Source organism: Lynx rufus, unplaced genomic scaffold, assembly GCF_022079265.1.
Source record: "Lynx rufus isolate CCGP_SWC_20201006 ecotype Redwood Valley unplaced genomic scaffold, mLynRuf1.p SCAF_4, whole genome shotgun sequence".
Taxonomy (NCBI): domain Eukaryota; kingdom Metazoa; phylum Chordata; class Mammalia; order Carnivora; family Felidae; genus Lynx; species Lynx rufus.
Window position 1 is genome coordinate 155,632,132 of NW_025814856.1, and position 134,709 is coordinate 155,766,840.

General features: G+C 45.0%; 3 protein-coding genes across 12 annotated transcripts; 1 reads left to right on the forward strand and 2 right to left on the reverse strand.

The window, feature by feature from the left end:
* Positions 1-12,273: 12,273 nt before the first annotated feature.
* SLC37A3 (solute carrier family 37 member 3) lies at positions 12,274-57,338 on the reverse strand. 5 transcript variants are annotated; one of them, XM_047095348.1, is made up of 15 exons: positions 57,236-57,337; positions 48,016-48,177; positions 46,505-46,613; positions 39,969-40,061; positions 36,933-37,016; positions 34,714-34,859; positions 30,571-30,667; positions 28,117-28,201; positions 27,205-27,383; positions 24,595-24,736; positions 22,640-22,741; positions 21,989-22,036; positions 20,110-20,261; positions 15,046-15,111; positions 12,274-13,659 (listed from the first exon to the last, which is right to left on the reverse strand). In XM_047095348.1, the coding sequence occupies exons 2-15, from the start codon at positions 48,102-48,104 to the stop codon at positions 13,567-13,569; spliced, it is 1,485 nt and encodes a 494-aa protein (XP_046951304.1). In that variant the 5' UTR covers positions 48,105-48,177; positions 57,236-57,337; the 3' UTR covers positions 12,274-13,566. The 5 variants fall into 5 exon arrangements, 4 of the variants coding, with proteins under 4 accessions (XP_046951304.1, XP_046951302.1, XP_046951305.1 ...); XM_047095346.1 differs by having other exon boundaries at positions 13,567-14,369; positions 57,236-57,338; XM_047095349.1 differs by having other exon boundaries at positions 13,567-14,334.
* Positions 57,339-60,072: 2,734 nt separating this feature from the next.
* On the forward strand, positions 60,073-71,956 carry RAB19 (RAB19, member RAS oncogene family). 5 transcript variants are annotated; one of them, XM_047096670.1, is made up of 5 exons: positions 60,073-60,196; positions 61,617-61,902; positions 63,783-64,006; positions 66,356-66,539; positions 70,881-71,956. In XM_047096670.1, exons 3-5 carry the CDS (start codon positions 63,806-63,808, stop codon positions 71,147-71,149), a joined length of 654 nt encoding a protein of 217 aa, XP_046952626.1. In that variant the 5' UTR covers positions 60,073-60,196; positions 61,617-61,902; positions 63,783-63,805; the 3' UTR covers positions 71,150-71,956. The 5 variants fall into 5 exon arrangements, with proteins under 5 accessions (XP_046952626.1, XP_046952627.1, XP_046952629.1 ...); XM_047096671.1 differs by lacking the exon at positions 60,073-60,196 and adding an exon at positions 62,430-62,649 and having other exon boundaries at positions 61,236-61,902; XM_047096673.1 differs by lacking the exon at positions 60,073-60,196 and adding an exon at positions 62,430-62,649 and having other exon boundaries at positions 61,236-61,885.
* A 14,451-nt stretch (positions 71,957-86,407) lies between these two features.
* On the reverse strand, positions 86,408-105,576 carry MKRN1 (makorin ring finger protein 1). 2 transcript variants are annotated; one of them, XM_047095101.1, is made up of 8 exons: positions 105,234-105,576; positions 97,835-97,963; positions 91,940-92,169; positions 91,019-91,245; positions 88,811-89,025; positions 87,900-88,010; positions 87,202-87,340; positions 86,408-86,838 (listed from the first exon to the last, which is right to left on the reverse strand). In XM_047095101.1, the coding sequence occupies exons 1-8, from the start codon at positions 105,416-105,418 to the stop codon at positions 86,626-86,628; spliced, it is 1,449 nt and encodes a 482-aa protein (XP_046951057.1). In that variant the 5' UTR covers positions 105,419-105,576; the 3' UTR covers positions 86,408-86,625. The 2 variants fall into 2 exon arrangements, with proteins under 2 accessions (XP_046951057.1, XP_046951058.1); XM_047095102.1 differs by lacking the exon at positions 97,835-97,963.
* Positions 105,577-134,709: the final 29,133 nt, after the last annotated feature.

Genomic DNA, 134,709 nt, shown 5'->3' on the forward strand with positions numbered 1-134,709 from the left:
TCCTTCACCTCTCGTTAATTCCACCTTTGAATCTTCCTTGACTCTATTCCCTTCTTCAAACTTTACTTTGGGCCTTCAATTCGTCCCTGCTTAGGCAGTAAACTCCTATCTCCAGATCTTCCCACTCATGATCTCACTCACCACCAATCCATCTCCTCTCCTACCACCATCCACTTCTCACCAAGCCTTCAGAAGCTTACAAGGCCCTTGGAAAGATGGCCCCGCTTATCTCTCTCTAGGATCACCTTGAGCCCCTCTGCAAGCACCCCACACTCAAGCCTCACAGACCTACCTGTGGCTCACAGAATCCAGCTAGCATTCCATATCTGCACACATTCCCTCTCTCCCAAGACTATCTCCAATTGTTCAAGAGTAATTTAGGCAACATATCCTCAAGTTGATCTTCCCAAGGGCCTGTTTTCTGTACTTCTCATTGTCCTGGCCATACCCCCATCATAGCAGTTATCATACTACAATATTTTATCCATCTGACTGTCTCTCTCACTGTTTTATTAATATATTAACAGCAGTTTGGGAGCAGGGATTTTCTTCTATACACTGGTGTCTAACACTCAACATTTCTTGGTAGAATTAACAAGACAATCAATTCAAACCCAAATCTGATTTTGAGGTCCACATTCCTTTCACCAAAATCTCACCATAATTTCAGAGAGGAGACAGAGAAATAAGATAGTGTTGGATGAAATGGGGCACCTGGGGGGCTCAGTCGGTTAAGCATCCAACTTTGGCTCAGGTCATGATCTCATGGCTTATGAGCCTGAGCCCCACATCTGGCTCTGTGCTGACAGCTCAGAGCCTGGAGCCTGCTTCAGATTCTGTGTCTCCCTCTCTCCCTGCCTCTCCCCAACTCATGCTCTGTCTCTCTCTCTCTCTCAAAAATAAATAACCACTAAAATAAAATAAAAAAAAAAAGATAGTGTAGGATCACAAAAAGGCAAGAGGTCATCTATGAAAAACCCACAGGGGTTCTTGGGTGTCTCAGTTGGTTAAGTATCCAACTCTTGATTTCAGCTCAAGTCATGATCTCAGTTTGTGAAATTGAGCCCTGTGTGGGGCTCCATGCTCTAACCAGGGAAATTAGGTAAGGAAAAGAAATACCAGTCATCCATATTGGAAAGGAAGAAATAAAACTATTTCTATCCCTAGATGATGTGATCTTACATACAAAAAATATCCTAAGGAATTCAGAAAATAATTATTAGAACATAAAACAAGTTCAGCTAGGTTATAGGACACAAGACCAATATATAAAAACCAGCTATATCTCTATATACTAGCAATGAACAATATGAAGTACAATTAAGCAAATAATCCCATTTGCAATAGCATCAACAAGAAAAAACACTTAGGAATAAATGTAACAAAAGAAGTACAAGACTTGTACGCTGAAATCTATGGAACATCACTGAATGAAATTAAAGAAGGCCTAAAAATTGGAAAGATAGCCATATCAAAGACTAGAAGATTTAATACTGTTAAGATGGCAATATCCCCCAAATTGATATACAGAGTCAACATAATCCCCTTCCAAATCCAGCTGCCTGTTTTGTTTTGTGGTTTTGGGTTTTTTGGTTTTTTGTGTGTTTTTTTTGTTTTGTGTGTGTGTGTGTGTGTGTGTGTGTTTTTTTTTTTTTTTTGCATAAATTGACAAACTATAAAATTCACGTGGAAATACAAGGGACCCAGAATCACCAAACCAATTTTGACAAAGGAGAACAAAGTCAGAAGACCCACATTCCCTGTTTTCAAAACTTATTACAAAGCTTCAATAATCAAGACTGTTTGGTATTGACATAAGGACAGACATACAGATCACTCAGATGTTTTAGGTCAATGGAACAGAATTGAGAGGCCAGGAAAAAAACCTGACATTAATCATCAGTGGGTCTTTGACAAGGGTGTCAAGACAATTCAATGGGGAGAGAATAGTCTTTTCAGTAAACGAAGCTGGGACAACTGGATGTCCACACGCAAAAGAAGTAATTTGGACTCCTAGCTCATACCATATTGACTTCAAATGGATTATACACCTAAAAGTAAGAGCTAAAACAATAAAACCCTGAAAAGAAAACTTAGGACTAAATCTTCATGACCTTGGCTTAGGCAAAGATATCATACATATGACACCAAAATCAAAAGCAACAAAAGAAAAACTAAGGTGACTTCATCAAAATAAAAACAATTTGTGTTTCAAAGGACACCAGCAAGTGAAAAGATAATTCACAGATTACAAGAAAAAGATGTTCAGATCATATATCTGGTAAGGGACTCGTATCCAGAATATATAAAGAATTCCTACAACTCAACAATAAAAAGACAAATAACCTAATTTTTAAATGGGCAAAGGAAACATTTTTCCAGGAAGATATGCAAATGGCCAATAAACACATGAAAACTTACTCAACAGTGTTAGTTATTAGAGAACTGCCCATCAAAACCACAAGACGGCACTACTTCAAATCTATGAAGATTACTAAAAGTTTAAAAAGTTTGACAGAGGCGCCTGGGTGGTTCAGTTGGTTAACCATCAGACTCTTGATCTCGGCTCAGGTCATGGTCTCACGGTTCATGAGTTCCAGCCCCATGTCAGACTCCACACTGACAGATGGAGCCTGCTTGGGATTCTCTCTCCCTCTCTCTGCACCTCCCCTACTTGTGCTCTCTCTCCCTATCTCAAAATAATACACTTTTTTAAATAATAAAAATTAAAAAAAAATAAAGTTGCAATTTATAAAAATAAGTACATAAAATTTTAAAAATCAAAAGTCAGACAATAACAAGTGTCAGGGAAGACGTGAAGAAACTGGAACTTTCACAGACTGCCGGTGGGATTATAAAACGGCATAGCCACTTCGGAAAACAGTTTGGCAGTTCTAAATGTTAAATATAGTCACCATGTGACCCGACAATTCCACACCTAGGAATACACCTGAGAGACCTGAAAACATACATCCACACAAAACTTGTATGCAAATCTCATAGCCTCATTTTTCACAAGAGCCAACACGGGTAGAGCCCAATGTCCATCAGCTGAAGAATAAACAAAATGCAGTGGATGTGCACAATCCAGTTTAAAAAATGCAGTGAAGAACTGACACATGAAACAACAAAAATGAGTCTTTGTCTCAATTTTACCTGCAGGATTTTAACTTATGGAGGCTACAGAGTGATGACACAGAAAAGTTAATGCCATTGAAAGAAGATGTTTATTACTTACCGTTCTTGAGCGGAGGGCGCACCATATCACGCAAGACCACATAGGGAAGCTCCAGTGTGGGTCTGGGGACAGGAGGAGTAGGAGAAAACAGGAGCCAGAGCTTTTATTGCGTTTTCTGCAGGAAAGGCAAGGCAGGACAGGGTAAATCATTTAGGACTGGCTTGTCTGAATAATTCTGATAGGCTTTGGGAAATAGGGGCTGTCCCTAGCTATCTGGTACCTGGCTCTGGGGTGATTTAGGGCAAAGGAAATAACGGCTTGGTGTGTAAGTGGTTGAGAAAGTAGATGGTTGGTTCAGGCTGTGGGTTCTGGACTGGTTCATTTGCATATGAAAAGTGTGCTCCCGGGTGAGCCCTTTGCTCTCTCTGGGAGAGGCAGTCTCTGCCCAGTCATAGAGACCACAAACATCAGAGCATCAAGAAGACAGAAAATAAAGGGTGCTTGGGTGGCTCAGTTGGTTAAGTGTCCAATTCTTGATTTGGGGTCAGGTCATGATCTCGTGGTTTGTAGGATTGAGCCCCATATTGAACTTGACGCTGTGCGTGGAGCCTGCTTGAGAGTCAGTCTCTCTCTCTCTCTCTCTCTCTCTCTCTCTCTCTCTCTCTCTCCTAAAAAAAAAAAAAATCCTTAAGGCTGTGATCCTGGCTGGGGGGGTTGCAGGGTGCTGTTGGCACTGACAATGTGTGAAGATTATGGCACAGTCAGGGACTCATGGTCTAGGAAAAGAGCTACTTAATGATGAAGAATCATGGTTGCTCAAAAATGTTCCAAGCAGCCTATCATACAAAGACCATGGGGAAGGCTATATGGTAGTAGGTTTTTACCGACTGGGTGGGGAAAACAAGCTGTATTAAATTGGGCTGCACACAGGACATCCCAGTGAGCTCCAGGCAATTTAAGATTAAAAACTGAGTAACAAAATGGGGCTAGACGTAAATACTTGGTAGTCAACTGTAGGTTTTAGAGAAATATGAAAAAGTAAGCTTTCTCTAGGAAGTGAAAATGGAACATTTGCTAGGTTCTACCTTCCACTCGCTAGGCACTGCATTAGGGGATTTTTCTAAATGATTAGAAGGTAATTCTGACTTTCCAGAGTTCTGTAGACTGATAAAGACAATGCTGAAAAACAGAATATGAACAAGAGCCTCCGGACCACAGAAGATGAAACAGTTTTGTCCAGAGAGTTTTCTTGAGATCGAGGATTAGGAGAAAGAGGTGAAATCCAATCGGAGAGAGAAGCGGAGCTCAAAGAAAAGGAGACGGCCAATGGCTTCAAAAGTAAAGGACCGCACTGCCAGATTCAATCAGAAACCAATAGCTGGGGGAATAGTTCCGATACAAATTTAAGATTGGAAGCCCAAAAAGCTAAAAGAGAGAGACGGAAGTTGTCCTCAAATATACCAAGAGAATAAAAGACTTCGGAAGGAAGAAATGTTGCTTTGAAGGGAAGAAATAATCAAGAAAGGAGAAGGAGTTTCCTAACAATTCCAGCTATCCAACAATGGAACGGCCTCACCAGGGAGGGGGCACTCTGCTGCTGGAAGAGAACATTCCCGAGTGCAGGTCCCTAATAGCTGTTTGGAGATAACAACTCGAAGCTGTCGCACTGGGGAGGAGACGGAATGTGCTTTAGGTCTTACCTCCATAATTCAAAGCTGCCCAGGTCGGAGAGGGAACAGTTGTTGGGGGGAAGAAGAGGGAGAGAGAAGTTTGCATGGGGAGTCCATCCATTTGGATTTGGACTCACTACTCATGGCAGAAGGGATGGTTATGGCGGGGTGTGGAGTGCATGGTTGAGAATCTCAACTGACAGGCCTGCAGAGTTTAAAGACTGGAAACAAGAGGTGGAGGGAAGCTATTCAAAGGCACAGGGATTTACAGTGAAGCTACGGCATCACGTCCTCTGGGAGACAGAACAGTCCAAGGAGAGAAACTCCAGAGAATCTCCATCCTTCCATCAAACAGGCTGGGTGGCCCATCAGCGGGGGTAGGAGGCAGTGGGCAGGGGCAGGTGGTAGAACGGGAACTCAAAATAACTAGCCGGGAGGGTTTGAAAACACATAAAAAGTAATAATGAAATAAAAATCATATGGCACCTTCTGGGGCTGAAAATTATAGTCGGCAGGGTCTCTGGGACTTTGTCTCCCCCTGCTGAGTCAAGAGGAATGAGCGGCCTGAGATGGGGAAAAGAACGTGACCGTGAAAGGCTGGCTTCTTTTGGTGTGGGCAGAGGGAGGAAAACATAAATGTTGATACGAAAATCTCCTTGTAGATCAGAACCACCACAGTCCCGTAGCACTAAATGAGCTGGGAAGACGTGACATGGCTGTGCGAGAGCCAAACGGGAGACGGATGTGGGAAGGGGGACCGCTCTGGGTCATTCCTGTGTGCCACCCTTGTGAGTCTTTTCTCGACAAGATTCTTGGGGCACCTGGGCGTCTCAGCCGGTTGAGCGTGTGACTTCAGCTCGGCTCATGATCTTGTGGTCTGTGAGTTCGAGCCCTGTGTTGGGCTCTGTGCTGACAGCTGCCTGGAGCCTGCTTCAGATTCTGTGTCTCCTCCTCTATCTGCCCCTCCCCTGCTCATGCTCGCTCTCGCTCTCTCTCAAAAATAAACAACATTGGGGCGCCTGGGTGGCTCAGTCGGTTAAGCGTCCGACTTCAGCTCAGGTCACGATCTCATGTTCCGTGAGTTTGAGCCCCGCGTCGGGCTCTGGGCTCATGGCTCAGAGCCTGGAGCCTGCTTCCGGTTCTGTGTCTCCTTCTCTCTCTGCCCCTCCCCCGTTCATGCTCTGTCTCTCTCTGTCTCAAAATAAATAAACGTTAAAAAAAATTTTTTTTAATGAAATAAAATAAAATAAACGTTAAAAAAAAATAAACATTAAAAAAAAAGGTTTTTTTTAAGATTCTTAACTAACCCGTCCCTTTGTCCAGAGGCTGTTTCAGCAGCCTAAGTGATTGCAGGGGTGAGAGGTGTAAGGGTGGGGTGGGGTAGCTCGGGTCTTGATTTAACTTAATTAGGAACCTTTCTTTCCGTCTTGACACGGGTTTATTTCTCAAAAATTCTGCTAAACGACAAATCTGGGTGACAATGCCACACTTACGTTCCCTCCAAGAACTTGTTTATAGAATCACCTTTTACATGGGGGCACCTGGGTGGCTCAGCCCGACCCTTGATTTCAGCTCAGGTCATGATCTCAGGGTTGTGGGTTTGAGCCCCGCACCGGGCTCTACACTGACAGCGCGGAGCCTGCTGGAGATGCCCTTCCTCTCTCTCTCTCCAAAAAAAAAAAAAAAAAAAATCATCTTTTTCATGAACACAACTGGTGGTGCAATGATGAAACCTATTTCACGACTACAGGGGCCTCTGGGGCAGGGTCTCTGCAGACTCTTCTTTACTGACGGCTGCTTCACGCCCGCCCCAGCCCCACCCTCCTGGCTCCTTATTTTATAACCCCATTAACATATTCGTCCCCTGAAACAAAGGCAACTCATGTATGCTATTCATTAGGTGGTAATTTTAATGGAAACCAACTGCATTACTGTTGGCTCTCTGAAACTTTTCTATGGTGAGGCTAGGACAATGAACGAAACGCTAAATAAATAAGAGACTGCACACACACACACACACGCAGAAACTCGGACTACGGTCGCCTGATGTCCCTCTTTAGAGCGTGATGATAACTATTAAACAAGGTGAAGGCCTTTGAAGTCCTTAGATGAAAGGTTTCACGTAAATACGATTATCCCATTAAAAGCCACAGCATTCTGGTCAAACGGGGCAGCCTGTTTGTCAGCACCTCACTGTGATAGAGGGGATTCAAAACAGTGTAAAATGACTTTGCTACTTCTTGAATTTCTGGAGGGGCAAAAAAGACAAAAGACAAAAAGTTACTTCTTTAACAGGAGGGCAAGAGCAGGCACTAGAAAGCGGACTACTGGCATCTTAGGGGCCAGCGCCTTGTTCTAGGTTAATTAAGCATTCATTAGAAAGAAAGGTAAGAAGCAGGGATCTTGGTCAAGAGGCAAGAGGCAGACCTGGCTAAGGTGAGTGTGTGAAACCCGTGCACCCAGCGGCCCGGGAAGAGGGAAGAAATTACAACGCGAGAGTCTGTCAGGGTGCAGAACCCCCCTGAGCCTCAGAGAAAAAGGCTGAGGAAAAGAGGGAAGAGGTGTTCTTTAGGAAGGGAAACGTGGGGCAGAAGGCACCTGCAAGAGGGAAGCCGTGGGCTGGAGCAAGGATGACAGCCCGAGGGGTCTGGGCACAGTGCCGCGCAGGTGTAGGGCCGGAGGCAGCCGTGATGCCAGGGTTGCTCACGCCCCGGGACCCCGGCCCTCGGAAAAGATGGGAGCAGTTACACGATGTAAACACCTTGTAGCCTAGGATAAGATTCACTGGGAGGGGGCTGCATGGCATAATGGGAAGGGCACCAGAGTTAAGTCAAAAGGCCTGGGTTTTTATTTAGTTCTGTTTCTGTCATTTACTGACTACGTGACCCTGGGCAACCCCTGAATGTCTCCGAGCCTCAGCTCTCGATCTAAGGAACAGAACCACACGTCCTGCCTGCCTCACAACAATGCAGTGGGCATAAAAGGGCGTAGTGAATAATGGGCAGGCACTTTTTAAAGATGTACAGGCATAGGAACTATTATGTCAGGATGATGGGAAGACCACACCCCTGGATGCTCAGGTACGGAATTTTTCAATTATTAGACTCAAGATATACAGGGGTGCCTGGGTGGCTCAGTTGGTTAAGCATCAGACTTCAGCTCAGGTCATGATCTCATACTTTGTGGGTTCAAGCTCCACATCGGGCTCTGTGCTGAAAGCTTGGAGCCTGGAGCCTGCTTCAGATTCTGTGTCTCCCTCTCTCTCTGCCCTTCCCCCACCCAGGCTCTGTCTCTCTCTCTCAAAAAAAATAAGCATTAAGAAAAAGATGTATGTACATATGTATATGTGTGTATGGTTATATGCAACATGTATACTTATATATAACATACATGTTGTTCCCTATAATAACCTATGACACACACATATATAACCACGAACCTATGTTCACGTATGTAAACATCATTATCTCATAGTCTGATTTATTTAGATACATGCTGAAACAGACTTGGTCACCAGAAATGATCAGGGCACTTAAGGAAAAGCAAAAGGAAGGTGACCCGGAATCTAAAAGTGCAAGAGGCCACACGGGAAGGCAAACAGGCTTCCTTGATTAAATGGCTGCTGCATTCTTGGACATGGAACTGACTCTTTGATGCTCACGATTTAATTGAGGAAATGACAACCAGAAACAACCAGAGAACAAAATTGAGCAGCAAAATCAATCAGCCTGGGGCAGACTGCGTGGCCTACGAACAACAGCTCTGGGAGTTTGAAGAAGAAAAAGGGCACTCGGAGTGGGGTTGTCAGGAAAGGCTCCTCGGAGGCAGGGCACCAGGGGCTGAGCGGGAGGAACAGCACTGGAACAGCAGTGTAAGGAGCGGGACAGTCCAGGCCAAACCACACAGCAGGAACAGAGACAGCAGCTCGAACAGCATGAGATCTGCGCTGCAGCAAGAAGTTCACTGTTCCTGTTGCCTCGGCCCTGACAGGTCTCCCAAAGAGCCTGAGGAGAGGATAACGTGCCGTGCGCCAGCGGGCCTCAGCACCTGGCCGCCTCCTGCAAGAGGTGGACTGTTTCTAAGGCAAAGGGAAGGGCCATTTGCAGGGTCAGGGACCACACTCCGCTCTGCCCACCCTCCACTCTCTCATCTTCCTTCCACCTTTTCCAACATGATCACCTTTTACTTAGCACCAACCATTAGGCGTTGGAGAAAAAGAGCAACAATCTCATTGGGGAGTTAGATGTCAAAATAGCTAAGAGAGAAACAGCTAAGCACCAAGTAAGTACTTCTGCTATTCCTAGACAGGGAAAGGGCGACGGTAGATGCTAGGGAGGCTGGCTGAGAAAGGCTGCTGGGACTAGCTGCTGCTGGCCAAGCCTTGAAGGAAAGTTCAGGTTCACAAGGCGGAGAGTTAAGAAGGGGTATTACAGACAAGAGGGTACGAACAACAACAGAAACACTCATAACACGGCTGAACTATACGCTTAAAATCGTTAAGATAGTAAATGTTAGGTTATGCGTATTTTTTTTTAATTTTTTTTTTTTACATTTATTTTTGAGAAACAGAGTGAGACAAAGCGTGAACGGGGGAGGGGCAGAGAGAGTAGGAGACACAGAATCTGAAGCAGGCTCCAGGCTCCGAGCAAGCGGTCAGCACAGAGCCTGATGCGGGGCTCGAACCCACGAACTGGGAGATCATGACCTGAGCCGAAGTCGGATACTCAACTGACTGAGCCACCCAGGCGCCCCAGGTTATGCATATTTTAATCACAGTTTTTTAAAAACTTAAAAAAATTAAAAACAGGTGATTCCTAAAAAAAAAAAAAAAAAAAAGACAGTAAGGTATGAAAACACACTGCCATTTGTAGCAAGGGATAAAGCCAACCATCTGACTCTGTAGAAGATTCACACAGAGTGGCAAAGGGAGATTCGGTAAAGAAACAGCTAGAAACTGGACTGTGGAAAACTTCATGCCAGATGGCACTTGATTCTCTACACCAAGGTTTCTAACTTTGTGGTCCAAGGTTGGGCTTCAAGTTTTGGCCCATGAACACCCTGTAACAAATCTTCAATGTTCATTCATATGTGCGTTTTGATCTAGACAGAGGGTAATGGCTTTCAGATTCTCAAAAGGGTTTATGACTTAGAAACCTTGGGGTGCCTGGGTGAGTCCGTCAGTTAAGCATCTGACTCGGTTTCGGCTCAGGTCAGGATCTCAGAGTTTGTGAGTTCAAGCCCCGCGTTGGGCTCTGCACTGACAGCACGGAAGCAGCTTGGGATTCTCTCTCCCACTCTCCCTGCCCTCCCCTGCTTCAGTTCTCTCTCACACACAGTAAATAAATAAACCTTTAAAAAGAAAAAAGAAAAAAAGGAAACCTTGAAAACCATTCACACAGGCAATTGGCAGAGCGGTGTGGTTGGGACGGGACAGGGAGTTGAAGTTACAGAAGTTGAGTGCATTTCCCTGGAGACTTGCTCTTAACTATGCGCCAGATAGTATGTAACAAACCGATGCCACACCCGTCTTTAGTGGTTTCTTATTCACTAAGTGCTTAACAGAGCTATTGGTAGGTAAGAACAGCTCATCAGGGAAAGTTGCTGACACTTATAGAAAAGAAACTAACAGAGACTAAACAGAGAAGAGAACCCAGTAAAGGGGATAGGAGGTCAGATGATTCAATACATTAAAATGCTACAGAAGCCAGAGAAAAAATGGCCAGGGGAAGATGAAGTGATTACCAATGTCAAGTATAAGAGAGGAAATAAGAAAGATAAGAAATGAGGAAAAGAGATCTCCATATTTAATGATCTTCAGATGTACGGTGTCTGTAGGTGATGAAATAAGAGGCTGGAGGGTAAGGATATGGTGTCTAAACTGGGGCATTTGGGGACAAATGGGTGGCTCAGTCGGTTAAGCGTCCAACTTTGGCTCAGGTCATGATCTCACGGTTCATGAGCTTGAGCCCCTCATCGGGCTCTGTGCCGACAGCTCAGAGCCTGGAGCCTGCTTGGGATTCTGTGTCTCCCTCTCTCTCTGTCCCTTCCCCGCTTGCTCTGTCTGTCTGTCTCTGTCAAAAAGAAATAAATGTTAAAAAAAAAAAAATTAAACTGGGGCACTTGTAGAGAAGGGAGGTACTGTTGATAATTATATCAGAACAACAAGAATCAGAACAACAACAACAACAGCCAGAAAGGCAACAGATAACCATCCATTAACTCAAAGGGTTTGACTGTGAAAAGAAAAATAGGATAGGAATCAGTAGAACTAGTAGGGATAAGAAAAGGCTTTGTCAGTTATTTATCTAGGAGGCAGAGAGGACTTCTTGAGGTTTTTGTTTTGTTTTCTTTAGAGTGAGAGACAGAGAGGGGGGGGGGCGGGAGACAGAATCTTCAACAGGCTCCATGTTCAGCGGGAGCCCCACGTGCGGCTCTATCCCACAACCCCGGGATCATGACCTGAGCCAAAACCAAGAGCCGGATGTTCAACTGACTGAGCCACAGGCATCCCTGGGGCTTCTGGAGGTTTTTAAGGAGAAAGGAAGGAGGAAGCAGATGAGAGCGCACTGCAGCCTCCATCCCAGAGTTCATGATGCACACAGAGGGCAGGCACTCAGGCATTTCCTGCGTGAACATTTATTGAGCAACTCTGGTCTTCCAGGAAGCAGGAAGGAGCAGAATGAGCAGGAGCGGGGAGGAGACTTTCTTCCTCTGAAGCTACACAGGAGAGAAGAAAACACAGTATGACTAGGAAGGGCAGGCCAGAATAACCTTCCTCAACCTCGTGAGCATCCGAGACGTAGCTGCCAGAGAAGCTGTCATTTCCAAATGAGCTTTCCCTATGGTCAAGGGAAAGGAAATTAATAAGAAAGTGAAGCTAGCAGTTCTTTAAAGCTGATTCCTATGTAGGTGGCCAGAACTAGAATACGGAAATCTATCTATCATGCAATATATCCTTTCGTTCAGAGCCGAGCACTTATCTATCTATAATTTCATTACACGTACAGCTTGGGGGCTACAGCTACAGAGAGGTCAGGGGAACACTCACCCAGCTGAGTTTCAACAGGGTAAGAAAATAATGTTGGTGTCAGGATACAAAGATGCTACCATACTGATAATGCGGACAGAGAGGAAACTCACAGCCAAATGTCAGAAGGAGGTTAAATCATAAAAATGGCATCCGTCTACGGACAACTCTTAAATTACAATCAGGCAACTCATCCAAACTTAGTATAGTCTCACACAAAGGGGAAGGGAAAGTGTCCACAGAACGTAACAGAAATGGGGCCATTTCTGGGGCTAGCTGAACACTCTGGCAACACCGTAGGGTCAGTAAATGGTCAACAGCAGGAAATCATAAGGCACGAATCACGTTCTAGAACAAGAAACTCAGAGTATATATTTAAATAACCAGATGGACAGATATTTACTACAAAAGTCAGTTTATTTTCCCTTCCTGTGTTTCATATTTTCCCTTTTTTGTCAGTAATGAGCAATTAAATGATTGGAAATCTGCTTGATTAAATAACATTAACAAGTCCATAAACACATCACACTTTACAGTATAAAGTAAGAAGCTGAAAAATATTCCCTATCCCAATGTGAATTAGGCAGCCCTCAAAATTGCACATTTTCCCCCTAGTTTGTGTCCATAATTTAAAATATATATATATACAGAATGACTTTAACATATCGGTAATTAGTATAGAATTCACAGCCTTGAAGACATACACACTACAAACTTCTAAAGAATAGATGCCTAGTCCTCAGGCCCTAGTAACCCATTAATATGATTCAAGGTCACATACCTAACACTTACTAGGACAAAAGGTTTTTCCTCTAATTCTAGTCTTCTGCTGAGGTAACTCAAGGAACCCGGTCGTGAGAGAGATCAATTCTCTGAAAACAGGGCTAAGGAGATTAGCTTCCTAGTGGATCCTAACGTTCCCAGACAGCAAATCTGGGGTGGAGTACTTCAGTTGTGAGCTACACCTTGGAATGTTCACAACAACTGATGATGTACCTTATGGTCCTTGAAAGGAAGACTGAATACTTCCAGGAATCGAAGTAAATTTTGAATGAAGACAGAAGAGAATGAGCTGACAATAATCTGAAGATATTTCTGCATCCAGAGCTGAATAACTTTAGATCAGATACAGAGTGACCGAGCCAGTCACCATGTAGTGTGATTTTCCCACCACAGTTTAACAAAGGGATTCTTTGTCCAAGGCAGCCTTACGCTTGATCCAGCTTGAGCACTCGACCAGGATTTGATGCTTCAAAGATGAGCCGCTCGCTGCAGACTCATTATCAAAGCAAAATCCAATGATCCTTTCCTATTCATGGAGCCCGTCACTGATACGAACCATGTGCAACTGTCTCATGGTCACTCAACTTTCCGGGCTGGAGAATCCAGTCCAGGTCCAATACAGTACTTAAGGTGAAAAGGACAAATCTCAACAGGCCAAGTAAAGACGCTGGCAAATTCATAGGCCACTCAGTACGTTTATGGAACGACAGCAATAAAATCATCCACGATAATTTGTGTAGTGCAGAAAAACAGCCCAGCCTTCACCAATCGTCAGCGTCACAAGGTGAAAGAGGCTTGCCGATCTGAGGTTTCGTTGGAGCTCTTAAGACAACGCCCAAATAGGGTGAATTAAAAGAGAGAAGAGTCCTGATGCGTCTCCCAGTGTTCTTTTCTCCTGCAGGCACCACTCACTCACTCAGTGAGTGAGCCTGTCGTCTTTGCATAAGATGGCGTATTTCCCTCACTATTAATGGTGAGATAAATAGAATCGTACAACTTGTCTGTGAAGAGAAAAAAGCATTAAATATGCAGTGACAATTTAACGAATTCTGTTAGAGCACCATGTTTTGAACGTAATAGTGAATTTGGATAATTACATTCATTATGACTGCGTGCAAAGATAACTTGGTCTTTAATGAATTAAAAAAATGATTCCAAAAATCACAGTTAATATATTTTTTTAAATTTAATGTTACACAGTCTCCAGAAAAAGAACTAATGTACACAAATTAAATGATTTGCCATAGGCAGAGCAGAAAATTGATACTAGAGCTCACTTTCTTTTTATTTTTTTAATTTTTTTTAAGTAAGTAAGTAATCTCTGAACCCAATGTGGGGCTTGAACTCATGACCCCAAGATCAAGAGTCGCATGATCTACTGACAGAGCCAGCCAGGCGCCCCTGGAGCTCACTTTAAAACGTGTTTCTTAGAATGGATCCAGTTTTCTTTCTAGTACAAAATCTTGTGTGATCACACGGCGGGTTCATAAGGAGATATCTCCCTCTATTTAGCACAGATGTCAGAAGTGGAACACAGGGACACACAGTCCAGTCTTCAGAAGCTAGAAGGCAGTTAGGCAGGAGAAGCGTCCTTTGTGACAGCAGAGTACGCAGCCTTGAGGCAGCTCCAGAGAACTCCAGGCTCCTCAGACGAGGCTGGAGGGCCGTGCCTGGACCTGGGGCGATTGAGGTTGTCTCCAATCAGGATGCACTAGATTTAGGAGTGGGATATTAAATGCATCCCCTCCTGGATGAAGCTGTCACCAGACTCTCTCAGGGAGACCTGTCTCGAGCATCATCTCACCAATAATGTAAGAGGTCAGGTCACGTGCTTATTCAACAGACAGCAACATTTTAAAACGGTAAGGCCTTATTCTGAATTGGCTATTTCCCAGAAAGTACACAATTCCAGCCAAGAATGTTCAAGGCACGACAAATATTTTCTCAAGAGATTCTCATCGTTTTAGAACCGACACACCACGGTATTAATTACAGCAATGCTTCTTTTTGAGCCTGATGTTGCTTGGGGTACACTGTAATTTCCTTCAGAATTCCAAATTATATTTAGCAGATAGAGAGTACCCGGGAAGAATACACCGGTTAACAGTTGGTGATACTTTCAGTAAGTCTCTCACCATTTTTTTTTTTTTTTGGAATTATACATGACAATACTCACTAGGTTTAGATCAAGGGCAAACTAAAGACCCATTCCCACCTTGAAAGAATGTATCTCATAGACTCATAAAATGTTACTTTTCACCACAGGGTCATTAAAACCCATCAGCAATTTTGCCAGTTTAAGAAGAGATTTAAGTAAATGCTTTGAACTAAATTAGTAAGAAAAACTACAAGTTAAAAAAAAAAAAAAAAGGCACACGCTCACTTACCATGAGAATGAAAAAGTAGAACACCCACATCCATCCCAGGTTGTCCTGGATCAAAGACACTAAATACTACAAGGGAGAAAAAGAAATTACGACATAATCCTTTATAAATTAATCACACGAAGTAGCTGAAAGGTGGATTAAACACAGCTCTTCCAGAAAGTGAGTTAGGATTTGTAGAATGGTTTTCAGTTTCCAAAGCTTTCACGTGTGTGTTCCTACTTAAAGATACCTGGCCTTCATCTTGTAAGCTGGCAGAGTCCAAATACAAAAACTGCAGAGCAGATGACAGGACTTCAGGTTTATTTTTATTCACTTTGCTACTAAGAGAGGAAAATTAACATCCTCAAGCCATTCCCGTTTAATCATTCTTTCTTCCAGTGAAAGGTACTGTAACTGAAGCGTTCAAAAACAGTTGGTCTTCCAAGCGTACTGTTCATTTTCGATTGTGTTATTTAAGCAGAGGATTTCTGTACAGTTTTAACATTCTACAGCATGTTCTTTGACTTTGTTTCAATTGCCGAAAAGGATCCATTAGCGTTTAACCCACCTTCTTTTTCAATTCTGATAAAATATATGTAACATAAAGTTAGCCATTTTACCCATCATTAAATGCCTTTGTATGATTCAAAGGCATTGAGTACATTCACAATGTTGGACAACCATCACCACTATCTATTCCCAAAAATTTTCATCGCCCGAAACAGAAAGTCTGCACCCATTAAGCAGTAACTCCCCACCACCCCTTCTCCCCAGCCCCTGGTAACCTCTAATCTACTTTCTATCTCTAAGAATTTGCCTGTCCTAGATATTTCATGTTAGGTGGAATCACACAATATTTGTCCTTTTGTGTCCGGCTTATTCCACTGAGCATACTATCTTCAAGGTTGCAGCATGTGTCAGAATACTATCCCCTTTTATGGCTGAATAATATTCTCTGGTGTGGACACACCACATTTTATTTATCTAGTCATCAACTGATCAACATTTGGATTGTTTCCACCTTTTGGCTATTATGAATAATGCTGCAATGAACACTGGTATACAAACATGTGAGTCCTGTTTTCAGTTCTTTAAGGTATATTCCTAGGAGCGGAACTGCTGGGTCACATGGTAATTCCATGTTTCACTATTTGAGGGACCACTAAAGCATTTTCCAGAGTGGCTGCACCATTCTACATTCCCACCAGCGATGTCAAAGAGTTCCAGCTTCTCCACATCCTCATAAGTACTTGTTATTTTCTGTTGTTGTTGTCCTTGTTTTAAATTACAGCCATCCTGAAAGGTGTGAAGTGGCATCTCACTGTGTTTTTTATTTGCATTTCCCTAATAACGAAGGATCTTGAGAATCTTCACAAATGTTTATTGGCCATTTGTACACATTTGTCATAAAGATTTGTCACTATGATTTCTTTTTTTTTTTTTTTAACCTTTATTTTTTTTGAGACAGAGAGAGAGAGAGAGCATGACTGGGGGAGGGTCAGAGAGAGGGAGACACAGAATCCGAAGCAGGCTCCAGGCTCTGAGCCGTCGGCACAGAGCCTGACGCGGGGCTCGAACTCACAGACCGTGAGATCTGACCTGAGCCGAAGTCGGACGCTCAACTGACTGAGCCACCCAGGCGCCCTATGATTTCTTCTTGAAGAGTTTTTTATTTTAATGTTTGGGAGAGAGAGCTCGTGCATGCACATGTACACGTGAGCAAGGGAGGGGCAGAGAGAGGGAGAGGGAGAGAGAGAGAATACCAAACAGGCTCCGTGCTGTCAGCGCAGAACCCACAGCAGGGCTTGATCTCACAAACCATGAGATCAGAACCTGAGCTGAAATCAAGAGTCAGACCTCAATCAACTGAGTCACCCACGCACCCCTCTTCTAAGAGTTTTCATGGTTTTAGCTCTTAAAGTTGGATATTTAATCCATTTTGCATTAATTTTTTGTCTATGCTATAAGGCAAGGGTCCATCTTCATCCTTCTGTGCATGTGAATATCCAGTTTTCCCAGCACCATTTGGTGAAGAAACCATTCTTTCCCCATTGAATGGTCTTGGTGCCCTTGTCAAAAATCAACCGACCACAGGTGTGAGTTTCACACATGTTCTTCCATCACACACTACCAGTGAAATTCGTAAGCAAACAAATTTAAAAGCCAAACAAGTGAGGGGCGCTTGGGTGGCTCCATTAAGCATCCGACTTCGGCTCAGGTCACGATCTCACTGCCTGTGAGTTCAAGCCCTGCATCGGCCTCTGTGCTGACAGCTCAGAGCCTGAAGCCTGCTTCAGATTCTATGTCTCCCTCTCTCCCTGCCCCTCCCTGACTTGCACTCTGTGTGCGTCTCTCTCTCTCACTCTCACTCTCAAACACAAACAAACATTAAAAAGCAAAACAAGTGAGTGATTTACCCTAGATTATGAAACTATGAGATCTGGTCGCTCATTAAAGAGCTCAGAGCAGTGCCCCCATGTCTTTCTGTTACTTTATCTTTCTTTTAAATAGTTTTATTGACGTATAACTTATATAACATAAAGTTCACCCATGCAGCTCAATGGTTTTGAGTATACTTACAGAATTGTGCAACCATTACCATAATCTAATTATAAGCCATTTCTATCACCACCACCACCCCACCCTCCCCCCCACAAAGAGACCTCGTACCTATCAGTAGTCACTCCTCACGCCCACCTGCTCCCAGGCAACCACTACTCTCTTTCGCCCATTTTGGATATCTCACATGAATGAAATCATTTACAGTATGTGGTCTTTTGTAACTGGCTTCTTCCACTTAGCATGATATTTTTTAGGTCCATCTATGTAACATCTATCCTCTTTAAAGTGCCAGATACCCCCTTAAAAATACTACTCCATCATAATGAATACACCACATTTTGTTCACCCATTCTTCAGTTGGTGGACATTTGAGTTTTTTCTAATTTTTAGCTGTTAGGAAAAATCCAGCTATGAACATACGTGGACACGTGTGCTCATTTTTCTTGGGTAGACACCACGATTTAACCTTACTGATCCCCTCCTGTGTGTCATAAACACACTAAGCATTGGAGGAAAGAAACAGTTCCTGTTTGCAAGGAATGCAGTCTGGCACAGACAGATAAACCAGGAAGCGGGATGCCCCATGACAAGCACTGTTAGAGGTGAGCACCAAGTGCTATGGAAACTGAGAGGGCAATTTTCTTGTGAAGTCAAGGAAAGGTGGGGAAAGAAAGCTGTTCAGGGTAAGTTCAGAGAGCTGGGACAAAGCTCATCAAGTTTCTGATATTAAGTCACAGAGTTTGGGATTTCATGCCCCAAGCAATGGGAAATTACTCAAAAATCAACATGGAAGAGGAACGAATAAAGCTAACAATGATTCACTCCTGACCCACTTCCCTGACCACCAAAGTAAACCCAACGCTAACCCACATACACAGTTAGGGATCCAAATACTGGCAGGTGAGGCACAAAAATAAGCTCCTTGAAATGCTCATTATAACATGCCTACTTGGTTAATGCAGAAAACATCAGTGAGAAACGAGAACCTGAAATACAGTAGTGTCAGAAAAGGATGCCCAATACAACCACCCCGATCGCTTACATGAACACGAAGACCTCTGAACTGGTAGCCAACAGCATTCTTTGGTTTCTATTCCAGAGCACAATCAAGTAAGCAAATTTCTCCTACTTTTTTGTTGGATTTTTCTTCCTCTTCAGTCTCATCATCAAATATGCTAATAAGCACATCAATCACATCGATCAGTCTTCTACAACAACTCAACAGATGCTGGAAGGTCTACTGTGTGCCAGGCACTGTTCTATGTACTGGGGCTACAGCAGAACACAATGCAAAATGCTGCCCTCGTGATGCTTACAACATGGCGGGGAGTCAGACATTCACAAATAAATATACAAGATACGGCTGAGTAGTGATAAGCATCAAGATGGCTTATCTTCCTCAATTCTTGCTCTCTCATTAACCACCAGCAATCCGGCATCGGTGATCTAGCCCCACAGAGCAAACCAAACAGCAATATTCAGGTCCGATAATGACCTGTCAAAACTAAGAGCGTTTTCGATTCCATTCTCCTTCTCTGGCCTCTCTATACCTATGACCTTACTGACTAACACCTCCCCTTTCCTACACGTCACCCTGCTGACTTCCTGTTTCTTCGACCACTGGGCAGCCTCTGAGATTTTGTCTATATTTTCCTTCCCCATTAAACATCTCATTCACTTCCAAAGTTTCAACTATTTTATCTATGCAGATGATTCTCTGATCCTTATTTTTGCAAAAGCAGCACTCAATGTGCTGGAAAAGTATAACCTAAGACAGGCATGACTCACAACTGTCCCAAAGAAAAGGCTGAATTTAAGCAAAACAAGATCGATTTGAGTTGTTCTGACTACTTATTGTAGGCCAATCTTAGCCTAGCCGATCTCAAGTTTAGAGTGCATCACAATCACCAGGAAGGCTTTTTGAAACGCAGATCTCTATGTTCTAAATCAGCAAGCCTGTGGTAAGCTTAGCGTTCTGTACTTTAATAAATCACCTAGATGATCCTGACCCAAGACTTTAATGAACCGCCCTTTGAGACACAGCCATTGGAAACAGAGAAAATGACTCAGAGCAGCTGCCAGAGTCCGTGGCGATTTCTGGTAGGGATCCACGTGAAGAACGTGTGTGTCTGGTAGGAGAGAGGAGGTAGGGTGTGTGTGCATGCCAGGTGGGGGATAACGAGAAGCATGTGTCTCGGGGCCCCGCAGACTGCCAAGTTCAGGCTAGGAAGAAAGGAGTAGCAAACTGGGACTGAGAGCTGTCTTATGAGGTGTCAGCTAATTTCCAGACAGGAAGAATCTGGATATTAAAGTGGGAAGAAGAAACTAAAAAACGTAGAAAGACCTTCCATATCAGGTCACATTAGCTGACCTCAGAGGAGATTAGCAACGTAAGGCTTTACGGGAAAGTGTCCTGTATAGCACTAGAGTGCCACCTACTGTGGCCCAGTGGGCAGATGTAAATTCTTGCACCATTGAGAGACTACTCACCACTCAGTTTCACCCCCTCTCCTGTTCTCTCACCTGGCCTACCGCTGCTCCAATGCTTCCGGTTCCATCAACAATTCCTGTGACGGTCGCCAAAGCCTCACTGCTCCCTTGGATCAGCTCTTGGTGACCCAGGTCCGCAGAAATAGCAGAGCTAATCATATTAGAAGGTCCACCAATAAAAAATCCTGAAGTCATAAACAAAACAGGTTGTCATTAACACACTATTCTTAACACCACTAGAAATCTACTGGACAAGATAAGCTCTTATCCAAACATTTTTTTTAATGTTTATTTATTTTTGAGAGAGAGAGAGACAGAGTGTAAGCAGGGAAGGGGCAGAAAGAGAGGGAGACACAGAAGCAGGCTCCAGGTTCTGAGCTGTGAGCACAGAGCCTGATGTGGGGCTCGAACTCACGAGCCGTGAGATTATGACCTCACGGTCATATGGAGATTATGAGCCAAAGTTGGATGCTTAACCCACTGAGCCACCCAGGCACTCCTCAACATTTTAATCAATATGCTGAAGAGAAACAGTGAAGGGGGGGGGGGGGGAGAAGAAACCAGTAAAAATGAACACTCTCCCAGATAGTGACATCTTCAAACTAGTTGGCATCTGCTTTTCTGAAAGTCCTACTTGAATTACGTGATACGGCAGTATACTTTTATAAAAGCCAAAGATACAGAAAATACAGTAAACATACAGCCTTTCTAATGCTGCAAAGGCTGCGTTCATTAGTAACTAATTACACTCGCTTGTCGACTTCTACTACGGTAGAGTTGTATCAACTGAGCATTTGACTATCCAAATTCAACCACACGTACTGAAAATAAGAGTGAAGAGAAGCAGCTCCACAAGCGGCGCAGATGGTTCTTCTCAGCCACCGCCCCCCGCAAGGCTGTCTGAGGACTGAGCAGAGGCTGGCCCGTGTGAATCTGTTCGCACGGCTGGAATGAGCTCCATGTGCCTCACGTATCATGAGCAGCTCTCACTCTCCTGAGTATGATCTAAAGTTTAAAAGTCATTTTTCTATACCACGGCCCTGATTACACTCAACTGTTTCATCTGCTGCTCCAGTGGAGAAACACTGGCCAATTCCAACACTGAAAGCTGGTGAACTGGTTTCTAATGTGCCATCTTCCTAACTCGCTTCTAGAAGTAACAGGGGAAGCTGAAGCCAATCAAAAAATACTAGAGGGGCGCCTGGGTGGCTCTGTCGGTTCAGCGTCCAACTTCAGCTCAGATCATGATCTCGCGGTCCTCAAGTTCGAGCCCCGCGTCGGGCTCTGTGCTGACAGCTCAGAACCTGGAGCCTGCTTCGGATTCTGTCTCCCTCTCTCTGCCCCTCCCCCACTCGTGCTCTGTCTCTCTCTCTCTCTCTCTCTCTCTCTGTCAAAAATAAATACACTTAGGGGCGCCTGGGTGGTTCAGTCAGTTGGGCATCCGGCTTTGGCTCAGGTCATGATCTCACGGTCTGTGGGTTCGAGCCCCACATCGGGCTCTGTGCTGACAGCTTGGAGCCTGGAGCCTGCTTCAGATTCTGTGTCTCCCTCTCTCTCTCTGCCCTACCCCTACTCATGCTCTGTCTCTTTCTGTCTCAAAAATCAAAATAAACATTAAAATTAAATAATAATAATAATAAAATAAATAAATAAATAAACTTAAAAAAATAAAGTAAAAAAAGTACTAGAAAATCTCTGTCAAAAGGGACTGCTTCTCTAACAAATAGGACTGAAGAGGTCACATAAGAGCAGAGAAACAGAATCTGAAGTAGACAGTTTTCCTTTTACCATGTGAGTTCTCCATAACGAAGGGTTAGTATTACTCAAACTGAAAGAGCACACAGTTTCCCTCTCTTCTTTTTATTTACAGAGGAGTAGTAATAGTATAACGAAACGGAGCCACACAACATACCTGTAACCGCCATCAGAAGTGCGTTAATGGACTTATCATTTGGAGAACCTACGAGGAGGGACACAGAAACAGCGTGCTGACTTTAAGAACGGATTACACGGGCCCGCAGCGAACAGCACACAAAGATCTGGATCTCGGTGACCTCACAGATCACTCCCAGAGACAACAAAGGGCTACAAGTCTTTCACCGCCTGCCCCAACTTCTATTTGTAATGTCTGCCACTTGCTGGTGCTCGAGCTAATGAGACTTCTAAAAGCTAAGGAAAAACTCTACTCCCTTCTCAGCAGCATCTTAAGGGACATATACCAAACCTACTAATTACCATCTCTCCTCTTTTGAAACCCTTTCCCTTTTATTGTTTTATTGCCTCTAATGCTGGCCCTCTGGAGCCTACCCTCAAACAAAGCATATACACTCCCAAGCAAGCTTTTAAACAAACCAACAAAGCAGAAGAGATGCCAGTTTCCTCCCCAACACAAATAAAACTACGTGATGATACTTTTACCAGGCATTTACAGGACCATACAAAGGTCTCGGATCAGCCTTTGTAGCCGGTCTCAAGGATCTCCCTGGCGTTGATCGCTGACTCATGGCAAAGGCCTTAGTCCTAAGAGATCGGAAAAATAATTGAATTGCAAGGGAATACTCACGGCTGTATCCAACGAGGGACCCAACTGCCAGAAGCAGACTCAGAGCTAAAACCGGGGCTCTCTTCTGTAATACGTCAGAGACGAAACCTTGCAAAGTTCCACCTGCAAAGCACAAGGAGCCCATCACAATCAAAATCGTTTATCACTTAGCTCAGTCACCTGAAACTCATTCACCATGTACCCTCTACCTGCTATAGGACCCTGAGACTGGTCCACCCAAAAAGAGGGCTGACTCTCCTAAAAAGCTTCCACCAGAGCTTCCTTTTAGGAAGAATGCCTGACTGTCAATTGCCATGATGGATGACAGGGACAGGACACCACGAATCAGACAGCAAAATAAGGAAAAATCATCAAAACCACCCACTGTCTCTTGCTGTTCTCCCTTTTCAAACCAGCTGTGAAGGCTTTTCCTAATTCTTCTGCTTTTTATTTTAAAAGATACGGGGGTGCCTGGGTGGCTCAGTCAGTTAAGCGTCCGACTTCGGCTCAGGTCATGATCTCTCAGTTTGTAACTTTGAGCCCCACGTCGGGCTCTGTGCTAACACCTGGGAGCCTGGAGCCTGCTTCGGATTCTGTGTGTGTGTGTGTGTGTGTGTGTGTGTGTGTGTGTCTGCCCGCCCCTCCCCCACTTGCGTTCTGTCTCTCTCTCTCTCAAGAATAAATAAACATTAAAAAAAATTGTTTTAAGATGATTCATTAAGGGCTCCTGGATGGCTCAGACAGAACCTGCTTGGGATTCTCTCTCTCTGTCTCTCCCTCTTTCTCTTGTGCATAGGCCCGCCCTCTGCCCCTCCCCCTGACTCACGCACGTGTGCTCTCTCTCTCTCTCTCTCTCACTCTCTCTCCCAAAATAAATAAGCATTAAACAAACAAACAAAAAAGGATGATTCATTGAAGACCATGCCTCACAGGCTATTAGTAGCAGCCAATAAATGTTCACTAAAATTAAATGCAGTGATTATGGTCTGGTGATAATGCACAGGCCAGGATCTTTAAAAAGAGGTGATGTGAATCCTTCAAACAACAAGGTCACCTTTAGATACAGCCCCATTTCGAGTTCTAGGGACTATGGGACATCTGGTACATCCTCATCAGACAGCAGGATCCAGAGGTATGAGCAGGTCTAAAGGTGACAGCCTCACCTTTGGCTCTGTATCTAAGGCTAAGGGCAGACAAGTTCAAGTACAATAACAGGGTATCGCCTGAGGATGCACTGCTCTCACGTGCTCAGGACAGTTTAGCCTTACCACAATTCTAAATCCAAACAGCACAGAAAAGATGTTAAGGTTTTGCCACAGCAACAGCAGTAACACCCACTACCGCAGTCCGTACCGCTGTCTTGTTTTAAGGTTTCTCCCGTACTTGTTTATACTTCCAGCTATAGCAAAAAGTTACCATTAAAATCTGCTGTGTACAATGAAACAGCTGCAAAATGCGCATAGGAATTAATCCCCCTATTATTCCTACCTCTATGGTCTGACAAAATCTACACACTAAGCTAGTATCTCCCCTTCTTTGGTGTGGGTGGTGGGAAAGGTGGTGGGAAATAGGTCAAATGAACACATTCACATTCTAACCCGGCTCCCTGGCATGTGATTAGCTTTAGAGCTCAGATATCACTTACAAGTGTACGAAAGGGTTACACTTAAAGAGATCACGGAGGGAAACATCGCTGTGCTTCCCAACACAAAAGAACTGATCCATAAACAAAGAACGGAGAAACAAGAGCCCTATAAATCACAGGGCTGCCGGGGGCTGGCTCTTCTTTTCTATGGATTCTTTTTTTTTTTTTTTTTTTTTTTTTTTTAAGAGTTTGTGTGTTTACTGATTGGACACTTTAGGAAAAATGGCTGTGGACTAAGTAATAAAACTTTAAAGGATGTCAGATTTCATAACCCAGTAAAATATTACTAGTGACTAATTCCCCTTACAGAAAAAGATGCATCTGGCCTTACCTATAATTCCTCCAACATCGTACCAAATGGACAGCTTGTCAGCTTCAGCCTCCTTCCATCCAAAGTTGTTACTCAGATAAAAGGGCAACCAGAAGAAGAAGGAGTAATTTACCAACTTCAAGCAGGCATAGGCCAGTGAATACTACAAGAAAAACATTCGACTATCAGTGAGAACAAATAGCACAGCAGGACCACAATTTTTAACATAATTAAAAAAGCAAAACCAGACACAGGAGTTTGGGATGAACCCACCTGATTCTAGAATTAAACATTTCTATAGATTCCCTGACTTTGCCTAGTCTCCCTCTTCTCTTTATCCCCATTAGCTTCCAGAAAAGCACATGCAGCAGGCCTTTAAAATAAGAACACATAGGACTATTTCTTGACTATCCCCAATTTCTTCTCCTTCCAGTTCTCTGGTAGAAGCAAACCAGTGTTTTGAACCTAAAAGGCAGGGCATTTACTCGTGTTTCTTTATTTAGACAAAGATAAAAGGTATTCTTCCCACTATCATTAACCAAAAGCAAAGAAATCCAGTAAGCATCTCGGCTTTTCTTCCAAGCAGCCAAACCTTTCTGGTTCGTCTACTTCCTGCAAAGTTAACACTATGAACAGTGGAGGGCAATAGGACTACACTCCAGTTTCAAGGTCTAAAAAAAGCACCAACGTTAAAACTATTTTCATATTATGGTGTCCAAAGGCTTTATATTCCAGTGGAAAAGAAAAAGTATCTTTGGTGAGTCAGCAATGAAGGAACACGATGGCCATGGGCCTCGTGACTCTACTTGGAGGAATAAAAGATGGCAGCGGGGCTAAGACTCCTATTTTCAACACATTATTACCAGGAAATCCTGACATTTAGCATCAAAGGAAAAAGGGGGAGGAGCAGAGAGACCGGACTTCAAAGGGTGTCTGGCTAGTATATTCTTTTCCCTGGAGCTGCCAGTTATTCCCTAGGTATCACTTGTTTTAAAACAGCTTCCCTGGCAGGGCAACAGCCACCCCCTAGAGAGCTAAATCCCAATCATGAGGGCGTTTTGTCCAGACAGCCTGCTGCAGAGACAAAGGAATTAAGTTAACTAGATTTCCTCTGCATCCCTGCCTGTGTCAGGGAACAATCGCTTGTGAAATACAAAGGAATAGAAAAAAAAAAACACTTAACAACAACAGATTTTTAAGTCCTGTCCCAGAAATTAAACTATTACCAGCAAAGTATTTTAATAACTAGTTAAAAATTACTAATCACTAGCATGAGAACAGGCCTAAAGGAACTTGCATTTCTCTTGTATAATATATCATCTTTTGGTGACAGAATTGTGGAAACTCACACTTACATTTTAACTTATAGTTCACTATCTGTTTGCAAATATCGGTCCTCTCGGCTTGGAGGCAGAGGTCAGAGGGAACAAGTATGTATGAGAAAGGACAACCTGCAGGCTCTGAATCTAGCTGAGGGGTTACATTGTAAAGCACCATTAGACAATAAAATAAACAAAACCGGGTGCTTGTTCACAATACAATAACCCAATGTTCTAGGCCCCGGGGAAGGCTGGTTTACTTTCCACTCCAGAGGGAAGGGGAACAGAGACACAGGATGGGCTGAGGGACTTATCCCAGGCCTCACACAGAGTTAGTGGGTAAGCCTGACACATAACCTAGGCCTCTTAACTTCCACTCCCGTGCTAGAGGGCCCGAAACATCAAGACAGAAAAACTGCAGCAGAAGGGATTTAGTTAACACGTTAGACGGTTCTCCTGACCGTAAAGGTTTTGGAACACTGGAATGCATTACCAAGAAGTACTGTGGAGTAATGTGCTCTGGACCTTTTAATAAAAGGACAAACAATTTTGTTCCCGGAATGATAAGAATATAGGCAAAGAAGGCAGACTGAAATGGACCATTCAAAACCCCCTCTTGGTCTACATATAATTCTATAAAACTTCAACAAATCAGAAAGAATGTATTTAAAAACACCAATTTCGGGCACCTGAGTGGCTCAGTTGGTTAAGCTTCCGACTCTTGATTTCGGCTTAGGTCATGATCTCACAGTTTGTGAGACTGAGCCCCATGTCAGGCTCTGCCTGCTTGGGTTTCTCTCTCTCCCTCTCTCTCTCTCTCTGCTCCTCCCCTGTGCATGCGTGCATGTGCTCCCCCTCTCTCCTGCTCTCATTCAAAATAAATAAACATTAATAAACAAAAACCAAAAAAACATTAATTCTGCCTTCTTACTTGAATGCTAGGTCAGGGTCAGCACACTGGAGCTCACGGGCCAAACCTGTCCACACCCATTTGTTCCATACCATCCAGGGTTTCTTGCTTCCTGGACATGAGTAGGTGTGATAGAGACTATACAATCCCCCCTCCAAAGTTAAAAACATTTACTATCTGGCTCTTCACAGAAAATGTACACCAACCCCTGCATTAGACTGCGGATAAAATTTCAAGTCTAGAAACAAGCCGAGGGTCACTATCCAATATTCCTCTGAACATATACTCCTACAATAAGGTATCAAAAAGAAGCTAAACACTCAAAGATGCTTTATCCTAGGGAGGGTTCACATTCAGGCCATAATATCTCACTGGTGGTAAGGAGATCTGAGGGGCCCTTACCGGTATAACTCCAGGAAGACAACAGGCCTGATAAAAGCTGATTGCCTTGACTTGGGTAATAGTGCTGCCTTCTTGAATGGAATAATTAGGTTCGTATTCATCTTCGTTTTCGGCACCATTAATTAATGGCCTGTGTGAGTCTTCTTCAAAATTTTCTTCTGCCTCAATACCTGGGATACCTGCAACAGTAACAGCCACCATTTATAGAATGCTTTCTAGATGCCCGGCACTGGGCCGAGAGTTCTGCGTGTATCATTGCTCGTGGGGTTGGTATTATTTTCATTTCCACATTACAGAAGAAGCAACTAAGGTTCAGAGGCCAAGGTCAGCTGAGGTCGGCTAAGATCACACAGCTAATAAGCCACAAAGCCAGGACTCTGATTCTACTTTACCTGGCTTCAGAGCAATGCTTTTTCAACTACTTCACACTCTCTCTTACATTAAAAAAAATAAAATAAAGTGTTCACTACACACGCGTAAACTGACATGTCTCTTCAAGAACTCAAAAGACGGACTTGTACATTTATTTGCTTCTGTGGTTTTGCTCGTACATATTCTGTATGTAACCACAGATGAGTATCACACTAAATTACTTTTACGAAGGACAAGAAATGTCTGAAGAAGTGAAATGAGAAACATTCCATGCTAGTTTCCAGTCAGTATTCTCGATTACAAAGCTCATTTGCCAATGAAGAGTTTTCCCTGAATCCGGGAAGGTGAGCCTCGCTCCCCTCCAACGTCCGCAGCTGTGCTGGGAGAGCCACCCACGGGGTCTACTGGACACACAGAGCAACACCACTCCTCTAAGTCACTGAAAGGGGCTCACAGTTCTCCTAGGGAACAAGAACCTGGCCGTGCAGGCCTCACCCATAACCGTAAGATGTTCTGAACAGAAAGGCCGCTTCTCCTCACCAATTTCTTCTGGTGACACCAGGAGTCCAAAGAAGATGATGATCCCACCAGCAAACTGCACCGCCGCGGTCACCAGAAAGGCATACTGGAGAAGAGAGGAGAGAGGTGCCTCCTTACCCATCTGGGGGATTCGTTCAAGCACATTCATTAGAAGCACCCATGGGGCAGGTGGGGAGCTGGGCAGGAAGAACAGGGAGACTGGCAAGGAAATGGCCCATGCCAGGCACAGAGCTGTTTCGCGTGTTTTCCCAGGCATCTTCCCCACGAGGCTCAAAGAGCACAATTAAAGTCCCAGGGACACTGAGTGGTACTACAATTGTGAAATCAGGACTGGCTCCCAAATCCTCATTCTTCGCACCACACAGCCTCCCAAGGAGACAGTATCTGCCCCTGCAAACATTCTATCCGGTTGAGGGGATTAAACAATACAGCAAACAATAACACGAGGCATCAAGCAGCCGAATAGATGAGAAGGCCCAGTCCTAATAAGAAACACATAAAGAAGGAAACAGCTAATGATGCCGATATAGCAAGACAATGTCTTAAGGAAGAGCTAAAACAGGCAGCTGACGGTCTTTCCCAGCACGACTGAAGCAAAGAGGGCTGGGAACTGGATAGAAAGTCTCCTACATGGTCAAAGCAGATGGCTTGTGCTGAGGGACAGTAGGGAATAAAACTGATAGGAAAAGGTGAGATCAAGATGAAAGAACCTCAAAGGCCAGGCTGCAGAGCTGAATTCTGTTTAATAGAGAATGGAACCTGATGTGGATAGACAGCCTAAATTTCTGGAAAAGACGGTGACACGTTAGCGTTTCCAGAAGTCAAACCTGGGAGCAGCACACAGGGTGAACCAAAATCCCATCTGAAGCAATGAGTATAATCCAGATGCAAATCTAAGAAGCCTAGAACAAAGGTGACTGGGAGCGCACAAAGGACCTCCCATTGACCCTAACTAGACAAAAATTCTTCTGAGACCAAACCTTTGGTGAACTATTTAAAGATTTATTTATTTTTTAGGGGCACCTGAGTGGCTCAGTCGGTTAAGCGTCCGACTTCAGCTCAGGTCATGATCTCGCGGTCTGTGAGTTCGAGCCCCCTGTCAGGCTCTGTGCTGACAGCTCGGAGCCTGGAGCCTGCTTCTGATCCTGTGTCTCCCTCTCTCTCTGCCCCTCCCCCACTCACACTCTGTCTCTCTCCAAAATAAACATTTTTTAAAACTTAAAGATTTATCTACTTTTTAAAAGATTAACTTACCTACATTATTTAGGTTTTAAAATACATATACTTTCACATGATCTAAGAAACAAAAAGTAGATTGTATAGTAAAAACTCTCCTTCCCACCTCTTCTCCCAACCACTTAATCCTCATTTTCCCAACATATGACCATTGTTATTTGATTTCTACTTCCCAGAGACTGTTTTAGAAACACAAGCGAATATAAATATATACTCTAACTTTTCCGCCATTCTACAAAAATGGCTTCACTCAATACACGCTGTTCTGCACCCTCGCTTTCTTCACTTAACATACCATTGAGAACTTTCCCTATCAGGACGGAGAAAGCTTCCAAATTCTAATTTATGGCCTTCAGCCTTCCGTTGAAGAGGATGTCACAGTTTATTTCCTTACTGGTTCACATTTGTTATCAATTTTTGTTATTACAAACAATGTTGAAATAACCGTATAGAAATATTACCTTGTATATGTGGAAGTATATTCACCTGTGGGATTACTTACTGGAGGTGGAACAGCTCAGTTAGAGCAGCTGTAATTTTGATGGACAGTCTCATAGTGACTCCGGGGGTGCGGGGGGGGGAGTCAATGCTTATTTACATTCTCATAAACACAAGATGCTATCAAACTTATGGATTCTTACCAATATAACAAGTAAACAGCATAGTTCCTTTCTTTTTTAGTGTAGTTTTAATTTGCATTTCTCTACCAACTAACACCTATGCTCCATAAAGGCAGAGATTTTTCTCTTTTCTGGCCAGTGCTCTACTCCCTACTGCCTAGGAGCACTTAGACTGTAATACATATTTATTGAATGAATAAGTTACAAATAAAGTGGCATATTTTGTCATATATTTCGAAACCATTTCTATTTCTTTTTCATGAACTACACATTCAAATCCTTTACCCTCCTTTCTATTTGTTGTTGATCTTTTTATTATCAATTTGCAGATACTCTTTACATACGAGGGAGATTAGTTCTTTATCTGTAACATGAGTTGCAAAGACTTTTCTCCCAATTGATTATATTGTCTTTAGACTTGGGCATTTTTCCCATGAATAATCTCTATGTTTGGATTTATCAAAAGTTTGTCTACTTTTAATACAAGCCTTGCCCCACCCAAACATAGCTGTACATAGTTTTAAATAGCCATAGTACTATTTCCTAAAAAACAAAATATATTTATATACTCAAGAAAAAGCTAGAAAGAAATACCTACCTCATAACCATACTGCAGAACAGAAGAAGCTAGGCATGCTCCCAAAATATTGCCCACTGATGCACAGGCACTCCAGAGACCAAAAACAACTCCTCGTCTACGAGAACAGTAGAAAACAGAAGACAATACAATCGGAAGGAATTCTGATGCAGTTCCCATACAAAATGGCCAAAATGGTGGAAGTCCACATTACAAAGAACCAACATTCTATCTTAAGATGTTTTTAAAGTACACCCAAATGACAAAACATCATGTTCCTTAAGGTTATTATTAAACTAAAGCTCATTTCGGGGTGCATCCCAAGATACTGTTAAGAGATTTTTGAAAGTAAGCCACAGATTGGGAGGAAATATTTGCCTATCACTGATCCAATAAAAGACTTGCATTTGAAATACAAAGAACTCTCAAAAGTCAATAATACAAAACAATCCAGGGGCGTTGGGCTGGCTCAGTCAGTGGAGCATGCAACTCTTGATCTCAAGGTTGTAAGTTGAGTTGGGTGTAGAAATTACTTTAAAAAAATTTTAAATCCTAAGGGGGAAAAAATCTAATACAACATTAAAGAGTATGAATCTACAATTATCTCAAATAAAAAGTTTTAAAAAAAGAAGCTTCATGCACACAAAAATATGATGCAAGTAAGCACATAAAAAGATATTGGACCCATCAGATATTAGGGAAATGCAAATGAAAACCACAGTGATGTACCACTGCATACCTACTAGAATAGCTGAAAACAAAAAAGGCCACATATACCAAGTGCTGGCAAGAACACACAGCAACTAGAACCCTTACACTCTGCTGGCAGGAATGTAAAATGGTAAAACCACTTTGGAAGAGACTGCCAGTTTCTTAAAAAGGTAAACACACACCTACCACATGACACAGACATTCTACTTTGAGGTATTTATCCAAGGAAAATGAAAGCATATGTTCTTTTAAGGATTTATACACAAATGTTCACAGGGGCTTTGTCTGTAATAACCAAAAACTGAAAACAACCCAAACGTTCAACAACAGCTGAAAAGATAAACAAATGGTGATACAATAGGTTACTACTTGGCTAAAAAAAGGAATGAACTATCGATACACATGATATGAATGAACCTCAGAATAATTACATTGAATGAAAGCAATCAAGAAACTATATACTGTATGATTCTATTTATATAAAATTTTAGAAAATGCAAAGTAATCTAAAGTGACAGAAAGCAGATCAACAGTTGCCTGGAGACAGCAATGGGAGGGAGGGAGAATGTAGCAGGAGTGGTGGAGGAGAGGACTTTAACAAAACGGCAAGAGGAAACTCTTGGGGGTGATGGATATGTCCATTTTCTTAACTGTGGTGGTGGTTTTAAGGACGTATGCATGCCAACGCTCATCAAATGGTACATCTTAAATCTGTGCAGCTTATTATATACCTTAATAAAGCCATTAAAAAAAAACCAGGTAAACCAAGAATCTAGTGGAAGGGAACCTAGCTACCACAACGGTCCAGGAAAGGGGTGCCTGGGTGGCTCAGTTGGTTAAACAGTTGACTTCAGCTCAGATCACGCATGCGAGTTCGAATCTTGCATCAGAGTCTCTGCTTTAGCACAGAGCCCACTTCAGATCCTCTGTCCATCCCCACTCCCCTCTCTGCTTCTCCTTCTACCCCCGCACCCGACTCCTACGTGCATGTGTGTGTGTGTGTGTGTGTGTGCACATGCGTGTTCTCTCTCTCTCTCTCTCAAAAATAAACAAACATTTAAAAAATAATAAAATGGGCTCCTGGGTGACTCAGTCGGTTGGGCATCCAACTTCAGCTCAGGTCATGATCTCATGGTTTGCGGGTTCGAGCCCCGTGTCGGGCTCTGTACTGACAGCTCAGAGCCTGGAGCCTGCTTCGGATTCTGTATCTCCCTCTCTCTCTGCCCCTCCCCAATTCATGCTCTATCTGTCTCTGTGCCTCAAAAATAAATAAATGTTAAAAAATTAAGGGGTGCCTGGTGGCTCAGCCGGTTAAGCATCCAACTTCAGCTCAGGTCATGATCTCGCGGTCTGTGAGTTCAAGCCCCGCGTCGGGCTCTGTGCTGACAGCTCAGAGCCTGGAGCCTGTTTCAGATTCTGTGTCTCCCTCTCTCCCTGACCCTCCCCTGTTCATGCTCTGTCTCTCTCTGTCTCAAAAATAAATAAACGTTAAAAAAAAAGTTAAAAAATTAAAAATTAATTAATTAATTAAAATAAAAAAGCATAAAACATACAAAATCTAGCAAGAGGGTCCTGGAGGAAAGAGTCAGGTCAGCCTCTGAACAACACTGGCTAACCAAAGACATGATTTTAGAAGAAACCAGTTGAAAAAGAACTGCTTTAAATTGTCATAGTTTTATTGGTACTTTGTGGTTTATTGCTGTGTTTTAGAGGAAACCTCACTGGGCCTTAAGTAGCACATCATCAATTTCACTTACTAGTATTACTTGTTTAAAAACAAATTGTCCGGGGCGCCTGGGTGGCGCAGTCGGTTAAGCGACCGACTTCAGCCAGGTCACGATCTCGCGGTCCGTGAGTTCGAGCCCCGCGTCGGGCTCTGGGCTGATGGCTCAGAGCCTGGAGCCTGTTTCCGATTCTGTGTCTCCCTCTCTCTCTGCCCCTCCCCCGTTCATGCTCTGTCTCTCTCTGTCCCAAAAATAAATAAACGTTGAAAAAAAAAAAATTTTAAAACAAACTGTCCAATGTTCAAAAATGAACAATAATGGCTCAAGTTTTTTTTCTTTGTGATTGATCCATAGAAATAATGGAATGGTCAACCTGTCCAGGCACTGCTTTCAAACACCCAGGGTCATCCAATTTATAAAAGCTCAGGTAAGGAGTGCCTGGGTAGCTCAGTCAGTTAAGTGTTCAGACTCTTGATTTTGGCTCAGGTCATGATCTCAAGGTTCATGAGATGAAGTCCACATCAGGCTCTGTGCTAACAGCATAGAGCCTACTTGGGAGTCTCTCTCTGCCCCTCCCACACACTTTCTCTCTCTTTCTCTTTCTCTCTCTCTCTCTCTCTCTCAAAATAAATAAATAAACATTTTGGAAGGCGCCTGGATGGCTCAGTTAAGCGTCTGACTCTTGGTTTCAGCTCAAGTCATGATTTCATGGCTTCATGGGTTCAAGCCCCACATCAGGCTCTGTGCAGGCAAAGCAGAGACTGCTTGGGATTCTCTCTCTCCCTTTGTCTCTGCCCCTCTCCCACTTGTCTCTCTCAAAATAAATAAATTAAAAAAAAAACAAAACATTTTTTAAAAAATGAATAAAAATTTAAAAAAATAAAAGCTCAAGTAATAATGATCTCAAAATGATATGTGTCAAAGTGATTATCTTTGGGTCACCCGGGTGGCTCAATTAAGCATCTGACTCTTGATTTTGGCTCGGGTCTTGATCTCGTAATTCGTGAGATCGAGTCTCCACATCAGCTGCTGGCAGCACAGAGCCTGCTTAGGATTCTCTCCCTCTATCAGCCCCTCTACCCTCCTCTCTCTTTCAAAATAAAAAAACAAACTAAAAATAAAAGATTATCTTGGGGCACCTGAGTGGCTCAGTCAGTTGAGCGTCCGACTTCAGCTCAGGTCATGATCTCACGGTTCGTGGGTTCGAGCCCCGCGTCAGGCTCTGTGCTCACAGCTCAGAGCCTGGAGCCTGCTTCGGATTCTGTGTCTCCCTCTCTCTCTCCCCTCCCCTGCTTGCACTCTGTCAGTCTCTCTCAAAAATAAATAAACATTAAAAAAAAAAAAAAAGAAAGAAAATGTGCTGGGGGATGGGGGGGAGACTGGATGGCTCAGTTGGTTGAGCATCTGACTCTCAATTTCAGCTCAGGTCATGATCCCAGGGTCGTGGGATTGAGCCCCACGTAGAAATCTCCCCACCCCCACTCTCTCAAAAATAAATAAACATTATTTATTTAAGAATAAAAAAGAACGTGTCTCACGGGGCTAGGCCACCCCTCAAGTCCACACCATTTCCGACACGCTCCAATGTGAAACCTCTCAACTATTCTTTCTAAAATAGAGGGAAGGCACGGGAAGGAGCAAAAAGATCAAGTTGACTGATGACAGGTGTGAATAATCTGATATTAAAACCACTTAAGAAGAGAAATTAAAGACAAGGGGAGTGGCATACCCCGCTTTCCCAAACCAGTTGCCCATAACCGCAACCACACAGGGCCAACCGGTAGACTGCAGCAGGCCATTCCCAATCCACAGACAGCAGTAGAGGCCCTTGTTGTAGAAATGCAGCCATTCTGTGACAGGACCAAAGACGAACACCTACGAGGAAGGGAAGAAAAAGGGACACGTGACATCCACACGGACACCTAGAGGACACCTAACTGCCTACCATGCTTATGTTTCTGCATGAAGAGACACATTCAAGGGTCCCGGGCCTAAGAGACACGCGGCTGACTCTCCAGAGGCTCCTGCTCAGAGCAGCACTGAGCGAGTAAGACAAACACGCCAAACTGCCCCCACTGACGAAAGACGTCAAACAACACAAAGCTCCCTGACGACCACCCCCCGGCTCAACGTGGATCTTCTGCTCTAAAAAGTTCAATCCTCATTGTTCGACCCCATTATACAGCTCTCGTTTTCTCGTCCTCAGGCCCATGTGTGTGGAGGACAACTGTAAGGACCGAGTTTGTGGATATAAGGTCAGTCAGCGCAGGGCCACGCACACCGTGGGGCCCAGGACACACAAGCATCATTATTACTGCAGCTGTCGAGAGAACCGGTGGAAGCTGTGATCGGCTCGGTACATCAGTAGCGTTCGCCAAGCAACTGCTTTTGGTAGGCATTTTGCTCAAGTGAACATTTTGTCTGCAGTTGAAATTTCTTTGGGGAATATTCTGCATGGGTTAAAAAATGGAATGCACCATACTATATGTTTCCATTCTGGAATAAGCAAAAGTATAAGGAGAGAAAAACGGTCAGTGGTTGCTGACCAGAGGCTGGGGGAGGAGGGAAGAATGGTAGTGACACAACTGGACTCGTTTGTTGAAACTTGGAACCACACACCAAGAAGGGTGTGTTCATGCACATACTTCAATTTTTCAAATAATGTAAAAAAACAAAACAAAATGTACACAGGTTTTAAAATAAGATGTATACGTGGGTAGGCGAGCAGGCTACGAATGAATGAAGTGTTTCAATCTCTCAAGTGGCAGATATTGGAAAATAATCATAAAATAGGGTCTAACTGAAATCCATGCTTTCATTCAACCAATAAAAATTCCTCACTAGGAGCTAGGAAACAAACAAACAAAAAAGATGCATCAAATGTGGATCTTGACCTCTAGAGCACTAAATTAGCTAGGCGTTGTTCCCCAGGCCTCCCACATATAAACTCGCAAGAGCCTCCCTATCAGCCCTGTGGGGAGGTCTTCAATGAGGCTGAAGCAAGAGCAATGGCAGCTGGGAGATGGCGGAAGAGGAAGTGACACCCAGGTAGTCCAGGTCTCGGGAAATCTGTGACCTCAACCATCATGCTGCAGACCCCCAGGGAAAGCAAGACTGATACAGAAATCAGCAGCCCAAGCAGCAGACAACGTAAGGTGCTACGACGGGGGAGCCCGGAAGAGGAAGCGATCCCTTTCAGGAACGAAGGAGGTCAGGAGAGTAAGGCATTATGAAAGAAGTGCCATTTAGCCAGTCACTTGCAGGAGACCCTGAGTTAGACTATGGAGAGCTAACTGAACAGAGAGCCATTGGAGGCAGGAAGAAGAGCGAGAGCAAAGAGAGTGAGGCAGAAAGACACAGGCTGTGTTAGGACCACGGGAAAAAGTATGGCCAGATCCAAGTGGTGAAGTGTAGTGGTCAACACTACTACCAATGCGGCTCAGGACCAGGTTCTTGAGAGCACTGAATGCCGTGCTATTTATGCTTGGCTTTGGTGGTGAACGAATCAGGGAAGGGGCTCCCGCAAATCTCACTTTAAAAAGATTCCCCTAAGTGATGGGGCGCCTGGGTGGCTCAGTCAGTTAAGCGTCTGACTTCGGCTCAGGTCATGATCTTGCAGTTTGTGAGTTCGAGCCCCACGTCGGGCTCTGTGCTGACAGCTCGGAGCCTGGAGCCTGCTTCGGATTCTGTGTCTCCCCCCTCTCTCTGCCCCTCCCATCCTCATGCTCTGTCTCTCAATAATAAATAAATGTTAAAAAAAAATAAAAATAAAAAATAAAAAGATTCCCTCAAGTTGAAAAGGCACACAAGGTACTAAAAAAATGGAAGATTAATTCTATTCTCCTGTTCTACGTATAGAAATAGAGAGAGTACTTGGATTCCAAAATACCTGATCAAGATGATAATATTGATGATGACGATAACAACACTAACACCTTTTCAACTTACCACTAGTGCAGAAGAACACATGCCAAACGACAGAACCCATCGCAAATTAAGCCGATCTCCAACAATTCCACTGATGAAAAGGCCCTAAAAATAAAGTATGTTTATTTTACAGCTCTGAGTAATGACACAACATGAAAAACAGGAAGATACAATGCGATGCAGGTGAGGGAAACAAAACACTGACATGACTCAAAATTAAACTTCGTTCATAAGCCCAGACTAGCTGTCTCCATCAGTTTCACACACGTTTCGTGAAATAACAGTGGGTTTCTGCACATTACACTGTAAATAAACTCACATACCCAAATACTACAATCCAGTGTAAACTCTGGTTCTACCACAAGTGGATCCCCATCACTGCCTAAAAAAGAGACTGGAAAACCAAAAACAAAACAAAGCAAAAATACTAATGAAACAAGCACACAAATATATTTCATTTTCTAGAACAGATTAACTCGTAAGGATCAGCGATGTGCATTCCCACAGGGGCTGCACTTAGCCATTTGCATTCTGAAATCAAGATGTGTCACAACGCGTCCTTCACAACAGAAGCTTCTGGGGCACAAGCACTGCCTGTTTAATCTGACCCTTGGGCTTCATGGCTTCATGACTTCACGAGGCAGGGAGTGTAGGGGCACAAAGCCAATAATTAGTTGAAGATAAGTACAAACGTTCTGCCTCCTGCTCTCCTCCCACTGAGCGGCAAGAATCAAAATCCGGTGGTCACGGCCGCAAGGCAGACTAAGGAGCCAAGGGCAATACACTGGGTTTCTTCCATTAATATGTAAAAGGAATAAATGTCTTGACTGAAAACCTAAATCCAGGTATAGGGGTTTGTGACACACCGACTGTATCCATACTAGAGAAAACAGACGGTATGTCTCATCATCGACCTGTCACTACTTCAAAAGAAACACCTGGAAGCTTCAGATTCTATGTTCTATAGCTGCCACTCACATGTCTTATGCTACAGACAGTAAAGGGGGTGAAGAAAATCTCTCAACGTTTCAGATGGGGGAACCAACTTATTCTGTGCTATTCCAAATGCCTACATGATGCCTGAAGTGCCAGAAGGACATGCGGCTCGGTATAAAGAAGCATGATCACTGACTGCTCGTGGCCCCTTTATCTCCTAAACCTACTGAATCCTAGTGATAGGTATGATCGCAACTCTAGAGAAGAGGAAACTAAAGATCAAAAAAAGGGTGAAATTCCATTTGGAAACCAAATATGACACAGCCAGTTGACTGTGGTAGAGGTGGTCTTTGCACTGGACGATGCTGCTTCTTAACATACACCGTAAAGGCTCAGTGACAAGCACTCCAGGGAGTGCTCCACCCACAGGGGGTGCTCCACCTAAAGCTGAATGACCATGTTATTGGGATTTCCTACTCAAAATGCCCAGGGTGAAGAGTCAGGCTAATTGATCCACGATCTGCTCCAACTGTTTCTACTACTACAGGCTTCCTCTTTGAAGAAAAGATATTCCAATAATTGCCCAAAGAAACACTCAGAGATTACTCTGGGACTTTCACTTGGTGTTTCACATCACCTGGATATTCGTAATCAAAGGCTTTTTTATAACTGGACACATTTGCAAGAGAGGAAATCAGACCCTGGGAGAAAAGCGCAGACGGCTCACAGTATGCTCCCCGCGGCCTGAGCTCAGCCGCCACCACACAGCTCCCGCAACCAGAGATCCCAGCTGCCCGATCCAAGACGACTACCTTGGACAGAGAATTAGCGCCTGCCATGCTGGTATGGCTCCCAGGACACCACCATCTCTCGGTTCTCCCCCTTTACTGCTGCACCTCTGCCCCCACGTGCCCATTCTTCACGTCCCCTGCCTCGAGATAACAGAAGCCCCATGGCTCAGTTGTCGCACCTCTTCTTCATCCTCACCTGCTCCTTGGATCATTCCATCCAGTCTCCTAACTGAAAATTATCTAGATGCCAAAGACTCTGAAATCTGTACCGCTAGGCTGAGCCTCTACCTTGAACTCGAGACTCACATAATCAAATGTCTACTCTTCATCCTTTGGGCAATAATAGGTATGTCATATGTAACCTGTCTAAAAGAGACTGCCCCCAAAGCCTACCCCTCCCACTGTCCTCCACTCTGCTATGATACTTCTACCCTAGAGTTGTTCTCGACACCTCTCTTTCTCTTATATTCCACACGCAACAGGAAAAAGAATTATTGGTTCTACCTTCAGAACACGGGTAAAATCTACCTCTTCCCACCTCTGTTACCCCACCCTGGATCTGAGACATCATCATCCTTCACCTCAAAACCGGAATAGCCTAACCTGTCTCCCTGTTTCTGCCTTTGCCCTTGGTTCAGTCACCCAGGGCAGCAAGTGCACCTGTACAAACATGGGGCAGATCCCAGCACTCGTCTGCGCAAAACCTTCCAGGGCTCCCATCTCACTCAACGTTAAAGTCAAAGCCCCAACAAAGGGACCAAAGCCCTAAAGGTCTGAGCCCCGTACCTTCTCTGGCCTCACTTCCTGTCTCTCTGTTCTAATCACCCAGACCTCATTCACATCAGGTCTTGGCTCAAATACAGCCTCCCACCCGAGGTCTTCCCCAGCCATCCTACCTAAATTACAACTCCCACCCGGGGCTATATATTCCCCTTTCCCTGCTTTATTCTTCTCCACAGCACCTATCACCTTCACCCATCCTCTTTATTTGCTTATGTACAGCGCCGTGTTACTGTTGGTCCTCCTTAGCTCCCACCCAAGAATGTAAGCTTTATAAAGCTAGGGATTTTTCCTGTGTTGCTCACTGATGAACTCCCACAGACTAGAAGAGTATCTGGCACATGATAGGTTCTCAGTAAATATTTGTCAGATGGATGAAAATGAATGAATGGCTGGGTAGATGGAGGGGAAGGACACAAAATATAAACTTCAGCAAAACTGAACTCTCCTGGGTCAGGAAATTCTAGAATCCCTTAAACACTTGATAAGTGTGCAGTCATTTCCATATACATCTTTCCTCAACCTAAAACCCTCAAATTCTAAAACTCACCACAGCATAAGAGAAGAGGAAAATGGTGTCCAGCGTTCCAAGGAAAAGAGTGGCCTCCTCTGCGCTGGGGAACAAATGGTTGCTGCTCCAGATCTACAACAACACAAGAGCCAGGTCAGTCCCCACTGGTACCTGTCAGTCCTTCTCTCTCTCAAAGCACCTGCACCTACGGCCTCTGCCCGCCCTCACAGAGCCCTGGGGAGGTTGCACAGAGGAAATCAGCACTCTGTAGATAAGGAAACACACATGAGAGGGTTTGCAAGGTCAAAGCTATTTGCACAATACGAAAATGTGAGCTGCTTTTTTTCTTCTTTTGCACTGACAGCACGTATGCAGCGGTGGGTAAAACTCCTCGTGGCTCAGCATGAGTCAAGGCCGTTACGCCAGACCCTACTATTAATCGTATATTCTTTATGGCCATGCTCACAGTTAAAAAAAACAAAAAAACAGAAACAGGCCGATTTCACTTAAGAATGTCCTTGGTACATGCTAGATGCTCAAATATTTGGCGAGAAGCAAAAAGTATTAAATTTATTAAATCTGGCCCTCAAGTCCGCTTATCTCTAATATTCTGTGTGCCAGTGCTCGGCATATCCAGGCACCATGGCTGTTCCGAGGAAGAGCACACGTGCAGCGTGTGAAGTACGAGCCACAATACGGTTTTTTTACTTGGAAGAATGACTGACAGAGGAGCCACAGTTATTCAGATTTGGGTATTTGGCAGATGTGTCCTCAAAAAAGAACGAAATGATCCTGTCACTTCAAAATCCATTCAAAGTACAAGACAGACAAATGGATCTTAATATAAGTGTACAAAAAGCTAATCGATACAGTTTCAGATTCCACATGGCAACTAACCTTTAAGAAATTGCTACTTGTCAAATTCTGGTGTACTATCAAAGACACATGCCCACAATCAGCTGAAAAAGCTCTTAAAGTACTTCTCCCCTTTCCACTGTGTATCTGTGAAAGGCCAAATTCTCTTCGAACAGTTCAAAGGATCAGACGGCAAGAGACTGAATTCAGAAGCAGACTGAAAATCTACTATCTTCTACTAAGCCACATGTGAGATTTGCAAAAATGTAAATCAATGTCATTCTCCTCATGAAGTGATTTTTTTTTGTCTTGAAAACTCATTTTTTATAAAATGTCATTTATGTTAACACATTATGGGTTTACTTAATTCATTTAAAAAATAACTAAAAAAGAGATGAGGTGTTTTTTTTTTCCAATTTCTCAGGTTTTTAAAAAAATTTTTCAATGTTTATTTATTTTTGTGAGACAGAGAGAGAAAGAAAGAGAGAGAGACACAGAATCTGAAGCAGGCTCCAGGCTCCGAGCTGTCAGCACAGAGCCCGACACGGGGCTCGAACTCACAGACTGCAAGATCATGACCTGAGCTGCAGTGGGGTACTTAACTGACTGAGCCACCCAGGCGCCCCTAAATTTCTCAGTTTTAATTTCTAAAACAGTTTTAATTTCTAAAATATCTATAAATGTAAACCCACAAAACCAAAAACTCTTTGGGGTCCTCAACCCAAAAACTGAGAGAACTCCTAGAATAAATGATTTCTGAGATGGGTTGTTACAGGAAAGAAATTCTGACTTTAGAATATTAAAGAGAAAAATCACAATCAGCAATAAAGAAAAAAAATGTTTAACAGAAAGTAAAATCCCCGAATTATAAAAGAATGCATAAAGTGTGATTCTAAAGGATTGGGACTTATTTCTGTGTGGCTTCAGGCATCAGTCTTGCTCCTTTAACAACACCTCACACGCTGTCACATAGAGAAAACAGCAGCCCACACAATGATCGATCGGTATTTCCATGCACTAAGTGGGGCCCTAAAGTTCCCCAATTCGAGTCATTTTGCCTCAGGCCACAATCTTCCGCCCTGATGCTCATTAGGACCCAGGACCAAGCCCTGTTGGGCACACATCAATGTGAGCTAGAGACAGTGGCCTCAAACAGCTGCCTCAAGTTTCAGGAGTCCTTCTTTACTCTCTCAAGAGGTCACCAAAACTCCCTGCAGGTGTGGCTTTCACAAGAACGGACAGATTTCAAATAGCTTTCTTTGGCTTTACTACCAGAATTCAGCTGAAATATACTTTTGATGGTCTACTTAACAAGTGGACCAAAAGAAAGTGGACTTAACAAAAAGAAACCAAAAACAAAAACAAAAAACAAAGTAGGACTAACAGAAAGATACAGAAAATAGGGTAAGAGAACAAGCCTAGTAAAGAAAGTTCCCTTCAACAACAGAAGTCAGACAGACTTGTCAGAAGGATGCATACTAGTGAGAAATGGTCCATGCATGCAGAGCAAATCACCCAGTGTTTAATGAAATGACTTGCACACGGTGAAATCCCATGCACTGCAGTGGTGTAGCTGAGCTGGCCTGCATGCACATACAATTAACATGGGAACCCCCGCCCCCCCTCCCCCGGCCTGTATGCATGTCGGGTTTTCGCGTGTTGTGGGGGGGAGGGGCTGTACTAAGCACCGAGGCACTTCCTGGAAGCATGAAATTGTGTGCGTGGGGGTTTCCTAAGTAAGAATGTTTAGCACAGAGTGAGGGCGAGGCATGGGGTGGGGAGCTACTGACAAGAGCTTCCTGAAGTGGTGCACAGAGAATGAGTTAAAGCTGACTTCCGTTCTGGGGTCTGCTCTCTGACCACAGTGAGTGGTATCGCTTTCCGTGAGATTCTGCTGGGGAAGAGCAGCTGTGGATGAGCTTGAGACAGAGTGTTGAGGACACCCTGAATCCCGCTACCCTCTCCTGGACAGCTTAGACTCAATCACACTGCTCTCCTGGAAGGACTGTACTGTCTGGGGAGGTAAGGCTTTTTAACTTAATAGAACAAAATCTTGCTTACAATTTTCAGTCAAGTTGTCCTCAAATATTAAATTTAACCATTACCTCCTTGCTATCTCTAAACGTAGATTTTATGTTCTGTTCCCTATTTTCAGTGTTCATCCATATCAGTGGGATCCATGATAAATTCTCAGGTGAAGAGACTGTGTGTGCTTAATTCTTTTTGTAAAGCATCTAAGATAGCTATGCATTAAAATGAAAACTATAATAAGTAATTTTTGATGATGCTGTTCAGGACACTTAAATGTTTAACGCTATGTTAGCAAACTATTTTTCAGAATAATTTTACATAAACCCCTGGTTCTTTTTTTTTAGTTTATTTATTTTGAGAGAGAGAGAGAGAGCACGGATGAGCAGAGGAGGGGCAGAAAGAGAGAGAGAGAGAGAGAGAGAGAGAGAGAGAGAGAGAGAGAGAGAGAGAGAGAAAGAGAAAGAGAGAGAGGGAGAGAGAATCCCAAGCAGGCTCCATGCTGTCAGTGCAAAGCCCGACACGGGGCACGATCTTAAGAACCGTGAGATCGTGACCTGAGCTAAAATCAAGAGTCAGACACTTAACCCACTGAGCCACTCCGGCGCCCCATAAACTTCTGGTTCTAAGAACTCTTCCCACTTCAGACAAGAAAGCAAGTCTCAAATGGAGGCTAGCACTGACAGTTACAGACACAGAAGCACAGGAAGAGTGAAAAGTACATGTCACCCCAGCTGTTCCACTCCCAGCAGTAGGCTTAAAAAAGAAGAGGAAAGAAAAAAACCCAGACCTTAAAGTGTAAAGAAAGGAATGGAAGGTCAGCACTGCTCTCCACCACAGCAGAGACGGAAATACAAAGATCTCCAGGATAAGTCTGAACATGACTTCTATATAACCAACCCATCCAAAGTACTTAACCCACAGTTCTGAAAAACCAGAATGGTGAAATCTATTTTAGCAGCAATTAGAGTAAGTAAATAAATAAACACCTAAGCAGAAAAGTTAATACAAGTCCCACAAGAGCTAATAATGTTAACATGGTTACTGGCAATAAAGAGTTAACAGAGCAGGCCTGAGACTGTCTCCTCAAAAACGCCTACTTGTGAGTTTGGCCCCTGGCTGGCACCTGAGAACTTGGATTTTGGGAGTGTTTCCATCCTTTCCCACTAAGAGTGGTTCACTGTACCTAAACTGTTTGTACAAACAATGTGGTTTACGCTGAACCTTTCCTCCTAGGCGTCTGGAATTTTTGTACATGTCAGGCACAAGGTGCCTATGTGACCAGTCCCAATAAAAACCCTGGGCACTGAGTCTCTAATAACCTTCCCTGGTAGACAGGTTGTCACAACCTGTTGCTGGAAGAATCACATACATCCTGTACGACCCCACTGAAAAAGTCCTCTTGGAAGCTCGCACCTGGCTTCCTCCAGAACTCAGCCTATGCTTTTCCCTTTGCTGATTTTGCTCTGTATCCTTTCAGTGTAATAATCCACAGCTATGAATATGACTATAAGCTGAGTCCTGTGAGTCCTCTTGGTGAATCATCAAACCTGGGGGTGGTCTTGGGGGCGGCCAAACTCAGTTACCTAAAAAACAAAGGCAGCCTTAGGCAGCATAACCAGAAACTTAGTGCCGAAATCAAATCCTATTGCTCTGTATATTAATCAGACTGCACCTGCAAAATCACATTCAGCACACAGCACCACTACACTACAGTTCAAGGAACCACGCACGTTGGCCTAAATGAGAGAAGCTTAGGAAGAAAGGTCTTCTCTGAATATTCAACAGGCTGTCACGCAGCAGGAATCGACCACTACGAATGGCTCAGAAGAAAACCCAAGATCAAAATTAAACAGCAGAATACTTTTCCCTAACATAAGAAAGAACTTTCTAGAAGTATTAAAGCAGAAGGTGAGTGATCGTCTTTCAAAATGACAAAGAAAGCATCTATACTGGTTGAGAGGTTAGAGCACATGACCCCTTCAAGGGCACTCCAAGGTTTGTGACAAGTCATTTGATCATTTAGATGTACTCAGGAAGCACACAGCACTGTCAAGACTCAGTGTGAAATCTAACCCTCTATTCCTAACATCTTTCCTTTTAAAAGTTCCTGTTATGGGGCACCTGGGTGGTCAGTCGGTTGAGCGTCCGACTTCAGCTCAGGTCATGATCTCACAGCTCATGAGTTCAAGCTCCACATCCAATTCTGTGCTGACAGCTCAGAGCCTGCAGCCTGCTTCAGATTCTGTGTCTCCCTCTCTCTCTGCCCCTCCCCTGCTCATGCTCTGTCTCTCTCTGTCTCAAAAATAAATAAAAACATTTTAAAAAATTAAAAAAAAAAGAAGACATGCCAAGAATATTAATATGTATCTACAATTCCACATAAGTAGAACTCAAGGAATGTGGTAAAGAATGCATGGAGTGGGGCACCTGGGTGGCTCAGTCAGTTGAGTGTCTGTCTCTTGGTTTCAGCTCAGGTCATGATCTTGTGGTGCATGAGTATGAGCCCCGCATCAGGCTCTGTGCCAACAGCTCTGAGCCTGGAGCCTGTTTCAGATTCCGTGTCTCCCTCTCTCTCTGCCCCTCCCCCGTTCATGCTCTGTCTCCCTGTCTCTCTGTGTCTCTGTCTCTCTCTCTCCTCTCTCTCCCTCTGAAAAATAAACATGAAAACATTAAAATAATGCATGGAGTGGATTTGTATATTGAAATAGGGTATCGTAAAGAACAGCATCTCCAGGGGCGCCTGGGTGGCTCAGTCGTTTAAGCGTCCGACTTCAGCTCAGGTCACGCTCTCACAGTCCGTGAGTTCGAGCCCCGCATCGGGCCCTGGGCTGATGGCTCAGAGCCTGGAGCCTGCTTCCGGTTCTGTGTCTCCCTCTCTCTCTGCCCCTCCCCCGTTCATGCTCTCTCTCTGTCTCAAAAATAAATAAATGTTTAAAAAAAAAAATTTTTTTTTAAATAAAAAAAAAAAAGAATAGCATCTTCATTCCAACTGGTCATCAAAGGATTCACTTGATCCGTAATGAATTCAAAGAAGTGGATACATACTCCCTGACTTCTAGACTCTTAAGCAAGATACAAACAAATGAAACAATCACAAGGTACCTAAATACTGAGACATTAAACTATGTACACAGTTCAGGTGGGGGGGGGGAGGAATTAGTGGAAGCTAGGAAAAAATTTGATAGAAAAAGTGGCATTTTAGGGGCGCCTGGCTGGCTCAGTTGGTAGAGCATGCGACTTTTGGACTCTGGGTTGCAAGTTCAAGTCCCACGTTGGGTGCAGAGATTACCTAAAAAAGAAGAAAAAGTGGCATTTTATCTCGCCACAGAGGGAAAAGCCAGATTTAGATGGGAAGGAAAAAAGAGAAAGAGCCTAAAAAAGAACATGAGCAAAATCTCAAAGGCAGAAATGAGTACAGGTGCTTGTGAAACTCAATTAAAAAACAGTCTCACCAGAACTGTGTCACTTCAAAACGGTGAGAAAGCAGCTGGATAGAACGGTAAGTAAAACAGGTCTGAGTCAGGGCAAGCTAAGAATCAGACAGAATAGTTTGGATTTTATGCCATAGGAAACAGCCATTTTTCAGAGTCCTAAGCAGATGAATGAAACAAACTAGAAGAATTTCAGAGGAATTTAGGGGTGGGCATGGCTCGCTTCCTGAACCCGTCCTAGCACTTTGTTCCACTTACCTCTACAGGCAATCTAATGGACTTGTTAAAAGCACTTGGGGTCCACTGCTTAGAGATACTGACTTTGACATTGCTAAAAGTTTTTCTTGATGCGTGGAGCAACGAATAACTGCAAAAGAGAAAAGAAATACAGCTGAATGAATAGCAAAGAAAATGGCATTCAATAAAAACCCATTTGTTTTATTCAATTTTAGAATTCTTCTCTTAAAAAAAAAAAAAAAGTTTTGCTTTATCAACTGAAACAGTCTGCCAAGCAAAAGAAAAACTTAACTGGGGGTGCCTGGGTGGCTCAGTCAGTTGAGCATCTGACTTCAGCTCAGGTCATGATCTCACAGTTCTCACAGTGAGTTTGAACCCTGCATTGGGCTCTGTGCTCTCCGTCCAGAGCCTGGAGCCTGCTTCGGACTCTCTGTCTGCCTCTCTCTCTGCCCCTCCCCCACTCACACTCTGTTTCTCAAAAAATGAATAAATGTTAAAAAAAAAAAATTTTTTTTTTAAAAAGAAAAACTTAACTAGTCTTCTTATATAAGCCCCTGTGTTCACTCCTAACTTATCCCTCCACCTAGAAGACAGATACGTGATTGATCCCGACCGATTTTAAATCATGGAGGCAGTTCTGTAAAGAATTTTAAGTCTTTAGCAACCACTGGCCCCTTGTTGTTGTACTAGCCACTCGGTAGCTTTCTCTTGAGTCCTGTCTTTTCCTCATATTGATGCCTCCTCTCATCCCCAACAAACGGCTATCCCTAAAAAAAGCATCCAAAACTACCTATCAACTGTTACACAATTAGAGAACCATTTCCTAGTTCTGCCTTAAAACAACCAAACAAACCTATCACATCATTTGTGGTGCCTTCAATAAAGATTAACAAAAGAAAATCTACCCAGAAGAAATCATCAAAACAGCTGAGCCACAGGGTTATAAGTAACATGGCTCCTAAAACCAAACAGCCTGGTTTATGTCATCTATGGACCACTAAAGAGAGCCACTGAGGGCCACAGAATCACAAATACTGATGATTCCTTGGTCACGCTCCTTACAATTGTCTCATACAATTTTTACTTTACTTCTCAAGGATGCACAGGGCATATCGTGAACACGTGCATCCTGTGTTCTGAAGCTCCTGGTTTTAGTAAAGAAAGAATTTCATGTTAAACCACAGTTTCTCAACCGTGGCACTACTGACATTTGGGGCCCTGAAAATTCTCCGTTGTGGGAGGCCAGCCTGTGCACCGTAGGGTCTGTAGCAGCATCCCTGGTCTCTATCCACTCCAAGTGGCACCCCTTCCCCCAGTGTGACAACCAAAACTGCCAAACATTTTGGCCAAATATGGGCAAACATTGCCCACGGGGCTACCAAAAAGTACAACAGAAAGAATAACTAGCCAGTTCATAAGCCCATGCCAACTCGTGCATTCAACACTTGCCATGCAGTAAGTACCTCTCCCAAACAAACAAACAAACAAACCAAAACACACAAGAGAACAGTTTTAGCAATCCATCCGCATACCTGAAGAAGGTGAGCAAGAACACAACAACGTGATGATGGCTGAATCGGGAGAACAGAGTTCCTCTTTGAAAAATATTTGGCCAGGCCATAGTCTTCCTGACCTTCCTTCTCACCTCTGACCTCAAAGTTTGGACAGTGAATTATTTACATCATTTCTTCTTTCTGGAAAGATAAAACGCATTATCAACATTACTTAAAATAGGCAGTTAATCTAAAAACTGAATTATGTAGACTTATAACCAGTCAGCATATTATCAGGCCTTGAAAAAAAATCACATGGGCTAGCTGACACCAGAAAACTAGATTGATAACTATGTTTTATAACAAGTCCTTAAAAAGAAAAATCCTTGACAAAAGATTGCATACTAACAGAAAGAACTCTCATACAAACTGGTAAGAAAATCACTAATTCAAGGCCAGCTGGCTGGCTCAGTTGGAAGAAGGTGTGACTCTTGATCTCAGGGTTGTGAGTACTTAAATAAAATCGCAGGGGTGCCTGGGTGGCTCAGAAGGTTAAGTGTCCGACTCGATTCTGGCTCAGGTCTTGACCTCACAGTCATGAGATCAAGCCCCAAGTCAGGCTCAGCATGGAGCCTGGTGCTTACTTGAGATATTCTCTCCCCCCCCCCCCTTAAAAGAATAAACTTTAAAATAAAACAAAATCTGAAAGAAAAGAAAATCACTAATTCTGACAGAAAAATGAGGAAAGGAAATGAATAGACAACTCAGAAGAAATGAAATGTCTATTTAATTTATCAAATAAAAGCTCCAATTGGTCAGCAATACAAGAAATATTAATTAAGGCAAGAAAACGCTTATATAGTTAAAAAAGATTGTGCTCAATGTAGTTCAAGGTCTAATGACTCCTAAACTCTCATATACTGCTGATGGAGGTAAAATGTGGTATTACAGAAGACAATCTGGCCATAGTCATTAAGAGCTTTGACACAAAAATTCTATTTCCGGGGCACCTGGGTGGCTCAGTCGGTTGAGCAGCCAACTTCGGCTCGGGTCATGATCCCACAGTTCGTAAGTTAGAGCCCCGCGTCAGGCTCTGTGCTGACAGCTCGGAGCCTGGAGCCTGCTTTGCATTCTGTGTCTCCCTCTCTCTCTGCTCCTCCCCTGCTCACATGCTGTCTCTCAAAAATAAAGATTAAAAAAAAAAATTCTATTTCCAGGGACCTATCCCTAAAGAAATACAAGATGCATTCAGCTCTATAAACAAAGGTAGCTTTCACAGTATTTCAAAGAAGCTTTTTTATGTTAAAGAAACGAACTTTGTGTCAGTCATAAGGAAATGGGTAAAGAGGCAGGGCCACTCCCATGCCCTCTGTCTCCACTGCTTTCTCTCACTTCTCCTTGGTTCTCTCTGAAAGCCGCATCCATGCTCTAATACCCAAGAATTAAGCACAGAGTAAGCATCTAAAATTTAATGTCTCCACTTATAAGTCTGCAGAGACAACCTGAATATGCAATTAAAAGAGGAATGATTAAATAAACTATGGTATATCCATATAGCTGAATATTTTATAATCATCTGACATGAAGAATTAAGGCTTTTTAGTGACATGAGAAAATGGCAAGTGAAAAAAGGAAGAAATGGGGTGCCTGGCTGGCTCAGTCAGTAAAGCATATGACTCTTGATCTTGGGGTGGTGAGTTCAAGTCCACGTTAGGCATAGATGACTTACAAAAAAAAAAAAAGTAATATGACTTATAAATACCAACTCAACTCTATGTTTACATAATATTTACAAATAAATAGGGAATACACTAGCTCTCTCTGCGTAGTAGGATTATGGGTAATTTTAATTTTCTAAATGCTTTCCTAAAAAATCTACAATAAAAGTATATATTACTTTTATAAGCAGAAGGGAAAAACATCCACAGCATTGGTAAAGTCTTGTAATTCACTTGCTTATTAAGAAAAAATAGGGGCGCCTGGGTGGCGCAGTCGGTTAAGCGTCCGACTTCAGCCAGGTCACGATCTCGCGGTCCGTGAGTTCGAGCCCCGCGTCGGGCTCTGGGCTGATGGCTCAGAGCCTGGAGCCTGTTTCCGATTCTGTGTCTCCCTCTCTCTCTGCCCCTACCCCGTTCATGCTCTGTCTCTCTCTGTCCCAAAAAAAATAAATAAACGTTGAAAAAAAAAATTTTAAAAAAAAAAGAAAAAATAAAGTGAAATTAACAAAATGACCTGTATGCTACATGTACTGCAATAGTTGAGGTAGGAGACAAACTCAAGAGCTCCCAATACTGAAATTAGCAAGTCACAGGGCTTTGCTTTCAAGGCTGTGTGCCTTGTAACTTCTATTAGACTCATGTTTTCACCAGCCACAGTTTAGGAGAGGTAGCCAAACCGTAAATGCTGACAGACCCACCAACTGGCCATTCCTGAAACTTTTGGATAAAAGGTACAAAGGTGAGGTGGTTAGATATTATAGCTGTTTGACTTACTGGCTATAAGCCTCTGGACACGCCAATCTCTATGAATCGCCTGTGGTAGTCTATAAAATGTCCTGTCTCTTTTGAGAGTTATAAGACTAAAATAAACAATGAATGTAAGTAAGGTATTATTAAGATAATTATTTTAGCCACTGATCTGCCCAGGATTAATCAAGCCCACAGCAGAATGTAGCTAATTTCATTTAATCTTTCTCCCTGAAAAATGTTCACAAAATAATGAGCCGAGTAGGATTTTAAAATTCCACTTACAAAACGTAATAAACTTTCTGTCTGTAATTCCAGAAAGTTACAAACCCGAGAGCTATTAGTGTCACTGCTAAATTTACCTCCATCCCCTAAATTAAACATGAAACCCAGTGGAACTCAAAGCTTTGTGTAAATTGTAGCTCTTTGAACTGAACACATACATTCACACCTCAAAACAGTATGCTGATAAGAGTTATGAAATTCAGTAATTTATCAGGTAAAATAATTCCAAAAATGTATGCTCCAACAGATTGCGATTACATTGCTTTGGCAATAATGGTTGTGTATTTCAAGGCTCTGCAGTTACATTAATAACTTTAAATGACTACCGAGCTGTTTGAGACCATCTGGATTTCATTTCTAATAAACCACCTTTTCCTTAGTTCCGTGACATGAGAGAAAAAGCTTAATAAGTACACCAGGAAAATAGTTTTAGGTAATCACCTGCTGCTGGCAGGATGCCATTTAAAATGAATACTATTATAACATCTGGTCCTAAGTAATTACAATAATTAATAATAATAATACCTTGCACTTATATTCTCTACATCACAGAAGCGATTTCTAATCATCTGTGAGCTCTGTGACCCTGGGAAAGTGCTGAGAGTTTTTGCCAAGTCTGAATCCATCAAGCACATTCTACTTTCTGAAGACCATTTTCTTTACTGCTCTAAACACAGACTGAACAAATGTCTAACATTTTCCAAGTGTATGTAAATGCTGTCATAATTAATAAAACCAAAATTCATTTAAGTACTTCTAAATTCAAAGTAGTTTATCATTTAGCATTTTCTCAATGGATACTGAATATACAACTATCACATGAGAACACGAATTAGCTTTTAAAAACAAAACTTACTAAAAATAAGATCCCTGCCATCAAAAAGGGTCCAGAATCACTGAGCCATGCTCACTCCTTTTCAAAACGAGTTCATAATCATGAACTCATCTGATTTGTGATGAAGCTTTTTTGAGCCCTAGAAGATCACGTATACAAGGTATTTTCCAGAATGAGACACTCTGCATTGTGTGATCAACGCTGAATAAAATACCTGGAACGTGTCCAGATGGAAGGTAATCTCCCCCTTATAAAACAATGCCTTGGACTATAAAGCGTTCCAAAACTGTTACTTTCTATAGATGTTCAGAGCCCATTTCAACCCCCCAGCAGTAAGAGTTCAGGCTGTCCTGTACCAGGAATGCTGTGGGAGACACAGACTACAAAGCGGAAAGGGGAAGGCTGGTAGGACAGATGGCCCGCGGAAAGCATCTCGGCCCCCACGGCCACGTCCTCTGACCCAGTCCTCACCCTGCCCCAATCAGCTTCTCTGAGCTCATGCCGGGGGCTCTACTGCCCGCTGCCCCTCAGCCCTGTCACCGACTGACCTCCCGGCACTCCGCTGTCACTACAGACAGCGCTTGCCCCGCTTGTCTTCGGCCACTGCTTCGGTCTCCGTGCAATATCCTGGTGGCTCATCTATCACTCCCCAGTCCTCTTCACCACCCATCTTTTCCTCTATAATAACCCACAATTTTATAGAAGTTTTCCACAATAAAAACCCCATCCAGTAACTACATCACCTCCCCCAGGCAGATTTCAAACCCCCAACTTTCTTCCCTTCCAGAAAACTCCTTGCTCTCCTACTTCCCACTCACCAGTCATTTTACCTCAGCAAAGCTCCCAATTCAGTCACCTCACCATTTTCCCATCATCCGTTACCCTCCTCTTGTCCTCAGTTCCTTCTTCACTAACTTAGAATCTATCCAACTCCCTTATGGGCCTTTTTTTCTTGCCTCTGTCCACCTACCCTGTACCCAAGCGGCTGCAGTTTGCCGGAGAAAAATCACACAGGCGGGCTGATTTCACTTTTTAGATTCAAAACCACAAACCTCAAAGGGCATGCAACACTGCCCAGCATGACTACACTTCCCTAATGATTCTGCTCTCTCAACCTCTAAGACAATTCCACACTTCTCTCGTTAAAGCTCCAGCACCCCTCTCTCTCAACCAGCGCGACGGCTTTCTGTCGACGCCCGGAACAATGGCTCTAACTCGGACCCTCCAGAGTTCCCGACAGTCCAGACAACTGTCCAATTGATATGCCTCAGGTACCTGAAGATGCTTCACTTCCTCCCTCAAAACTGATTCCTCCCCCAGGACCCCCCACCTCATAAATGATACTACCATTCCCCCAAGTTGCCCAAGGTAACCAGGACTTATCCTTCATTTTTCCTTTTCTCTCTCTCAGCTTCCACAACCAACCCATCACTAATTACCTCCAAAATACACCCCAAAGTATTCCTCCTCTCTCCATCCCCACTGCCACCACCAAGATTAGCCACCCATCCCCCACCAAGCCTACCCCTAAAGCCTTCTGCAGGGTTTCACCATTTCTATGTCTACCCTGCCCCCAACTCATTCTACACACATCGGCCAGAAATATATCTTAAGACATAAACCAGCTCCCACCCTCTGCTTAAAACACACCGATAGCTTCCCAAGACTCAGATAAAAATACAAAACAATTTGCCATGCCCTTCAAAGCCTGAATACCCCAGTCCTCTGTAGTAAAATGGGAAGGTTAAGGGGAGGAGAGCAGTGAACTGGACAGCTGTGGTTTGCAAAAGGAGGCTAAGGATAAAGAAGGTGACTGCCTGAGCAATGCCTTTTGAGAGAGTGGGTGTTTCTTTTTTAACTGTTTTATTGATTGTCAATAGGTCATGCATGCATAAGGCAGAAAATTCAAAAGACATCGAAGGGGCACCATAGAGTGAGGTCTCCCTCTCTGATCTCATCACCCCGTGCCCTTACAGGTTTCTTTGCATCCCTGCAGAATCCATGCCTGTGCATCCACTCCAGGCATAGCTCCTCACTCACACATACACAAAGGAGCATACGACACACTATTCTGCACCGTTTTCTTTTCTTCACTTATCAGAGGTGGGAGATCTGCCCCATCTGCACCTACAGGGTCACCACATTCCAATCTCCCACCGGACATGTGGGTGGTTCCCCATCCTTTGCCACCACGAAGCTAGCCACACTTCGACACAGCAAGGAGCTAGCCCATTTCCTTCCTCCCCACCCTCGCCAGTGCCACACCTCCACACTTGCTGCAACGTCCCCACACCGAATTCTTTTCTTGTCCCTGAGCCCTTCCTTGCTTGGGGTCTTTGCATTTGCTGTTCCGCTGCCTGAAATGCTTTTCTGCTGGTTCTTTGCGAATGGTTTGCTCTTTCCTTTTCTTGGCTCATCCTCAAATCATCTCCCTCAGTGGTGTGCCCTGATCGCCCCGTCTACAATGGCCGGGGCCGTTACTCAGTTACCTGTCTCCCCTCTGTCGCTGCTTCTTCCTTTCATAGCATTGCTCCCAATCAAATTATCTGGTTTAACGGTTTACATGTGTGTTGTTCGGCTGTAAGCTCCACAAAAGAACGGCCTCATCTGTCTGGCACCTAGTAGAGCATTTAGAATGATCCATAAAGATTTTGTGCACGAATGAATTCTTTGACCATAACCAACACCGAATACTCTCAAGGCACCAGGCACTGTGCTAGGTACTTGCCTTGCGTTACTGTATTTAGTTCTCACATCTTATAAATAAGAAAACAGATTTTATAAAGTAGTATCTCTTAACAGAGGAAGCGAGCATTCAAACCCAGACCTGACCCTAGTCTCTATGCTATACTATATAAGAAAAAAGGCTAAAATATCTGAAGCTGGGTAAAACACAGCGATTAGAAATACCTCACCTTAAGCTTAGAAGTATAAATCCTGAATGGGGAAAAAAAAAACCCACCTATTAGTAATAGTGGTTACACTATTACTATACTCAAATGAGAAGGACATTAGATGGGCAATTACTTCACTCTTCAGACTTCAGTTTCTACATTTGCAAAGTAAGAAGATGGTGTGTACTAAAACAGAAAAAGGTAGCTGGAAGAGTAATGAATGCATAGCTGAGTTCAATTACTTTGACAGTATTGTGTGTGTTGTAATTCAGCACCTCAATGTTTGACACAAGTAACTTTTTCATCCCACATCATCCCATTTGAAGCCATTTATCTGTACCACACGAATCCTTTCACTCAAAACTCAAGCCTTCTGTAATTTTTGTCTCTTCTTAAATTGTTTCATTACCACAGATGTAGAGTACCTAGCACTTCCCTGTAAAATTCTCTTGTCTTATTCCAGGCTTCCTAAAACTACATTCTTCCTACCCATTTTAAATATATTCCAAAGACAACTAGTTTTCTTTTCTTTTTTTTTTTTTTAAATTTTTTTTTCAACGTTTTTATTTATTTTTGGGACAGAGAGAGACAGAGCATGAACGGGGGAGGAGCAGAGAGAGAGGGAGACACAGAATCGGAAACAGGCTCCAGGCTCTGAGCCATCAGCTCAGAGCCCGACACGGGGCTCGAACTCACGGACTGCGAGATCGTGACCTGGCTGAAGTCGGACGCTTAACCGACTGCGCCACCCAGGCGCCCCGAAGACAACTAGTTTTCAAGATAAAAACCTTTCCCTCTCGGTGTGCCTGGCTGGCATGTGACTCTTGATCTTGGGGTCTGGGGTCAAGTTCCACATTGAAGGGTAGATTGTACTTAAAACAAAAACAAAAAAACAAACAACAACAATAGCAAAAACAACTTTCCTTCTCCTAAACAAAAGACTCATATGCCAGTTAATGGTTACTGCTGCGACATTTCATTTTATCAGTGCACAAAACAGAACCTTCGATAATACACTTGATTCTGACATCTAGAAAGAAACAACTCGTTGCACCGACTTTAATTTTATAAAATTACTGTTTCAGGGTCATTTTCTAATGAAAATGAAAGGCCGAGGTGCCTGGGTGGCTCAGTCCATTAAGTGTCCGACTTCAGCTCAGGTCATGATCTCACAGTTCATGAGTTTGAGCCCCGCATAGGGCTCTCCACTGTCTGCAAGGAGCCTGCTTCAGATCCTCCATCTTGCTCTCTCTGACCCTCCTCTGCGCTCTCTCTCTCTCTCTCTCTCTCTCAAAAACAAAAACTTTTTTTTTTTTTTTTTAAAGGAAACGAGGGGCGCCTGGGTGGCGCAGTCGGTTAAGCGTCCGACTTCAGCCAGGTCACGATCTCGCGGTCCGTGAGTTCGAGCCCCGCGTCAGGCTCTGGGCTGATGGCTCAGAGCCTGGAGCCTGTTTCCGATTCTGTGTCTCCCTCTCTCTCTGCCCCTCCCCCGTTCATGCTCTGTCTCTCTCTGTCCCAAAAAAAAATAAATAAACGTTGAAAAAAAAATTAAAAAAAAAAAAAAAAGGAAACGAAAGGTCAACAGAAGAATTATGTTCTTTGAAACCACATGTGACCCACAAAAAGGCATTAAAGTTGGAGCTGGAACCATAGATCCTCCACTTAATTAACTTCTCTGAGGCTCAATTTTCCTCATTTAAGAATTAAATTAGGGGGCGCCTGGGTGGCTCAGTCAGTTAAGCATCCGGCTTTTGGTTTCAGCTCAGATCATGACCTCATGATTCATGAGTTCAAGCCCCGCATCCGGCTCTGAGCGGACAGTGTGGAGCCTGCTTGGGATTCTCTCTCTCCTCTCTCTCTGCCCCTCCTCCACTTGTGTTCTCTCTCTCTCTCTCAAAACAAATAAACTTAAAAAAAGAAAAGAATTAAATGAGATAATTTTAGAGAGTTCCTAATATAGGAACATCCAACAAATGGCAAAGAAATAATTCAGCACCAAGACACTGAAGAAAGGCCGCAATTGGGGTTCAGATTTCACTCACCCCAGGAACGTACTCTTCTCCCTACAAGCATTCAGTCACAAGTTACCATGAGATCATCTACAATCTTATACTTCAGGAAACGCCAAAAGCCCTGTAGGCCACGTTCCCATTATCCCCTGTCAAAAGTGAGAATAAACAGACCACATTCTGCAAATAAGAATCCTGAGAGAATGACGAATACGCAATGTGACCAAATTCCTTGACTGAGGCCACAGCAGTTAGCAGCATACAAAACCCAGCTATTCCACTAAGACCCTCCCTCTTTGGCCTCGGTGCATCTTTTCCAAAAGCCTGCCTTCCTTCGCACCCTACCTGGAAAGCATCCCTTCACCCGGTCTAAACTGCAGCCCTTTTCCGGGACAAGAGCCCTCGTGGCGCGCGGCCGGGCCCTCCTCCCCGCGGGGGCCCTCCCGGATCCTCCCGCTCTCCTGCCGCTGGGGTCCTCGCCGGCCCCGCCCGGCCCCGCACTCCCGAGACCGAGGAGCCGGGCCCGGGCCGGAGGGGAGCGGCGGCCCGCCCGGCCCTCGGCGCCACACCCACCGGCCGCCCCCACCCGCACCCGCACCCGCACCTCCGCATCGCGCTCCCGTCCCCTGGAAGCCCCTCGGACCACCCTCGCGGGCGGCGCCCGCACACCTCGCCCGGAGCCGGGCGCCGGCCCCTCCTCGGTCGCGCCCCACGCGCCGCGGCTCGCGCACCCGAGACCGCGCCGTCGTCGCCGCGCTGCGGCCCACTGACCCGCTCGCTCCGCTCCGCTGCCCGCAGCCCGTCGTCCCCGCCGCCACCTCACCCGCGCCCCGGCAGCCAGGGTTTCCGGACGCTCACGTGACCCGCCCCTCCCGGGGGGCATGCTGGGAGTTGTAGTCCGACCGCGCCGCTTCACCTGCGGGACGCCTAGGTGACAGCGGAAGGGAGAGGGAAGGCGGGGGCCTCGGTGAACCTGGCTGTTGGGCTGGGGGACGGATGACGGCCAGGAGAGTCAGCTGGAAAAAGACAGTGAGAGATAATATATAATGATCTGGGCAGAATTGCTATATAGGGCATCTTTTTTTTTCCAGAAAAGCTTTATTCTGTTCTTTGTTTTTATAGAAAGTAACATGCTGCTAAGTTTGCTACTGACCAGGCATCAGGGCGTAAGCTTTAGACTTTTATTTAAATTAACTAAACGCAGTGACCCATGCAGGCAGGGCCATTAATCTGCCTCTGCCATTCACCTTCTGCACTCCACCCCACCCACCCAAACACGTAAATGAGTGTTAAGAGCCTGACAGCCTCAAGCCAAAATTAAAGGCCTTAAAAGGAGGCAGAACTTGGAAGTGGAACCTTCTAGTCTCCTGGGCTCTTTCACCTGTTGGGGAAATATAATTTTTTTTTTTTAATCTCCCAACCAAGAAAATTTCTCTACAAAGATAAAGAAAAGTTTTACTATTGGATAAACATTAAACCAGAATGTGATGCTCATCATGATCTAACAGATTGCAAAGACAGAAAGGAATCTCCCGCATATACAGCCAAGCAGATACAACCCCTTACATGCATGTTCTCAAATAAGCAATCGCTAGCCCTCAACTGAGAAGACCGGGACAGGAGCTTTTGTCACGTATAGTTGGTCCAAACTTTATCATGGCAACTGGGGAGACTGCCTGAATTGGCTTATCCAAAGGAGAAACAGACTTCTCATACCTCTAGGACAAGAGATAGTGTTGCAAATTGGAGCAAGACGCCCACAGAAGTTAGGCTTTTAGCCTCCCAGAAACTAGGAAACTGGAGGACTATCGCCCTGGATGTTTGTATTTCAAGATGGCTCCCAGGTCCTGGAAAGTTTCCTGATATGAGGCTGGCAAGAGGTTATTTAGCCATTATGAACGGCTATACATCTATTTGAAAAGGACAAAGGGAAGGGTGGAGGTGGGAGTCCTTATTTCCAAGGGAGACTTAAACCTCTTATTTTTAATTTGTATTTGCCTTTACAACAAGGCAGTTGTAGTTCTGTTCCCAGTCATCTGAGAGTGTGGGAAAATGTGATATCAGGGTGAGCAAAAACAAATTGCCCCAACATTTCACTTTTATTTTTAAAAATATTTTGTGGAGGGGCTCCTGGCTGGCTCAGTTGGTGGAGTGTTCAACTCTTGATCCCGGGGTTGTGAGTTCGAGCCCTACGTTGGGTGTAGAGATTACTTAAAAATAAAATCTTGGAGCGCCTGGGTGACTCAGTCGGTTAAGTGACTGACTTTGACTCAGGTCATGATCTCACAGTTTGTGGGTTCGAGCCCTGCATCACATTCTGTGCTGACAGCTCAGAGCTTGGAGCCTGTTTCACATTCTGTGCCTCCCTCTCTCTCTCTGTCCCTCCCCCACTCACCTCTGTCTGTCGGTCTCTCCCTCTCAAAAATAAACATTGAAAAAAGTTTAAATAAAATAAAATCTTAAGGGGCACCTGGCTGGCTCAGTTGGAAGAGCATGTGACTCTTGATCTTGGGGGCATGAGTTTGAGCCCCGTGTTGGGTGTAGAGGTAAATAAAAAATTGTTGTTAATCTTTAAAAAAAGACACACACACACACACACGCACACACACACACAGGGGAACATTATTCAGCCTTTAAAAGGAATGAAATTCTGACACACACTACAACATAGATTGTGTCCGTGGGATAAAGACACATTGAAATAAGCCAGTCACAAAAGGACAAACAGTGTATGATTCTGTTTACATGAAGTGCCTAGAGTCATCAACATGATAGGGAGAGAAAGTAGAATAGTGGTTACCAGAGACCAAGGGGGAAGAGAAATGGGAGTTAGTGTTTAAGGGGCAGTTTCAGCTGGGGATGATGCAAAAGTTCTGGAGATGGATAGTAGTGAGGGTTGCACAATTTGAATATATTCAATGCCCTTAAAAATGGCTAAAATGAGGGGCGCCTGGGTGGCTCAGTCGGTTAAGCGTCTGACTTCAGCTCAGGTCACGATCTCGCGGTCCGTGAGTTCGAGCCCCGCGTCGGGCTCTGGGCTGATGGCTCAGAGCCTGGAGCCTGTTTCAGATTCTGTGTCTCCCTCTCTCTGACCCTCCCCCGTTCATGCTGTGTCTCTCTCTGTCTCAAAAATAAATAAACGTCAAAAAAATGGCTAAAATGATAAAGTGTATGTATTATGAAACATATGTGTGCGTGTGCATAAATGTATGTATGTGTGTGTGCAGAGGGGGTGAATAAGATATCACCTGTGTCACCACCACCCAGGTCAAGAAGCCCACACCACACTCTTTGCACTTATAGTCATGTTGGTGGAGAGGGGTCAGAATAGGGAGAGGCAGAATCTCTCTCCTTAACTTCCACAACCACCTAGACATTTCACTCTTTGATTTCTACTTCTAGATGTTCTCCAAGTACCGGGTCTGAGTCAGCTGACTTTTTTTTTTTTCCTTTCCCCATAACCATAACTAGAAGAAGAAACCATTTTGACATCTAACCTCATTGACATGAACATCAAACAGGCTTTATTTCCTGCCTTCTGCCTGTACATGGTGGTGAATCTTGACGGATATTTCATTTTCAATTCACAGACACATGACAGTGGCTCTCAAAGTGACAATGTGCAGCAGCAGCTGGCAGTATCCTTTGTTTTCTTGCTCTACCTGCCAGCATTGGGTGTATCTTACTCAAAAAGAGAGGTTCCTGAAAAGTGATGTGTAAATGGAATACGAGGTAAGATAAATTATAATTTAAAGGTTTCCTGAAGGAATCATAGAAAAAAATTGTTCTTGGATAGTGAATAAATTGTCCTCTATTTCAGTGCTTCTCAATCTTTTTAGGCCTCAACCCACAGTAAGAAATACATTTTATGGGGGTGCCTGGGTGGCTTAGTCGGTTAAGCGTCTGACTTCGGCTCAGGTCATGATCCCACAGTTTGTGGGTTTAAGCGCCGTGGAGCCGGTTTCAGATTCTGTGTCATTCTCTCTCTTTCTCTCTCTGCCCCCCCCCTTTCTCTCCCTCTCAAAAATAAATAAAAGCGGGGCGCCTGGGTGGCGCAGTCGGTTAAGCGTCCGACTTCAGCCCGGTCACGATCTCGCGGTCCGTGAGTTCGAGCCCCGCGTCAGGCTCTGGGCTGACGGCTCAGAGCCTGGAGCCTGTTTCCGATTCTGTGTCTCCCTCTCTCTCTGCCCCTCCCCTGTTCATGCTCTGTCTCTCTCTGTCCCAAAAATAAAAAAATAAAAAACGTTGAAAAAAAAATTTTTTATAAAAAAATAAATAAATAAATAAATAAAAGCATTTAAAAAAATTTTTTTAAAAAGAAAATATGTTTAAAAAAAAAAGAAACACATTTTACGTCAGCCCAGCACACACATGCATGTATTCAACTGGTCCATACATTGCACAAAACAGTACTTAGCCTGACTGCGTGCCTGCACGAGATATATTCTGAAATTTTGTCCTAGGTTCCTCTGTGAAAGTGCTGGGTGCAATCCACAAAAATTGATTTCGTGACTCATTAATAGGTCTCAGCCCCCAGTTTGAAAACACTACACCAGTTTAAATATTTTATCAATCTGGATGTTTCCGTTTTGCACAGTGTAGCTTAACTGCCCACGCCTTGCATTCTGCATCGTGGAGAAAATCTAGCGCCTAAGATCTGAGGGACAGTCACATTTCCAGACACTGTGAGGGGAAAAAAGTGAGGAAAACTCACCTCAGCTTTCTGCTTCTACTGCCAGCAGGAGACTGATAAACTCTAGGTTTTCTCAGACCTAGAAATTAACCTTTGTTCTGTGGTGGATTTTTTGAGAGAGAGGAAACAAATGTTTGTTTCAGCTCTTTCTTCCCATGCAAATTCAAAGTTGTTTTGGTTTTTTAATCTTTTTGGACCACCTTCTTTCTCTCAATTGCCCCTCAGAAAGTTATTCAAGTACACAAAACAATCAAATGACTCAAGATCCAGGTCCCTCTTCTCCTTGACATTGCCGTTCTCTCCCCCGGCCGCCCCCCGCCCCCCGGCAAAACAAGGGACCCAAGGGAAGGTGGGGGGCGAGGGCTGCAAAAGAGAAGGGGAGTGGAAAGAAGGAACGGGGGCGGCTGAACAGGTCGTGGCTGAGTGAACCGGCTCGTCCTTCCCGTTTGGCTTTGCTAGGTGACTGGGTGACGGAGGTTGGCCGGGAAGGCTGACTTTGCGCGGGGTGTGCTGGCCGGCGCCTCGCCTTTGCCTTTGCGCTTTGTACCCAACGGCGCGCGCGAGCGGCCGCGCTCAGGTGCGGTGGGAGGGTCTGCGCTCTCCTTTCACTTTCTCCGGTCGCCAAAGCGGACACCTGGGGACGGAACCACAGCTCCCACCAGGCCAGCGAGGCAGGAGGACCGAAAAGGAAAGCTCGGAGAAGAAGTGAACATTACCTGCTAGCAGAGGTGAGAGAGCGAGCCAGGTAAGCAACAGGTGGACCAGGAAGGTGAGGGTTACAGGATGCGGGATGAAGGGCACCGGCGGGGGCGGGGGGCACCGCTCATTCCTCCTTGCGGCGCCGCAGGCTTGGGTGAAGAGGGCTTCTGTGGAAACCCTGAGGACTTACTTGGGCAAGAGGGCCGTGGAAGCAAGGTTCCAGCTCAAGTGACAGGGATATGACACCGGAAGTAGAAGGGCCTCATTTGAAAAGCCAGAAGGAACAAAGAAAGGGGTTTGTTTCATCGTGGCTTTTGTCTGCTGGGTCATTTAGCCATAGGTGACTTCAGAGGTGTCCAAGAGAGGTATGGGATCCTTCTTCATCCGTTTAAAGCTCAGGGTTTTCCCAGGCAGGTGATGAATCTGTGTGCTTTTCAGTTTCTGTGATGATACAGACTTGTCCTTTTCGGACTTTCGAGAAAACCCGAAACTAAAACGGGAAGAAATGGAGAAGGGTGCTATAAGGCAGGAACAGTCTGAAGCCAGTCAAATCTAATCGCCAAATGCTATCAGGTTTCGTGTATTTTTACGACACGCTGGAGGAGGAGGAGACCCAACACAGCACCAAGTGAAGCGCAGTTGAGAGGCCCAGGGATATTTGCCTTGAGGGGATGTGCTTGCTGCTTCAAATATCTGACGGGCTGTCATGTGGAATAGGAATCTGCCAAGTCCGGGCACAGCACGAGGGTCAGTCAACAGATGGAAACTCCAGAGAGATAGAATTCAACCCCATGTAAGTTAGAGCTGGGCATGCCAAATGGGCTTTTTCAGGAAGCAGTGAGTTCCTGGGGATCAAACATATTAAAGCAGAGGTGGATACTGCAGCAGAAATGCTGAAGTGGGAATCAAGTTTCAGGTGAGGGATTGTGTTGATCAGCACTTCCCAAACCAGACGGTCATCAGAATCACCTGGGGAGTGTTTGCCTGTGCGTGTGTGTGTGTGTGCGTGCACACGTGTGCAGGTGTTTAACTATATTTAGCAGATCTGGGATGGTCTCCAGGAATATATATTTTTAATTATCCCCTCCAGATAGTTCTGCCATAATCAATTACTTAGGGAGCCACTGTCATTAGAAACTTTATTTTTTCCAGTCTATAGTAAAATATGCTCTAAACACTTGAAAACCATAGTTTTCATTTGGGGTTTTTTTTTTAAGTTTATTTATTAAATAATCTCTTACTCCAACAGAGGGCTTGAACTCACGACCCTGAGATCAAGAGTTGCGGGCTCTACCAACTGCGCCAGCCAGGTGCCCTGCATAGTTCTCATTTTGAAATAGTCTCAAAGCCTTAATTTCCTGGTCAAGGAAACCAGAAGAAAAGGCCATGTCACTCTTCCCCAAACTGACTTCCTGTCAGATCTTGTCTGCCCTTGTTGCTGGTTGCCTGGACGTTGAGTCTTCCATAGCTGGGAGTTTTGCTCCCCATGCAAAGTGGAGATAGGATGACATCTAGGCATGTCCTCCAGCTGATGAGTGGCAGGTAGAGCACTCCCGTAGGCATCTCCTCTGCCATCCTCCTGCTCTGGGCACTTGATGGAGTGTGAGGCACTTCGCCTCAGTGACTAAGATTTCAGTCAATCCTGTCAGCTGAGAGTGTTGCTTATGTGCTGGGCCCAACAGACAATGGCAGTTAAATCTCTACATTCTAAAGTAATGTCAACCCACCGAGGGCAGGTGTGGGCTTGTGGGAATAGCTCCCTTGTACCTGACCAGTAATTAATGTCCTTCTCCCACAAGAATGCTAGTGCCACGAAAGCAAGAACCTCCCTTTCTCTTGTCCCGTCCTGCATCCTGAGTCCCCAGCTCCTGACCGAACAGTGCCTAGCTCACTAAAGAGAGACTGAATTCCTACTTTTCTTCCTAGGTCCGTTCTAGGTGGCAACAGCCATGCAATTCTCCAGCTCATCCAGGGCAGCAGATGAGAATTTTGACTATTTGTTCAAGATTATCCTCATTGGGGATTCCAATGTGGGGAAGACGTGTGTGGTGCAGCATTTCAAATCTGGGGTCTACACGGAGACGCAGCAGAACACGATTGGGGTGGATTTCACTGTGCGCTCCCTTGAGATCGATGGCAAGAAAGTGAAGGTCAGAAGGGCACCTCTTTTAGCTAGAGTTCCTAACACTGAAACACATGCCTGAGGAATGAAAGACTTAAATATAAAACATGAAATCATAAGAGTACCAGAAAAAAACCACATCGGAATATTTATTATTGTGGAATGGGGAAATCAACCTTTTTTTTTCCTTAGAGAGAGAGAGAGATAGAGAGCACGCACGAGCAGGAGAGAGGGGCAGAGGGAAAGAGAGATAATCATAAGCAGGCTCCACACTGAGCATAGAGCCCAATGCAGGGCTCGATCCCATGACCCTGGGATCATGACTTGAACCGAAACCAAGACTCTGACCCTCAAACGACTGAGCCACCCAAGCGCCCTGGAAATCAACCCTTTAAGACAAGAACCCAGAACTCATGAAGGAAAAGACTGCTTAATCAGAAATATCTAAAGGACAAATTTATACATCTCTATGTAATGATATAAAGGTCAAATTGCTGAGTGTGGAATCAGTTTAAGATTCTCTCTCTCCTTTTGCCCCTCCCCACACTCTCTCTCTAAAATAAAACATTTTTTAAATAGTAAAAATAAAGGCCAAATTTCTACATCCACAAAAATACCATAAACAAGAGATGCATAACAAACTGGAAAGAAATATTTGCAAATATGGGACTGACAAAGGGCTAATTTCCTTCATGTGAAAACAGAGTCCCAATAAATATCTAAGAAAAAGACCGACAACTAAATATAAAAAGTAGGCAATCCACAGACTGGACACAAATGCCATTTCATAAATTCAGTAAGAACTAGCTTGGAGATTCCTTACTCATAATTTAAAAAGTGAAAATTAGAATAACAGTGAGATATTACCTTTTGCCCATTTGATTAGAAAAGATCAGAGAGTGTTGGTGACAATGTAAAGCATGAATTTGTTTGGGATCTTGATTAAACAAAAACAGTAAAAAGACATTTTGGAGACAATCGGGAAAATTGTAATGTGGTCAGGTATCAGATAATACCAAAGGGTTATTGAAAAGTTGACCAGCAGCGACCGTGGCGTTGTGCTCGCATAAGAAAATGTCCACTTTTTTAAATGTTTAATTATTTGTGTGTATGTGTGTGTGTGTGTGTGTGTGTGTGTGAGTGTGTGACAGAGAGAGAGAGAGAGAGAAAAGGAGAGAAAATGAGGGGCGAGGGAGGGGTAGAGGGAGAGGCAGACAGAGAATCCCAAGCAGGTTCCATGCTGTTAGCACAGAGCCCTACGCAGGGCCCGAACTCATGAAACGTGACATCATGACCTGAGCTGAAATCAAGAGTCAGACGCTTAACCAACTAAACCACCCAGGCACCCCGAAAATGTCCACTTTTGACACAAATGAAATGACATGAAGTCTGGGATTCACATTAAAAGAATACCACAAAGAAATCAACAGAAGGAGCTAGATGGAGCAAGAATGGTGAGATCTTGATAATTATTGAGTGTGGATGATGGCTATATGAAGGTTCCTTGTTTTATTCTCTCTAGTTTGGGGTATGTTTGCAAACTTTCTTTAAAAAAAAACATTTTATAGGGGTGCCTGGCTGGCTCAGTCCGTAAAGCACGTGACGCTTGATCTCAGGGTCATGAGTTCAAGCCCCACATTGCGTGTAGAGCTTACTTAATTAAAAAAAAAAAATTAAATAATATATTTTCTAAATAGTGTGAGTGAACAAACAGGTACACCCAGACACTGGGAGGGTGTACTCAATGGGTGCCCCTGCTTGGGAGGATAATTGCAAAGGTATTATTATAAGGATACTCTTAAATGTAAACAGCTAGGTGGTCCTTTAAAATCAGAACAGTTTGGTGTGTCTGGATGGCTCAGTCAGTTAAGCGTCCAGCTCTTGATTTCTGCTCAGGTTCATGAGTTCGAGAGCACAGAGCCTCCTTGGGATTCTCTCTCTTCTTCTCTCTCTGCCTCTCCCCTGCTCACTCTCTCTTAAAATAAATAAACTTTTTAAAAAATAAATAAAATCAGACCAGTTCAGCCAGTGCCATCACCTTGAGTGATATCACCGAGCAGTTTCAAAAGATAAACTCCAAAATCTAGGGGAAGGGAGAACAGAGGTAAAAAGGTCAAGAACACAAAACCCAAAATATTGGATCCACCTCTCCGACTGAGCGTCCCGTAGATGGTGACTCCCAAACCCGAAAGCGCATCCAAAATGCTCTGGGAGGGAACGGAAACACTGATTCCTAGGCCCCAGACACCAGACCTACCGAATTTGAATATCTCGAAGTGAGACCCAGAAAACTCCCTTGTTCAGACAACTCAGGTGAACAAGTTCCCATAAAGCATGAGAGCTCCTGATGTGGACCCCCTTCTCTGCCCTTCTCCAGATGCAAGTGTGGGACACAGCAGGCCAGGAGCGCTTCCGGACCATCACGCAAAGCTACTACCGCAGCGCCCACGCGGCCATCATCGCCTACGACCTCACCCGACGCTCCACCTTTGAGTCTGTTCCTCACTGGATCCAAGAGATAGAAAAATATGGCGCGGCGAACTTGGTCATTATGCTGATTGGTATGCTGTTTTCAAAGCATTTAGCTTTTCGTTCCCGGCCCCCTCTCCTGATGCTCAGCTTTTTGGTGTTTCTGATGGGAATGGCACATGAAATCATAAGAATGCCGGTGGTGGAAGGACCTCAGAGTGTTTGGCCCGGAAATTCCCATCAGATTCACCCGAGAATGGGGTGAACGAGGTTGGCGGGATGGGATGTGAATTTGCTAATAATACAGATTCCAAGGCCCCCACCCTAGAGTGTCTCATTCTGGAGACCTGGGATGGGGCCCCGGCTTCTAGAGAAGCCATACCCTTCATACCGATTTGATGCGAACGTGTGTAGACCACACAGAAAATACTCTATAGTCTGAGGTTCATAATAGCAGATGGCTCCAGATCCCCAAGGAGGCCACTCAGATGCACGTGACTGACTGCACCCAGGAATAACTCCTTACAGCTGCTAAGATCCTAACAAATCCTAGGAACAAACCTCCATCAGAATTAACAGGGATACAAGGGGCAGACCAGACTCCCAGCTTAGGAATGGCCACTCCTACAACATCCCTTGGTGAGAGCCACCAAGGGGCTCTCGTATCTTTCTTCTAGAAGCAGAGCTGTGCCCTGACCTTAAACCTCACTAGCAGGTGCTTGGGTGGCTCAGTTGGTTAAGTGTCCGACTTCGGTTCGGGTCATGATCTTACGGTTCATGGGTTCAAGCCCTGCTGTGCCGAAAGCTCAGAACCTGAAGCCTGCTTCAGATTCTCTCCCTCTCTCTCTGCCCCTCCCCCAATCATGTTCTATCTCTGTCTCTCTCTCTCTCTCTCTCTCAAAAATGAATAAATGTTAAAAAAAAAAAAAGAGGTGAGCTGAGATCGAGTCAGACCCTTAACTGACTAGGCCACCCAGGTGCCCCTAGACATTCTTAATTTCAATATACTTCAATCCATCAATCTTTTCCTTAATGATTGTTTCCTTGTATCCTATTTAGGAAATCCCCTAATCAAAGTCATCAAGATATTCTGTCTTTTGAAATAAGTTGTCTGTCTGCCTTCCTTCCTTTCTTCCTTCTTCTCTTTCTCTTTCAACTTATTGTGGCTTTTACATTTAGATCTAATGTAACATCATTAGATCTAACCAACATCAGAACTGATGTTGGTGTATGGTGAGGTATGGACCACAAATCTGTAATTTTTCATGTACAGATCCAATTGCCCCAGTGCTATTTACTAAAAAAGGCAGCCTTTCCCACTGCTCTGTGATACCATCTTTCTGTAAAGGGTGCATATATCAGTGCACCCTTGTTTTTGAGCTTTTTATTCCACTCTATTGATCTATTTCATGCATGCTCTTGTGGGGCAAAGCGCCTTAGACATTACAGTGGCTTGTGGCCCTCCAAAGGGCTAGATATACCATGTATCTGTGGTACTAAATTTTCATGGGATCTATATACAAATGTTCATAACAGCTCTATTCATAATTAACCAAAAACTAGAATCTACTCCATTTCTTCAAATGGGTGGATGGTTAAACTCTGGTCCATTTATACCATGAACTGTCACTCTGCAGTAAAAGGGATAAATTACCAATACATCCTTGGATGGAACTCAAGGGAATTATGCTGAGTGGAAAAAAAGGCAATCTCTAAAGGTGGTATCTCTAAAGCCACCCCGGGGCACCTGGGTGGCTCAGTCGGTTGGGCGTCCGACTTCAGCTCAGGTCATGATCTCACAGCTCGTGAGTTCGAGCCCCGCATCAGGCCCTGTGCCAACAACTCAGAGCCTGGATCCTGTTTCAGATTCTGTGTCTCCCTCTCTCTCTGCCCCTCCCCTGCTCATGCTCTGTCTCTCTCTGTCTCAAAAATAAATAAAAACATCCAAAAAAAAGTTTTTTAAATAAAGGTGATATCCTGTATGATGTCATCTATCTAATAGTCCTGAAATAACAAAATTGTAGAGATGGAAAACAGATCAGTGGTTACCAGGGGTTGGGGGTTAGCTGTGATGGGAGGTTATAAAGTGGTGGCATGAAGGAGCACTTTGTGTGATGGAACCACTCTGTTATCTTGGCTGCGGTGGTGGATATATGTGGTGAAAATTGCCTGTAATTATACATGCACGTGCACAAAGGAGGGTACCACGTAACTGGTGAAATCTGAGTAAGCTCTGTGGGTTGCACCAATGTTAACTTCCTGATTTTGAGGTTGTGCTACAGTTACGCAAGAGGTTACCCATGGGGAAACTGGGTGAAAGGTACGCTGGACCTCCCTGAAGGACCTCCTTCAACAGCCTGCAAGTCTAAGTGCACCTGGGTGGCTCAGTCGGTTAACGTCAGACTCTGGAGCTCTACACTTACATCGCGATCTCACCGTTTGTGAGATTGAGCCCCAACTTGGGCCCCGGGCTGACAGCATGGAGCCTGCTTGGGATTCTCTGTCTCCCTCTCTCTCTGCCCCTCCCCTGCATTCTCTCTCTCAAAATAAGTAAACATTAAAAAAGAAACAAACCAGGGGCACCTGCGTGGCTCAGTCACTTAAGCCTCAGACTTTGGCTCAGGTCATGATCTAGCAGTTCATGAGTTCAGGCCCCGCATCACTCTCTGTGCTGACAGCTCAGAGCCTGGAGCCTGCTTCAGATACTGTGTCTCCCTCTCTCTCTGACCCTCCCTTGCTCACATCCTGGCTCTCTCTCAAAAATAAATAAACATTAAAAAAAATTAAAAACAAACAAACCAATCTGTGAGCCTATAATTGTTTCAAAATTAAAAGTTTTAGGGGCTCCCGGGTAGCTTAAGTGCCTGACTTTGGCCCAGGTCATGATCTCATGGTTCGTGAGTTCCAGTCCTGCGTCCAGCTCTGTGCTGACAGCTCAGAGCCTGGTGCCTGCTTCAGATTCTGTGTCTCCCTCTCTCTCTGCCCCTCCCCGCTTGTGCTCTGAGTCTCTCTCTCTCTCTCTCTCTCAAAAATGAATAAACATTAAAAAAAAAAATTAAAGGTGTAAAGGCTTTCATGGTGGGGAGGGGTAATTAGAAGAAGAAAGGGCCTAAAAAGGCTCCTTTATGGGAAAAAAACAGGTTGAAAAACATTAATCTAGCCTGTCTTAATTACGGTAGCTTTGTAAGAAATCCTGATGTCTGGTAGAACAAATCCTTTAGGAAGACAATTTTACCTTGTGATTCCTGCCTCAGAGAAATCAAAGTCCAATGACTGGATGAATATAGGGGTTGAAGTAGAGAAGCCAAAGAGATGGGTCACTCTTCCTTCTGTGAGCCGTCCCGGGCCACACTTGCAAAACCCCTCACTGAACACTCTGGGGTAATAGGGAATGTTCTACATCCAGAGGGGAAGGGTGGTTACAGAGCATATACGTTTGTCAAAACTCATGAACTGCACAGTTAAAGTCTGCATCTTGTTGTATGTAAGTTATAGCTAAAACCCACATTATTCATTCCACACCTTCAATCCAGCAAATCCTAATTCACAATCTCCTCATTTAGACCAGGGCCATCCAACAGCACCCAACACTTTGTGGTCTGGAAAAGAGAGTGGAAAGAGAACCAAGATTTGGGGCACCTGGGTGACTCAGTGGGTTAAGATGGGCTCGGCTCACAATCTTATGGTTTGTGAGTTTGAGCCCTGCATTGGGATTGCTGCTGTCAGTGCAGAGTGAGCTTCAGATCCTCTGTTCCCCCCTCTGCCCCCCCAACTCTCTCTCTCAAAAATAAATAAACATTAAAAAAAAAAAAAAAAAAGGAGGGGCACCTGGGTGGCTCAGTCGATTAAGCGTCTGACTTCGGCTCAGGTCATGATCTCACGGTCCGTGAGTTCGAGCCCCGCGTCAGGCTCTGTGCTGACAGCTCAGAGCCCGGAGCCTGTTTCAGATTCTGTGTCTCCCTGTCTCTCTCACCCTCCCCTGTTCATGCTGTCTCTCCTTGCCTCAAAAATAAATAAATATTTAAAAAAAAAAAAAGGAAAAAAGATTTGGAGGAAGAAGAGAGAAGACTGAGGACTCCCTCTGGCACAGTCTTTACCTTGTTTAGACTTTGAAGGAAAGACAGTCCCTCCCGAGAGCACACAGCCTTCATCTGTCCCTGCCAATAAACACAACCCTCCAGCCCCTTTCTCACAGCTCCTGAAGATCTTGACAGTGAATGAAGACAGTGGCTCTTTCCATACATTGATGGTTTCATTTTCAGTAAATCTGCCCACAATTGCTGTCTATGAATGTATGCACGTGTGCATATTGCCGAACTAAATGTTTCTCTTAAGGTTCGTTAAAACACGTGCGCACACCTGCACACACACACACACACACACAACGGATTCAGTCCCTCAATGGAATATTTGTTTATCTCTCTCACCCCCAGGGAACAAGTGTGACATGTGGGAAAAACGGCATGTCCTGTTTGAAGATGCCTGCACGCTGGCTGAGAAACACGGCCTCCTTGCTGTTCTGGAAACATCTGCTAAGGAGTCTAAGAACATAGACGAGGTCTTCGTGCTGATGGCCAGGGAGCTGATTGCCCGCAACAGCCTGCACTTGCTTGGTGAGAGCCCCCTGAACAACCTGGCCATGGGTTCCAGGCCGGTTCTTATGGCCCAGGGGCCGAAGGAGAAGACCCACTGCATGTGCTGAATATGCCCTCGAGGCCAGCTGCACGCACCGGACGCCTGATGTCAGAAACCAAAGTTGGCCGGATATCCTGTTGTCGGCCCAGAGCATCTCAGACCAAAGCACAGACTTGCCTCTGGCCCTAACCCCGCCCCCTGGATGGGGAGCACCGTTGCCTTGATTCACACCCGAGGCCAGAACTGCGGACTCTGAGGAAGAGGACACCACCGTTTCTTTGGATCCCGCCTAGGGCTTAAGGCACAGGGGTAGGAGGACACGGTCTGCTTTTTCAGCCTTCCACTTTCTGTCTCCCCAACCCTTCAACGGCTTTCTACTGAATTCTGCTTCTCACTCAAAGAAGAGGGTAGTGAAGGAAAGAGGAAAGGAGGCATATCAAGAGGGGGAGAGGATGTTTAGAACATTCCAGGGCAGTTTATAGCAGCTCTGGCAAGGGAGGATGGAAAAAACCCTGCAGTGATAAACCAGAATGCTGCTGACATTCACATCTCAGGTCTTTGGCTTGGGGGGCAAAGCCTCTGACAGAAAGACCATCAACACCGTTTTGCCGAATGGTCAAGTGCCATGTGACGGAGACAGAATGGGATCTCACTTTATCCTAGTTATTGCTTTGACCACCCTCCTAGAATGAGGGAGATGCCTACAGTTTCCTTTCTAAAATACCACATTACCTGCTGGATAAAAACTCACTTCTGAATTGAAATTAAATGGGTTCATAGATGAATTTCAAGACAAAAGTGACCTCACTGTGTGGCCCCTGTGCATGCCCCGGACCCTCCAACACCTGTGAGAAATAAACATCCTTTTATCGAAGTCCCCTGATGGTTGTTGCTGAGGCAATCATAATGATATTGTAATCATAAGAACCACAGGGCTGGTCCAGCTACCACGTGGCTCTGAACAAGGAAAGGTCTGTGGTGGCTCACCTTGGCACTAATCACAGGCCGAGACCAACAAAGAACAGATAGCCACTATCCGGGTACTGGGTACTGGAGATGTGGCTAATCTGAATTTGAGATGATCTCTACGTATAAAATACACACCAGATTTTGAAGACTTAGTACTAAAAGAGTATAAAGTATCTTATAACAATTTTATATGATTATATTTTGAAATGATATTTTAGATATACTAGGTTAAATAAGTATATTAATGTTTCACCTTTTTTTTTTTTTTTTTTTTTTTTTTTTTTTTTTACTTTTTAAATATGGCTACTAGAGGAGCGCCTGGGTGGCTCAGTCAGTTAAGTGTCTGACTTCAGCTCAGGTCATGATCTTGCAGTTCATGAGTTTGAGCCCCGCGTAGAGCTCTATGCTGTCAGCGCAGAGCCCGCTTCAGATCCTCTGCCCACCCCTCTCTCTACCCCTCCCCTGCTCACATTCTTTCTCTGTCTCTCAAAAATAAGCAAACATTAAGAAAAAAATAAATGTGGCTACTAGAAAAATTTAAATTACGTAAGTGGCTCACACCATACATCGATTGGACAGTGCAATAAAGCAATGCTTCTCAAAGTGTAGTTCACCAACCAGACATAGGAGAGGAGCCAGGGGATGCCTGTTACAGATTCCTGAGGCACATGACTGACTTGTGGAATCGGAATCTGTTCAGGAATCCACATTCACCCAAGCTTGCTGGCTGATTCCCATGCTGAAAGTTTCGAACTGCTACTTTACAGAGGTTGGGGGGGGGAGGGTTAGGAGGAAGATCATAGAGAATTAATCACATTTTAATTCATTTCAATATATATTTGTTCCTGAAAAAAACCACCCACCTTTAGGAAACACGAAGGAAATCTAGTTAAATGCCAGAGAGAATAAATGCATCCACGCAGATTAACCTGTCTCATCTGTTTTATTGTTCTAAGTGAAGGGGTAGGCACAGCAGAATCTCAGGACTAGATCTGTACCAAGCCACTGCATGGTTTTGCGAGGAGGCAAGAAACAGTCGTTAAGAAAGGTGAAGAAAACTGAGTAGATCAGGGGAGGGAGTGAGCAAAGACGAAAGAGGCTGAGCATGAAGTCTCACACAAACTTCCCATTTCCCTGCCTGTCAATCTCACCACTCTCACGACCTCATCAGCTTCTCGGGCTATGCGCTCTGGGGATTATATGGAATGAAAATATTCCTACCGACAGGGTGCACATGTGAGAACAAAGCCACCTGAACACCAGCGACCTGTAATTAGCCAGCCCGGGCTTCGGTCGAAATTATAGTGCTTCAAACAGAAACCCCCCAGTCCACTTGAAAGGGACTTGGAAGGGTGACGGGAGTGGAGCGGCGTCACTGAATGTGGGTGTGCGAAGGTCCGCTCTGAAGAGACGCACAGGCTTTTCTGGAGCGTGGCCCGGCGTCCTAACTGGCACGGTGAGGCCAGTGCAGGCAGGTTCCCCTGCACAGCCGTGGTCACGGAAGGCCGTGTGGCACTGAATCCTGGTATTTTTCTCACGTCTCCCAAACTGTACAGTTGGTAATAAGTGAGTTATATGAAATCAGGTTCTAAAAGGGACATTTCGGAAGAATGAAAAGATTACAAATGTCTCCATATGTTGTCTGCCAATGTTAAGTACATTTCCCTATGTGAAGAAATCTTTCAGTTAATATTTCATTGTTCATAGATGGCTCCTGACTCTCTTCCCCATTCTGTTACTGAAAAGGTCCATTAGTTATAAGAGGAATATTACTATAATAGCATTAATAATAGCAAACACATATAGCAATTACTATGTGCCCAGCGCTGCACCATACTGACTCAGTCAGTGAATCCTGTCTACTCTCTTTTGAAGTGGGTGCTATTATTTATTCCTTTTTTTTTTTTCAAGTTTTTATTTTTGAGGCAGAGCCCAAGCAAGGGAGGAGCACAGAGAGAGGGAGACACAGAATTGGAAGCAGGCTCCAGGCTCTGAGCTGTCAGTAGAAAGCCTGACGCAGAGCCCAAACTCACAAGAGATCACGACCTGAGCCGAAGTTGGTCGCCTGAGCCAATAGGCACCCCTAATTCTTATTTTAAAATGAGGGTATGAAACAGAGAGAGATTAAGTTCACACAGCTTGTAAGTGGCGGAGCCAGGACTCAAACACAATCTGGTTCCAGAGCCCACTCTTAGCATTAGGCTCTACTCCCTCCCAGATAACGACCAGTATCAGATTTGGCTCTGTCATATTAACCTGTCACATTTTAATCACACACACACACACACACACACACACACACACACACACACACAGAAATACGCTCATCCCAAGATATACTCTCAAATGTCTATTTCAGGGGCACCTGGATGGCTCAGGTCATGATCTTGCAGTTTGTGGGTTTGAGCCCCGCGTCAAGCTCTGTGCTGACAGCTCAGAGCCTGGAGCTGCTTCAGTTTGTCTCTCCCTGTCTCCCTGTCTCTCTGTCCCTCCTCCGCTCATGCTCTCACTCTCAAAAATAAACACTAAGAACAATTTTTTTAATGTACACTTCAATATCCTTCCAAGTCAAGTCATGTAGCTTTCTCTGTACAAGAAGCAGGAGGCTGGAAGGAGGCAGTGGGGGAGGGGGCAGGGGTGGAGAAAGGTGGCTGGTTGGGTGGGTTAGGCTCGGCCTATCTAACCACAGGGGAATTATGTAGGAACAGGGCCTGAGTTATGCCAGCTCCAGAGTCCACCTCCTCTTGAACAGGGATGATGTGGAAACTCCACTTTGCTTACATGCAAGGTCATTTGGGCGACCCAAGGCCAACTAGGCTGAGTCCTACCTCAGCACAAGGGTTAGATGGCGGGCATGGAGAAGCAAGCACACATCAACGCTCCCTGCCTGTCGCCTGATGGAGAAGAGGCTCTGGGGACTCATATCATCAAAGACAAGATTAGTGCTTGCTTCAATTTTTCATATTTTAAAAATTATGTATTTTGAGAGGGGGTGAGGGGCAGAGAGGAGAGGATCTGGAGCAGGCTCTGTTGACAACAGAGGGCTTGACGTGGGACTCAAACTCATGAACTGTTAAGATCATGACCTGAGCCAAAGTTGGATGCTTAACCAACTGAACCACCCAGGCACTGCTCTAATGCAGTATTTTTATCTTTTAACATGTGTGTGTGTGTGTGTGTGTGTGTGTGTGTGTGTGAGAAAGAGAGAGAGAGAGAGAGAGAGAGAGAGGCAGAGAGGGGAAGAGAGAGGGAGACAGAATTTTTTTTTTTTTTAATTTTTTTTTCAACGTTTATTTATTTTTGGGACAGAGAGAGACAGAGCATGAATGGGGGAGGGGCAGAGAGAGAGGGAGACACAGAATCGGAAACAGGCTCCAAGCCATCAGCCCAGAGCCTGACGCGGGGCTCGAACTCACGGACCGCGAGATCGTGACCTGGGTGAAGTCGGACGCTTAACCGACTGCGCCACCCAGGCGCCCCAGGGAGACAGAATTTAAAGCATGCTCTAGGCTCTGAGCTGTCAGCAGAGCACGACGCACGGCTCCAACCCATAAAACATGAAATCACGACATCAGACGCCTAACGGACTGAGCCACCCAGGTGTCCCTCCAATGTAGCATTTTTAATATTTTTTCTGTAGGCTGCATGTTGAAGAAAAATTTTTAATTACAGAAAATCTTAAGAATATCAAAAGTACCTGGGATCCCATGCAGGATGACTTTCTCAACACGATCTTGTACATATTTTCTTTTCTATATGTTTACTCTGTAACATTTCAACATGCACAGGATGTAGCTGTTACTCAAGTAACCCCTCAAGGAGTGTATTCTGGCCTGGCCATTTACAAATATTAACCTGGCACTCGCTTCCACTTTGGGGGGGGCGGTTAATATTGTCAACTGGAAGAAGAGGCTGGGCCACAGAATGTGTCTGCATCCTGGCTGTGTTTCAGATGGGCCACAGTACCTGCTAAACATGCAGATTACCAGGCCCCTCCTGAACTGTATTTCAGTAGGTCTGGACTAGCATGTACTTTGTACTTTCTACAATTCTCAAGGCACTAGAGGATTCTCACAAGCCCATTCATAAACCGGGCATCAAAGTCTAGAAACAATCGGTTGTTCCTACAGCTCCCCAAGCACCCAAAGCCTTAGTGGTCAGTGACAAGATTTAAAGCAGATACCCAAGTGCCAAACCCACTGTCCTCTTGAAGCTTTACTACTACTCAGGGGATGTTTACCATGAGCTCAATTTAAGGGTCACTTTATATACTTTATTCTAGGGAACGTGGGAGTTTAAAAAGTTCAAAAAGAATTTCCCAATCTAAAAGAATTCAATATTTAGCTTGGAACAAAGCTTACGTATTCAAGGTTAGAGAATGTCGCATGGTTAATGGCTTCAAAAACTGATGGAGAGGAACATATCAGCTCAGGGTAGGGGGGAAGCAATACCAGGCTGGCTGAAGTGATGTGGGGAAAGGTCCTGGAGGCTTCAGGACCTCAACAGGCCCTGTCACAGAAAAGATGGCAGAGGGACACAAGGGGGCCGAAAGTGATGAGGCAGAAGGCAGGAGCAGGCCCAGTGTTTAGGGGTGCAGAACAGACATTGTTGTCCAACAGACATTGTTGGAATGTCACGGGCACATGTGAGGCATTTTTAAGAGCCCAGAATGAAAAAGTTGATGGAGTTGATCCTGCCTCCAGAGACAGCAAAAAGTTCCTAAGGATTTTGAAAAGGGGAATTTTATGATTGTGTTGATAAATCCAGGGTAATAAGGGGTTGAGTCAAATTTGTGGAAAGGCTGGTGGTGTTTTAGGAACTGAGGCAAAGGGGAGAGGGGTATCCCAGAGAAGGTTCAGGCAAACAGCTAGATATCAGCTAGTACCTGATGAAAGGCAGGACAGAGGGAAAAAGATGAAGTCTGAAGACCGGGTCATTACTACTGCTTTGGTGATGACACCGGTGCCCACAGCTATTGGCCTTCTCACCCCTGAGCTTCTTCAGTAGCCCAACTTCCTTTAGTGCCAAGAACAGTCATGGTTAACTTTTGTCTCCCGAGCACTGGACTTACCTATGAAAGTTGCTTCACATGTTTGTTAGCAGGCTGAATTCTGAGTAGGGGTGAAGGAGGATGGAGAAAGGCCAGCAGTGGGCCTTAAGGAATGCCCAGGACTCGGAGGAGGAAAGAGGAGGAGCCAGGACGTGAAAGTCAGAACCAGGATGATGAACTATGGCTGCTCAAGGAGCCGTCTGCATGGTCTTCCTGGTCCGTGGCCAAGTGAGTGTAGAAATTGACCATTTAGAAACTTTTCTATCATTCTGGGATTGCCACAACATCCAACTCTATGTTTGTTGAGTTCAGTGACAACTTTGGGATTGTACTTTGAAGGGCGTTTTTCATTTCATTTTGTAACAACTCATTTTTATTATTATATCACAAAGGTATTAGCCCACAATGGACCGGAAACATGGAAAAATAAAAAGACAACTAGTCCTTTACCAGTAATACTTTGAGAAGCATTGATGTTAAGTAACATTAAAGATTGGGGAAAATAAGGGCGCCTGCCTAGCTCAGTTGGTAGAGCCTGTGACTCTTGATTTTAGGGTTTTGAGTTCAAGCCCCCGGTTGGGCATAGAGATTACTTAAAATAAAAGTAAGATTGGGGAAGAAGCCAAAGAAATGGAGAAAAGGTTCCCACGATTCCTGAATTTGGCAGGACCACCATCAGTGACCTTTGGCAATGCACCTTTGGTGGAGTGACTGTGGTACAGTCCCATCCCTAAGAAAATAACCTCAAGGCAACTCCTGCTTACAGGAGTAAGAGACAACATCCCTCACGACCTTATGACATGAAACCACTTAATCAGACATGTTTGTGTTACCATGTATGGGACAAAGAAGTAAAAAATACATAAAACAACAAGCCACGTGGTGTTCAGGGCTCAGTTCTCTGGGTACAAACCCAACTGAGCATGTGCCGGCAGGATAAAGTTGCTTCCTGGAAAGAAAAGCCTCAGTGTCGCGACTCTGTGCGAGAATCCCGCTACGCGATGATGACGACGACGTCCAGCACAGGAGAGACAGTCTGAGTCTGGCCTCAAATCAGAAGGACTAAGTTTGGGGGCGCTTGGGTGGCTCACTCCATTAAGCATCTGACTTCGGCCCAGGTCATGATCTCACAGTTCATGAGTTTGAGCCCCAGCTCAAAGCCTGGAGCCTGCTTCCGATTCTGTCTCCTTCTCTCTCTCTGCCCTTCCCCCACTTGCACTCGGTCAAAGAAAAAAAAAAAAGGACTAAGTTTGAAGCCTACTTCTCAGCTTATCCACTGCGAAACCACAGGCAAATGACTTTTCCTTTCCTCGCTCATAAACCAGCGACCCACTTACCTCTGATTGCTACAAGCATTACTAATAATGCCTAATTGAAGGGCTAAGTACAGGTCCCGATACACTGTATTAGTCACTAAAAGCATATTTTTTTAAAAAACCACATAAGTAGAGATCACTTGTTCAAGAACTTTCTTTGTGGAAAAGGAGAAAAATAATTGGTGTTTAGAAACAAGCAAAGGCTTCCTCTATACCAGCAACACTACTTGTAAGTATTTAGACTCCAGAGTGTCAGGGATTGTGAGACGGTACTGTTAGTAATAATGAAAACCTAAAAAATACTCTTCAAAGGGGGTTGTTAAATAAATTCTATACAACTTTACTTTTTAAGTAAACTACACCAAGCGTGGGGCTGGAAATTCGTGACCCTGAGACCAAGACCTGAGTCGAGATCAAGAGTCTGAGCCACCCAGGCACCCCTGTAAATATATGTATTTTAATTTACTTGTATTGAGAGAGACAGAGACAGCACAAGTCGGGGAGGGACAGAGAAGGTGAGAGAGAAGGCCAAACAGGCTATGTGATGCCAGTGCAGAACCCTGATGTAAGGCTCAAACCCACAAGGCCACGGGATCATGACCTGGGTAGGATTCTTAACCGACTGAGACACCCGGGCGTCCCTATTTATTTTAAAGTTTATTTATTTTGAGAGAGAAAGTGCAAGCAGGAGAGGGGCAGAGAGAGAGACAGAATCCCAAGTGGGCTCTGTGCTGTCAGCAAAAAGCCCTACCTACATAGGGTTCAAACCCACAAACCGTGAGATCATGACCCGAGTTGGATGCTTAATCAAATGAGCCATCAACCTATTACAAGCCCTATCTATCTAGATATTTTTAAGTAAGCTTCACATCCAGCGTGGAGTGCAAGGCAGGGTGTTTGAACGTTCAAATAACTGAGCCACTCAGGCGCTCCTATAATCAGCGGGGTTTAAACGAAGAATATACTCTATAACAATTTATTGGATCACCTGGGTGGTTCAGTAGGTAAAGCATCAGACTTCAGTTCAGGTCATGATCTCACAGTTCAAGGGTTTGAGCCCTACGTCGCGTTCTGTGCTGACCGCTCGAGCCTGGAGCCTACTTTGGATTCTATTGCCTCCCCCCCCCTGCCCCTCTGCCCCTTCCCCACTTGCATTGTCTGTCTGTCTCCCAAAAATAAACACTAAAAAAAAAAGAAAGAAAGAAATGGGTCAAGATTAAGGATTTTCTCATAGGTGGTCTCCAGGTGTGATAGGAGGAGGCCATCAACAGTCAGCACTGACAGGGAGGGGGAGAGAAATGGAATGGGACGTGGCATATGCATGGCCCCAAGCAGTATGTACTGGTACCAAAGACGATAAAGGGCTGGCATTGGGAGCAAAAGGAGGCAGTGCTAGAAATGGTGAGTCTACAAGATGCTGTACCTCACGGGAGTAGGATGAACCAGAGAAAAGCCAGAGAAACAACAGGTTCATTAAGGATCCTTTAGAATGTAAATGTCAGGAGGGAAGGATCTCCAATTTGTTCCTTCTCATATCCCAAGTACCTAAAGAAAAGTTAGGACTCAAAATTTGATGAATCAAGGTTAAGCGTTTTAAGTACAATATATTTAACATTATTGGAACAGTAGGAGAAATTTATTCATCAATCATCACTGTAAAATACCCAGATAGGGGCGCCTGGGTGGCTCAAGTCAGTTGAGCGACTGACTTGGGCTCAGGTCATTATCTCACACGTGGGTTCGAGCCCTGCATCAGGCTCTGTGCTGACAGCTTGGAGCCTGGAGCCTGCCCCGGATTCTGTCTCCCTCTCTCTGCCCCTCCCTGTCTCCCACTGTCTCTCTCAAAAATGAATAAACATTAAAAATAATAATAACAGGGGCGCCTGGCCTGGGTGGCTCAGTCGGTTACGCGTCCGACTTCAGCTCAGGTCATGATCTTGCGGTTTGAGTTCGAGCCCCGCGTCGGGCTCTGTTGCTGACAGCTCGGAGCCTGGAGCCTGCTTCAGATTCTGTGTTTCCTTCTCTCTCTGCCCCTCCCAGGCTCATGCTCTGTCTCTGTCTCAAAAATAAATAAAACATTAAAAAAATAGTAGTAACAAATAAAATAAAATAACCCGATAATTGTACTGTGTTTATACAGGAGAAAATTTTTTTTCAGTTTTAATTTAATATTTTTGACAGATCACACAAGTAGAGGAGGGGCAGAGAGAGAGGGAGACACAGAATCTGAAGTAGCCTCCAGGCTCTGAGCTGTAGGCACAGAGCCCGATGCAGGGCTTGAACTGAGATCACATGAGCCAAAGTCAGACATTTAGCCAACTGAACCACCCAGGCAGCCCTAAGTAGGCCCCATGCCTAGTGTGGAGCTCAGAGTGGGGCTTAAACTCACTCTTGATCCTGAGATCAAGAAGACCTGAGCTGAGATCAAGAGTTGGAGGCTTAACTGAGCCAAACAGGTGGCCCTAGGAGAAAATGTTAACTGTTGTTACTTAGGGTCATGTCCGTAACTATTCTCAAATGGATTGGCAGGGTCACAAGAGACATAGAGAGTGAAAAACCACACGTGGCAAACATTAATAAATGGTTATTCTAACGTTCAACACACTATCCTTGCAGTTTGAAATTTCTGAACAAAAAAGGGGCTAGGGAACTAATAGGTGAGAATTACACACACGTGCACACACACACACACACACACAATTAGAATGAGCCATATAACATTATGAAACGCTTTCGACCTACAAAAACAAAGAGCATCTGGCCAGATCACACGTTTTAAGAGCTGTTCTAATTGCACGTGTCCTCTCAAATGCAACTATTCCCCTAACGCAACAGAAATGTGTTGACTGAACACTTACAAGGTCCAGTACCAGAATAGCTGCTTTACCATTAGAATACTCAAAGATATAAATTAGACTAAGGAGAAGACTAAATCTTTCAAGTTGCAGGCTTGGTTTACTAATCGCTAACTTGCTTGGCTACTGGTTACTGAATACTAGAATACAGTAAAAATGCGTTCTTTGTGGCTCCTTAAATAGTCTCCTTGATATACTCCCTTAGTCTGCAGGGTCTACAGTTCCATAAGCTTGTAGTCAGCTGGAAATTCCAAAGGTTAAATCCCACTACATTTTTTGGCCAGTGAGAAGTTTGCTTACAGATTTGCCTGAGGCAGTATAAAAAGTAAATTCACAAAAAAAGAGTCCAATAGTGAAGACAGAATAAGCCTGGTAGGTGGCTTTCCCAGTGGTAGGCGGGGCCAAGAGCCACCTCCTGCCTGTTGTATTTGACTCACACTTCAGTCAAGCTCTAATGCACCCACACGTGGTACCTGGACAGGCTGGCCTGGCATCACGCACTCCCAAAACTGGCTGCAGTTCATCCAGATCCCCAACCCACCCCTTCCCTTGATGAGCACATTGAAGTTTGAGAAGCACTATGGTTTCCAGGGCAGGTCAGGATAGGTCACAATTTACTAAAATACTCAAACTTACAAAGAATGTCTTACGTATGAAGGCAATCCAGCTTTATCCCTGTTACTGACACTTGCGGTGACATACTTTTCTAAAGGGAAAAGTTATTGTTGATCAGTAAACTGGGCATATCCTAGAGGCCATCAAATGCCATTAATGGGAGTGTCCAATAAAAGCTGTTCTCTTCTTGCCTGCCTCAGGGCTTTGGCACAGGTCTTTCTGAAGGGTGTCCTTTCTCCCCTTTAGCTCTCAGCTCAAAGGAGCTTTCCCAGGGCACCTGACTCAGGTTGTTTAAGTGACTTCAGCTCAGGTCATGATCTCAGGGTTCCTGGGTTCGAGCCCCTCATCAGGCTCTGTGCTGATTGTGCAGAGCCTGGTACCTGCTTTGGATTCTGTGTCTCCCTCTCTCTCTGCCCCTCCCCCGCTTGCACTCTCTCTCTCAAAAAGTAAATAAGCATCACCCCCCCCCAAAAAAAAACAACAAAAAAAGGTTTCCCTGGCCTGTTAAAAGCTCTTTTAATCTACACCTTCATAGTATAATAATTTGTCATTACCAAAAATAATCACTGTTGAACCACTGAAGTACACCTAAAACTAGTTATCAACTATACTCAAAAAAAATTTTAAACCTAAAATAAAACCACAGATATCTATGACTTCATGAAGAAAAGGATTACAATAGGATACTTCATGCCAGCTACACTGGCAAAAAACACCCAAGAAACCACAGCCACTACCTGCCAAATGTCCTAAATATCAATGTACGTTCAAGCAAAATCTTTTTACAAATTCATTGAATTTATTGAGAAGCATAAACATTTGGTTCAAATGACACTGAGCATATCACTTGAACCTAAAAATACTTTTGTTTAGGTACTACATGGTTTATTTCTTCCATGCGCTGGTAAGGGAGGTGTTAAAACCTGGTCAGTCTTGGTGAGGATCTTTATTTCTTGTCAGCCACAGATCTTCTGTCATTTAATAAAGTGCTGCCTCGTTAAAGTGATTGACTGCAGAGCACTTCTTCCACCTAAAATGGAAGCCTGTTTAGTTTGTGAAAGTCCTAGACACTGAAAAATCTTAAAACATGACCACTGGAGGAGACCTGATATGTCAATCACTTCAGATATAACAAAAATTTCTTTTCCTTTGCTCAAGCCCACTGAAACCCTCAGAAACGGCTTCTAGCGTTTGAAGGATATTTAAAAACTCACCTTCTGCTATCCTATTTATAGCAACTAGTTAATTTTAATTTTAATTTTTTTTTTAGTGAGCTCTATACCCAATGTGGGGGTTCAAACACATATGACCCGAGATCAAGAGTCACAAAATATACAAACTGAGCCACCGAGGCACCCCACAATTTAAAGTCTTCTGACATACAGATTGCCATAGTCTCCTTTAAAAAAGTAGATATTTTCATTATTAACATGTATTATCAAAGGGTAGGCAAAAAAGTACAGTTTGTAATAATGCTTTTTCTCCTAATACCTGTATACCAAGTACCAATTTTAAATCATAGAATAAAGTTTGTGTTGATTCACTGATACACTTTATTACTTGCTCCTGTATTTTAGGCATTTTGGTTTATTTTTGAGAAAGGGCATAAGCAGGGGAGGGGCAGAGAGAATCTCAAGCAGGCTCCACGGTGAGTGCAAAGCCCAAACTCATGAAATCAGAGTCAAATGCTTAACCGACAGAGCCACCCAGTGACCCCTTATCTTACTTTTGGATTGCCTTGAATAAAAGTGCCCCAAAAAGTTGCTAAAATAATTGAGTATTTTAAACATCAAAAGGTCCTCAGTTTTCTGTATGACAGTTCCTTAAACAGATGGTTTCAAACAGGCTGTTACGTTGGGATAACAAAAAGACTCAAAATCTCAGTGGCTTTTCACCCTGAAGGTTTGTTTATTTTGCAGTCACATTATAGGCCCCTCAGAGATCAGCTGAGTGTCCTGCTCTGTGTGACCCAGGCTGGTGAACAGCCGCATTCGATTGGAAGAATGAGGTCAATGGTGGACTGGCCCTTTGCTCACCTTTCATCAGCCTAAGAAAAGTCGGGCTTTGCAGCTGCCCTAAGCATCCAGAAGGCATAGACTTAGAAACACCATCAATATCCTACACCTCCCCTCTCTCCCTCAACTCTTGGGTTGTACTTACTTCACTTATTCTCCCAATCCTTTTTTTCTTTTTTAAATAAGAATCTGTGGATGTCCCACTCATTGTGTTGTGATGGCATGACAAGAGGTTGAAACAGTAGTTCTGTGCAAATGAGAAAGTTGAGGGGTTTCTATGGTCACTGTTGGTTCCCCAACTCTTTTTGCAAGAGGCGGGCACACTGAAAGAGCTCATGCTCAGTGCACAGAACAGGACAAGAACATGTTATGGATTGGCTGATACACAAGCTTCCATTGCCTTTCCCAAGACCTGAAGGGAGCTGCTCCAAACATAAATGTACCTCAACTCGAGAAGCAAGCCACAGTCACCGCCTGCAAAGACCATCTCCCCAGTGCAGACACAGATATGCCAACAGGACAACCACCAATGAACCTCTTCCTCCTTTCTAGACACCAGAAAGCAGAGGCTTTCAAAAGAGTCTCTCTTCCCCACTCAGACCCCCAACGGTTCTACCTTGCCTCTGAGGTCTGCAGCATCACTCTGGGGGTGCGTGTGATCCCCAGCAGCTGGAGGCACAACGTCAACACTTCTGGAAGGAAGCAATGGTTAAGAGAGCTTACAGAAACAGACTACTCACGGACCTATAGCTGTTACTATGACTACAGTAAGTCACAGTATCCACCATTCCTACAGGTGGAAACATTCTCAGTGGCACAAATTCCTGACATAGATATTTAAACCAAGCAACAGTATTTTTACAAATAAGCAATGCAAAAAGGTCACTGCAGAATGGTTTTTATTAATAAAAAGTAGGATAGCATCATCAGGGAGAAAAATACCCTTTCAAAATAGATGGCATGTTGTGACCTACCTGTTATTTGAGGGTACACGAAGCAGGTTCAGCTATAGGCGCGCAGCAGCAGAAAACTGGCAGGGCCTGTGGCCGCCAAAGAGGGCCTGAGTCTTAGCCTTGCAAATTCTAAAATACAGAATCGTTGGAGGATCCCAGCTGGTTAAGGTCCTCTCTGTATCTCTCAAAGCATTCACAGCAGGCTAGATGTTTTAGGGAAAGTGGTCACTTTCCTCCACAGAGAGGTGACTAATTGAAGAACTGATCAGAGTCCACGAAAGAAACAAATGTTATGCTTTGACATCTGCACCAAAACTGCTCAGTACACGAAAGAGAAAGCCAACTGGTTTTTTTAATTGTTTTATTTGGGAAAAGTGCTTCTTACAAAAGGGCAGCTGCAAAATACAGACACCTCTGCAACAGTTACTTGTTTTCTCTTAAAGTGAAAGAATGGGCGGGACCCAAGGAATCACAGCAGTGGATGGACCAATGAGGAGCATCTCCAAGTTATCTCCCAAACTAGAGCAACACAACTCAAAGCTAAAATTTCCAATCAAATTCTTGTAAGAACTCAACTTTAGCCTGTCTCGTGGATTGCCAGCCCTGCCCCCATTCAGTGGGAAAGCGTGACTTACTCCTGCGCACCAATTACTCCACTAAAAGAAACGTGTCAGAATATTAAGTTTTGAATCACATCTGTCTGCCTGCAAAGCTCAGGGATGGAAGGAGTAAAATACTTCCAAAAACAAACACAAAAACCCAACAATGAAACCTGAAACAAGGACAAAGGTTTGTCCAAAAGTGCCTGGCCTGGAAAGGCGAGGAGACCGTAAAACATTAAATACAACTGTGTATCCGAGCCCGGGGTTGAATGTGTGGGACAACCAGGCGCACTGCTCTATTTACAGCTACCAAGACATGCTTTGTCCTTTACCATCTATTGGCCACACTAGGCTGAAACCACTAAACCAAGCCTTTCCACTAAGGCTAAGAACACTGTGTCTATGCAGGGAGAAGCTTATCGCACGCTCACACTCGTGCACACCAAGTCCAGCAGCCCCTGGGAGTCCACTTCCGGCTCTGCATTTCTTTTACGCCGCTGTATCTTTTTGTACGTGTTCTTTCACAATCTGCCTATCGTGCTGCACGATAAAAATCTCAACACATTCGCACCTGGTTCTGGTTACCCCGTAATTATTACTTGTGTGCAATTAAACAAGAGACCAAAACCACAGAACAAGGGCACAGGTGGGGAGTACAGGGTAGGGAACAGATAGATGTAAAAACACAGATGTGCAGATTTCACCAGAAGCCTCAAGCATCCACCTTGTGAGTCTGCAGCAGGCTACTTGCCACAGTCCAGACCCTTCACCTGTCACCCCTATTCTTGGACCCGAAAGCGGGGCCCGCGCTGTTACGTTTGAACCCGGGGTCCTCAAAGTAGAGTGTGGAAAAGTCCGTAAACGCTACCCTAGAACCGTGTGAATCTGGCGGGAAACAGATGGCGCAACTAACCTACTCTGACAGTTAAATCCATGTTACGAAAAAAAACTAGCTTTAAGATTTATTTTTGTAACTTCTGGAAACAGAGGAGACAACACACTCCTTGGGGGAAGGTGAGGGGACGAGAAGACAGGCCCTGGGTAAAAAGGACCACGACAGCACCTGGATTGGATAGGCCTGCCTAGGACAGAAACACGGGCACTGCCACACCACCACGGGGACGGCTCCTGGCTGAGGCTCGGCAGACCAGTGCGCCACGCAAAGCTGCTATAGATCCAAGTCATAAAAATCTTCCAGCTCATCATGAAACAAGTCCCACTCGTCTTCAGAGTCTGTCAGGTCGTCGTCCCCACCTGCGGCCAAAAGCATAAGCAACATCTCGCCCAGCTCAAAGGTGACAACCTCCTCTTCGTCGTTGTCAAATGGGTTGCTGTTCTCTCTTTCCTCAATGAGCTCCCAGAAGTGGTTCCTTCGTTGGGCCTGTAAAAAACAAGGCCATGATAGGGAGGGCACTGTCGAGTAGCATCTTCTATCCTGGTGTTTCTAAGGCAAACCGTCCAGCACACCAGACGGCATGACGAACAGACTTCTCATTTAGGGTTTCGACTTTACCAATTCCTACCCTCTGGTTACTTGATGCAAACCGTTTAGGCTAGAGCTCTGGGCACTCTGTATCTTTTCCTCTCCTATCCCTCCCCATTTCCTGAGGTGGCTCTCTCCTCCTCTCATCCTCCAGTCTCACTCCCAGACCTGTGCGGTAATCTCCTTCCCCTACCCCAATCTGTGCAGGACTCAACGGATAGCGTGGAATTTCCCCTCCTTTAAAAAAACAGCGAGAGTTACCCGGTATCTGCTTGATGTTCCCACTTTCTGTCTCTGTGGCTCCTCTCTACGGCCATCAGGGTACGCATGCTTGTAAAAACAGTTCCCTCCAAATGGGCAGCTCCCACGTCCTTCATCAAAATACCTGCACGCCTTGTTGCTGGAAAGGAAAATATCGCAACCCTTATTCACAGTGGATTTCAGGTCTGTATTTGACTATCATCCGGTATTTCGTTAAACAGGTAGGGATAGAACCAGCATGTTCGTTCACAGCCCTCCCCAACGTGTGTTCTTAAACATGTGTGCACGAATGCATGAAACACTAACTAGAAACAGACACTCTGTTCAAGTCTATGCTGTTTGTAACAGCTCCAGTACCGCAGATCCAGCAGAGAGAAAATCTTCTAGAAGCCCACACACAAGCACATAGGACAACTAGAACATGGACGCAGAAGAAGGCAGAACCCCACTCATGGGGTTTCAGCAATCAGCAGTATAGACTTCGTTATGACACAGTCCCTTGGCGTGCACCCCAAGGACTGTGTCATAGCCAGGTACACAACGGGGAAGTGTAATCAGGGGCGACACAAGAAACTGTACTGGGAAGTCAAAGAAAGGGTAGGAAGGAGGTAGGAGTATATAATGCAGCACTGTTCTTTTCAAAGTGAACCCAAGCCATGTTGGGATCTTAGCCTGAGAAAAGGCTGCAGTGCTCATACCTCATTGCCTCTTTGTATTTCTGAATGAGTTTCTGCTTCTCTTCTTTCTCCTCCACCCAGTACTCACTTGGAATGACAAAGTTAGATGTGATCCGGCATTCTGGGCAGGACCTGGGAAACAATGAACAGGCTGCAATGCATATCCCCCTTTACAGGCCCACTCTTCAAGGACACACCCTGATGTGTCACCTCCATACTTAAAGACTTAACTGAAAGGCAACTGGGCATTTCCTGAAAGGGTTCCACACACTGTCACACAACTGACCATTTCCTCTGAGGCAAGACAAACTCCTTCATAAATTCAATTCAATGGCTAGCCAATTCACTCAAAAAAAAATAATGATAATAATAATAACTTCGGTTAAAAAATAGAAACAAAAAAATAAAAAAACAAAACAAAACAAAAAAACAACCAAAGAAGACATTTCACACGGACTCCTTTTTCTTTCGTTTAAATAGATTTATTTCTTGTAACTTTGCTCTGTTTAGATTATGTAGTCTTTGTTCAGTTATGAGAACAATCTTTAAAGGATGGTGGATTATTGGCTAGCTTAATGGATGGAATAGGAAAGTGGAAAATGTAAAACGTCAGGAAACATACATTCAGAGCTAGATAAGTTTGTTCGCTGAGCCTAAACTGGCTAATCCATTAAACACAATCTCCTCAGAAAAAGCACGAAGAATCTACTGACTGATACACAGGGTTTCCTCGTTCAAATGAAGAGTAGACCTATACCAACTAACCTAGAAGCTAGCGGAAAATACAAAGGAGAAGTCCCGATTAGAATACCCCAGTTTCAAGATAAAATGCATGCATTTAAGTGCGGTCCATCTGGTTGAAAAGTTGGCACAAGATACTAAATTCTTCCCCAAAATAGAAAGCACAAACGGAGATTGGGGAGGAGTCTCACTTTATGATCTTGCTCTCAAATTGCTTAGCACTCCTCCACTTGCGAATACACTTGAGACAGTAAGTGTGGCTGCAGTTGGAGAGAATCCCAAAGCGGCGCTCGCTGGGGCTGGCTTTCTCATAGACCACCTCCATGCAGACCCCGCAGACCATGTCCTTGCTGCGCTGGACAGCGAACGAGAGCTCCATGTCCTTCTCATGGGCCTCGATGCAGGACTAGAGACAGTAGAGAGAGAAGTGTGATCAAGTCACTGAACAACGAAGACTTCCACTGATAGCTCAAGACTGGTGTTCAGAGAAATCAATAGTCACCCAAAAAAGAGGTTCCCAATTGGACATTGAAAGCAGCTTTGTTCACAAGCAAATACAGTAACCTTTTGGGTCTTTACATCATTACAAAGTCAAACTAGAAGAATGCAACTTGAAGAACGGGGCGGGGGGGGGGGGCAGGGAGGAGAGGTGTCACCCAGTTTTCTTTACCCTCTGCGTTATGATCCATGTTGGAGATGGTTTTTCATACTGTTTATTGATCTCATTAAGGATAATGGAAACTAATATTTATTAGGGGACAACTATGTGCCAGGCACCTAATTTTCACATTAAAAGAAAAACCAGCTTTATTGACATACCATTTTAATTCATTCTTTCAAAGGGTGCAGTTTAGTTATGTAACCATCCCCACAATCAATAGAATGTGTCCGTTACCCCAAGAAAAACCCCACTCCCACAGCAGTCACTCAATCCCCCTGAAACCAGCCTCCCAGTCCTAGGCAACTAGTAATCTTTGGCTATGCTTATCCCGGGGCATATCATATAAATGTGTCCTTTAGGGACTGGCTTGGTCAGTTATCTACACTGTGGAAGGCTATCTGCGTGTAGAGATTACCTAAATAAACTTAAAAAAAAAAAATTACACTACTCTGAACATTCATGTACAGATTTGTGTAGATGTCCCACCCTTTGTTTTAAGGGAGGTGTAACTGACATGTATTACACTACACATACTTTTTCATTTTATAAGAAACATGTTAATTGTAGGAAATACAAAAAAGCAACCAAAAAGTCACCCATAAATCCACATAACCACATTTTACTATATTTTATCTTTCTGAAACCTCTTTTTAAACAATCTTCAGAAACAGACATTACAAAAAGAGACAAAACAAAAAAAGACGCTACTATCCCCAAAACATACCTGAACGATTTATTTAATTCACACAACCAACATGCTGCAAAGGTAGGATTCAAACTATGTCTATCCTACATCATGCTTTACCCAACAACCAAATTATTTTTTATTAAACAGAAATGATAACGATTGGAGGCAAAATCTGCTCCAATAAATAAGATTCATAATACAATGTTTTCTCAACAAAAAATTTATGCTGCAATGGGCTTAAAACCGTAGCCTGCAATCTGCACCCTTTGTGTTTGAAAGGTAAAGCGGTGACTGACATCACCGTGGAGAATGCCTGGCAGTGGTTTCCTATGACCCAGCAATGCTACTCTCCAAGAGACTGCCAAGGGGGAAACAATCCAAGTGTCCATTCAAATGATGACTGGAAAGATAAAATGTGGTACAGCTATGCAGTGAATTGTTATTCAGACAGAAGGAATGAAGTACTGATAGACATATAGGATTTCATTCAGAAGCGATCCCCACAACAGGGAAATCCAGAGAGACAGAAAGTAGATCAGTTATTTATTGTCAGGAGCTGGACGAAGGGCAGGATGCAGTAATGGAGCTAAGGGGCATGAAGTGTCTTTTGGGGATGATGAAAATGTCCTAAAATCACAATCATGGTAATGGTTGCACAACTATGTCGATAGACTTAAAAACAATGAGACAATCTTAGAAGAGTAAATTCTATGGAATGTGAATCTCGGAAAAACTGTTGGTATTTAAAAAAAAAAGGAGGGTGCCTGGCTGGTTCAGTTGAAGAGCATGTGTCTCTTGATCTCAGGGTCATGAGTTCAAGCCCCACATTGAGTACAGACAGCACTTAAATAAACACTTTTAAAGAAAATGAAAACATTTAAAGAGAAGAAAGAGCCCATGGTCTGAATTCTGAAAGGATTTGGTGATAAGGTATTCAGAGCCCAAGAGATAAAACCACTGAATTCACCAAGCATTTCTCTGAAATTAACAATGCTTGTGAAAGGGGAAATCCCATCTCACACCTATTAGCACATGACCCCGCTGACTTACTTTTATATGTTGTGATCTCTGGGCAGCGTCCATGGGATGGAGAACCTGCAGCCCACACATGTCACAGGAGTCTCCGTGGAGATACACGCAGTTCTCCCCGTACCGGCACTCTCCCACGGCGGCATACGGGCAAAGCTGCTTCTTTGTTTCAGCCACGGTTTGCTCCTTCTCACATTCTTCCTTGGTCACTGAGCCCTGCGGGGGTGCTTCAGTGCAGGAAGGGGCAGCTGAAAATGTTTAAGAGGGCAGTAAAGGTCCAAAATGGGTAAGGGGGAAATATGAACTATAAGGTAATAAACTGAGAACCTAACTGAAAACAAAAATGAGAACTTCAATTAAAGGCCAAACAGTCTATTTAATCCCTTTACTCCTGAAACAAATCTTTCTAATGCTGATATTTCCATGAATGGGCTTATTTAAAAGAAAACAAAACTTTTTAGGCACCTCTTCTACAATGGCACTGATTAAAGGAAAGAGGCAAAAGAAGCTTCAGTTTTTCAAAACATTCTAAATTCACTACTATTGGGATCAAAGTTTCTTTCACTCCATAGGTAAATCTTAGGTAATCCAATTTAGTGTATTAAGATTAGGTTAAGGGGCGCCTGGGTGTCTCAGTTGGTTAAGCACCCGTTAAGCATCTGGCTTCGGCTCATGATCTCAGTTTGTGGGTTTGGGCCCCATGTCGGGCTCTGTGCTGACAGCTTGGAGCCTGGAGCCTGCTTCAGATTCTGTGTCTCCTCCTCTCTCTGCCCCTCCCCTGCTCATGCTCTGTCTCTCAATAATAAATAAACGTTAAAAAAAATCTTTTTTTAACAGATTAGGTTAAACATGAAGAGTGGAAGTAGAAGGCTGTGAAACCCACCTAAAGGATGGACTACTGTCTAGTGCCCTAAGTTGTTTTTAAGTCTTCCAAATACTCACTACGGCCACAGTAGGGCTGGCCAGGAACAAACTCAATGGCATTCACCCAGTCTTCTGAACCTGCTCCTACACTTGCAAAGTTTGAATTTCGTGAGTCGGCTTCGCCCGTATTCATTTCAACAACTGGTCCAACTACCGATGAGAGACTTGAGGAAGCAGCAAGGGATGATTTTGCAGTTAGATCTGCCACAGTCACTTCTTCCTGTTTCAGTGGCTTGCTATGTTCATATCTAAAAGAAAAATTTTAAGTCAGCAGTCACTGTCTCGCCAGCAGCCCCAAATGGGGTATGTATTTCCTGATCCTATCTTTGGGTTCTTGTCAAACTACGGTACCGATGAATCAGCTGGGAAATTGTTAAAAGGCAGATACCTAATTTCTTAGTCTGGAGCAGAGCCCAGGATTCTCCAGGTCTACCAAGGCCCCACGGGATGAGAATACTGCTAGCCCAAGGACTACACTGTGAGGAGCAAGGTCATAGACCAGGGGTCAAGCAAACACTAAAGGGTCAAACAAGGGGTGCCTGGGTGGCTGAGTCGGTTAAGCGTCCGACTTCGGCTCAGGTCATGATCTCACAGTCCGTGAGTTTGAGCCCCGCGTCGGGCTGTGTGCTGACAGCTCAGAGCCTGGAGCCTGCTTCACATTCTGTGTCTCTCTCTCTCTGCCCCTTCCCTGCTCATGCTCTGTCTCTCTCTGTCTCAAAACTAAATAAACATTAAAAAAAATTTTTTTTAATAAAAAAAAAAAATAAAGGGTCAAACACATACTTTATGCTTTGCAGGTCATACTGTCACTGCCATAACTATTACTATTAAACTCTGTGATTATACTTCAAAGGCCACCATAGGTGTTACTTAAGTGACTGTACATGGGTACATACTATACATGTGTGTATTCCAGTAAAACTTCATTTATCGAAAGAGCTTTTGGCCACGTTTGGCCTACACACCAGAGTTTACCCACCCTGTCACAGACCACCCACTACCCCCTAGATTCTACTCCAATGGGGGCGGGGGTCCTGCAGTTTCCATGGCAACTATGCTAAAGACCCCGGGCAGCCAAAACTGACCAAAGCAATGCTAGGGTGCCTGGGTGACTTAGGGAGGGGTTGAGCCTCCCACTCTTTTGGCTCAGGTTAGGATCCCAGGGTCACAGGATCAGCATGGGGCTCCACTCTTGTCACTGAGCATAGAGCCTGCTTGAGATCCTCTCTCTCCTTCTGTCCCTCCCATTTTTATACACACACACCCTCTCTCTCTCAATAAATAAAATTATTAAAGAAAAAATGCAAGGGTGACAAATTCAACAAGCAGAAACATGGAACATTTTGCCAACACACACATTAAAATGTTCACACTATTGGGGCGCCTGGGTGGCGCAGTCGGTTAAGCGTCCGACTTCAGCCAGGTCACGATCTCACGGTCCGTGAGTTCGAGCCCCGCGTCGGGATCTGGGCTGATGGCTCGGAGCCTGGAGCCTGTTTCCGATTCTGTGTCTCCCTCTCTCTCTGCCCCTCCCCCGTTCATGCTCTGTCTCTCTCTGTCTCAAAAATAAATAAAACGTTAAAAAAAAAAATGTCCACACTATTAAACGGAAGAGATAGTATTTTCATACATTTTTTAAGCTTATTTATTTTGAGAGCATGTAAGCAGGGGAGGGGCACAGACAGGATCCCTGGCAGGCTCCACACTGTTAGCAGAGACCCAACATGGGGCTTGATTCCAAGAAGCATGAATGAGATCATAATGAGCTGAAATCAAGAGGTGGACAGTCAACCAACTGAGCCACCCAGGCACCCCCCGGAAAAGTAACTTTTTAAATCAAATCTGCCTATTTAGGCAAAGCTATTCCCTTAGTGCAGAATAGATCTATATAAAATGTGACTCTGAAGCAAAGATTTGTGAGTAAGCGCTAGGAGAGACCAAGTACAAATAAACAGCAAGACTCTCATTTGGAAAGGCAAAAACTATGGTTCAGTGAAGCATGGACTTTAGGAACAGGGATCAGTCTCAGACCCTCAGACCAAATTCAACCAGAGCTAAAAGTGGCTTTGACATTTTTATGTTTAAATGGTATATATTCCTTTGATTCTAAAACACAATTACAACATTTAAATTATCTATTTATTTTTAAAAGTGAGCTCTATGCCCCACGTGGGACCTCAACTCACAACTTGAGATCAAGAATCACACGCTCCACCAACTGAGCCAGCCGGGCGCCCACTGACATTTGTTGATTATTATTTTTCATTCTTTTTGGGGGAGCAACTAGAATTGCAATCCAGGAGGCACAGATTCAGGTAGCAACTTGACTTGTGTTCCTGGTTTCACCATTTTAAATTGGTTGGAAAAAAAGATCACTTTAGGACACATGAAAATTATATGGAACTAAAATTTTAGCATCCCAAATAAAGTTTCATGGGAACACAATCACATCCAGCAGCTTATGTATTATCTATGGCTGCTTTTGTATGACAAGAAACCACGTGGCCTGCATAGCCAAAAATTTATTTTCTGGCCCCATACAGAAAAAATCTGCCAAGTCCTGCTTAAAAGGACTCTCGGATCTACTGGATTCAGAGCCCAGGACAATGTCTTCATTATAATTAAGTTAATTCTTTAATGGATTATCACAGAATCAGTGACCTTACAGTCAAAGTGTTAAGTGAAGAAATAATGCTGAGACAACACTGAAATATTGAGCTTTTCTTTCACATCTTGCAAAGAATACTTTGATATAGGATCAATTTCTATCTAAGGAAGTTTAATCAATTTTCCTTCCAGCTCTAAGAGAAGATAAACATTTTTCCCTCCAGTTGGCTACTTCCGCCTCCAATCATTCCAAAGTCTGGTATCTGTCTTTAAATATTTTAAAAATTAGGGGCGCCTGGGTGGCTCAGTTGGTTGAGCGTCAGACTTTGGCTCACGATCTCGTGGTTCATGAGAGCCCTGCATCAGGCTGTGTGCTGACAGCTCAGAGCCTAGAGCCTGCTTCAGATTCTTTGTCTCCCTCTCTCTATATGGCCCTTCCCCTCTCAAGCTCGGTCTCTCTCTCTCTCTCTCTCTCTCTCTCAAAAATAAACAAACATTAAAAAAAATTTTTAATAAATAAATATTTAAAAAAATTTTTAATGTTTATTTTTGAGAGACAGAGACAGAGTACAAGTGGGGAAGGGGCAGAGACAGACAGAATTTGAATCAGGCTCCAGGCTCTGAGCTATCAGCACAGAGCCTGATGTGGGGCTCAAACTCATGAACAGAGCCTTGAGATCATAACCTGAGCCAATGTCCAGCACTTAACCGACTAAGCCACCCAGGCACCCATCTTTAAATATTTTAATTTATGGGACTCAGTGGGTCTATAGGGTAAGGGCCTACCATAGCAAAGGTTGTCACCTGTCAACCAAGGTTCTCCACTGGTGTCCAGAAACAAGGAGGGAAGGTCACCTGGCTGGCTCAGTTGGAAGAACATCCAACTCCTCGTATCAGGGTTGTGAGTTTGAGCCCCTCGTTGGGCAGAGGTAACTTAAATAAAACTTAAACAAACAAAAAAAAAGACAAAGGAAACGAGGGAGTTCTAATAGCATTCAGCAGGTGGGGGCAAAGGATACTAGACTTCGTGCCATGTGTACCACCAGCTCTGGGCAAGAACGGCCTCACTTCGTAACAGTGTCACCACTAGCAAACACTGATGCAGTAATTTTTCTGAACTGTTGGAACTAGGACTTTTATCTTTCATTATAAACTACTCCCTCTGTGAGGAGTTCAATTAATTGAAATCTCTGGGCATTGGCCAAGTTATATTTAAAAAATCCCTATACCATAAGAGCGAAAGTTTAAATCATCCAGGTGTAATTTTAACAAGAAAATAAGCAGTCTTGGAACAAGCACCTCCGTAACATTCCTTCTTTAGCTAGTCTAGAATCCATCTTTTAATGATCACCTAACCTATTAGGGGTGCCTGGGTGGCTCAGTTGGTTAAGCGACTCTAGATTCGGGCTCAGGTCACGGTTTGTGAGGCTAAGCCCCGAGGCAGGCTCTGCCCTGTCACTGTGGAGTCTGTTTGGGATTCTCTCTTTCCCTCTTTCTCTGCCCCTCTCCCACCAGGACTTTAGCTAAACAACCCCCCCCCCAAAAAAAAAAAAAAAGATTGCCTAGACCAGTCTATCTGTCCCAAACAATTACCACCGAAGCTTACTTTCAGGCAGGCTATTAATACACAGGTTTCCCTAACTCCTTTCACTTTATCCAAAGGGCTCTAAATCGAGCTCAAATCAGGACTATTCCCCAGAGAGGGAGCTGCACCTTTCCTATAAAGTAAACTTATTAGGTGACTCACATCTGCCTAAATGTCAGAGCCTCACCAAAACAAGGGCTCACTCCCTGGCCTTCAACCTCCATCTACCACAAGGAAACTCACAGATTACGGGAATATGCTGAAGATGGACTTCTATACTCTTTCTACTTAGTCCCAAAGGAGAACACGAAATGCCACTGGGGCTGGCAAAGCTACCTGAAAAATAAGCTGATGATTAACACAGAGCCCAGGCCTTAGATTTCTTCAGTTTAACCTTTTCTTCATTCATCCCACCTATATGACCCAGTCAGGTGAGTGCCTCTACTGGAATAAGAGGATCATCCATTAACTAGCCATACTTCCCCTCCTCCTGTCACACAGCAAGCACAATCTCCAGGACGTCTCTGGACTTGTCTCCTCTTGACATTTCCTCTCTCCCTGGACAGAGTTTACAAGGATCCTCAACAGACTGGCTAGGCAAAGAACCCAGCTCCCCTACAATTAATCGGCCTAGAACACCTGCAGAGACCAGCCCATGAAGAAATGCTTTTATATTTAGTATGATAGGGCTCTAGACACTGCCCCCCCCTTTCATACTGTGACTAAAAAGGATAAATAAACCTGGGGGGGGGGGTATTTGAGTAGTGTGTCACTGTCATTTGTCCCCATCTCCAGTAATACTGAAAGGAAAAAAAAAAATCAGCAAAGAGTAAAATGATTGACTTAAACTCAGATACCAGAGGTTCCACTTCTGAGCTTCTAGTCATATGAAAAAAAAACTTTGTCCTTAGTAACTTCCTAGTAAAATGCATGTGGGATGACCTAACATTAATATCCCACCCATCAGTAATTCAGTCTTTTGAACTCTTTAGCATTTGAACACAAGAGTTGACATAATCCTTTTCTGAAAGAATGCTAAAATTGGCTGACATTCCCAAAATGTCTCACCTACTGTGATGGTTTAAAATATGTCCAGAATTCTTTGCCACTACTCCTTTCAAAAGGTGGAGCCCAATCACTCTCCCCTTGAACGTGCGCTGGGACTTGCTGACTTGTTTATAATAAACAGAATATAGTGGAAGGGAGTGTGGGACTTCTGAGACCAGGTCATAAAAGGCATTGTGGCTTTGTCCTTGCTGGCTCTCTTGAATCACTGGCTCTGGGGAAAAGACAGCTACCAAGTATGTGGACGCTGAGCAGGCCCAGGGAGAGGTCCGTGTGGTGCGAACTGAGGTCTCACCAATAGTGAGTGAGCGAGCCACCCTAGAAGTGATCCTCCAACCCCAAGACTTCAGATAATGACAGTTCTGCCAGAAATCTTGACTGCAATCTTGGGAGTCTCAGAGCTAGAACCACTCAGCTAAGCCATGCCCAGATTCTGACCCCCAGAAACTATGAGACAATGTCTATTATTTCTAAATTGCTGAATCTCCCAGTAATTTGTAATAAACAGGTAACTAAAACACATGTTTTCTGCTCAATTGCAATTTCAGATTATGGTACCAATTCAAAGATTATTGGAATTATGTGTCTTACTCTTATCTTTTCTCCCAATCTCTCCCAATCCACCCCTGAACAAAACTGATCTGTAGAATTCTTACCTGCAGCGGTCTCCGTAAATACAGTATCCTCGCTGAAAATACTTGCACACTACACCATACGGACTGTCAGAGAGGTCATGCGAGTAGCGACAGTTATCTCCTTCCTTACAAACCCCATGCATGAAATACCTGTGAGAAAAAGAACCACAAAATTGGATTTAAAAAGTCTAGAGCCAGGAGCACCTGGGTGGCTCAGCTGGTTAAGTGTCCGACCTCAACTCAGGTCATGATCTCACAGCTCATTGGTTAGAGCCTGCGTCCGGCTCTGCGCTGAACCTGAAGTCTGCTTTGGATTGTGTGTGTCTCCCTTCCTCTCTCTCTCTGCCCCTCTCCTGCTGGTGCTCAGTCTCTCAAATATACATAAACGTTAAAAAAATAAATAAGTGAAAAGTCTAGAGCCAGCACTAAAAGAATTCTTAGCCAATGTATCAGTAATATACTAGTGCTGCATGGCAGCAATATATTCTATTACATGTGAAATGAACACAGAACACGTAGAATTAGACCGTATGTCAAGATTATCCATTATGGTACCACAGGAAGGCTGCCTATGCATATGTGCACCAATTCAGATTTAAACTTTGAGGTTGGTATTAATCTGACCACTGTCCTCATTTTACAGTACTGAGGAGGTAGCTTCTTGTTTTCCACTAACTTTAGCCAATAATAGCAGCTCTATCTGTAAAAAAGTCAAAGATACAGAATCAAGAAGCAATGCAGACCACAACGGGTCAGACTACTGCACTTCAAGAGACCATTTTAATTCTTTCAAATCCACATGTGAAAATAAAAACCAATTTTGCCACAGAGTTAAAAGGCAATCACGATGTCCTATGGTTAGTATGTTGTTCCTGTGCCTTAAAGGGTTACATGTGTATCTAACCAGCAGCTTCCAAACACCAAGTATCACAGGCGGAATTACTAGGACTTACTTCCTAAGGGAATCCGGACTAGGCAGCACCAGCACCACCTGGGAATTTGCTAGAAATGCAAACATTGAGACCTCACTGCCTATCTACTAAATCAGAATCTGGGGATGTCCATATTTCTCTAAATGCAACTTATGTGGATTAGGTAAGTGATATGGGTCTTATTTTTATAGATAACCCTAATCATGTCAAGTGAGTAGAACCACCACCACCACCGTCCATCTTCCCACCACTGACTTCTGTCAGGGTTTTTGTTTTTTGTTTTGAATTCTTTGGTCCAGGGCACCTGGGTGGCTCAGTTGATTAAGGGTACTTAGGTTTGGGTCACGATCTCAGTTTGTGGGTTCAAGCGCTGCATCAGGCTCTGTGCTGACAGCTTGGAGCCTAGAGCCTACTTGGGATTCTGTGTCTCCTTCCCCCTCTCTCTGCTCCTCCCCCACCTGCGCTACTCTCAAAAATGAATAAACATTCTTAAAAAAATGTAAATTCTTTGGTCCTTCCTTTACTGGTCTCTTTCTCTTGAGCAGAGTAATGAAGATTTAATTTTGGCAGGCCACAACTCCCCCAAATATGCATCTATGTACAGCTGGCAGAATAAGAAAAAAGTGCCTATTTCTTGGATGTAAATATGGCTGGTCTTGCAGATGACATCACTATATCCAAGAGTGTCACAGTTATCTACAGCTGGTACGTACAGTAACAGAAAGTACAAGCCCCTTGCCCACTGAATGGTATGTAAAAAAAAAAATATTCAGATTTACCTAAGGAACTCTGAAGAAGTTCCTTCAATTGAACTGTCCCCAAATTCGAATGTGAATAGTTCTATGCAGGGATTACCTGCAAGTGAACCTTCTACGAGACAACAGGTAAGATGGCAAGAATGTAACATGTTAGTGGAAACAAACAGTTAAAAAGATCAAGATCCTGAAGTGCTATGACTGCAGTCCATTAAAAAAATATAAAAATATAATTGGAAGTCAAATTATAACTATAACCTAACTTCAACTGTTACTAGGTTTGCCATAATCTAACTCAGGTCTGAACTTATGCTCAACTACAGGGCAACTAAACTAGTTCTATCAATAGATAATTTCTGACTGCATAAATGAAGACATCAACATTACACACACACCCAACACCTAAACAAGCCAATGATAATTACATTGTAATCACCACTACAGTATAATTATGCCTCAAAGTATTATATATCAAGTATCCAGTTGCTAATAGGTTATCCATTTGAAACACTGTCCACGCCTGAATACAGTTGTTTACTGTCTCATCCCTGGTAGGAACTTTTGCTTTGTAAACACAAGACAAAGGTGTCTGAACAGTTGTTTACTGTCTCATCCCTGGTGGGAACTTTTGCTTTTTAAAGCAAAGGTGTCTATACCTTTGATATTTCTTCAGGATCAATCTTAAGTCAGAGATACACAGACCATTTATTGATTCAGTTTTAAGGCTTGATAAACCCTCTAGAGATTTCCAGCTGGGAAGGTAGCATCTAAATCTCAGGCACAATACTTGAAATTTTAGGTTTGTTTTTAAATCCCATTTGTCAAGTTTTCATTCATTCAACTGCTGTACTTGGGTTTATGACCTCTTCACTATGTCAGATTTCATCTTCCACCACTCCCCTGCCTGACCATAACTTGGGTTCTTAAACCAGTTGCTTCATTTAAGGAGATCAACTTTCGGGGCGCCTGGGTGGCTCTCTCGGTTTAAGCGTCGACTTCGGCTCAGGTCTGATCTCACTGTTCGTGGGTTCAAGCCCCGCATCGGGCTCTGTGCTGGCAGCTCAGAGCCTGGAGTCTGCTTCGGATTCTATGTCTCCCTCCCTCCCTGAGGCTTATACTCTGTGTGTGTCTCTCTCTCAGAAATAAATAAAAACATTAAAAAAAAATAAAAAAAAAAAAACAGGATCAACTTCCTAAAACCTGCAACTTAACATTCAGTAGGACACTTTTCATTAGCACCTTTGTAAAACATACACCACTATTTACTTGCTGACATCCACGAAGGGTAGAAACTCTTGAAAATCCACAAGGATAGTGAAAACTCAACTCAAAAAGATGGAGCCAGCCAGGCACTCCCCATCAGAAGTGGGAGACTCACTTCCAGCTTTGTCACTTGCTAGTGATGTCATCTTAGTCTCACCAATCTTTATATTTTAGAACTTGACAAAAAGGGCAGGATGTGTGAGTGAAGTCACTGCATTAGGCCTTTGTTGCTACTCTGGCTCCCTTACACCTGGGCCTTCCACAGCTTCACTCTGCCCACACTCAGACCGCATTTGGGGACTGTACTGGTTTCTTCCCATGCCTGATAGGAGGTGTATGTGAACAGATCAGTTGAGAAAGAAGGCAAGACAGCTAGATGTCTTGCCACAAGAAGATCTGAAGTTAACCGGAGTAATCTAGCCAGAAAACAAAGGAACAACCTTTTCGGGAACTACTCCTGCAGAAAGCTATACCATGTGTGGTCCAACAGGAGGACTGAGAAAAAGAACTAACCAGCAAGAAGTTCCTGTGGTCCAGAACTAGCAACACCGAAGGAATTCAAGCAGACGCAAAATCACCGGATACTGCAGAATCAACAGAAACACCAGAACACAAGTCCTAATCAGTTACTGCCAAATACTAAGCGTTAATTTACATGGTGTTTACTACATACTGTCTGGGTTTTTGGGGTTTTTTTCTTGTCTTTTGTCGCTCAGTGGTGTGAACGGTATTGGTACACCCAAAATTATATATCATCCTCACAGTGAAACCCCTCCTTGCCAACTAATTTCTAAGAGATCATGACATAACAGAAGTTACAACAGAAAAGTGGAGAAGGGCAAGCCTCTCCCAAGAATTTCTCCCCAAAACAAAAGCAAAATAATTGCTTTTTATTTTTAAGTGCCACCACCAAAAAGCCACCATCCAAATTCACCTTGATGTCATTGCCCAGACTAAAAGGTAAAAGGCTGGGCCACATGGTTTCTAAGGTTCCTTCCACCTTGAAGATTCTGGGACTCCAGGCAGACATTGTCCAGGAATAAAAACAAACATAATCGACTAGATTCTACCCACTGCTGTATCTTTTGGAAATCTAAGCATGTTTGCCAAAATATGTTACAAAAACCACAATATTAGCTGTGAGGGTACAAGAGAAACAATACCCTCAAAGCATGTCTAGCACTGCAACAACCTACCTGATGGATTTACAGAAATTACTGAATGAGAATTTGGCATTTACCACTTAACTGGCTGACATTCCTTACTGGGATATTTAGTTTTTGATGAGTGCATGTATGCTGTTTCTCAAACTGGACTGTAAATTCTTGGTGGTTAAGGACCATGGATTTCTTTTTATGTCCTACAATACCTATACAAACAATACTTACATATTTAATAAAAACTGTAGAAGACACCTAGGTGTCATGCAAATCGTAATGCCAGTAACAAATTAATTTCTTAATGAGCTGTGTGACTTTTTCAATGTCACCCCTTCAAAGCAAAACCACATAGGTTGCAAATAATAAATTTCACTATGGATATCACAGCACTTGCATAGACTTTCCTTTATTTAAGTAAGTTCCTTTATTTAAGCTATATCCACACTCAAAAAAGCAAAAAAACCTTTTAAAAAATAGAAATGAAGAAACACTTGTATTTTTTGTTACATTATTTCAACTGCCAGTTATATCTACCACTGCAGAAGCACTCTAATCAAGCAGTGTCTTAAATTCAAAATTACAGCTTGCCAAATTACCATCTATTCTTAAGTATTATTTTAATCCCACACTCAAAGAAGCTAAAACCAATAGCCTACTTCCTAATATTCCTCCAATAAAAAATATGAAAAATGGCCAGGTGGGGGCAGCATAATAGTTCCTCAGAAAAGGTATATGTAGTTCGGTTTTTCTTGAGCTGCAGAAATAAAAGTGAGATAGGATTCTGAGAAATATATTAAGAAAATAGTAACCAATAAGAATATACAAATGAGTCGGAACAATTAAAAACAAGTGTCTGTCAACTGGAAAGGGAGAAACAAACTGTAAGAGGATTATGCCCTAAGAAAATAGTCTTAGTCAAATTGCTAGACACAAGGAAATAAGCAAAAACACTAAAATTACAGCACTATCTTGAATTCAAGGGAGACTTAGCTTTCAAACAGAATAAAGATATTTATAATACAGTGCATCTCTACATTCCCTTGAACATCTAGCATTATCTCTCACTGTAAGCACTGATGCTTATTTAATGAATAACTGACAAAGTAGTCTCCCAAAAGAATGTCTTTGTGAACTTAAAAGTTCATTCTTTTTTTAAATGAAAGCAAAGGAATCCTCAAGCACGTGAAGTGGGTAATTCTACGTGTGGGTATACCAACATCAACAAGCTGTTACCAAGTACAGATAATGACAAATGAAACAGGGTCCGTACTCTTAAGAAAGCTCCAAGTCTACAAAAAATGACCTATTTGACATAGTCCTATCCCAAGAAAAAAGGTTTTTTTAAAAACAGGATATCATATTGGTACATGGAACAACTGAAAACAATGTCAAATATTAAAATTAAGACGCACCAACTAACCTATACTTTTAGATCACTTTCTCCAAGTTACATACAGGTTTACATAGAAAAAAACGAGTACATCTAAGCTTGTATCTTTCACACAATGCCTTTTCAAAATACTAGATTACTGAGCTATGCAAATTTTTTAAACAACATATACTGGTTCCTGGGCAAAAAATTCCCACCAGTCCAGGGACAATCTAGAATACTGCATTCACTCAAAGATCCTAAAGGCAGACAGCAAAGAGGAATGATTAGTCTGGTAAGCTATTTTGAATTGATTACATACTGGTGAGGAACCAGAAAGAACAGGGAAAATGTCTAACAGCAGGGAAAGTGAAGTGAAAAAGTGACCATGAATTCTGTGCACTGCTGTAAAGGTGGGTTCAAGTTACAGCTGCAAGATAAAAATGAGGGGAAGTATGGTAATTTCTGGTTGGTGATGGGTATTCAAAGCTAGACTATATTGAGACTGGAGATAAGTAAAATCAAAGCATTGTATAGAATTCTTAAAAGAACCCACATATTCAAAACGTTTTCAGCATATAGAGGCAGACTGGGACTGCAGAGGGAAGGGCTAAAAGTTCAGGAATATAAAAGTTACCCTAGCTATTTTTAAAAGATCCAACTACCACGTTTAAATCAAGTGCAGCATTGTGGAGGGAAAAAAAATGGTAAACACACTCAAACAACCGGTTCCATGAATAGGAACTTTAAAATTCTCATTCTTTAAGACACTGCACTTGACTCCATTCTTACCATATACAAATGAGAAGCTTCCTAAAATAGCTTTTGTTTTTCCATTCCGTTGCGGAAAACAAACTTTATTTATTAAGCTTATTCATGCCTTACATGTGTATTACAGAAGAACGCTTCAATATCGCTGTTAACACCAGGACAGTGAATTGTGTGTTAAGACTATTCTTATGTATCGAATGGAAATTATCCCACGCGGGTTCAAATTGGCGTTCCAGGTTGATTTAGAGAAAGGAAAAGCTTCTGGGCGCTAGTGATCACTTCTAAAAAAACCCAAGTATAACACCCATTTAAATGCACTCGTATGTACAGCGCGATCATTTTTTACATGCGTACACTCAACGTATCTGTAACCTCCACCCACTAATTTTTTTTTTCCACATCCTTGCATCCGATATACCAAACCAAAACAAAACTGCTCTGCTCCGGGAGCGACAAGCTCTTTGATTCCCCTTCAAAAGTAAGAAGGGTGGATTTCAAGAGAAAACATTTCGCCGCGGGAGGGGAATGGCAGCACGTACAATTTCAGGCGGAGGAGAGGATCCGAGCCAGGCACTCGGTACTAAGACAAAGCTCAGAACCGCCAACCTCAATAAACATACAAGGAAATAACAAAAGCTACTTCTCGGGTGCGGCGGAGGGCGGGGGCGGAGACGCGAGCGGACGTTACCAACGGATGACAAGGCGCCGGGGGCCCGGCAGCCAGCGGACAGCCAGGCCACCTCGCCGGTGAACGCGGCTGCGCTCCCCGGCCCCACAGAGCCGCGGGGAGGCGGGCTCCAGGCAAGAACACCCACCCCTTCCCGAACCTGCGGAGGTGCAGGCAGGGGATGCGGCATCCCGCGACAATGCAAAGGAGGGAGGAGTCAGCCCACCTTTCCCTCAACGCGGCGCGCCGCTCGGCTGGCGCAGGGAGGGGCGGGGAGAGCGGCGGGCGGTGCGGCGGCCCCGCAGCGGCGCTGCGCGCGCTCGGGCCGCGGCGGCCGGCGGGGGTTGACGCAGCGCGGGCGGGGAGGCCGCGGCGGCCAAACGCCGCTCTTTTCCTTCCTCCGCCCGCCCCCGGCAGACCGCCCGCCCCTTCCTCCGTGCCCTCTCCGCCGCCTCGGCCCCCCTCCCTCCCGGCACCCGGCGCCAGGCTGCGCAGCGTCTCACCTGCAGGTGACCTGTTTAGTCCAGCCGCCGCTGCAGCCGTCGCTGCCGCCTCCCCCTCCCCCCGCCCCCGGGGACGGGGAGGTGACTGTGGGGATAGGGGTGGGGGAGGCCGCTGCCACCGCCGCCGCTGCCGCTCCTGCTCCTGATGTTGTGGCTGTTGTTCCGGGAGCTGCAGCCTCCGCCATTACTGTTTATCCCACACAGCAGTGGCACCGGAACTTCCGGGATCACATAGTTCCGGTCCGGCGGCCAGAGGAGAAGGCGGCGAGGCAAGGGAAGGGGAGGGGAAGGAGACTGGGGCGCCCGCTCGCTCCCCTCGGCCCCTCGTCGCGTCTCCCGAGCGCTCCAGCCGCTCGAACTGCGGGCCGGAGCCGCAGCGCCCGCGGCCCGCCCCCAGCATCCTCTGATTGGCGGACGAGAGAGCTCCGCCCGCGGGGGCGGGGCGAGGGCCGGGCTCCGCCAGGTGGGCCCGCCCTCACTGTCCCCCCACGCCCCCACCCTCGAGACTCCACATCTAGGGAACTGAAGTGCAGGTTTCAAGCATGTGGACCCAGGAGTACTTCCCTAGTGGAAGCTGATGCTGTGTTGGGAGGGAATTGGGATTTGGATTGGAATCCAGAATTTCCCATTTGCTGGCTCTACCAATTATTGGCTGAACGAACTTGGGGCTAGATACCCATTCTCTCTTAAGCCTCAGTTTCCTCATCTCTCAAATGGGGATGCTAGTAGGCCCTCCCTCACAGGGTTGCTGTGAGGATTAGGCACTGAGTTTAGTGCCTTGTACATAGTAAACACTTAATCTTCTCTATGCCTCCAATCAGGGTGTGATCTGAGCCCCAAGATACTAGCATAGTAGACAAGCAAAGATTGTGGACTCAGCTTGTCTCCCTGATCTCCTGGTCTCCCCCATTCCTAGCGATGTGCCTTTGAGCAAGTTAATTTACCTCGGTGGTCCTGCTTTCTCGATCTGTAATTAGTTAATGAAACGAGACAATGACTTTCAAAGAATAAAAATGGCACCTAACACAGGTGGTTGCGAAAATTAAATGAGAGTCCGTGGAAAATCCTTAGCACTATTGTTTCACACTATAGTTAACAGATGACAAATAACAAAAGGTGTCTGGAATTTCCCAGCTTCTCACAGCCATTTGTGAAACTATGACCATTAAAATGCATATAATCCTATTTCCCCATCAATGTCCACTCTCCTCTCAGATGCTGCATATTAAATCCTGAGTTTCCAAGCCCTCGATTTGGTTTTCTTCAGTCTACCTTAAGAAAGTGAAAGTCCACCCCACTGGCAACCAGACCACAGTGTACCTAACAGACACAAATAAGAACAGTGACAGAGCCAACAGAAAACAATGTTTCTCCCAAGGCCTCAGCATGGCTACAAAAAGACAATCCCCCCCCTTTTTTTTTGGTAACAGCTTAACAAATGTCTTTGCATCCCACCCACTTCATTGCTCCCTCCCCTCCAAACTCCCCAAAGATCTTGGAGACACCCAGTTCCTAAACTGCCCCACCTATGACAGTACCCAATCCGGAACTGGTTCCTCTTTTGCTAGTCTCTCCCCAAGCCAGCTTCAACCCAGTAAGAGGCCCCTCCCTACCACCCTTCCAAGATGCCCATTTCTTGGCTGCATGGTCTCCCCTGCTGTAGCCAGGTTCATAAATTTGAGTTTGTTGGACTATAGGCGTATTCCTGATAGTCTTTTTGAGTTTTATCATTGTTTTTTAAAAAGGGAAGTGGGGGAGGGGCACCAGGCTGGCTCAGTAGAGCATGTGTCTCCTTGATCAAGAAGTTCTATGTTTGAGACCAATGTCAGGATGTAGAGATTACTTTAAAGGGGGGGATGGGCAGAAATGAGCACTTTATGTTACTGTGACGTCCCTTAGCATAAAAAGGTTTAAGTTAATGTGAAAGCATTCTTCTGTTTTAGGGAAATCCTCTTGTGTATTAAGGATTCTTTGTCTCCATATTGCTGCCATCACCTGGAAAGCATTGGCACCCAGCTCAGAGCCCTTAGTGGAATCATAGGCGATCATAAAAGATATGAGCCTCAATGCCACACCTGGAAAGGCCATGGGCAATAACTTCAGAAATAATCCAGACTCAGTCCTAAAATGGGGGGAGGATGGGACCCAGGGCTGCCCCCAAGATCACATGTGCCATCCAAGCTGAGTTCTGAATTTCTGATCTTCCTGCTCAACCCTGCAGCCAGAATGATAGATAGCATCAGTTTCTTCTGCTCAAAGTCCTCCAAGTAGGGTTTCAATCAGGGTAAGTCCTTGGCAATGAATGAAAGAATTCTCTCATGTTATAAAAATTACTATGCCTTGGCTCACCATCCATACCAATAGGAATAATGATGTTTTGTGTTATGGGGAAATGAACTTAGAGTCCTCTCTGTTTTAGATTACTGGGAGAAAAGTTCAGCACAAGGGCAACACTTGCATTTCTTCACTCAAGAAATACTGATTAGTGAGTGGCTCTCCTGTACCAAACAGCCAGTTTATTGTAGGAGAAAGGGCCTCCAGTGTGGTGTGATGGGAGAGCACCAAGAACCTTCTCAGATACCAAGGTCCAGAGGGTGATGACCCCAGGCTGGGGAGGATGCTCACGGGAGCATACACGTTATTACCCACCTCCAATGACTGGGCATCAGGCCAGTTTAAGAACACTTGGCAGGAATACGTGGGTAGCCCAATCAGTTAAGTGACTTGGGCTCAGATCATGATCTCACTGTGAGTTCGTGTCCTGCATCAGCCTGTGCTGACCGCCTGGAGCCTGCTTTGGATTCTGTCTCCCCCCCGCCCCCCCCCAACCCTGTCTCTTCTTTGCTCCTGCTGTCTCTGTCTCTCTCAAAAATAAACATGAAAGAAAGAAAGAAAGAGAGAGAGAGAAAGAAAGCAAGCAAGAAAAAAAAGAACACTTGGCAGGCACAGGGAAGGAGAGAAGGGAAGAGTCCCAAGAAAGGACATGGTGGGCATCTCCGTTACAATTTTGCACAAAGCTATTGTCATTTCTTGAGCATAGTGATCATATTTATTAAAACAAAAATGTGGGGCGCCTGGGTGGCTTGGTCGGTTAAGCGTCCGACTTCGGCTCAGGTCATGATCTCATGGTCCGTGAGTTCAAGCCCCGCGTCGGACTCTGTGTTGACAGCTCAGAGCCTGGAGCCTGTTTCAGATTCTGTGTCTCCCTCTCTCTGCCCCTCCCCTGTTCATGCTCTGTCTCCGTCTCAAAAATAAATAAACGTTAAAACAAACAAACAAACAAAAAATGTTACCCAGCTTGACAAGGAGGGTACACAGTTAACTGGTCAGGAGAACAGGAAGATTAAAGTCAGGCCGGAGCAGAAAAACCAGGTGACAAAGGAAATCATGAGAGAACTTAGTAGTTGTGTGACATCGGGCAAGTTACTGCTTCAGTTTCCTCACTGGTGAAATACTTTTCCTTATAAGTATCCAATCTATTAATATATGTTCACAGGACAGTTGCTGGCCTTCATAAGTGCTAAATATTTGCTGCCGTTTCCATTGATGTTTTTAGGGTATTAAAATAGGTCTTTCAAATTTAGCATATTTAGAAGTAGAGTATGCCCAGTTATATCTGAATTTCATTTTTAAAAACTGGAGGAGGGTGAGCGCCTCAGTGGCTATGTTAGCTGGGTGTCTGACACTTGACTTCAGTTCAGGTCATGATCTCAAGGTTCGTGGGCTCGAGCCCTGCATTGGGCTCTGCACTAGCAGGCAGAGTTCTGCTTGGGATTCTCTCTGCCCCTCCTATGCACACTCTCTCAAAATCAAGTGAACTTAAAAAAAGAAAAAAAAGAGCTGGGGTGCCTGGGTGGCTCAGTCAGTTGAGTGTCAAACTTCAGCTTGGGTCATGATCTTGCGGTCTGTGAGTTTGAGCCCCGCATCGGGCTCTGGGCTGACAGCTCAGAGCCTGGAGCCTGCTTTGCATTCTGTGTGTCCCTCTCTCTCTGCCCCTCCCCTGCTCATGCTCTGTCTCTCAAAAATAAATAAAAACATTAAAAAAAATTAAAAGAAAAAAAAGAGCTTAAAATATTCTTAAGTAAGCTCTATGCCCAAATGGAGCTTGAACTCACAACCCCCAGACCAAGAGTTGCATGCCCTGCTGACTGAGCCAGTCGTGCTCGGGTAAATCTGAATTTCAGATAAATTGGTTTCTCATGTAAGTATATCCCAAATATTGCATGGTATATGCTTATACTTAAAATGATTCACTGTCGGGGCACCTGGGTGGCTCAGTCGCTTAAGCAGCGGACTTCAGCTCGGCTCATGCCCCGCGTTGGGCTCTGTGCAGACAGCTCAGAGGCTGGAGCCTGCTTCAGATTCTAGGTCTCCCTCTTGCTCTGCCCCTCCCCCACTTGCACTCTGTCTCTCTCATAAATAAACATTAAAAAAATGTTTCACCATCTAAACTGCTAGTGTAACTAGTCCTCCTATACTTTACCTGACACGGTTTTCAAAGTGATGTGGGCAGTGGGGGCCTGAGGACCCAGGGGGGGTGGCCCACGGGAGTAGCCAGGAATGTCCTTGGCTTCACAGGATGGAAATCAAACGTGAGCTAGCAGAAAGTGAAAGCGGAGTTTACTGTGGACAAGATTTACTGTAGACAAGTTTATTGTACACAAGATATGTAGAGACATACGGACAGAATGCCCGGGAGACTAGGAAAGGAAAGGAACAGGAGTCTCGGCTTTACTTGGGGTCCAGGGTTTTTACTGGCAATTGTGGTCTGATGCACGTGTCCTCTTGACCGGGAACTGGTCAGAACAAGGACAGGGTCCTTTATTAGTCACTGAATCCCTGGAGCCAGGGGTCTTGGGGTCAAGATGTGTGGGGTCGGTGGTCTTGGAGAATGTTTGAGGTCCCCAGCCTCCTCCGAGGTTATCCAAAGATTTCATTATCTCTGCGTCTCTTACAAGGAGGGCATCTACCATTTGCAGTACAGGGTATTGTAAAGTGGGGTGGGGGAACAAGCCCTAGCAAGAATAGAAGCTGGAAAAGGAGCAAAGGGGGGGAAAAACAAACATGTGGTTTTTTCCCCCCCGTGGGTCTCTTTAGTTTCCCTGTCTCAAGGCCTTTTTCACCTACCATATCCACTTCCAGCCTCACAGCAGGCTTTTGCAACAGGGCAAGCACAGATTACTTTGTCCCTTTGAATCTGACAAGGTAGAGACAGGCAGTGACACCATGCAGGATTACACAGCCCTTGAAGCTACAGTGAGCAGAGTTTAGGAATTTGAGCTTGTAGTCTCGTGCTCCCTCCCCTGCAGGTGCTGGAAATCAGGTCCTGCCTTAAGGGAGCTTTTCATTCAAAAGGGAGACCAGACCTGCAGTCCAGACACAATCGTGCTTGTCCCCCTGTGTTGAGGGCCACAAAATAGAGTAAGATAGGCCTGTCATCCTGCCATGACATCTTGGCCTGGGAGCTGGGAACAAGTTTAGTTGTACTGACACAAACTTTGAAAATGTTAACCTGGCAGTAATCACAGCTAACAAGGGTGCCTGTGTGGCTCAGTCGGGTTCTGGGTCTCCCTCTGCCCATCCCTTGCTCACATGGTCTCTCTCCCAAAAATAAACATTAAAAAAGATTTTTAAAAAATAAAACTAAGTAACAAAAAAATTCAAGTAACGATTTCAGTAATAATTTAGTCACTGTACAGTTCATATTCTCAGAGGTCAGAGGTTTCCTGCCTTTTTAAATACCCTCTCCCACAATTTATAAACTATTTTGTAAGTAATGCTGTGTCAATTTTTGGTTTGCATAAAAGTTGTAAACAACGAAGCCACATGACTCAAATATTTGTAAAAGTATAAAAAGACAGGACAAAGAGAATCTTTGGCCAAATTCTACAAATTCTACTCAGCCTCCCCTGAACAACTCAACTAGGTCTCAGTTTTGGACTCTCACATTCATTTCTGCATTGATGGCCTCATTTTAAATTTTTTCTTTAACGGTTATTTATTTTTGAGACAGAGAGAGACAGAGCATGAACGGGGGAGGGGCAGAGAGAGAGGGAGACACAGAATCGGAAGCATCTGAGCCATCAGCCCAGAGCCCGACACGGGGCTCGAACTCACGGACCGTGAGATCGTGACCTGAGCTGAGCTGGAGTCGGACGCTTAACCGACTGAGCCACCCAGGCGCCCCTTGATGGCCTAATTTTAGCAAGAATCCTGCCAAATCGGTTTAGCCAGAACCCTCCACCCTCCGTATCTGATCAGGCTCAGGACTTCAACCACCTCCATCTTGACGTCAAGACTAATTTCCTACTAATTTCTTACAGACTAAATCCTCTTTTCCAGCTGATTTCTTAACTGAAGCAAAGGACCCTGCGGGGCAAAGCATCCCCTGCTGGGAACTGAAACTACCTCCTCAAGCAATTGAGAACTACCCGGAGCCAGCAAGACCCCACCCACGATTGACCTCCCCTGAGACAGGGAGGGACCGGACCAGTACCCACCGACCTATGTCCCACTTCCCTTATATAAACCTGGAAGTAGGGGACCTGGCTGGATCAGTGGGTAGAGCATGCAACTCTTGACCTCAGGTTTGTGGGTTCAAGACCCACACTTGGGCACAGTGCCTACTTAAACAATCTGGAAGTATTTTCAGCACTTCTTTGGAGACTTGAGATGTCCCCTGTCTTGTGGTGTTGGCCTTACAGAAATACATTCCTTATTTTATTTTTCACGTTTATTTTTGAGACAGAAAGTGCGAGCGGGAGAGGGCCAGAAAGAGGGAGACAGGGAGATCTGAAGCAGGCTCCATGCAGTGAGTGCAGAGCCTGACACGGGGCTTCAACTCATGAACCTAGAGATCATGGCCTGAGCCGAAATCAAGAGTTGGCCACTTAGCCAACTGAGCCACCCGGGTGTCCCTCCCCCTTATTTTTCTTCAATGTTTATTAATTGAGAGCGCGCAGGTGAGTGGGGTAGGGGCAGAAGGCAACAGAGGGTCCGAAACGGGCTTTGTGCTGACAGCAGGGAACCTGATGTGGGGCTCAGACTCCTGAACCTTGAGACCATAACCTGACCTGAAGTCGGACACTTAACCGACTGAACCACCCAGGTGCCCAATTTCTTAGTTTCACCACTGATACGGTTTAAAGTAGGGCTCAGACCCATTGGCCAAGAAATTCTTGAGACGTGTTCAGTGCAGAAAGGTGTTTCTGCTAAAGCAGAGGGACGGGACCTGGGAGGGGTGAGAACAGGACCCGGGCAGGAGGGGGTGGGTAGAAAAAGCCTCACTGGGATAGTGAGGAGCAATGAATTATATACTTTGGAGTTGGGGGAGGTAAAGACAAAGGAAACTTCCAAAAGGATTTTCATATGCTGAATCAGACTCACAGGGTCCCGGGGGGCCTGGCTGTCAACCTAAGGTGGTTTTTCCCTGTAGAAAAGCCTTCTCTGCTTTTGGGTTCTGTCACTGGGAGGTGGGCGAACCTGGTCCGCCTGGGGCCCTGAGAACCAGCTGCACCCTGTGCTGCCTCAAAGGTGGTCACCTTGGCTTGCCGTCAGCAGGAGTCCGGTTAGGTCGGTTTAGCCAAAGCGCCCCTTATACCTGATGTGGTTTCCACCCACCTACTCGCATTTTGCTCCTCTGCGGTAAATTGCCAGCTGCTCCAGCCGTACTCGAAGTGGAACCCAATGTCGCCCCCACCGTGGCAGTCCCTATGCCCACCAGGATGGCTCCCCTTTAAACAGAAGTCAACCTTGCCATGCTTTTTCTTTCTCAAGTGCCATTGCACCGTTCTTCCTTATCGGAATGTTATTTTTTTCTTCAATGGGTATAAAAATGTCACCAGCTAGACCCCAAGACCCGGCCTTTACCGCCCACCTGCTAGTACTCACAAACCTTCGTCTTACGTAAGCTCTTCATTCCGACTTCTCCCTTAACACAGGCAAACGAAACCCGAACCCCACCTACCCCCGCAGGACGTGGCAAGGACCCGGACAAATATCTCCCACCCAGACCGTTTGAGCCAAACCTGACTCGCGCCTGCGCAGACGGACCTTGGAGTGACCTCTGGAAAGACCTACAATCACCTCTACCTCGTTATTAATACTAAAATCAGAGCCCAGGGAGGAGCCTCGGGCTCATTTGCATAACAACGTATGTGTAGGCGTGTTTCCTTAAGGCGGATGCGCGACCCTCGTGGCTGCCTCTCCTTAGTACGACAAGCCTTCCTATCTAAATATTCATCCTAACCCCAAGCCAAAGGAACCTATTCACCTCTCCAGGAGCCCCAACTTTGGAAGCCATCCCCCATGATCTCCTTTGCTGAAATACAAGTTTTCTTTGTGCAACAACTCAACCCAGTGTCGTTTCTGAGTCACCAAGGAATGAGCTGAACTCATGGGACTCCCATTCCATTCTCCGGGCCTCGCAGCTCCTTCCCCCTCCACAGCCAACTACTGCTTTTCATTAATTTGTATATCCTTCAGAGCTATCTTACGCATATTCAAATAAATGTCTAGGTTTTTCCTCCTCTTGTAAATAAAACTAGTGACAGGCTATACGCCTCCCCTCCTCTCCCCACCTAAACAGCAGTATATTCGGAGTTCTTTCCCTATTAGAACCTAAAGGAAACCATTCTTTTTTATAATACTTGCATAGCTCTGCTATGTGGATGTATCCCATCGTTTCTATGACCCATTCCCTTATTAGGAATAACTGGTGCGTTCTCAGTCTCTTAGCATAATAAACAGTGCTTGAATTCATCACATTTTATGTAGATTTTGTAAATGGGAGATTAGGTCGGTTGGATAAACTACAACTGGCATTGCCATGTCATAGAGTATGGGCATTAGCCAGATTTTATGAAAACGTCCCCCATACAGGTTGTTCCCATATACAGTCCTGATGGGGGGAACTAAGGCAAGTGAGAAGTTGTTATTTCCTTACTGCCTACAGCCCCTTGACAAGTCCTTAAAGCAGAGTGATCTTCCTCTGGAGAGAAAAGACAATCTTAGCCCGACTCCCCAGGATCCTGTAAGTCTACCTGAACATATCAGAATTCCTTTGGAAACTTCCTTTACCTCTAGCCCATGATAGATGTTTGGCAATCGTACTCCAAACTTAGGGCTCCCTGATATACATCTGAAGGGTCTCTTGACTGACTGAGGTTTTACTAAACAGTAATAAATGACCATTTCCTAACAGCGAGCCCCTCAAGGTCCTGGAAACCTTGTTTCCAAAATTCCTCAGAGGCTTAATACCAACCTGAATGTATTTAATCAGTCCCCCATCACACCCCCAGTGCAGCTCTTTCTGCCCGCACATCCTGTCCCCATGCTTCAAGAAAACCACCATTTTGTAACAAAGAAATAAAGTTAAAAAAAAAAAAAACCACCATTTTGCACCAAAATTGTGTCAAGAATTCTTTCTTGGCTGCCGGCCCCGAACCCCAACACTTCAAACCACATCAGTCCCACCATCAACATATACCGAACTATTTGCAAACACCCTCACCAATCCCACAAGCCACCAAATTTTTGGCAATTTGCCAGTCTGATAGGGAAAAATAACACTTCAATGTAGCTTTTTTTTTTTAAGATTTTAAGTAATTTCTATACCCAACGTGAGCGTCAAACTCACAATCCCAAGATCAAGAGTCACACGCTCTACTGACTGAGCCAGCCTGACCCCCCTGTTTTTAAAACCCCCGTATTTTTATTTTCAGCACCAAACATTTTGGAGGGACCCTCCGACCTCCATCTGCACCCAATGCTTGGAGCTCTTTCTCCTCAGCATTTAGGTCAATGCCTGGCTCAGATTAGGCGCTCAAAATATTTGTCCAAGAAAACAAATGGATAGATAAACCAATGAAGGATGTGGGCATGGGGCAAATTTAGATTTGTAAGACATTACCTTGGCTCCAAGTTTTCCTTCCAGCTTTGATGGGACAGAAACTGAAGTTTTAGGAAAAGAAGGAAAACTACAGGTAACTCAGCACCTCTTTAAAGGGCCATCAGCCCTCTCACTCCTAAAAGCCTTCGTGCTGACCAACCAGAGTTCGTTGCCGGAGGGCATTCTCTTAGGGAGGGACAAAAAGTGCTAATAGGCCTCCAACTTCCTTTCTTGCTTTTGCTACTGGTTCGAGCTGAAAACAATGGATAAATCTCCAAAAGAACAGAACCGGCCAGGTGCCTCGGCGAGTAGGAAAAAGATAAGCTTGATTCTAGAAAAGGGCTCCTAGTAACTATTTAAAATACCAAGACATTATAGTGGGAAAAATCTTGTCTGCTTTCTTTGCTTTCTTAATTTTTTGTGTGCGAGGTGTGGGGGTGGGGAAGCGGTTAGAAGTTGCAAATGAAACAATGCCTAAGGCCTGAGACCTCGGAGGGCTGCCTGATTGCCATGGAAATTACCCATTTCAGACTTCTTGAGTCCCCACTGAGTAGTTGCTGAGGAGTTCCCCAGTCCTATTTGGCTAAAATGCCGGATTTTGTCTTCTGTCTTTTTAAGAAAAAGCCTCTTCCAGACACAGCCTAAAGGCACCACAGTCTTAGGAGATGTTGGCATCAGTGAATGCATTCATTTATTCATTCACTTAGATGGGCTCATCAGGGAGGTCTAAGATGATATTTGAACAGAGACCTAAAGGATGAGAAAGGGTAAGCTATGTAAAAATCTATAGGTCACAGGGATCACCGGGTGCAGAAGCTTTGGGGGGGGACCTTGGCTGATGTGATCCGGGAACTGCTGAGGGCGGCGGCTGGAGCCCAGTGAACCATGCTGTGTGGTCAGAGATGATGAGAGAGCATAAGGCAAGCTGATACCCCGCAAACACCACCCCCACCCCCGCACCCCCCGTTGGGATGGGATATGTGTGACAATCCTCAGGCACTCCTGGCTGCCCAAGAACAAAGGAAAGAGGAAAACAAATGGTTAACTGATAGCGATCGCAGTCGGGCAGGACCCGAGCCTCCTACAGTTTACAAAGGTCTTAGTAAAAGACAAGAAAAAGGCAATCTTATCAATAGCCTAATCTCCAAAAACCTATAGACTCCGTTTCCTGGAGCTCCAACATTACCCTCCCCTCCCTAGTGATGTGGGAGACAAAGGCAGAAGGACGTGTCAGGTAAAATGAAATCTCCTTATCACCTGCAGCCCATTGACAAATGCTTGGGGCAGGCACAGTAAAACATTCTTCCAGGAACTCCCTACTGTCTTCATGTTAATGCTTTGCTAGAGAAAAAATGGCCTTAGCTTAACAATAGCTTGGCCTCCAGTATCTCAGGAGTCCTCTTTAGCATATGAAAGTCTTTCCGGATGCCTTCCTTCTGCCTTTACCTCCCCCAATTCCATAGTTTGTAGCCAGCCACTCCTCAGAACCCGAGTGTAGCTCTTTCTGCCCACGTGTCCTGTCCCCTTGCTTTAGTAAAATCACCTTTTTGCACCACAGACGTCTCAAGAATTCCGGAGCCATTAGCCCTGGACCCACACCACCCCAAAACCACGTGAAGAGACAGGGCAGGCTGCCTAGAAAGCAATGGGGGCAAAGAGTGGGCATTAGTGCCCTGGGAGCACGTTCCTCCCAACACCTCAGGTCACAGAGTAGTCACATACTTCTGTGGCCGGGGCGCAGGGGTGCACCAGCTCCTGGCTCCGGGGGGGGGGGGGTCCCAAACAGACCAGCCTTGGCCCTGGCCGCTGACAAAATCCAAAGGCAGGGAGACCAGTGATGATGACACAAGAAAGGATTTTATTTCAGGGAGGCCGACACCAGGAAGATAGCAGTGTCTCAAAGATGTCTCCAAAGCGCTGAAAATACGTCCAGGTTTGTGTAAGGGAAAAAAACGGGACAAAGGCTGGTGGGTACCTGAAGGTGGGCCATACAGGTGCGGTCCGTCCCTGTCTTGGGGGAGGTCGATCGTGGGTGGGGTGTTGCTGGCTCAGGGCAGTTCTTGAGGGAGTGGTTTGGGTTCTCAGCAGGGGATGCTTTGCCCGCAGGGTCCTTTGCCTGAGTTAGGAGATAAACTGGAAAGAACTTAATCTGTAAGAAAGTATAGACAGGTCAAAACGGAGGTGGTTGAGGGGCACCTGGGTGTCTCGGTTGGTTCTAGATTTCGGCTCAGATCATGATCTGACGGTTCGTGGGTCGGGATTCTCTGCTTGGGATTCTCTGTCTCCCTCTCTCTCTCTGTCCTTCCCCTGCTCTCTCTGAAAATGGATAAATAAATTAAAAAAAAAAAAAGTCACACAACAGACAAGATACAACAACGGGTAAGTTAATGAACCGAACTCAAAGTCAGTCCACGAGTGTGCCCCTGAGGCGAGGGCTCTGTCTGGTTCAGGTGAACTCTTGGCGCTCACTGCATATTGGGTTCAAGCAGTGGAGAATCAGGATCACTACTGTGCTTAGAGGTCAACGGGACAGAGCCTGAGGTGGCAGCTACCTTCGCAAGACGTGAAAGGGTCGGTGTCTGGGGAGCCTGAGAGTTTGCGGCAGAAATCCTCCCTTCTTAAAGGAGTTTGCTGAGTCTTTAGGCTTCCGGACCCCTTCTGGTTCCAGTGGTTATCAGTTCTCAGTTCTTCCAGGCTCTCTTGGTTTTGCTGGTTATCAGTTCTGGATGCCGCCAGTATGTTCTGGTTCTAACGATATCTATTCTCAGCTCATCACCCTTGGCTGCCTTCCAGATTCATTAGGTCACTGCTTGGCATGAGTCACTGCTTGACATGAGTAACTCCATCTTGCTCTCTACAGGGCAACACAGACCCTTTTTCACTGTGGGATAATCACAGATTCAGAGTGTCTGTTCAGCTTCCTGTCTGCTTCTGCTCCTGGCTTCATACTTATCAGGGAGTTTTAATCTGAAGGATTACAGCCGTGCATTCTGGTTTTGGTAGTTATTATGAAGGAAGAAAAAAAACTTTTCCTCGACACTGTTAGGTTCAGTAGCTGGGGCTTGTGAATTAAGCTGACAAAAAAGCCTTAATAGGAGAAAAGGATTTATTTCACAGGCATAAGAGGAGACAACAAAAGAAGTAGCTGGCTCTTTAAATGGTTAAAGTTAAAGGCTTATATATTTAACTTAGTAGGGAAAAGGCAAGGGGGAGAAAAGGCTTCTTTGGGAAAAACCAATAGACTTCTTTAGGAAAGACCAATGGGTTTTAGGAACAGATGAGAGATAAGAAAGTTTGTGATAATGTTTGTCTATACAGTTATGCATAGTTTTTCTGTCGGGCCATAAAGGGGATTTGTGGTAGCCTCATTTCCCAGACTTTGTTGGTTTTAGTCGGTAAAAGAGACACTGAAAGGCTTTTTTCCTTCATGTGTTGAATCTCAAATGTCTTCAATCTTAAAATAATCTTATCAACTCTGAGGTTCTGAGTGGGTCCCCACATCATCAACATATATCTCATAGCATCTTGTGCCTGTGGTCCCAAAACTAAAAAATGCATATGTAACTGATGGATGACACCAAGCTCTCGGATAAGAAAGCTGGGCAGAGAAAGCTTGCATTCACATGTCCTAATGGGGCTGGGATCGGAGCGCCCCCCTGTCTCCACCAGCAAGGCCCAGAAGCTGCCCATGCCTTCCCCGCCCCCCTCTCTCCGCACAACATCCCTGGGCCCAAGTCCTGGTCTTTTCACTGCTAAAACCCACCTCCCGTTGGCCCCCTTCCTTCACCGCCACCGCCGCTACCCTAAGCCGAGGCACTGCTGCTTCTCGCTGGCCCATTTCAGTGGCCTCACAATTGGTCTGTGGGCATCCACTCTCACCCTTTCCATCCCGTGGCCTCCCCTGAAGCCAGTGATCTTCTACCCCTAAAGATGCTTATGTCAGGGGCGCCTGCCTGGCTCAGTCGGAGCGTCCAGCTCTCTTTCTCCAGGTTGTGAGTTTGAGCCCACGTTGGGTGTAGAGATTGTTAACAAATAAAATCTCGAAAAAGAAAATAAAGATGCTTATGTCGTTCTCTTGCTTAAAACTTTTTATAGTTTCAAGTTACTTTTAGAGTAAACATTTGAGGGGCACCTGGGTGGCTCAGTCAGTTGAGCATCCGGCTTTGGCTCAGGTCGGGATCTCGTGGTTCATGGGTTCGAGCCCCGCATTGGGCTCTGTGTTGACAGCTCAGAGCCTTTGTCTCCTCCTGTCTCTGCCCATCCCCCACTCACACTCTGTCTCGCTCTCTTTCTCTCAAAAATAAAATTTAAACATTTAAAAATTTTAGAATAAAAATTTTTATTAATATGATCTATAGAGCCTTGTTTGGACTGAATTGTAGCCCCCCCCGCCCCCCAATTCATATATTGAAGCCCTCACCCTCAGGACTGTGACTGTATTTGAAGAAAAAGCCTTTAAAGAGGTAATTAAGGTTAAACGAGGTCATTGGGGTGACCCCCTAATCCAGTGTGACTGGTCTCCTTACCAGAAGAGGAGCTTAGGACACAGACATGCACAGGGGAAAGACTTTGCAAAGATCCAGAGAAAAGACAGCCATCTTCAAGCCGAGCCAAGGAGAGAGGCCTCAGAAGAAACCAACCCTGGGACTTCTGCTTCCGGAGCTGTGAGACAAGAAATTTCTACGAAGTTACCTAGTGGCAGTGCTGGCAAACTCACACAGCTGCTACTTACCCCTCCAGATCCAGGTCTCCACAAATCTCCCTTTTCTCAGTTTCTAGAACTTGCTTTGCTCCCTCCCACCAGGTGGCTTTTCCAAGCCATCTCCAACCTTCTCTCCTTTGCCCATTCCTACTACGGAAGCCAAATACATACCGGCTTTCTCAGCATCGCTTGGAGCAAAGGACAGCTGTGTGGTCAGCTCTGACCAATGCGCTATGAGAGCAGGCTGCCGGAGGCTTCTGGAAAAGGTCTCCTGGATCTCGTTCCCACTCGGGCCTCCTGCTTCCTGCCTTTGAAAACCATCTTGACCTCTGGAGCTGGGCTGATAAAAGGGCAAGCCTGAAAACAAGACCTAAATGCATGAAGAAGCAAAGCGGAGGACAGAAAGAGCCTGGCTCCTCAAAGACAGTGTGGAGTGGGGTTCCTGGGTGGCTCAGTCAGCTGAGAGTCCGACTTTGGCTCGGGTCATGATCTCACGTTTTAGGAGTTCGAGCCCGGCAGAGGGCTCACTGCTGTCATCACAGAGCCCGCTTCGGATAGTCCGTCCCCCTCTGTCTCTCTACCCCTTTCTCCCGCTTGTGCTCTCTCTCTCCAAAATAAATAAAGCATACATACATACATACATAAAGATGGTGTGGAGTAACTGGACCAGTGCCCACAGCCACCACCCCCATACTTCTTGTGTGAAAAAATAAACTCCATTGGTTTAAGCCACCAGCTGTCCGATTTTGCGTTTCTTGGAGCCGGAAGCACTTCTAACCAATATATGATTCAAGGCTTTGCACGTGCTATTCCCTCTTTCTAAAACGCTGTTTCCTGTTCTCCTCAACCTTCAGATCTCAGACGAGTGCCACTTTCTTGGGGACGCGTTCTCTGGACTCCTAGCCAAGTCCGACCCCTGTGATCTACTCTCACACTCCAGTCCCCCATCCTCCATAACGCCTCTCGTGTTTGCTTGTACGCGATTGATTGTCTTTCTTACCCCCTCCATAAGCTCTGGAGATCAGGAACCATATCTATATTTGTTTACTGTTGCGGCTCCAATGTCTATCACACTCCACACGTGTAGAATGAATGAATGAATGAACTACCGTCAAGCAGGCCCAATGTCAAAGGCATGCATTCATTCCAACTAGAGTAGTGTTTGGCACATCACTGCAGTTCCATAAATACACATCTAATGAGTAAACGAATGGATGGATGGGGGGGGGGGGCAAAGATGAAAAGAAAAAGCACTTGTCTTAGAGGAGCTTGGAACGGAAGAGGCGAAGCAGGCCCCGAAGCAGAGCACTTTGCTGGGGAATGTACAGATGTAGAGCCGTCTGTAAGGAGCCGGCAGAACTCAGAGAAGCAGCCTTTAAGTTGGGCTGATTAGGAGAGAGGGTAGTAGCAGGGAAGGTGCAACAGGAAGTGGGTTTTAAGTGAGCTGAGCCAGCGCATGTGGCCTCGCTGCAGACGTGGAAGCCGGGGCACCGAGCTGAGGGACAGGACGGTGCCACAGGGAAGCCGGGAGCAGCTCTGTGCTCATCGTTGGAGCATCGAGTCCTGGGTAGGAAAGAGCAGCTTGCGACGCGCGGGAGGTGGGGGTGGGGGTGGCGGGAGGACTTGGACTTGGTCCTGCCTGTAAGGGGGAGCCCTGGAAGGTTTGGGGCAGGTGCCTGGCATGCTTGGTCAGATCACATTCTAGCAGTGGAAGGATGATAGCTCTGGGTCCTGAGTCCTGCCAGCCTCGCCATTGTTATCAGCCCTCCTCACCGGTATGTGTCCAAGTGCAGGCAAGGTTTCTACACACAGGTTGTTCTGAAAAACATATCAACCTTGTTAACTGAGTCAAGTAAACAGCTTCTGACCATTCACCTGGGACTTTGGCACCTGCCCTGTAGACTCACCACCCTGAGCCAGGCCATACTACTGGGTGTCTTGATTTTGTTTCCATATATATATATTTTAAGTTTATGTATTTATTTGGGAGAGAGAGAGGGAGAGAGAGAAAGAGAGAGAGAGAGACAATCCCAAGCAGGCTCTGTGCTGAAAGTGCAGAGCCTGAGGTGAGGCTTGAACCCACGAACCTCGAGATCATGACCTGAGCCAAAACCAAGAGCCAGATGCTCAACTGACTGAGCCACCCAGGTGCCCCAATACTGGCTGTCTTTAAAATCCATGGGGACCCTGCTGACCTCTTTCCACACCCTCATCCTCAGTGGCCTTCCCCTTCCTTTCCCTCCCTCCTTCCCTTCCCTTCCCTTCTCTTCCCTTCCCTTCCCTTCCTTCCTTCCTTCCTTCGATCTCGAGGTTTGTGAGTTTGAGCCCAGGGTTGGGCTCTGTGCCTTCAACTCAGAGCCTGGCGCCTGTTTTGGATTCCGTGTCTCCCTCTCTCTCTGCCCCTCCCCTGCTCACACTTTGTGTGTGTGTATGTGTCTCTCTCTCAAAAATAAATACACATAAATTAAAAAAAAATTTTTAAGGTAATCTCTCCACCCAACATGGAGCTCAAAATTACAAGAGATCAAGAGAGAGAAATTACAAAATTACAAGAGATCAAGAGATCAAGAGATCAAGAGTCACACGCTCCACGGACTGAGCCAGCCAGGCGCCCCTAGAAAATGTTTTAAGATGAATGGATTTAGGAGCACACGGTGTACAGATAAGGCGCATGTGGTGGAGTGTGTGTTCTCTGCAAAGCCCTGCATGAACCGGAGTTGCACCAGGGGCCCGGTGTGCCCATCGGAAGGCAGACGTCCCTGGGAGAGAGAGCGGTGCAGCTGGCTACCAGATAGGGAGGTGCGTGAGCTGTAAATAGCTGTTAGGAAGAGCTGGGGCGCATCCTGACTTTAAGATCAACTCAGCTCTTAGCTGCCCGGGCTAAAGTTCACTCGGGCTAAAGTTCACTCTTCACCCCCCAGCTGTCCTTGACACCATCAGCCAAGGCCCCATGATCCCGCCCTGACCAGTCTTGTAGGTCACACTTCCTGGGTGTGGCCGCAGGTGCTCCAGGAATCCGTCAAGTCTGGGGTCAGAAGGGACCTCTTCTCCTATTTTACAGATGCGGAAACAGAAGAGCGGGAGGTGAGGACACATTCCCCAAGTTCCACAGTAAGGTGGAGGCAGGGCTGGGCCTCAAGGCTGCAGGCCCCACTGTCTCCCAGACCTCACTGCCCCTTCGATGCCGGAGCCTCCGAGGGAGACAAGAATCTGGCACAGTGGCCGAAATAAATCGTCCCTCCCCTAAGTGAGGCCAGGACATTCTCAGTTTGCCAGTGAGATATGAATTTGCTGGGCGTGGCACAGTCAGTTGAGCATCTGGGGCCGGGGGGTGGGGGGGAGGAGGAAGGAAGATGTTTTCTTTTCTCTCTCTTTTTATTTTTTTTATTTTTTACTAAATGTTTTTATTTATTTATTTATCTTAATTTTTTTAATGTGTATTTATTTTTGAGAGAGAGAAAGGCAGAGTGCAAGCAGGGAAGGAGCAGAGAGAGAGGGAGACATAGAATCTGATGCAGGCTCCAGGCTCTGAGCCATCAGCACAGACCCCAACACAGGGCTGGAAATCACAAAGTGTGAGATGGTGACCTGAGCTGAGGTTGAACACTCAACCGACGGAGCCACCCAGGCACCCTATTAAACGTTTTTATTTATTTTTGAGAGAGAGACAGAGCATGAGTGGGGAAGGGGCAGAGAGAGAGGGAGACAGAAGATCCAAAGCGGGTTCTGCACCACTGAGAGCAGAGAACACAACGTGGGGCTCGAACTCACAAACCTCAAGATCATGACCTGAGCTGAAGTCGGACACTCAACCGACGGAGCCACCCAGGCGCCCCTCTTTTCTCGTTTTGATGTGTCAGCAAACAAAAGACTGCAACACCGATGTGCGCAGTCTAACCTGAAGGGGATGAGTATGTGCCACCCTAAAATACACCATTTTGGTATAAAGCTATTTTGAGCTGAAGGCAACTGAGAATCCACAGATAGAGAAAGAGTTCTCTGTCCTCCTTCTAAAAACAGGGCACAGATTTCCCTTGTGAAGGAGTCCCCTCCTCCCATGTGAGAAAGAGGAGAGGAGCTGTTACCACTGGACATGCAGAGTCGGTGGGCATAGACGTGAGTCTATGGAACCAAATCTAACTACTAACTTTTCTGTCACTAGTTTCCCCGTATATTCTCCAGTCACTCTTCCACAGTCTGTCATCCTTCAAAGCCCAACCATGGTTTCTTTTCTTTTTTTTAAGTTTTATTTATGTTTTTTAGTAATCTCTACCCCCAACGTGGGACTCAAACTCATGACCCCAAGGTCAAAAGTCTCATGTTCTTCCAACTGAGCTGGCCAGGCCCCCTGATTTCTTTGTCGAAATGGTGTATGAGCTCCCGAGTTTAATCCCTTCTTTGATTTTCACTTATTCCCTGTGAACTTCTATGCACATAAATGTGGGTTTTTTTATGTTTATTTAAGTTTGAGAGAGAGAGATAGCATGCACGTGCACACGCATCAAAGTGGGGGAGGGGCAGAGAGAGAAGGAGAGAGAGGGAGAATCCTAAGCAGGCTCTGCTTTGAGCCCAGTGTGAGACTCGATCCCATGACTGTGAGACCATGATCTGAGCTGCAATCAAGAGTCGTATGCCCAACTGACCAAGCCACTCAGGAGTCCCTTTGCACATACATGTTAATAAAAACTGTGCACGTTTTGTCCATCACTCTGGCTTTTGTTAATCTAATTAGAAGGCCCCAAATTCCTGAACCTAAGAAGGTAAAAGCTTTTCTCCCCACAAAACACACACCCGGGGCGCCTGGGTGGCTCAGTCAAACATCCGACTTCAGCTCAGGTCATGATCTCAAGGTTTGTGAGTTTGGCTCTGTGCTGACAGCTTGGAGCCTGGAGCCTGCTTCAGATTCTGTGTCTCCCTCTCTCTCTGCTCCTCCCCTGCTCATGCTGTCTCTGTCTCTCAAAAATAAATAAATGTTAAAAAAAAAAATTAAACACACACACACACACACACACACACGCACCCCATGTACCTACCACCCATATCAACAAGGAGAATATGATCATTTCCTAGAAGCCCTGCCCTATGTGCCTCTTCCAGAACAGCCTGGCCCCCAGGAAACTACAGTCCTCAATTTTGTATTAATTTTTCCATTTGTTACATTTTTTTTCTACCTACATATGGAATCCTAAGTAAAACATTATTAGGTTTGCCTGTTTAAAAATTCTATTTAAATGGACAGGGTGCCTGGGTGGCTCAGTTGGTTAAGTGCCTGCCGACATTGGCTCAGATCATGATCTCCAAGTTCCTGAGTTTGAGCCCCCGCCTTGGGCTCTGGGCCAACAGCTGAGAGCCTGTAGCCTGCTTTGGATTCTGTCTCTCTCTCTCTCTGCCCCTTCCCCAATTGTGCACACGCTCTCTCTTTCTCTCTCTGTCTGTCAAAAATAAAAACTTTAAATGTTTTGAATCCTATTTAAATGGAATCATACTGATCCCTTCTCTTTCTTGCTGCTTTGGCTAATGTTTGAGAGATTAGCCTACACTGGTTGAGTGTAGCTGTAGTTCGTTCATTTCAGTGCTGGATAGTATTTCATTGCATGGTTGTACCACACCTTACTTATGCATTTGACTGGTTTTTGTTTTGTTTTTTTAGAATGATTTTTTTTTTTTTTTTAATTTTAGAGAGAAAGAGAGGGAGAGAGGGGCAGAGGGAGAGAGAGAATTTTAAGCAGGCTCCACGCTCACTGCAGAGCCTGACATGGGGCTTTGGATCATGACCTGAGCTGAAATCAGGAGTTGGGTGCTCAACTGACTGAGCCACCCAGGTGCCTCACTGTTCTTTTTTTTGGGGGGGGGGAATTTTATTTTATTAAAAATTTTTTTAATGTTTATTTTTCAGAGAGAGAGAGAGAGAGAGCAGGGGAGGGGCAGAGAGAGAGACAGACACAGAATCTTCAGGCTCTGAGCTGTCAGCACAGAGCCCGACGTGGGGCTTGAACCCATAGACTGGGAAATCATGACCTGAGCTGAAGTCGGACGCTTAACCGACCGAGCCACCCAGGGGCCCTTATTTTATTTTATTTTTAAGTAATCTTCACACCCAATGAACTCAACAACCCTGAGATCAAGAGTTGCGTGCCCTACCAACTGAGCCAGCCAGGCGCCCCTGTGTGCACATTGTACCGTTGATGTATATTTCCCCATATCCCGTTTTGGACCGTTACAAATAATGCTGCTATGAATATTCTCATGCACATCTTTTGGTGCGCATATGCATGCATTTTGTTGGGTATACACGTCGGAGTGGGATTCCTGGGTCTTTGGTCAGTTTTCCAAAGTGGCTATCCTGTTGACTCCTATCCTATCCTGCTTCTCCATGCTCTTACACTTTATCCTACACGTCGGAAAGGAGCTGAGCGTCCCCAAGACCCTGCTCTTCTCACTCCCGCTCATCACCCACGGCTGAGGCCCAGAGCAGTTTCAGATACAGGAGATCTTTCCGAGGTGATGAAAATGTTGTGGAATTAAGTACTCGTGACAGTGGCACAACTTTGTGACTAGACTAGAAACTACAAACCTCTCCACTTCACAAGAGTAAGTTTTGTGATATGCAGAGTGACTTATATTTCAATTTCCAGTATCACCTGACTTTAACTTTTGATCATCAGGGAAGTTTAAAATGGAAACACTTTGTGGTTTCGGTTTGCATTTACCTGATTAATATTGTATTTGAAAATCTTTTTGTATGTTTATAGACCATTTGTATTTCCTCTTCTATCAAGTTACCACACGGTTCTTTTGCCTATGTTTGTGTTGAATTGGTTGTCTTTTTCCTATTGATTTTTAGGAGCTCATTTTTTTTTTCAAGTTTATTTATTTTGAGAGGTAGGGGGAGGGGCAGAGAGAGAGAACTCCCAAGCAGGTCTGTGCTGTCAGTGAAGGGCCAGATTCAGGGCTCGATCCCATGAAATCAAGAGTCAGAGGCTTAACCGACTGAGCCACCCAGGTGCCCCTTTAGGGGCTCATTCTAGATTCCAGGTATTAACCCTCTGATGGTGATGATAGTGATATGTGTTACAAATATCTTTCCCCCGATGTGTGGTTTATCTTTCCACAGTACAGACGGTATCTTTTGATGGGGAGAAGTTTCCCCCCCAACCCCATATTTCTGTTTTGTTTTTTTAAATTGAGACATAATGTAAATACAATAATACGCACAGATCTTAATCGTTGTTCAGTGAATTCTGACACTTGTATGACTCATATGGTCACCACCCAAACAGGATAGAAGGCTCTGATTGGAGCCCCCATGCCCCTTCCTGCTCCTTTCTAGTGAATTCTCCCATCCCAACACACAGTCACCTCCTGAATTTGAAAAATTTTTATTAATTTATTATTTTTCTTTAGGTAAGCTCTACACCCAACGTGGAGCTTGAACTCATGACCTCAAAGATCAAGAGTCTCATGTTCTGTCGACCGAGCCAACCAGGCGCCCCAACATTTTGATTTAACAAGCTGTTCAGCGGTGCTTACCAAGTTCCAAACCTTAAAAATATTAACTAATTTAGGGGAGCCTGGGTGGCTCAGTGAGTTAAGCGTTTGACTCTTGATTTCAGGTCAGGTCATGATCTCATGGTTCATGGTCGGAGCCCCACGTTGTGCTCCGTGCTGACAGCATGGAACCTGCTTGGGATTCTCTCTCTCTCCCTTTCCCTCTGCCCCCCTGCCCCATGCTCTCTCACACTCTCTGTCTCCCAAAATAAGTACATGAATAAACATTACAAAAATCAACTAATTTCAACCTCATAAAAGCTCTATTTATTACTTTAATCTTCTAGATGAGGAAACCAGGAGACATTGGGTAACTCACTCCAGGTCCCCCAGCCAGTGAGGGGGAAGCCAGAATTCAAACCCATGCAGTCTCCCAGTCTCCGGAATCCGTGACCTTCTGGTGAGGACACTGAGACCCCTGGAGTTAGTTTGTATGCGTGGTCTGAGGTAGGGGACCAATTTTCTTCTTTCTCCATATAGAAAACCACTTTTCTGGGCCCCAGGTGACCGTGTGACTCAGGGACACTTTGAAGTGGCTTCAGCTCCTTCCTCAAGTACCTCGTCTTCCCCACCCTTGGCCCTGCAGGTCTTGGAGGGGGGAAGGCAGCCTCTCTGTGGTCTGGGGCCCCAGTCTCGCCTTTTCAATACAGTGCAAACACTGCAAATATCCTTCCCCAGCCACAGAGGAGAGAGTGTGGGGAAAAAGCGTGACAGAAACAGTCTGGCTTTCTCATGCCTCTTTCAGGAGAACGAGGCCCATTTGCCGTCCTGGTCTCCTCTGTGGGGAGCCTGCCAAGGAAGGGGGCTGTGGCCCCCGGACAGAATGTTCGAGCTGTTCCGGGTTTCATGGGCTGGAAGAAACGCCGGGATTCGGGGAAATGTTGGATGCGGCCCGTGGCTGTGTCCCTGGGAGGAGGGCTCATCAGGGAGATGTCTGGGTGCCCAGACCATGTGTGTGTGACCTCACGGGGCCCGAGGGAAGGGGTGATGCTCACTACTGGTTGTGGACGTGCACGTGACGACCGTGACACAGAATGGCAGTGCTCGCTGGGGCGGGGGGGGGGGGGGGGGGGCGTTAGCCGTCGCAGGGGTTGCTGCGACGGCAGGCCTCAGAGCCCAACACCAAGACAGGGCTTCTGTTCTCCTGCTTCTTCTCTGGGCTGCGGCTGGTTTGGTCCCACGACCCCCCCCGGGGGCCACGACAGGCACAGCTTCTACCCTCCGCCAGGCTTCACTTCTCCTTGTCCCCCAGTGGCTGGCCTTCACTCTGAGCTTAACTGAAATATAGCTCACGTGCTGTAAAGTTCACCCTTTCAACATGTACACCTCTCTGGTTTTGACAGTGACCTTCAGCACTGTCTAATCTCAGCTCTTTTTTAACTGCTGTGGGTGGAAGCTTGGGTGACTCCCTGGGAGAAGGGGCCTGGGTTTGGGAATTATTACATTTTATTTTATTATTTTTTTTCATATTTATTTATTTGAGTGAGAGAAAGAGTGTGAGCATGTGCACACGTGAGCAGGGGAGGGGCAGACAGAGAGAGGGGGACAGAGGATCCGAAGCAGGCTCCTCACTGACAGCACAGAGCCCGTGTGGGGCTCGAACTCATGAAGCGAGAGGCTGAGGTCAGATGCTCACCCCACGGAGGCACCCAGGTGTCCCTCCGTGCTGTTTAAAGTGGAGGGGTTTCAGTGTTCCCCTGAAGGTCACCAGTGTGTGTGTGCATGTGTGTGTGAGGGCCCAGGGCCCGCTGTGTTGTCTCAGACAGTGGAGGGTTTGGGTGGCGGGGAACCTGTGAGGAACTAGGCAGGTACAGTCAGGGAGGCGATGGCAAATCAAGGGTGCGGTTCAGGACAGCCGCCTCCCCACCCCCCAAAATGTCCCCCTGAGCGCCAGTGTCAACTCTTAAAGCTGGAGAGTCGGAAGCAGGAGCAGAAATGCCTGGAAGGCGTGACCTCAGCTGTCATCCCCGCAGCTACTTCCCTCAGGGCCCTGAGGGAAGAGGGACGATTGAGTCCTGGGGGCAGAGGGGAAAGTGGGGGGCCGTCCTGCCTGCAGCTGAGTTGCAGAAAGGAGAGGACAGAGGGAGGACCAGGCTTTAGCAGAAATCTGTCAGCCAGCACAACGCTCGGCGTATTGTCCTAAGGCTCCACGTCTTACCCTGAGACCACAGAGGAAGGCATTAAGGAATTCCTTCAGTTTCCTGGAACAGTAAGAAAACAAAATTTTGAGAAGAATATATATAACTTTAGTATGTAGATTTGGTGGGACAATACCTTTGGAATGGAAGGAAGCCGTTACGTAGAGGGAGAAGTTGGCATTTATCTTATAGAAATATATGTGTGAATGACGTATGTCCAAAGTTAAGATAATTGCACTAGAATATACATGCAGTACAACATTGTTGCTGTGGGTTTGTGTGTGTGTGTGTGTGTGTGTGTGTGTGTGTGTCTCAGAGGGGGTTTAACAGGCACACAACATAAAATGTATCATTTTAGGGTCACCTGGGTGGCTCCGTTGAACATCTGATTCTTGATTTTGACTCAGGTCATGATCTCACTGCGGTGAAACCGAGCCCCGCGTCGATATCCGCACTCCATGTGGAGCCTGCTTGAGATTCTCTGTCTCCGTCTCTGCCCTTACCCTGCTTTTTATCTCCTTCTCTCTCTCTCTGTCCATCTCAAAATAAATAAATCAATATTTTAAAAAATTGTTGGGGTGCCTGGGTGGCTCAGTCGGTTAAGCGGCCGACTTCGGCTCAGGTCATGATCTCGCGGTCCGTGAGTTCGAGCCCCGCGTCGGGCTCTGTGCTGACAGCTCAGAGCCTGGTGCCTGTTTCAGATTCTGTGTCTCCCTCTTTCTCTGACCCTCCCCTGTTCATGATCTCTCTCTCTCTCTGTCTCAAAAATAAATAAATGTTAAAAAAAAAAATTAAAAAAAAATTGTTTATTTTTTCAGAGAGAGACACACAGACAGAATGTGAGTGGAGGAGGGGCAGAGGAAGAGGGAGACACAGAATTGGAAGCAGGCTCCACGCTCTGAGCTGTCAGCACAGAGCCAGACGCAGGGCTCGAACTCACAAACCATGAGATCATGACCGGAGCAGAAGTGAGATGCTTAACCGACTGAGCCACCCAGGCGCTCCAACATATTAAAACAATGTATCATTTTAGCCATTTTTAGACTATATAGCTCAGTGGCATTAAGTACATTCACGTGGTTATCCAGACCAACATTTGTTTTGTTTTGTTTTGTTTTGTTTTGAAAGCCCAATATTTTGACGTGGCCACAAAGTGCCGGATGGTGACCGTCCTGCCTGGCGGAGCATGGCCTTTACCCCACTAGCTCCCGCAGGAAGCAGATGCCCCATCTCAAGATATGTGGCAGCTTTTGGCTTCGCTCTGCCTCCACAGCACCACTTCCTCACTCAGCAGGGGCCTGACTGGGCTCGAAGGGCCACCTGGTTGGCCAAGGCCAAGGACGTGGGCGGAGCGGACCCCCCGCGCTGCTGCCGGGAAGGGCCCTGACCCACCCCACCCTGAGTCATCCTAGCGGCCGACCCCGGCTTGGCTTGAGGCTGCTGTGCTGTGTCTGGTCCCGCTCAGAGCTTTCCCAGGGTAAGGCAAGGCAGCGAGGGCCCGAAGAGCGACCTATGCCCCGAGACCCAAGCTAAACTCCAGGCACTGGGGCTCTGGTCGGCTCAGGTAGTTGTCCGCCTCCCGGAGCCCCACTGGATAAGCCCCTTCACACCTGTCAGAGAGGGCGAGGGGTGAGTCCGCATGAATCTGGAGTTCTCTGCCAGAAAGAGAACTCGGTCCACACTCTGCCCGTAGGGGTAAGAGAATGAACTCTGCTGTAGGAAGAACAACCGTCGTGAGGTTTGGGTGCAGGACTTAACTGCGTGCTCCTAGGAGGACAGCTGGGGTGGGTTGTAGGCAGAGGAGAGGAAGACAGGCAGGGCAGCTGGCTGAGGTGCCCGGAGTTGATCGACGGTGACGCTGTTTGCTTTTTGACCCATTGCCAGGGAAGCTGGCACCAGGCCTCTGTGAATTGTAACCAAAAAGGAGGCAGAGGTTGCCAGTTGCACCCCGCCCAGGATCTGGGTGAGGGTGAGGTGTGGCCACCGGACGAGCCAAGTTAATTGGCCTTAACAGGTGCCAGCAGTTCAATGGCCCTTCTCACCTGCCCTTTGCTTTTCTTACTAACCTTGGCTCAGGCCAGAATCTCCCTTCTTCCTCTGCCTGTTTCAGCCCTTCCTGCCCACCCAAGTCGGGCTCTGGACTCAGCTCACATCAACTCCTCGTGAAGTCTGAGCCCTCCTCCCCCCGCTCCCCTCCGCTGGCCTGCCCTGCACACACCCACCTCACCCTCCCCTGAGCTCACTCCTACAGCAATCTCTCCTCGGGATTTTCGGGGGCCTAGCATGTACCACCTTGGGCTTGCTTTCAAGCCTATGCCAGGTAACTAGAATGATGGGACCTTTCTCAAAAACCTAGTTCACCAGCTTTGATATCTCATATGAGTGTGGGTGACCCCTTGCAAGCTTATACCCATTTATGTTTTTATTTTGCAGAGCATTTTAGGAGCCCTTAGGTAATGCTGAAATCAGGACATGCATGCAAAAGTCTCATTTCCAAAACTTGGCCCTAAGATTACTCTCTGTCAGCGAAACATAAAGGAGAATTTGCTTATAAGGGAGGAGATCAGTCACCTGAGGAAGTGAGTCACCTAAGACAGAGTCCTGTAAATGTCTGAAGATGTTTGGTGAACTCCTGGCCAATCAAGGGTTGCAGGGCTTAAGCCTTAGATAGGTTAAGGTGGGTCCCAGGAATCTGCATTTCAAACTTGTACTCAAGGTGATTCTGATGCAGGGGGTGCCAACTCCCCCCCCCCCCAGAAACATGGGGTCCTCTCTGAGAGGTATGGCTGGAAGGTGATGGGGATAGCTAAGCAAGCTGGAACCTGTCTGAAGAAAGGAATGGAACATTGAAAGGTGGGGGGGGGTGCCCTCACACATTGGGGGTGGGAATGAAAATCAATGTAGCCACTGTGGAAAATAGTTTGGTGGTTCCTCCAAAAATTTTTTTAATATACAATCTCTACACCCAATGTGGGGCTTGAACTCACAACCCCAAGATCAAGAGTCTCAGGTTCTGCCAAGCGAACCAGCCAGGCGCCCCCGTCTAAATTTAAATGTAGAAATTTCTATATGACCCGCAATCCCACTCCTAGGTGTATCTACTCAAAGAAATTGAAAACTGATATTTAAATAAATACATGCACACACGTTTGTAGCCGTACTAGTCACAATAGCCAAGAGGTGGCAATAAAGCCAGTGTCCGTTGATGGAAGAATGAATAAACAGAATGTGGTCTATCCATACAATGAATATCATTCAGCCATAAAAAGGAATGAAGTTCTCACCCGTGCTAGAGCCTGGATGAACCTTGAAAACATTATACTAAGTGAAAGCAACCAGACACAGGGGACATGATGTCCTCCTGTTTATAATATCCAGAATATCCAGAAGAGATAAATCCATAGACAAAGCAAGAAGATTCATGGTTGCCAGGGGCAGGGGGGAGGAGGGAATGGGAGTAACTGTTTAGTGTTTAAATGCTTAATTTTTGGATGATGAACATGGTTTTGGTTGTTGCTAATGTTATGAGTGTACCAAATGGCAGTGAATTTTTCACTTCAAAATGATTAATTTTAGGGGCGCCTGGGTGGCTCAGTGGGTTAAACAACTGACTGGCTCAGGTCACGATCTCATGTTTCCTGAGTGAGAGCCCCACATCAGGCTCTCTGCTCTCAGCACAGAGCCTACTTCAGATCCTCTGTCCCCCTTTCTGTCTGCCCCTCCTGTTCATTCTCTCTCTCTCTCAAAATAAATAAACTTGAAAAAAGAAAAAAATGATTAATTTTATGTTCTGTGAATTTCATCCCAATGTAATAAAAAGCGGGGGGGGGGGGAGGGGAGAAATGGGGCGGGTATGAAGGAGGCTGTCAAGGATCAAGGAGGCAGAAGGATTATCCCCACTGCCTAGGGGAAATGGACCATGTGAACCGAAATGCAATAACGGAGTGCTTGCAAACACATACACATTCTTCGTTAAAATGTATGCTTTTTCTTGGCATTAGAGGACTTGGTTCTTGGACAGATGCTCCGTGTGAGGCACGACACATAGGCTGAGTGGCGGTCATCTGGTCTAGCCCACCCAGGTCTTCCAGCCACACTTGGTTTCTGAACCCGAACAGTGTTGTCCATCCACAGTCTGCCCTAAACTGTGAGCTGGGATTACAATTCTGCTTTGTTTATCTTGCCTCTGACCCTCCCCAGCCTAATTTCCCACTTTGCAAATTGTAGACAACTTTTCAGTTGATTTAGTTTGAACATAAGCAGAGTTGGACCGGAGGAACGCTGGGAAGGCGGGTAGGAGGGTTCTCCAGGGTCTGATGACGTTCTCTTCTTGACCTGAGTGATGGTTACACGAACGTGGTCATTTGCAAAGGTTTGTTATGCCGTATACTCACGATCGGAGAACTTTTCTGTTATGTATATTTTACTTCAAGCAAAAATGAAAATGAAAATAAGGCAAAGTACTGAGATACTTATACAATGATGCTTTTCTCAATGCTCTTTAGGATATTAAAAACTGGAAATATCCTGCATGCAGAAAGGTAGAGGATTGGTAAAATAACTTTTAGTACATCTATAAAATAGAGTGTTACACAATCATAAGAAATGTTGACAAAGATGTGTATTTATTCACCTGGAGGTGTTAAGTAAACAATATAATATGAAATAAGTTAGAAAAGAAGGTATATTCCAAAATATTAAAAGTGATCATCTCTGGGTAGAATATTGGTATTAATAAAATAAACTAATCTGAGGAGCTTGTTAGGTACAAATTCCTGAGCCCCCAAGACTCAAGAGACGCCTATTCAGTCTCCCCTGCCCCCCAACCCCAACACACATACCTACCCAGGTTAACTGTGATGTATAGACTGGTTCCTACCATTTTGGGGGGTCTTGGACCCCTTTGAGAATCTGATATAAACCATGGATCCTCTCTCCTAAAAAACAAATGGACATACCAAAGCTTGGATACAACCTGCAGGTGGGAGGGGGTCATTCATGACTCCAGTTAAGAACCTTTAATGGAGAATGACAGGTCAACCTCTTCTTCATTTTCCTTCTTGTTCTTTTTTTTTTTTTTTTTCCCTTAGAAGACTCCTTGCTCCCAACTCCCTAAAGGTGAGAACCTCTGCCAAGTGGCACAGGTCCTTGGGCCATTACAGAGTTCAGACTGCTGGTGCCGTCCGGAGGGGATCCACC

Excerpts from the sequence above, each read along its gene's own strand:
- SLC37A3 (XM_047095346.1), bottom strand. The coding sequence starts at position 48,104 with ATGGCCTGGCCAAATATTTTTCAAAGAGGAACTCTGTTCTCCCGATTC. Across the intron at positions 28,202-30,570 it reads TTCTGCAGTATGGTTATGAG|TATGCCTTTCTGGTGACCGC; the intron begins GTAGGTATTTCT and ends TCTCTTCTCCAG. Across the intron at positions 22,742-24,594 it reads CGATGTTGGAGGAATTATAG|GTGGAACTTTGCAAGGTTTC; the intron begins GTAAGGCCAGAT and ends TGTGCTTTGCAG.
- RAB19 (XM_047096670.1), top strand. The coding sequence starts at position 63,806 with ATGCAATTCTCCAGCTCATCCAGGGCAGCAGATGAGAATTTTGACTAT. Across the intron at positions 64,007-66,355 it reads TCGATGGCAAGAAAGTGAAG|ATGCAAGTGTGGGACACAGC; the intron begins GTCAGAAGGGCA and ends GCCCTTCTCCAG. Across the intron at positions 66,540-70,880 it reads CTTGGTCATTATGCTGATTG|GGAACAAGTGTGACATGTGG; the intron begins GTATGCTGTTTT and ends TCTCACCCCCAG.
- MKRN1 (XM_047095101.1), bottom strand. The coding sequence starts at position 105,418 with ATGGCGGAGGCTGCAGCTCCCGGAACAACAGCCACAACATCAGGAGCA. Across the intron at positions 92,170-97,834 it reads ATTTACGGAGACCGCTGCAG|ATATGAACATAGCAAGCCAC; the intron begins GTAAGAATTCTA and ends TTTTTCTTTTAG. Across the intron at positions 89,026-91,018 it reads AGAGATCACAACATATAAAA|TCCTGCATCGAGGCCCATGA; the intron begins GTAAGTCAGCGG and ends TACTGTCTCTAG.